The sequence below is a fragment of the Aphelocoma coerulescens genome, chromosome 5 (genome assembly GCF_041296385.1).
Source record: "Aphelocoma coerulescens isolate FSJ_1873_10779 chromosome 5, UR_Acoe_1.0, whole genome shotgun sequence".
NCBI classification, from domain to species: Eukaryota; Metazoa; Chordata; class Aves; order Passeriformes; family Corvidae; genus Aphelocoma; species Aphelocoma coerulescens.
In genome coordinates, this window is record NC_091019.1 from 65,243,995 (window position 1) to 65,351,574 (window position 107,580).

At 47.5% G+C, this 107,580-nt stretch overlaps 1 protein-coding gene and 1 long non-coding RNA gene across 3 annotated transcripts; one reads left to right on the plus strand and one right to left on the minus strand.

Annotated features, from left to right (window-relative positions):
• Window positions 1-19,230: 19,230 nt before the first annotated feature.
• LOC138110934 (uncharacterized) lies at window positions 19,231-20,390 on the minus strand. Its single transcript, XR_011151169.1, has 3 exons — window positions 20,291-20,390; window positions 19,628-19,749; window positions 19,231-19,398 (listed from the first exon to the last, which is right to left on the minus strand). It is a non-coding gene; the product is annotated as an uncharacterized lncRNA (long non-coding RNA).
• Window positions 20,391-28,510: 8,120 nt separating this feature from the next.
• On the plus strand, window positions 28,511-89,800 carry DDHD1 (DDHD domain containing 1). 2 transcript variants are annotated; one of them, XM_069018619.1, is made up of 13 exons: window positions 28,511-29,243; window positions 42,636-42,809; window positions 47,348-47,449; window positions 54,208-54,336; window positions 56,107-56,254; window positions 67,238-67,344; window positions 67,669-67,775; window positions 77,191-77,456; window positions 78,822-78,897; window positions 83,013-83,162; window positions 84,430-84,682; window positions 86,395-86,574; window positions 88,742-89,800. In XM_069018619.1, the coding sequence occupies exons 1-13, from the start codon at window positions 28,553-28,555 to the stop codon at window positions 88,921-88,923; spliced, it is 2,565 nt and encodes an 854-aa protein (XP_068874720.1). In that variant the 5' UTR covers window positions 28,511-28,552; the 3' UTR covers window positions 88,924-89,800. The 2 variants fall into 2 exon arrangements, with proteins under 2 accessions (XP_068874720.1, XP_068874721.1); XM_069018620.1 differs by lacking the exon at window positions 47,348-47,449 and having other exon boundaries at window positions 28,512-29,243; window positions 88,742-89,798.
• The last annotated feature ends 17,780 nt before the right edge of the window (window positions 89,801-107,580 follow it).

A 107,580-nucleotide genomic window follows, 5' to 3' on the forward strand; every position in this document is an offset into this window, starting at 1 on the left:
AATATATTGTATGTAACTAATTGCAAAATTGTTAATATGATAATGATTATCATTCTAATGTGATATTTTAAATGTAGAAAACATGTGATTGGTATTTGAAAATGACACTGACTGCCCTCCAGTCTTGGGAGAGTCCCTTCCCTGTGGGGGGACTTACTGCAGTCAGTGCTAAATTCCAATAAAGGTGGTGCTTACACAAACACTGTGTCTGTGAGTGTCCACGGCACATCTCTGGCTGGGGATGGTGGGCAGAGGGTGAGGCTGTGCAGCTACTGCTGCAGAGCCAGGGAGCATTTGGCAGCAGAACTGGTGCTCTGCTGGGCTCTGCTCTCCCTGCTGCTGGAATTGAGGTTCCCCAATGTGCCTGTGCTCCTGCCTTGGGGCAAGTGGAAAATCTACTCATGCCCAGAGCTGTGCACAGCTCAAGAGGAACAGTCTGGTAGATGGAGCAGAGAACAGCCCAAAGCCAGCTTTGAAGCATTGCTGCCAGGAAAGGTGTCAGCTGTTGGAAATGCCTTACACAAGGGCACCACAGCACCCCTTTGCCATGCAGAGGCTCCTTTCCTCCCCTCTAACAGCTGTTTCTATCGTGCTGGAATCCTTCCTCTGGTGTGTGCAACGCCAAATGCAAGAAAACAAGGAGTGGCACCAAGCAGACTGTCACTGAGGTCCCTGCAGAGCTCAGGGGCCACCATGGCTGTGTTGAGCATGGAACGCTGCAACAGGCCATGAGAGCCGGGCAGCAGAAGGGACAGCAGGAACAGCACAGACAGCACAGACAGCAGGGACAGGGGGACACAGGACTGGAACCACAGCCCGGCTGCCCTGGGACAGGCCCGACAGCCTGACAGGACACGGGGCAGGCAGGAGTCCCCATCCTCTCTGTGCCCCCCTCAACGCGGGGACTTAAGGGACAGGGGGAATGGGGACACAGCAGGGAAATCCCCTCAGGGAATCTCCCACCTCCCCAGGGCCCTGACAGAACACTGGGGCTCTGCAAAGGGAACCCAAGGATGAGGGGGAGGACCCTGAGGTTACATTGGTCCACACTCTACGTGCAAACTGCTCCATGGAGGAGAAAACCAGAGGGATCCTTGCTACAGCAGATCCCTTCTGAGGGAAAGGTGTTCTTTCTTCCTGCACACGGGTGTCCTGCACACGGGACTGCTACTGAAGTGCTGCTCCTGCTCTCAGGGCTGTGAAGTATCTACACAACAGAATCCATGGAGCAGAGAGCAAAGGCCAGGAGAGCTCAAGCTGAGGCTGGGAGAGCTGAAGCAGAGGGCACGAGAACTCAAGCAAAGACTTACAGGAGGAGGTATGAAAGAGGGGCCAGAGGGATAGTGCTAAATAATAACTACCTAGACAGGGTGTAAATGTGGAGGTATGGGCCAGAAATTAAGCAGAAGGCAGCAAAGTTAAGGCAAATGATCAAGAAAAAGACCACAAAGAAGAAGAAAATCACCTTTCCTGGTCTTTCCATGAAACGGGCTCTTCCAGAATCTAGATTGTGCAAGTTCTTCTTGAGCTCAACCAGACCTACAGTGCTGAATTGAGTCTGATCTGAAATTAAGCCGATTTGCACCCAGCCCTTCTGCTCCCTGAAGAGCAGAAAAACAATTGGGCAAAGGGAGGTGGAAGTGAGACCATGCTGCCACCCTTCTGAAAACTAGGAGAAGGGCTTTCAAGAACAATCCCCAAAGTGAGCACATGCTGTTTGTGCTCGCTCTAGTGACAGCAGGACCAGCAACAGGCAAGTGTAACCTGAGCAAAGCACCTTATCTCTGTGACACCTGGAAGGCGGCTTGCAAGATGTTATCACTGAGCAATACTTTGATCTACCAGGTGGGAGCAAAATGAAGTGATGCCACTTGTTTCTCAGGAGACTTCTTCACTGCAAGCTCTCCTGGCCCACCCGAGCCCACCTGCGACATCCAGCTCTGTCTCAGATTCCCATCCCAGCAAAGCAGCTGTGGAGCTGAAACCTACCTTGAAAAACAACTGAAAAAATCTCAAGGCGAAGAAGAAACTTTCTTTTGTGGCAGACAGAGAGGTTTGGCCAGACAGCAGAGCCCTCTTCAGTCCACTGATGGGTAGTGAAGAGCTGGTTGAACCAACGTGACCTTGCAGGCACTGGCAAGCTCCCAGTTGGGCCAAACTGGGATTTATCTGGTATAAATTGGGTACAGCAGGCATCAGTGTCTTCCAGACAAATGCACCCAGTCATTGCAGCTCTCACTGTAGATAGAAGACAAGGATCTGTGAAAACCAGAGGGTGGGAAATGCATCCTATAATTACAGATAGCAATTCTTGGAAGAAGGATTTTTGCATGGAGAAATCTTGGGGTGGAGAAGGAAAAAGAGGGAGGAAAGAGAGGGAGCTCACACTCTAAAGCTAATAAATAAAAAATGTTTTTAAAAGTGATGGGGCCAAACATGTCATCATGTGACAAGGTAGTTTTTCTTGCAAACAGGTGCACCACAGTTTTAGAAATATTGAATCTTAAGAGGTTTGCATTGCACAATAGATGGCAGCCAGAAAGCATGTTGATGTTTCTTGGCTGTGTTTCAGATGTCATGGTATTTTTTTTTCTTTAAAGCTTCCATCAGCAGGAGGGAAAGCCGTGCCAAGGAAAAGGAATCAAATCTGGATGCAGCAAGTCTCGCATTCAGACGGAGGCTCCCTGCCAGATGCTACGGGGCCAAATCGGAAACAACCACACTGAGTTCATTATGAAAACTGCATAATCAAAAGCCTGCAAAAAGGCAAAAAAAAAAAAAAATCTATTTAATACTTAGCTAAATTCTCAACTGTTGAAATAGATTTGAAGAAAAATTCGTCATAATCCCCTCTTCCTTTTGAGGAATTTCTCCTTGTTCACGATACGTCCATGAGATGGCAGGAGTGCACTGTCCTCCAGAGGTTGAAGGACCATCATGATGGTGACATTTCCTCATCAGGAATCTTACTCTGGCTATGGGCACTGCAGAAAAAACACTGATTTCTCTTTCTGTTTATTGGTGATGGAAAGACACAAGGAAGTGGCATCAAGGGGCACATCTTCAGAGAAGGAATAGACTGGTCCAGTTTCCCGAGGGTGGGAATGGCTCTGTTTCACAGAAAGATTTGGATGTTTGAAGGGACCTTAAAGTTTATCTCAATCCAAGTGGTAGGGACACCTTCCACTAGCCCGGGTTGCTCCAAGCCCCGTCCAGGCTGGCTTTTTACTCCCCTTGCTTTCAGCATCCTCTTGCTTTGGTTGACAGAACCCTGCTCACTGCAGACCCTGGGTCTACAAACTCATCCCTTGCCTTGCACAGGAATTTGTGACCAGGCACCACAAAACTGAAAGAATAAGAAAAGGACCCAGACATCTGCCAGAAAGAAATCTAGAGGATGGGATTTAGAAATCACAGCCCTCATATTTATGGCTGGGGATGACTATGGAAACAAACCCTCAGGGGTGTCCCAGTTTTCAGCTCTTTTTATGATCCTGAGTTCTCCACACAACTGGGGCACAGCCGTGAGCCTGCCCTGGTCAGACAGGACCTATGGCAGCCCAAGTTCCATGTGCTGGGCCAAGGGATGGGCTGGCAAGTTGTGCAAGTGTTTCCCTGAGCCAGGCTGCAGAAGCAACATCCCAGCAAGAGATGGATGCTCATGTCTGAAGAGAGCTCAGCTGCCTCAACAGCTTCAAGAAAGCTGGTCACATGATGGAGCTGCTCTTTGCATGTGCCTGGTCTTAAGGCAGGACATCTTCCAAGTTTTTGTCTGCTGGTCTGGCAAATCCACACTGCTGGGACAGGAAAGGAAAAAGAATCATGGAATGGTTTGGGTCTGAAGAGATGTTAAAGATCATCTAGTTCCAACCCCGCTTCCATGAAGCACTCCATCAGTCTCTTGCTGGATCTCCTCTAGTAGAAGGTATAATTGGGATGTTACAGCCCACAGCTCTTCCCACTGATCCTCTCACTGCATCTGCCCTGGGGGAGCAGAACTGGAGCAGTTTTGCTGTGCTGGGAGCTCCCTGTGCACCTGTGAGCTCTCACCTACTGGCACTGCTGTGGTGGAACAGGTCTGCCTCATACTGGGAAGGGGAGGGGGGCTTAGGAGCTGCTGAGGGAGACCCCAAAGAGTCACAAGATCTGTATGTTTTAGCAGAGCAAAGGCTCATTCTATTTCCAGTGTCCCATCCCACAGCAAGCCGGGCATTCCCAGTGGCATCACTGGAGCCTGCAAGCAGCCCTACTGCAGGGAGACTCTGCCCTCTGCAATGACCAAGAGATGGCGTTGGTTAACTTTTAATGTATCCTTTCAATTTCTTGTAGATGTGGCACTTGGGGAGCATGGGTTAGTGGTGTCCGTGGTGGTGCTGGGGGAACTGTGGGACTCAAGGATCTTAGAGGGCTTTTCCAACCTAAATGATTCTACAATTCCTTACCCATCTCCTGGCTTTCAAGCTCTGAAGTTCATGATCCCTAATGTGATCTATAAGATCCCTTTCCTCTTTTCTAATTCCCTCTTTCTCCTGCATGGGACATCAAGTGGTATCCCAGCTCCTGGCTGCAGAACCAGTTTCACATCAAGACACACAGACTCAGTGCATCCCATTGCACAGATGAACCATTTCCAGAAGCTGAAGTTTGTCTGCATCCATGGGCAGTGTACCAGTTTGGCCAAATTTAGAAATGCATCCTCTGAGAGAGGGCAGGTTACCACCCCTCCCCCACCAGGTTCTGGAAAAAATAAATTTTCTTCAAAGGAAAGAGATAAAAAACTATTTATTTAACAAACACATGGGAAAAGGAAAATAATGCTAAGTAATAAAAATCTCTCACTGTGAACAAAAAACCTGAGAAAGTGTCAGAGTCCTTCCTTTGGCCTCCTTGGAGCTGGGGCTTGGCCCAGGGCCAGGCCCTCTGTGCCCGGTGGAAAGTCCTCCCAATGTGCTCTGATATTGAAGCAGTCCAGTGGAAAAGGGAGAAAATCCGAAATTCCAGGGAAGGAAAAGAGTTCAACTCTCAGTCTCTCTCTGGAGAAGAAGCTGAACAACTGGCCAAAAGCTGACTGGGAAGCAGCAAGCCAGGTGCCTCCTCCCTCCCCTGCCACAGCTGGAAAAAAGTCTCTATCTCTGTGTGACCTTGAACAAGCTGCAAACTGCTTTGAAAAAGTTTTGCTCAGTTTTTCCTTCCCCCTCTCAGGCTCAGTTTAAAGGCATAAAAAGGCACAAAAAGGCATAAAAATGAATTTCTGGGCATAGGGCAGCGATATGGGATACACATCATAAAGCAACCCCAAGACAGGCAGTTAACTTGATGGTTATAGACAATGCTCCAAAAGCAATGGGACAGGAACAGTGTGAATCCCTCAGTGTGAGACCTGATTAAGAAGAAATTCTTCCCTGCAGTGGTGAGGTCCTGGCACAGATTGCCCAGACAAGCTGTTGCTGCCCCATCCCTGGAAGTGTACCAGGCCAGGTTGGAGCAACCTGGGACAGTGGAAGGTGTCCCTGCCCATGGCAGAGGGTTGGAATGAGATCATCTTTAAGGTCCCTTCCAACTCAAACCATCCCATGATTCTGTGATCTGGCTCCTAAGAGTCCACAGAGCCCCAGGGACAACAAGGGGATGGCACTGGGTTACAAAAGCCTAGAAGATGAGGAGAGAGTGGGGCGTGAATTGTCCCTTCCTCATGAGGACTGTACCCTTCCCCAGGTTAGTGCCCCATTTCCAAACTACACGCAAACCCACAGGTCTTGGCACTCCTCTTGATCTCTAATCTTGAACCCTCAGCCTGACTTGAATCACTGCTGCTCTCTCCAGTGTTTAAATAAGTTATTAGAAAACCTCTCCCAAATGCATAAATCCCATCCTAATGCCCCGTGATGTCAGAGGGAAGGTGCCTGGTAACATTGCTGGTCCTTGGATCAGGCCTTAGAAAAGCAGCTGCAAAATATTAACCTGAAGGCTCTGAAATTCATCTTTGCTTTAACTTGGTCTAAACATTTGTACATAACTCACAATGGGTCAGGGAAAAAGGAAGTGAACAGCTCTGATCTGGCTGTGTTCCCCTGTCCTATAAAATCAGCTTATGCCCTTAGGAAAGAGGAAAGCTCACTAAAATTCACCCGAAGCAGTGGCAGCTCCCATCCCACAAACCAAACTGTTCAAGAAGTGCAGAAATCATTGTGATGTTTCTTCACCTTTTTCCAGGGCCCGTAACAATTTCCTCCTTGTTCTGCTTGGCGTTCCCACTGCAGCTCCTTCCTACCACCTCCCAATTGCCAAGGAGTCCCTCCTGCTGCTGCAAGAAACATGAGAGTTCCTAGGCAATATCTCCTCATGGTGTGTGAAAGCAAGGGGGGAGAGGAGCAGGGATGTTTTCTTCTAGCAGGAGATCTCATGGGCAATGTGGTCATCTTGGGGGGCACCAGGCTTTAGGGGTTGAGTCTGTCCTAGCTTGGGATGTGGGGAATTTTTCCATGTTCCTCTAGCTCCAGTTGTGTCAACCAGCCCAAGAGCAGGGATTACAAACTGAATACCATTTTCCTTTGTTCTTTAAGGTGGTTCTGAAGTAGAAGGTGCTGCTACCTGGCTCAGTTGAGAAATTTCTCAGCTTTTGTTATGATTATCAACTCCCCGGTTGGGAGAACACCAGTTCAACAGGGAATTACAGAGCTGGAAGGGAGTGAAGATGGGCAGTGGTGGGTGAACACCATGTGAAGATCTCCCACAGGCAGAAATATGGAGATTTTAGAATGTTGTCCACTATGCAAAGGGCAGAACTCCTGTGCCACACTGGCATATGCAGAAAAGCTGGTTAAGGTGGGATGGAGGGTACCAAGCTGTCACTTCTGGGGAAAGCAGCCAAGTGCATTGATACTTCTCATGTAGGCTGGCTCCAAACCAAATGGCTTCACAGCAGGATTTCCAAACTACTACCTTGGCCACCACGTGTGCTTCTTCCAGAGTCTTAAAATCCATCTACGTAAGTGATCATTCCTTCCTTCTTCCAGGAAAATTAATTTCTGCCCTAAAGCACCACTTTCCAGTTCATGTTTCTCTGGTCCCTGTGAGGATCTCAACAAGGCTGAGAAACCTCAGGCCTCACACTGCCTTCATCAAGGTGTGTTGTTCAACTGCTTGTGAATCCTCTCCCAGATCCTGGTGGGGGCATCTTCACCAGAGCTTTGCAGAGCCTGAGCCCAAGCAAATTGCGTTGAAGGGATGAAGGACATCCAGGAGCCTGCTTAAACTGCTGCTGAAATGTGGTCTCCTGTGAAATGAAGCACAATCATTGATCAACACCACACACAATCAGCCATTTAAAGTCCAGCTCCAGAAGAAATTGCAGACAGGAGCGATCGTGGCACAAGGCTGGCAGAGCATCTGGCTCTGGGTCTCTGTTGAATTAGGTGTCAGAGCAGGCTGGATCCTAACAGCGGTGTTAGACCAGATGTGCTGCTGGTTTCATATCAACAGGGATTACGTTGCTTCAAACCATTTATTTGATACTGACTAATTGAGGAAGGCTCAGAGGAGCAGGGAAATGAAAGGGGTAATCAGATCTTCTGGAGCTCGGAATGCACACGCAAAATGTTCAAAGCCAACATGGTGCAGGTGCATATTCACAAATGTGGATTGGGTTGGCAAATGACTTGGCTTTCCATAGGAGCTACTGGAAAAATAAGTCTGCAAAGGACTTCCCAGGCTCCAGCTGCCATCTCGTGGTCATACAAGACATCTTCCTAATTTTTTTTCCTCTGATACCAACGTTTATGGCTCAAGCAGTACTTTTCCAAGATTGGTAACGTCAAAAATTTCTGGGAAGTGTTTTTCCCCGAAAAGCCCAGGTCGGAAGCATTCTATTTCCAAATCACAGTGGATTTGACCTTTTCACCACACATTAGAGAGGATACTTTGTTTCCCATTCTGTGGAAAATAGTGATGTTTGGAAAAGGTGGACTTCAAGGAAGGGAGGTGTTTAACATCCCTCATCATCCTTGAAATCTCCAGGGAATTTCAAGCAGTGCTCAGCAACATGCTCAGGTTTGAACTTTGCTGCTGTCTTCTCCTGATTCCCGATGGATCCCATCTTGCCAACTGTCCAGGCAGGGAGGCTCTGGAGGGATGTAGGATCTGCAAAGCCAGTGGGCAGCCACAGCAGCCCCTCCGAGCTGGAGTCGCTGTTTGTTGGCTCCTTCCTCTGAGAACTTGCTCCAGCCCTGCTCCAGCAGCAGATCCCAGAGCCATCTGCAGCCCCTGGAAAACCAGCGGAGCTTTGAAGAAGATCAGAGGTGCATCTGCATGGAAGAGCTTACGGTATGGAGAGTCCCAGGATAACATCCTGGCTCCGGGGAAGATGATGGGAGTTTGGCTGGGTTTGCAGCAGGACCAGGATTTTTTTCCAGCCTTGTTTAGTGTGACTCAGAGTGTCAGCAGGACCTACAGCTGCTCTAGGCATAAAGCAAGGCATGTTCCCAAAGCTGCTCTGGTCCAGAAATTACCTAGTGTGAGTAAACACCACGTGGTACTCTGCTCTCTTGTCATGGAATCACAGAATGGTTTGGAATGGAAGGAACCTTTAAATCCCATCTCATTCCACCCCTGCCATGGGCAGGGACACCTTCCACCATCCCAGGCTGCTCCAAGCCCCATCCAACCTGGCCTTGGACACTTCCAGGGATCCAGGAGCAGCCGCAGCTTCTCTGGGCACCCTGTGCCAGGGCCTGCCCACCCTCACAGCCAAGAACTCCTTCTCAAAAGCCAAGCCAGGATCATGTCCTGGCAGGACCCCTGCACCAGCTGTTGTTACAAAATGTTCACGGCTTGTTGCGCAAGATCCTCGGATCAGAAAAGGCCACTTTCTTTTTATACAGTGCTCTTGTTTAGGGTAGGTTTTGGGTCAAACCTTCACAGGATATGGTAACAATAAAATCCAAACATTGTAAAACTGGGATCTGAAAACAATAAAATTAATGGGACCTACTGGCTGAAATAGGGCAGTAAATGTGTAAGGAGAGAAGAGGTCACTTAAACTGACTTCTAATGCTCTGGAGAGCTAGACTGGGTTACATGTCTTCAGAATTAGGTCAAATTTCTTCACACAGAGCATGGTTGGGCACTGAACAGGCTCCCCAGGGAAGTGCACACAGCCCCAAGGCTGCCAGAGCTCCAGGAGCATTTTGACAATGCTCTCAGGCACACGGTGTAGCACTTGGGGTGTCTGTGCAGAGCCAGGAGTTGGACTCGATGATCCTTGTGTGTCCCTTCCAAGTCAGGACATTCTATGGTTCTATGGAATTTCAGTGTCCAGCTCATGGGGGCTGGAGCAGGGCAGATAATGGGGTCTTTTTTGTCGATTTTATTTTGGTATTTTGTGTATAATCAAAACATACACCAAAAAAAAAAAAAAAGGCAGAGACTTAGTGTCATCAAAATGCACATCAGGTGCACCAGATAATTCTGGGGTGAGCCCTGATCATTGCTGATCACAGACTCCATCAGCCACCTCATTGTTTGTGCAGGACTGATGCAAAGTTCCCTTAATCTCCTTTGCATCTCCCACTGGCCGACCAGTTCCTTATCTCTTCTTATCCTTCTTACCTGCTTCCCGAGCAGATGAAAGCATATTTCATGTGCTTTGCTCAACTCAGAGATAAGAATCACCAGTAAGAAATGAGGTCAGCTGCCAGGTAAGCAAGGTTTGCCGCAGGAATGGCTGAAAAACCCTCATGACAGCACCAGTGAATTTGGCTTCAGGAAAATACCTGCAGAGATGAGCTTTGAAACACAAAATATCAGCAAAAATATTCTGCAGGGCATTTCTGCCCTTTGAGTTTTTTTGTTCTGCCGTTGGTCTTGGCCATGAGACCTCATCCTCCCTGGGTGATTTCCAGCCACTACAACAGCTCCAGCAGTTTCTGAGCTACCCTCCTGCAGAGCTGAGGGGCTGGAGAGCTGTGAGGAACCTCTTGGAAGATGAAATCATGAAATCATTGAGGTTGGAAAAGCCCTCTAAGGTCATTGAGTCCACCTATTCCCCCAGCACTGCCAAGGCCACCACTGATCCATGTCCCCAGGAGCCACATCCACACAGCTTTTAAATCCCTCCAGGGATGGAGACGCCGCTGCTCTGGGCAGCCTCTGCCAGGGCTGGACAACCCCTTCCATGAAGAAATTTTTCCTAATATTGAATCTAAACCTCCCCTGGCACAACTTGAGGCCATTTCCCCTTGTCCTGTCCCTGTTCCCTGGGAGCAGAGCCCGACCCCCCCCAGCTGCCCCCTCCTGTCAGGGACTTGTGCAGAGCCACAAGGTCCCCCCTGAGCCTCCTTTGCTCCAGGCTGAGCCCCTTTCCCAGCTCCCTCAGCCACTCCTGGGGCCCCAGACCCTTCCCCAGCTCTGTTCCCTTCTCCAGACACGCTCCAGCCCCTCAGTGTCTTGTTCTGACAAACCCAAAACTGTCCCCAGGGTTGGAGGTGCCTCAGCAGTGCCAGCACAGGGGGAATATGTGGGTGCACATCTCATCAGCATGTTTGGCTTTGTGCATCTTGACTTTGGAGCTTAAACAGGTGGCAGAGGGAAAATCTGCCTTTTTCCATTCTCAGTCTGGACTTGGTGTGAAGGTTTAACCAAGTTCAACCCTCTTGCAGCACTCTCCAAGTCAATGCCAAGTCTGGGCACTGGCTCAGTATCTGCTGGGAACCTCTGCCTGTTTCCCAGCAGGGTTGAGCAACGGAGCTGGTGTTTTTCAGCACCAGTGGTGGGGAATCTCCTCCTTTCTCCAGGCAAAATAGACTTCACTGAGACATGACCCAAAATTTTATTGTAAACCCATGGAAGAGCAAGCCATGTGATCAGGGCTGTATGAATGAAATTCCAGCCTGTAAATACTCAAGTTGCACACTCCCCACGTTGGTTTATGAGCTTCCCTACACCATGATCCCGGTGCCGGCTCGTGCTGGCTGAGGCCACAGCCAATTTACTGCACCAGGCCCTGGGATGCAATTCCTTCCTTTCCAAAGAGGTTTTACAGCAAGCTGGGTCTTGCCAGGTGCCACACACTCCCAGTTCCCATGAATTTCAGAGGCAGCTCTTGGCAGCCTGCAGGGCTTGGCTCATGCCATATGAAGGAATGTTTCAGCACCTGTGGCACTTGGATGAACGGGCTCTGCGCTGCCAAGCAGAGCCAAAGCCAGCTCCTCACACCTTTGATTAGACCAGCCTCAATCTGATAAATGTTGCCTAATAAAATAATTTCTACCTGTGGTCATTGACCTTCAAGAAATTCCAATTTTTGCACTGAAATAAGGCTATGTGGCCTTTGCAGAGGAAGGATTCAGATGCAGGTCCAATTCCTCGGGACCATAATGTATTTCTCGTTATTTTATGGTGTACATGATGTCTTTAGGATGGATTATTTTAGGAAAAAAACTCCACAAAAACAAGGGTTCTAGTTGTTTATATATTTCCTTTCTTGCATTTAAAGAGTCAGACTCCTGCAGAGACAAAAGGCACATCTAAAAAGCACAGATTTTGTGTGTGAGGCCCAGATAAGTGACAATTTTTTATAATTAGCCCTGCTACTGCAATTTCTATATGGATTTTTAAAGGCTGTGATATTTCCTGTTTCACAGCAACTGCATGGCATGAAAAAAAATCAGCATTTTACCAACAGTGATGCAGGACTGTCTTTCCATGAGCAGTTTTTTCTGCCAAAGGGCAGATCTGGAAATGAAAATGTGGAGATTGGATGGGAAAAGAAGCAGTGTCTCATCATCACAGGATGAGTTTGAAAAGCCTGCTTTTAATGACTCTTGTAAGGAGCCACAGGGGACAGGAAGTTTAAATCTCTGATCCTTCCATCACATCCTTTTGGACAGTGTTGGGTGTGCAGTCACTGCAGATGGGTTCCAAATGCTTGGGATGGTCTTGCTGCAGAAAAGAGGGGAAGGGGAAAGGGAAGGGGAAAGGGGAATGGGGAAAGGGGAAAGGGGAAAGGGGAAAAGGGAAAGGGGAAAGGGGAAAGGGGAAAGGGGAAAGGGGAAAGGGGAAAGGGGAAAGGGGAAAGGGGAAAGGGGAAGGGGAAAAGGGGAAGGGGAAAGGGGAAAGGGGAAGGGGAAAAGGGAAAGGGGAAAGGGGAAAGGGGAAAGGGGAAAGGGGAAAGGGGAAAGGGGAAAGGGGAAAACGGAAAGGGGAAAGGGGAAAGGGGAAAGGGGAAAGGGGAAAAGGGAAAGGGGAAAAGGGAAAGGGGAAGGGGGAAAGGGGAAAGGGGAAAGGGGAAAGGGGAAAGGGGAAAGGGGAAAGGGGAAAGGGGAAAGGGGAAAGGGGAAAAGGGAAAGGGGAAAGGGGAAAGGGGAAAGGGGAAAAGGGAAAGGGGAAAAGGGAAAGGGGAAAGGGGAAAGGGGAAAGGGGAAGGGGGAAAGGGGAAGGGGAAAGGGGAAGGGGGAAAGGGGAAAGGGGAAAGGGGAAAGGGGAAAGGGGAAAGGGGAAAAGGGAGGGGAGGGGGAGGGGGAGGGGAGGAGGAGGGGGAGGGAAGGAGGAGGGGAGGGGGAAAGGGAAAGGGAAAGGGAAAGGGAAAGGGAAAGGGAAAGGGAAAGGGAAAGGGAAAGGGGAAGGCAAGGCAATGGACTCCTATGGCAGTTATTTAACAGTCGGCAGCTTTTTACCAATCTGTATTTATCTACCATGGAAGTGCAGCCAGCTCAGCTGCACTGACACATGTCTCAGTTTGCTTTTTGTGGAGCATGGACACAGTTCCAACCAAAACCAACCAAACTCCCAGGCTGAGGTGGTTGGAAGGTCTGTGCATCCTCTCTCCCCAGCGTCAATGTTCTCCTCCTGCCAAGAGGGGAGGGGACAGGGCAGGAGCAGGGCTGCAGGAGACACGAGCCCTTTCCCTGAGCCCTTTCTTGCAGTGGTGTTTTCATCATGGTGGTTTTTCCCTAATCCTTCTCTAAGAGGGGCCCTGAAGGCAGATGTGAGAGAGGGAGCAGCTGTTATTTGGCTTGGGGATTCCTTCTGATCTGGATTCACATCCAGACTCTGCTAGAGCCCCATGTGCCCTCCCACAGACCATTTGATCATTCAGTGTTTCACTTTGTTCTCTGCCAATATGTTTAAACACTTCTTTTTTCTTGATTTTTCAGTTTATCCTTGGAGTTTGCACATTTTGGGGAGCAAACATGGTTGCACTTCTCTGTTTGGCACCACACCCAGGCCAGTGATTCTCTGTCTTGGTTAAGGCCTTTAAATCATCCATAATCATATTTATTAAGAGCATTAAAGCCTCCTGAACATCCTAGGTATGCTATAATTTGAGCAGGTATTTCTGGATCACCAGCTATGTTGTTGCCAATAAAGGGGGAAAGGAAGATCTGAGATAAATAAATGCCATCTGTACAAATCAAATTTGACACAAAAGCCATTTCAGATCTTAAAGGATGGTTACTCCAGGCTGAAACCAACCCAGAAGGAAGTTGAATTTCCAAAATTTACTGCCTTGAGACATCTTTGTAGCTGTTGCTCTGGGTTGCTCTGGGTTTAAGGACGAGGGGGCTGTATGGAGATGGTTTGGGTGGTCTGTGCTGCTCTGCAGCATCAAGGGGTTTGTTTCCATGGTGGCTGCGTTTGCTCCTTGCATTTCCCTGTCCTGCTTGTCCCCTGGCTCCAAGGACCAGCTTGGTGCCTGCCAGCTCCCAGAGGAGCCCTTCTTCCTCCAGGAGTGAAGGCGGGGAGAGGGCTGGGTGCTTGTGGGGCAATCCTTCCTCCAGCAGGGGAGAGGGCTGGCTGCTTGTGGGGCAATCCTTCCTCCAGCAGGGGAGAGGGCTGGGTGCTTGTGGGGCAATCCTTCCTCCAGCAGGGGAGAGGGCTGGCTGCTTGTGGGGCAATCCTTCCTCCTGCAGGGGAGAGGGCTGGCTGCTTGTGGGGCAATCCTTCCTCCTGCAGGGGAGAGGGCTGGGTGCTTGTGGGGCAATCCTTCCTCCTGCAGGGGAGAGGGCTGGCTGCTTGTGGGGCAATCCTTCCTCCAGCAGGGGAGAGGGCTGGCTGCTTGTGGGGCAATCCTTCCTCCACCCGTTTCGTGCCTCCAGGGCACTAGATGGGGGATGGCTGCAAAGGGCCAGCGCTGACTTTTGCAGTGTGGGTGGAGAGAAACTCACAGCAAGCTTGGGTGAAGGTGAGAGAAAAAACCCCATGCCATCTTCCCGTCCCTGGAAGTGTTCCAGGCCAGGTTGGACGGGGCTTGGAGCAACCTGGGATAGTGGAAGGTGTCCCTGCCCATGGCAGGGGGTGGGAATGAGATGGTTTTAAGGTCAATTCAAACCCACACCATTCTGTGGTTCTGTGATTCTGTGGTTCTATGATTCTTTACTTCCAGGACTCTGTGATTCTCTCTTCAGGGTGCCAGAGGTGCCTCAGGTACCAACAACTGAGTGAAATAAAATAAAGCAAGAGCACATAGAAGCTCCTGGAGAGGCTGCTGCTTCCTTGACTGAATCAAACCCTCAGAGAAGCTCACTAATGGATTCACCTCAAGTCAAAGGATCTTTCCACTCAAACATTAGCAGCTGATTTCCTACAGGCACCAGGTGGTAACAAGGAGCTTCTCCTGTCTGCTGTGAGCAAAATGTTTTCAAACTGAGCTGATGGAGTGACCCCAGAGGGGATGAGCTTCTTGTCAGAGGATGAGGCCACCCCCAAAACCAGGAGGAGCAGAGCTGTGGGGGGAGAGTTTGGTTGGTGCTGAGCACAGACACAGAGATGGATTTTGTTGCCTGGCACATCCTTAAGCTGAAGCAGCCACAGGCCACATAAAGAGAAAAGGCTGGATGTGAGGGAAAGGGAGGCAGCACGGCCCTTGGAGAAAGTCACAAGGCAGAGGGATGTTTTCCCTAAGCATAGTGTTTCATTTGGATGGAATAAATGAGCTTGAGCTCAGGAAAATGAGGAAAAATTACTTGTCAAAGGCCTTTTGCACCAGCGTTTTCCATGAAGTGACCAATAAAGGAGGAGGGATAATGTGTTTGCAGTATCTCTGTTTCCTCATGTAACTGACAGAGGATCCAGGGAAAAAAGCCCAGATCCCTGCCTTTCCCCTGGCAGTACTTGCAATAGGCTCTTCCTTTCGTTCTACAAAAAGATTTGGTGAAAGCAAGGTAAAGTAAAGAGAAAAGATGAATAAAAATAGAAATCACTGCTTGATTTCTACTGTCATTTATGATTTGGCTGCAGGGGAAACAGATCCTTGTCCCGTCTTATCAGCAGCCCCGAAACCTGACACATTTTTGCTAGCTTTGGCCTCTTTCCTGGGGTATTGCTTTTCCAGCATCCAAAACAGTTACAAAAATTACAGCAGTTGCAAAATGTGGATTCTTGGCTGGCTTTGCCTAGGCCTTGAGAAAGGGGAGAAGGGAAGCATATGGAATCGATGGAGAACTAACAAACCTTACAAGCCTAGTAGAATTTAAGAATGGGTTGGGTTGGAAGGGACCTTAAAGCCTGGGCAGGGACACCTTCCACTATCCCAGGTTGCTCCAAGCCCCATCCAACCTGGCCTGGAACATTTCCAGGGCTGGGGCAGCCACAGCTTCTCTGGGCAACCTGTGTCAGGCCCTAATCTCAACCCTCTTCATAGCCAGGAATTTCTTCCCAATATCCCGTCCAGCCCTGCCCTCTGGCAGTGGGAAGCCATTCCCCCTTGTCCTGTCACTCCAGGCCCTTGTCCAAAATCCCTCTCCAGCTCTCCTGGAGCCCCTTGAGGCACTGGGAAGAGGCTCTAAGATCTCCCTGGAGCCTTCTCTTCTCCAGGCTGAACAATCCCAATTCTCTCAGCCTTTCCTTGTAGGAGAGGTGCTCCATCCCTTTGGTCCTCCTTGGTGGACTCACTCCAAGATCTCCGTGTCCTTCCTGTGCTGGGAACCCCCGAGATGGACACAGCACTGCAGGTGAGGAGGGGAGGGGCTCTCCTCGAGCAAGGGGAGGAGTTGTGCCTCTCATTTTGAGCCATGTTCAGGCCATAGAAAAGGCAGCAGAAAGGACAGAACCCTTTGCTGGGTGACTCTTCCTGGGGTCTGTCTCAGGTAGGAGGCAGTGAAAAGTCCAATCTTCTCTCCAGTTTCTTGAGGACCTGAACAGAAAGTGATGGACAAACAGCCCCTCTGCTCGGGGTTTTCTCTGCCCACAGAGCTCTAACTGCAGCACATCCACCTTGTCTGACTGTGCTTTACCTCCCCAAGCCACAGCCTGTGATCGTGGCTGCCCACTCAGGCCAGGAGGGGTTGGAATACACAATGTAATTTTGGTTTTATTCTCCCCCCATCAGCAACTGCTGACTTAAGGTCAGTGTGAAAAGAGAGCGAGGCACAGGACACCATGGCCTGGATAAGGATGTTCACTTCACTGAACCTGTCATTGCCCGTGCTGCTCATCAGGCTGATGGCATTGCTGACACCAGCTTTGGATGTGGCACTGTGTTACCAGAACCTCCCTCCTGAAACACAAATCCCAGGTGACAACCCAGTGATAAAGTCCTGTGGCACAAACAAACCCTCAGATCAGGGCGTGAAATCAGATGCAGTGAGAGTGACACCAAACACGTGCTCCTCCCTCACCCACCCGAAATTCCACACCTGTTCTGAGCCAATCTGAGAGGGCAGGTGCCTGTTTTCCAGAGCAAGCACCTCTTTGGGGAGCAAGGAAATGATCATTAAAGACGACACTGGTTTGCAGATCCACCCTGCTGCACAAACATGATGCACACGACTGCAAGCTTCTAACTCACACATTGCCCCCGGGGGGAGAGGGCTACTGTGACCTGGGACTTAAATAAACAGCCAGCCTTTCCTTGGAAGTCTTTGGGATACTTTGGGGTATGATTCAACCCACTAAAAAAAGGGAAAATACTCTGAAAGGCTTTGGTTGCTGCATTTATGCCAGCCCAGAAGCAGGAGGAACTCAGTCCTCTGAGTGGCCACTCGTGTCCCCATCCCTGGCACTCAGACAGGAGGTGTTGGAAATACTCTTGTATGTCACCACCCATTATATAAATGGGAAATCTGGGGACTGTACTTGGATGGAAGTGAATGCAAATTGATGGGAAGCAAAAGGTTTGTTTCATGGTTAGATGATTGTCTGCCTCTGCAAAGAAACAGGGAGGAAATCTCCTCAAGTGGCCTTTTCCATAATCCAAGTCCTTGGAAGTTTTCCACCACAGTCAGGTTTCCTACCAGAGTCAGATATTCTACCACAGGAAGATTTTCCACATCAGATGCTTGTTCTTTCTCTCTCTCTCTCTTTTTTTTTTTTTTTTTTTCCATTTTGATCCCTCTGTACCATATCAGCCCAGACTGCCTCGATTCAGCCCAGAGGATCTTGGAAAATGTGAAAGCTAAGTAAGTTTTTTAACTGGAAGGAGCTCGCCTCTCCTGACTTTCCTTGCCAGGCTCTTCACTACTTGCTAAAACAGAACTTCCACTATAAATAGAAAGGAGATCTCCTGCCTGCCCCACTGGCCTCGCTGAAGGAACAGTTGGCCTCAGTCCCTGTCAAAACTACAGCTCAATCCATCTTCCAGCTATGATATAAAAGGGGGGACTTTTTAACAGTGGAGAAGTGAATAAATTGGCGCTGGAGGCAGAACAAAGTAGCTGGGATATTCATCAAAGAGCAAAACTGGAGTGTCCTGTAGCAGTTGGAGGCTTTTGATGGAAGCACTTCCATGTAACGAGTGAAATATTTATAGCTGGAATGTGGTCCCAGCCACCACCTGAGCATCCAGCAGCTCTGCACAGATGACAGCACGGTGGCTTTGGCTGCACAACCCTCCTGCACAGTGACACACTGCAGCCACAGGCAGCAAAGGTCCCACTCTGCCTCCTAAACCACGAGTCACGAGGCCGTTCCCTCGGGGCAGTGTGACAGCGTCAGGCCATCCGCGGTCACTCACCTGCTGTCAGGTGACACCTCTCAGAGACTGTAACATCTTCATCTCTGCAGATTCATGCAGGCTTAAAGGTCTTCTCAATCAGGGACTATTTCAGTTGGTTATTTAAGTCATACCTGGCTTTATGTGAGTATTTCCAGTGCTGGTCTTATGCTCTGAGACATTTTCCTCAGTGCTTCCATCAAGGATGGAATGCTGAGGATTGCTGCCATGCTTTCCCAGAACTGAGTGTACCACGAGGGCTGGCTAATACATTTAATATCTCTTAAGGTTTATTGTGCATAACAGTCATGGCAGGTTTGAGCCAGAAATACATCCAGTGGATTGTGATCAACAATAAACATTTGGGAAGGGAAAGGATGAACCCCAGAGGGCAGGTGAATTTTTAACCCTGCTGAAATCAATGGAAATTCTCACACCAGGGGCAGCAAATCCAGGATTTCACACATGATCACGCTGGCAGTGACCTCAAAGTAACTTTTAGTGACAAGTGTTCCCGGGGTCCTGCAACTCCAGCACTGCTTTTGGGTGTTACTATGAGACAAAGCATTTGTGTGTAACCCTCCAGGTCTTGTGACTCTGGCCCTGAGGGCATTAAAATGTCATTTTTCCTCACCTGACCCCACTCTGAAGATCCTCAGCTGTGAACTCTGGCACAGCCCCACATCCATATGAAACCCTCCTCACCCTGGCCCTGTGGTTGCCAAGCCTCTCCCAAGGAAATGAGGGAGTAATTTTAGTTTGTTCCTTTTTCATCTCTGTGTGCAGGAGCTTTTCACAACTTGTAACCACATCTTGTTCTTGGCTTCTCAGCCACCTGTCAGACAGAGGGTTTTGTGCAGAATAAAAGGGGTTTTATTTTTCCTTGTGGTGCTTCCAGCTCTTGCTGTGTGTGTTGTGTCCTTTCAGACGCCCAACAAGCAACGTGTGTGGGAGAGACAGTGACCTCTCATTCTTTACTTCAGCACCTACAGAAAGGAGCCAGCTTCCCGTTTTCCCAAAGTTCTGTGATGGTTTCCTCTGGAGGATCTCAGTGCTTTGTCTCCTGGCTTAGTGGTTGGCACAGTGAGAATACAGAGTCCTTGTTTCCAGCCTTGCTCCCGTCAAGTCCACAGGCAACACTGTCCAGAATGTTACACAACACCTCTCCCTTTGTCCCTAAAAATATCTGTGTCAACTTCATTTATTGTTCTTGCACGTACAACATTCATTATTTGCCCCCTTTGTGCCCACACGCTCAGTATCTCCCCTGGAAATAATAATACCAAAACCAAAACCAAAACCAAACAAACAAACAAAAAAAAGTTTACTCTCAGATTCTATTTAAGGGCTTTGGCTAAATGAAAGACCTGAAGAAAGTGAAGTTTTGAGGAATTTCTGCATCCTGTTTCAACTGATTGAAAACACCAGAACCACCTTTTCTTCATTATTTTCATCCAGCTATTCACCATCTCCTGCAAGGAAAATAAATCAGTGATAACAACCCCTCTAACACTGGCAACTGCTCCAATCCAGAGCCAAGAGACACGTGACAAAGCTCTCTTGGAAGAGCAGTTTGGAAGGAAGGGACATATCTCAGGAATGAGATGGCATCATTCAAGGGACAGTGTGTTCACAGAGCAGCTGTTGGCATCCTTGGACATGGAATACATCAGTGCTCTGTGAGGAGAAGTCGGGAAATACCTGGATTTGAAGGGCTTTAAGTGTCTGAAGGAGGGGATCGGAGAGGGACCAGGCTCTTCTTGTTGGTGCTGAACAACAGGACAAGAGGCAGAGGGCACAGAATGGAACACAGAAAATTCCACCTGAATATGAGGAAGAATTTTAATGTGAAGTGACTGAGCACTGAACAGATTGCCCAGAGAGGGTCTGGAGTCTCCCTCATTGGAGATATCCAAGAGCCACCTGGACACAATCTTGAGTAAGAGGCTCTGGGGGCCCTGCTTGAACTGGGGGCTTGGACCAGGTGATTTCCAGTGGTCCCTTCCAACCTGAACCAGTCTGGGATTCTGTGACTGTGGTGCAGGATGCATCTGGATGGCAACTGCATTTATGGGAGAGGTATTTTAGCCAGCTGCCTACCATGCAACTAACTTTTCTGTAGCCATCCTCAGAAAAATGCTGAAAGCTTCTTGGACAGAAGATTGAGCACAGCCCCCGCATTTGATGCTTTTATACCTTTCAAATCTTTGCCCCCTTCTTTCCAGAGGGACAGTGCAGGGCCATCTTTTTAGAAAAAGAGGGAGCAATGATTCACGTCCCACATGTCTCTGACAATATTATTTTCCAGGCTCAGGGTCCAAAACTTCCTTTATCCCATCAACTTTGTCATGTTGCCCAGGTTACCTTACTCCAAGGACAAAATCCACAACCCTGGAGATCCAGAATGAGGTAAGGAGGAGCCCAGAGTGGTGGCTGAGCCCGCACCAGCAGCACAGCTCCAGTTCAGCCCTTCCTTTGCCAGGAATCTCTCTGTGCCTGGCTTTCCATGAGCCTCACCTGCACAAAGGTGAACTCTTAACACCAGGATTTCACCAGATCAAAGCCTGAAAGGGTAAATATTTCTCTCAGGGATCATTGATTTCTTCCTTTGTTTGCCTTGGAACAATAGGGGGGGCAGGGAAAGAAGGAAGAAAAAGCCTGTACAGTTGAACAAAGCTGCACTGAGAGAGACAGGATCTGATATCCCAGGAATGACCCTCTCCTTGTCCCCTAATCCTTGTCTTTTAGAGCGAGGGGGATATTCTGCTGCTGCTTGCAGCAGGGGTAAAGGAATGTGGATCTGTGGCTTTGGGAGAACATTTCAGATCCAGCAAAAGGCACTTGGACCTTGGCATAAGAACTGTGCCAATAGTGCTGGTGTTCAAGGCAAAGAAAAATATAAACAGACAAGCCTCACGTGTCTGACAGCAGGGAATTTTAAACCAGTTGACCAACATCCCTTCCAAACCAGCCACACAGTTAATGTTCCCTGTGCAGAAAGGACCATGTTGTATGCAAAGATTTATTTGGAACCCTGCTTAATTTGATGAACAATATTTTAGCAGAGCCCAGTTACCACTACTCTCTGTGTATCCAAATATGTTTGGATAACTGTGAGACAAAACAAAACAAGCAGAAGTGTTTGATAAATATTTTCTGCCTGTATTTGGGACAAAGTTGAATGCCATTTCCACGTTATATAACGATGATGAAATGCTTCCTACCCAAGCAACTTAAAAAAGAACATCAAAAGCACAGCTAACATTTTAAAGCCAGCGAGTCTAGAGGACATGTGTGTCATCATTTGCAGAGCTGGCTCTTCAGATGGCTGCTCTCACACCAGGTGGGAATGTGAGAGTTTATAAACAGCCCAGGAGACTGTTTCCAAGAAGAAAAACAGCACTGATTCAATATTTGAAGAGTGTGACCAAGGTAAGTCCACACAGTTTCAGGCTGGCTCTTCCAGCATCGCTCCTGACCCGGGTATGATGAAGTGGTTTGTACCAGCTAAGAAGGAGATGGAGAGTGGGGATGCAGTGGAACAGCAATCAGCACTTTTCATGGCAAATGGTTCCTGTCACAGAACAAACTTCATCTTGTTCTTTAACAAAATCACAAGCACAGTTGTTAGCAGGAATGGTGTTGTCTCGGTGCAGTGCAATACCCTGATTTGAGGGGGAAAAAAATAGACAAAATCAATGTGAGTGCATAACAAATGGTTTAAAAATAGCTAATGGAAAGATCTTACAGTGGCTTGGAAATAAAGGATTCATCAATGAATAAAGGCTGCTTCTAATGGGCTCTTGCAAGCCCTTGCACTTGTGCTATTCATGCAGGAACTGCAAGAAAATAAAAGATGATCACATCACGAGAGAGTTTCCAAACTGTAAATAATTTCACTACTTAAAATTGCACTGGTCGGAGCAGTTTATTTGTAAACAAAGTGCTGGGATGAGGAAAAATTAAAAGAATGTGGTAAAATGAGTTCAGAATCATGGAATCATTAAGGCTGGAAAAGGCCTCTGGGATCAGAGTCCAACCACTCCCCCAGCACTGCCAAGGCCACCACTGAGCCGTGTCCTCACGTGCCACGTCCACGTGGATTTTAAATCCCTGCAAGGAGGAGTCCATTTCTTGTATGCACTTTTTTTTTTAAGTAACATTAAAATTGGTGGATATTCAGAGATCTGCAGTGCATTATTCTTTCAGTTACACACACTCTCACTACTTTTCCTCTTGGACAAAGGGAGATCCTTAGGAGCTTCTCAAGGACCTCCTTAGCTCTTTCCCAGATAATTCCCAACTGTATTAATGCTACCCACCACTCTTGATCATTGGATAGAATATCCTGAGCTGGAAGGGACCTCTATGGAAATTCACCATGCTCCATAAACGATTTTTCAAAACAAAGGTAACTTGGCTTTAAGATTTCCACATTTATTCCACTGCAAGGAAACTTTCCTCCACTGATGGTAAATGAAGTTTATAGTTTTGGTCTTATTTTTCATTTCATGTAACTCTGTGCTGATGGAACCTGAGTCCTATGTCATGCCAGAAAGTTTCCAACTCCTCCACATCTGTGAGCTCGGAGCTGCCAGCAGTAGAAATGGGGAAATAGTCCATTTTTGAGCTCAAATGAGAGAAGTCTGAGCTTCCAACATCATCCATACCAGCCCACCCCAGCAAAGACCTCACAAAATCAAAGTTAAATCCATCAGAAATCCTTCAGGATGGGCTCCAGGCCATGGGGTTCCCTTCATTTTGCCTTTATTAAACTGGTTTTGAGGCCATGTGTCCCCGTAGGTCTCCAAGGAAGAGCAGTCACATCACAACTCTCTGTGCTGTGGTTCAGCTTGATGATGATGATGATGATGAAGATCTAGTACTTGGTTAAGTCTAAGGTTGTTCAGTCTGGAGAAGGCTCCAGGAAGAGCTCAGAGCCCCTTGCAGGGCCTAAAGGGGCTCCAGGAGAGCTGGAGAGGGACTGGGGACAAGGGATGGAGGGACAGGACACAGGGAATGGCTTCCCACTGCCAGAGGGCAGGGATGGATGGGAGATTGGGAACTGGGAATTCTTCCCTGTGAGGGTGGGCAGGCCCTGGCACAGGGTGCCCAGAGAAGCTGTGGCTGCCCCTGGATCCCTGGCAGTGTCCAAGGCCAGGTTGGACAGGGCTTGGAGCAGCCTGGGATAGTGGAAGGTGTCCCTGCCCATGGCAGGGGGTGGAACTGGGTGGTCTTTAAGGTTCTTTCCAGCCCAAACCATTCTATGCTCTGAAAGAATACATAAGATGGGTAAAGAACATTTGGAGCGCCCCTGGTTCACTTGGAAAATCTTCCCTTGATCTCAGACAAGGAGCAAAAGGAGGGAGAATTTGAGTAGGATGACATGAAGGGTGAAACACTTGTCAAAGGAGAAAAGATGGTGAAATCACGCTGGCGTTGATGGAAATGGGGATAAAAAGTGAGAATCCTACAATCTGTGTCTGTAAAATCAATCTGCAACCTAACTAACATTCCCTTCTTCTTCCCCACTGTGGAGAAAATCTGGGACAAGGCTTCAGGGTGAGGTTACCTTGTGCAGCTCATTAGGAATGCAAAAGATAGGTTAAACAAACAGATCATGTCCCTGTTGCTAAAACAATGGGGCCAAACACCCTGGCACAGCCTCCTCCCCCGGCTTCTTGCTTGTTCCTTGTTTGTCTCCTCTCTTTTCCCTCTCTTTCTCCATTTGAAAAGGTACAAGAAGCATGCAGAGAGCTCCTTCGGTTTAATTATCAACGTTCTTCGAGCTTTTAGGATTGAAAAGCGCTGCTGATGCATCCGAGGATCCATGTGCAGCATTTCAGCAGGATTTTAATGACTCAGGGAAACACCACGCCAGCAGTGAACATTTTTAAAAGCTTCACCTCCCCTTCCAGCCTGAACTCAATCTGGCCTCTCTGGGTTTTAACACACTCCATTAACAGGATTCCCCGGCTGAAAGTGAATGTAGGAGGTGGAGCACAAGCCTTTTTTTGGACACCCAGCACCATGCAACGCACAGAAGTCCCCTTGTCGCTGCAGACTGTAGGATGGAGACAAGCAGGATGTGTGGGAGAAGGGGGAATTAAGGAACACAGGCTCTGTATCCTGGGGTTTTTTTCCCCCCACAACTGACAGTGGGGCTTTGAGAGGGGTTTTTGCTGAAAATTCAGGAGAATCATACACACAGACTTTTAGGGGTGAGGGCACAAGAATGACACTCACACACACCTCAGCTGTCTATTTAGGTGGGGTAAAACCCTACCATCCACCATAGGCCAGCACAGGGTAATGCACAGGCAGAGGTGACATCCAGTCATCCCCTTTCCCCTGTTCTTACCCTAGAAAAGGTGTGCAGGTGTGGGAAGGTGGGGCTGGGGGTACAATCAGTGCACAGCTACAGCCTCTGTCAGGCTGTTGGTCACAACAACCCCATGGACTGCTCCAGGCTGGAAAACTGCCCTGTGGAACAGGATCTGGAGGTGCTGGTTGAACGTGAGCCAGAGTGTGCCCAGGTGGGCAGGAAGGCCTGGGGCACCCTGCTTGTACCAGCCACTGTGTGGCCACAGGACCAGGGTGGTGACTGTCCCCTCTGTGCTGGCACTGCTGAGGCACCTCCAGTCCTGGGGACAGTTTTGGGTTTGTCAGAACAAGACACTGAGGAGCTAGAGTATGTCCAGGAAAGGGAATGGAGCTGGGGAAGGGGCTGGAGTCCCAGGAGTGGCTGAGGGAGCTGGGAAAGGGGCTCAGCCTGGAGCAAAGGAGGCTCAGGGGGGACCTTGTGGCTCTGCACAAGTCCCTGACAGGAGGGGGCAGCCGGGGGGGTCGGGCTCTGCTCCCAGGGGACAGGGACAGGACAAGAGGAAACAGCCTCAAGCTGTGCCAGGGGAGGGTCAGGTTGGACATCAGGCAGAGTTTCCTCACAGAAAGGGTGGTCAGATGTTGGAAGGGGCTGCCCAGAGAGGTGGTGGAGTCCCCATCCCTGGAGGTGTTTAAGGAAGGACTGGACATGGCACTCAGTGCTCTGGGCTGGGTGGCAAGGTGGGGACCCAATGGTCTTGGAGGTCTTTTCCAACCTAAGTGATTCCATGATTCTCTAGGGTGTACCTGGGCCGTGGGCACAGAGCAGCACCCTGGCCTGGCTGTGATATGTGTGGGGGGGACACTGTACACACAGAGGGGACATGGCACACACAGAGGTGACTGAGGTGCAGGTACCAGCTCCCTGCCCATCCCTGCCCAGGCGTCCCCGAGACAGCAGTATCACTGTACCCTCCTCCCTCCTGGGCATGTTGTGAGAAGAGGGGGGGGTGTCTCATAAAGAGGTGACCCCACCCCAGTAAGCCAGGGTGTGTTTCTGGGAGTCTCTCCTTCCCACACCAACCCTCAGCCCATGGGAAAAGGGTGCTGGGGGAGAGCTGGCACCCTGGAGGTGATCCATGGCTGCCCCTCGTCGGCTGTGGGGTGTGTGTTGGGACAGGGAGTTGTCCCACACAGGTGTAAATCCTGGACACCCTCCCTCATCCTTTCAGGCTGCCAGGTGTTTTATCACACAGATAAGCATTTCAACACCCCCTCCTGCTGATTACCAGGTGCGGATTGGGGGTGGAAGCAACTTTCTCTCACACACACAAACAAGACCAGGTGAATCCCAACTTCTCCAGTTGTGGGGGGCACAGTTATACTTGAAGGAGTGGGGTTTCTGTCACACAAGGGTGTCTGCAGGTTGTAGACCCTCTGCTCCTGTGCAGAGTGAGAGGAAGAGTAGTGCTGGGGTGTTGGGAACCCCCCTTGGCATCAGGATGAGTGCTGGGGTTGTTTGGCATCCCCCACAAGGCATCAGGATGAGTTTTAGGGGTGTCCCACCCCCCTCCTCAATCCCCCGTGGGGCTGCAGGATGTGCTCCCTCACAAACACACACACAAGGGCACAAGATGTGCTTTAAGAGCATCTGTCACCCTCATGGGGACACCCCCGTGTCTCGGGGTCATTGGCCACATCACAGAGGGTTGTGTCAGAGCCATAAGCACACTAAGCTGTGCGTTGTGTTTTAGGGCACACACTGGGCTGCAGGGTGTGTGTCAGGGGGTCTCGCCTGCCTGTGAGGCCACAGGTTGTACCCTAGGGTGTTGTGACACACTCTGGGCCCCAGGATGTGCTTCAGTGTGTCAGGGTGTGTCACCCACACAGGGTTTCAGGCCATCACCACAGCCATGAGGCAGCAGGGTGGGGTTTAGGGGTATCACACACACAGGGTGTGGTTTGGGGTCATTCATGGAGCCCAGGGCTGTGGCTGAGGGGGTCTCACACCAGACGTGGCTGCTGGCTGTGACTGAGGGTTGCAAACGCAGACCTGGGGGCTGTTCACCCTGATTGGGGGTGTCACACACACACAGGGACACAGGCTGTGCCTGAGGGTGTCACACGCACACAGAGCTTCACACAGGGTGTCTGAGTGTCTCACACAGTGTGACAGTCGGAGCATCACACACACACACAGTGTTACAGTCTGTGTCACACACACACAGTGTTACAGTCTGAGCATCTCACACAGTGTGACAGTCTGTCACGCACACCCACAGTGTTACAGTCTGAGTGTCACACACACACAGTGTGACAGTCTGAGTGTCACACACACACACAGTGTTACAGTCTGAGTGTCACACACACACAGTGTGACAGTCTGAGTGTCACACACACACACAGTGTTACAGTCTGAGTGTCACACACACACACAGTGTTACAGTCTGAGCATCTCACAGTGTTACAGTCTGAGTGTCACACACACACAGTGTTACAGTCTGAGTGTCACACACGCACACAGTGTTACAGTCTGAGTGTCACACACAGTGTGACAGTCTGAGTGTCACACACACACACAGTGTTACAGTCTGTCACACACACACACAGTGTTACTGAGTGTCACACACAGTGTTACAGTCTGAGCATCTCACACAGTGTGACAGTCTGACTGTCACACACACACAGTGTTACAGTCTGAGCATCTCACAGTGTGACAGTCTGAGTGTCACACACACACAGTGTTACAGTCTGAGCATCTCACAGTGTGACAGTCTGTCACACACACACACAGTGTTACAGTCTGTCACACACACACAGTGTTACAGTCTGAGTGTCACACGCACACACACAGTGTTACTGAGTGTCACACACTGTTACAGTCTGAGCATCTCACACAGTGTGACAGTCTGAGTGTCACACAGGCAGACAGTGGGTGTGTCTGAGGATGTCACACAGGTCTACACTATCTGGGAGCGTCACACAGGTTTACATTGAGCATGTTACACTGTGTTTGAGCATCACACACAGTTTTACACGCTCTGAGCATGCCACACTCACAGGGTTCCACGCTGTGTCTGAGTGTGTCACACTCACAGTGTCACATACTGTGTCACACAGTGTCACCCGCTCTCTGTCACACACTGTGTCACACACTGACCATGTCACACGCTGTCTCTGTCACACTCACTGGGTTACACGGTACGTCACACAGTGCCACTGTCACACAGTGTCACACACTGGGTCTGAGCACGTCACACTCTCAGTGTCACATGCTCTCTGTCACACTCACTGTGTTACACGCTATCTCACTCTGTGTCACCCGCTGTCTGTCACACACTCTTGGTGTCACATATAGTGTCCCACTCTGTGTCACACACTCTCGGTGTCACACTGTCACACGCTCTTGGTGTCACACACTGTCTCTGTCACACTCTCCGTGTCACACACTCTGTCCCACGCTCACAGTGCCACACACGGTGTCACTCTCCGTGTCACACGCTATGTCACACTCTCAGTGTCACACGCTCTGTCCCACGCTCACAGTGCCACACACGGTGTCACTCTCCGTGTCACACGCTCTGTCCCACGCTCACAGTGCCACACACGGTGTCACTCTCAGTGTCACACGCTATGTCACACTCTCAGTGTCACACACTCTGTCCCACGCTCACAGTGCCACACACGGTGTCACTCTCCGTGTCACACACTCTGTCCCACGCTCACAGTGCCACACACGGTGTCACTCTCCGTGTCACACTCTCCATGTCACACACTCTGCCCCACGCTCACAGTGCCACACACGGTGTCACTCTCCATGTCACACTCTCCGTGTCACACACTCTGTCCCACGCTCACAGTGCCACACACGGTGTCACTCTCAGTGTCACACGCTATGTCACACTCTCCGTGTCACACTCTCAGTGTCACACGCTCTGTCCCACGCTCACAGTGCCACACACGGTGTCACTCTCAGTGTCACACGCTATGTCACACTCTCCGTGTCACACTCTCCGTGTCACACGCTCTGTCCCACGCTCCCAGTGCCGCTCTCGGTGCCACACACTCGCTGTCCCGGCCGTGTGCCCGTGTCCGCCCGTGTCCCCCCGTGCCGCGCCCGCCCCGCCGCCGCCGCTCCGCCCCCGCCCGCGTCGCGCCGCGCGTGACGAAGCGGCTCCGCCCCCTCCCGCTCGGAGCCGGCGGCGGCTGCGGCAGCGCGGCCGGGCCGGGGCAGCGGGGCGGGAGCGGGGCGGGCGCGGGGGCGGGCGGGGCGAGGCGGCCCCGCCGGGCAGGGCGCGCTGCGGCATGGATTACCCCGAGCCCGGCTCGCCGCAGGGCGCTTGGAACCTGCCCGGCCAAGCCGGTGGCTACGGCAGCGGCGGCTACGAGCGGCCGAGCCGCGGCGAGGAGGAGGAAGCGGCGGAGCAGGAGCAGGAGGAGGAGGAGGAGGCGGCTGCTCGCGCCCGCCCGCCCCGCCGCCCGCAGCCGCCGCCGCTCCGCGCCGCGCTCTCCACCTCCTCCTCCGAGGGCGACCCCGAGCCGGCGGCGCCGCCGCGGGAGCGCAGCCTCAGCGACGAGGCCGCCGCCGGCGACTTCGACTCGGCCGAGTCCGGCGCGTCGCTGCGGTACTCGACGGGCACGGGCGGCGAGGGCAGCGAGGGCGAGGGCGCGGGGCTGGGCAGCAGCGACAGCGGCGGCAGCGGCTTCTCGCTGGCGGCCACCGCGCTGCCCGAGAGGCGGCGGCCGGGCGGCGGCCGGCCCCGCTATGAGGTGGTGCGGGAGCTGGGCGCCGAGGAGGTGCGCTGGTTCTACCGCGAGGACCGCAAGACCTGGAAGCCCTTCATCGGCTACGACTCGCTGCGCATCGAGCTGGCGTTCCGCGCCCTGGGCAGCGGCGGCGCGGGGGAGCCGGCGGCCGTGGAGCCGGTGTGCGTGCGGAGCGGGCTCTACGAGGTGGATGTGGCCAGCGCCGAGAGCTACCCCGTCTATTGGAACCGTAAGTGCCGCCGTCCCGGCCGGGGGGAGGCAGCGGGGGTGGCCGGGGTGCCCCGTGGTCCCGGCGAGGGTTGCTGGGCATCCCCCGTGCGCACGGAGCCTGCGCTGGGTGACCCCGGCGCGGGGACACCGGGCGGCCCTTCCTGCCCCGGCACACGGACCCGGCCGCCCTTGCTGCCGCTGGGCTCCTGTATAAGGGATACAGGACAAGTTATCCAGGGAGAGAGGACCCGCCGTGCCCATCTCCAGCACATACCTGAGCGAGGAGGGACTGGGAGTTCGCCTTCCAAGTGTCAGGGACGCGGCACTGGGCATCGCACCCTCCCAGGCACGCTTGTAAGGGAGGAGACTTGGGCATCCCTCAGCGTGTACTGGAAAAATAAGGGAAGAGATTTGGGCATCCCTCAGCGTGTGCTGGAGAGAGGGGACACTGGACCGCCCTCCCTCCCGCCGGGGGATGAGGTACCCCCGACTCAGGGTGTACTGGGCACATCAGCCACTTCCAGCCACAAAGGGAACTGAGCATCTTTCCCTCTCTCACCTCCCTGTGCACACAGACCTGAAGGAGATGATCTGGGCCATGCACACCTGGACCCAGAGACATGGAAAAGGGAGGTCTGGGTATCTGCTCGTTTCTTGGCATGTGTGGAAGAAAGCGGGAGGGAAGGTGGCTGAGAACCTTCTTATGCTCTGCTTTTCCTAAGCAAAGGGTGAGTGAGGGTGGGTATTTGCCTTCAGTGCTCCCGCAGTTCCCTCCCTGCACACCTTTCCTGCAGAAGGAGCAGAGTAGAAACACCAGTTATTTGTCCACTCCCTCCTCCCCGCAGTCACACTTTTGATCCCTCATCTTCAGTGAGGAATGATGGAAGCGAGGGTTATCCCTGGCTTCCCCTTTGTGACCCTTGTCCTCTCCACTAGGGAAATTATGATCTTGTGCTTTATATTTCCTTTCTTACCACCTGCCCACTGGGAGGGGGCATGAAGTGGGATTTCTCTTCCTTTCTCTTGGAGGGGTTGCAACAGGCATCTCATACACACGTAATGCTTAATTCCTACCCTTCCAACAGAGGGAAATTTGCTTCACCCCCTCAACTTCAAAATGGGGTGGGAATACAGCCCCTCTGCCACCCTTCCCCTTGCATTTGTGTGTCCTTTGCTGGAGGACAGGAGACCTTGGGGAACAGAAGTGAAAGAAGGGCAAAGACCCCAGCTCCCTGCACTTTTCCTTTGGTGGGAAGGGCTCCCAGGGTCTTGCTGGACAAGTGAGTCCCTGCTTTCCTGAGGCTGACGAGCTGTGCCACAGCTCACCTGCTGTTCTTGAGAACTTGCTGTCCAACTGCATTCCCTCAAGGACAAGGGAGATGTTACCCAGTAGAGTGAGCTGTAGAGGAGCTGAGCATGTGCTGGCATGGGCTTGGCAGAGGGGCAGGCAGGTTTCTCTCATCCTGAGACTCAGGTGGGAATCCCAGGGGAACTTTCAGAGATGAAAACCAGGGCTTTCTGTTGTTTTCCCTCTATTTATCAGCCTCTTTACAGGAAGGAGGTCCATAAATACTGCATGGTCCAGTTCACTTGTGTGACAATTTGGCTTTCAAATCATCCCCCCAGCAGACAGACACTGAGCTCCAGGAGCAAGCAGAGGTCTCAGTCCACACGAGTTCTGAGCTAGAGGAGCCTGGGCACAGCTTCTTGAGCAGAAACTGGAGCTGCTTCTCCCTGTCCACCACCCTGAAGCCCCTTGCTGTTGGCACCACATGGTTCCTGGGAAGAGAAGATGCAGGACATCCAGGGGAGGAGGAAACTGCTGCCATCCCTGTAACTGTGCCATAGGGAGAGAGGGGCAGGAGCGAGCAGAGCTGCCAGGTGAGGCAGGATTGCCCCTGGTAATGGGAGCAAGAGACTGCGCTCGTCAGCAGCTTAAAGGTTTAATTTCTTGACTCTGTGCCTTGTCCATTTTGGAAGCTGATTCAGTCTCATTAAGCTCGAGGAGCAGATGTTTCAGATGACAGCACAGGCTGTGCAGAGACGATTTCTGGTGCTGGGAAGGAGAGATTCCCAGAGGTTAGCACCAGAGGCAGGGGAGAAATAAACTCCTGGGCCTGAGCAGACTAATGACGGGGATGATTTCTAGTCCTCAGAAAGCTGATTAGGGCAGTGCTCAAGTCTTTTCTTATTAGCAGGTCCAGTCCTTTGCAGATCAACTTTTGATGTTTCAAGGGTCTTCTGGTGCCTTCTGGTTTGACTTCTTCGCTGCACATTTCCTGGCCTCTGTTCCCTATGGGTGCTTTTCTCCCCTTCTTCCTGACTGCTGCATCCAGACCTGAGAAAACAGCAAGGTCAGATCCCAGGATTCAGTCTCACCTGTGCCTTTGAAGGCCTTGGTGTAGCCATTATTCCCATATTATTCCCATCTGGTAAGGTGTGTGTAATTCTGGATCCAAAGGGTGGCTGCTGCCCTGGCATGGAAGTGTCAAACCAGCTGTGACACCTCTGAGTAAGGCAGGAGAATCCTCTCTGACCACACATGAGGTATGATGAGTACAACTGACTTAAAATATGCTGAGGTGCCCGTTGAAGAGAACAGAAACTGCTGGCTGGTTTTGCTGATTCATGGTTCAGCTCAGAGCAAAGGTCAGAAGCTTTTCTCTTTGTTATTTTGCCTTTTTTCACGTATGTGCTGGACCCCAGGGGATGCTGCTGTCACACAGCTACCCCACTGAGCAGTTGGTTCCTCAGCTGTCAATTCCTGGGGCACCACAATGCCAGGGAAATGTTGGTTATGGCTTGGCATGTGCTGAGGTATTTTTTTATATCTGCATTTTAAGCTTGCTACAAGGTTCATCGGTAACGTCAGGAATATCAGCCTGAGCTACAATTTGAGCAGATTAATTAAGAGAATTTTATCCTTACCTTGTGACCTCTGGGATTTATTTAATTAGTGCTGTAGAACCAGCAAAAATGGTGCAAGAGGATGAAAATTACTAATGTAGGCTTTCAGATAAGTCAGTAATTTGGAGCAGGGCTGCTTCTTGTTTTCTATGGAGATGACAATGAGTGATATTCTATACAAGGGTCTTCTGTTTAAATCTTAAATTATCCAGCCCTTTTCAGCCCTCCCAGCTGAAGAGAGCTGCTTTACAACCATTTTGTTATGGAGTTTTCAAAGTCCTGGGTGAGTCTGTTGAATCCATGGCCTGTGAACTTTTGGGTGACTCTTTCCTGTTTTCTGGCTTGTGGGTTTGTCCCATGCAACCATTGTCCTGTCAGGTATTTGCTTTTTCCTGGCTTTTTTTCGTGGATACGGTTCAAGTTGCCTGTGTTTATTTAAATTACTCCACTCCCAGGCACAGGTTTGGTAAGGTTGGGGGTTTTTTTTGTTTGTTTGTTTTTTTAATGTATATTATTTTCCTGCCTAATAGTTGCTGAAGTCTAGTAAGTAAAAAACCCATTTTTGTATTTGAAAAAAAAGTTTGTATACTAGATTCATCCCCAAGTGAAGAAGTACTGATAAAACAAATGTTTTACTGCCTTTAACCTGGAAGTACTTGTGAATACAGAGTGGATCATTGGGTCTTAATTTTTAGGTCTGTCTGCTCAGGCTGGAGTTAGGCTGCTTTAAAAAACTGTTTTAGCTGCCTTCGTGATCAAGATGAAAATTAAGGGTATGGAATCAAGAGTTTGTTGTTGTTTGTGACTTTCATTTGGTTTAGTCTGGTTTTAGCAGTGCTTTTAGTCGTTTTACAGCACACTGAGAACGTTGGTTTTGGTGTGTCAGACACAGATCTTTGAACTTGATTGATAACAATTTCCTTTATATAAAGGATATTCTGATTGAAGACTGAATTCTATTTTATGGCTTTTTTATCTCCAGGTGTGTTATTCTTTTGCAAATAAAACCCTGATGGTTTACTTGGTAAAGGTGAAGCGTTACCTTCACTACTCTAAATCTTTCTGGGTTTTACTTTTTCTGGTTCTGTTCTTCCCATCCTGTACCATCCTTTCAAAAATATCTTGTAGCTCAATTTTGGCCAGTTCCTTCCTGACCAAAAGGCCTGGAAATGTCCAAGGCCAGGCTGGACAGGGTTTAGAGCAAGCTGGGCTAGTGGAAGGTGTCCCTGCCCATGGCAGGGGGTGGAATGAGATGGGCTTTAAGGCCCCTTCCAACCCAAACCATTCTGGGATTCTGTGACCTAACACACACAGATGAAATAACTTTCAGATTTGCAGTGTTCCACGTATTAAATCACATTTGTTTGTTTGTGTGTTCTGCTTTTGTTTGTGGCCTCTCAGTAGAGAACTTGGGACTTTTGGGATGCTTTCAACTAGACCAGGGGGCAGGTGGCAGCACTTGGGATGTGTCTCTGAGGGCAAGTTTCTTCCCTTCCCTCAGCTTTTATGTTTTATTTAAGCATATTTAAGCAAAATAATTCTGTTGTCTTTCTCCTTTAAATGGGACCAGAATCGTTCTCTGGTGAATGGTTCAGCTACAACAGAGTAGCCAAGGATGGATGTGGCTTAGAAGTTGTGCTTGTCCTTTGATGTGGTCCAGCACTTTTCCTGCTGGATTGGTCAACAAGGACGAAGGCAGAGATGTAGGGAATGTTTGGGTTACAAGTTGTGGGTGAGAGGGGTGTTTTCTGCTGTAACTGTGGCAGCAGAAAATGTCTGTGGGATGAGAAGGATGAGGAGTTCTGCTCTGACTTAATTCGGGCTTGAACATGGATTGGACAGTGTTGAGATCAAAGGAATAGGATGGGATTTAATTTGGAGGTGACAGACTTGGATTAAAGACTGATGACAGGTGAATGTTCGTGTGTGGGATACTCTTTTAGGGAAAAACAACGCTGAAAGCAAAGAGACACCTTTTTCAGAGCCCTTGGAGGAGCATGACAAGGATGTGTAAGAGCTGACACTGTGCCAGTTAGTGAGCAGAGGCCTAGATAAAAAAAAAAATCCCTGCAAAAGAGCAAGAAATTAAAATAAGAAGCATGAGCAGTTGTCTCAGAGATATCTATAAGGTTGAAAACAGTGAGGGTGAAGGAGTGGTTTGAGTGTTGGCTGGAGAAAAGGTCCCTGGTGTGTTGTGATGTGTGTGAGTGGGCTGCAAGTGGCTGCAGCCATTCTGGAACGTGGCTGGTGTGGAGCAGGAGAGAAGGAGCTCTGTAGATAATAAGTGTTGTAAAAAGCAGCATTAGTGAGCACTGGGATGAATGGAGCACGAGGTGCAAGTGGAATCACAGGCAGTGAAATTTAGGGTGAAAGAAACTAAAATTGTTGTCCAGAGAAGCTGTGGCTGCCCCTGGATCCCTGGAAGTGTCCAAGGCCAGGCTGGACAGGGCTTGGAGCAGCCTGGGACAGTGTGAGTTGTCCCTGCCCATGGCAGGGGTGGGACTGGATGAGCTTTAAGGTCCCTCCCAAACAAAATCATTCTGGGTTCCTGTGAAAATTTTGCTGGTTTTCTGGTAGGGGAAACCCTACAGGGTTAGAAAAAATGGAAGGAAAATTTAAACATGGAGATGAAGGGGTAAGGAATTCTGAAGTTGGCGTGGAGTAGATGGAAGAAAGAAGTGAGTTCAGGAGGAGAGCACGGAAAAATAATCCCTGTGGTGGAGAAGGGAGGAGTTGAAGCCATCCAAGGGCATAATAACCTTTGCTGTCATCTTGTTCATTGGTGGCAGGTCTGAGGTGTGCACAGGGACTGTCTTGTTGTTCTTTATTTTGGAAGACATTCCCAGGAACCTGTTGTTCCAACCGAACAAAGCAGGGTTTCCAGGAGTGCACACCCGGGGTGTGAGGGTGGGGTTGTGCAAAAGCCCCGTGACTGTGGATGGGCTGGGAGCACATACTCACTTTTGGGAGGTGCTCATGTGTTGGTCAGATGGCACAGGAGCTGTTCTTGTGTGGTTTCAAAAAACGAAGGTCTCCCTGGAGGGGTGGAAAGAGCTGATAAGGGATAAACTCAGTGGTTCCAGCAGCAAATTCCACTGGTGGAAGTGCTTCAGAGCACTGGGATTGAAGTTTAGTGAACTCTTGTAATTGATAAGAATTCAGTAAAAATATAATTCTAAATCTAAAACTGCAGCCCTTTTCATGTTCCGACAGTCCCAGGGATTTTTGACTGTTTCCTGCTTGATAAGGCCAGTAAGGTGAGCTTTAGGATTTTGGCTTGGACCATCAGGATCAGGTCTGTGAAAAGAGCAATTGTGGATGTGTTAATTAAACTGATGCCTTAAACCAGGAAAATCCTTCCTGAAAAACTTATGTCCTGGAGCCAGGCTGGGAGAGCTGGGGGTGCTCACCTGGAGAAGAGAAGGCTCCAGGGAGAGCTCAGAGCCCCTTGCAGGGCCTAAAGGGGCTCCAGGAGAGCTGGAGAGGGACTGGGGACAAGGCATGGAGGGACAGGACACAGGGAATGGCTTCCCACTGCCAGAGGGCAGGGATGGATGGGAGATTGGGAACTGGGAATTCTTCCCTGTGAGGGTGGGCAGGCCCTGGCACAGGGTGCCCAGAGAAGCTGTGGCTGCCCCTGAATCCCTGGCAGTGTCCCAGGCCAGGTTGGATGGGGCTTGGAACACCCTGGGACAGTGAAAGATGTCCCTGTCCATGGCAGGGGTGGAACTGGATGTTCTTTAAGGTTCCTTCCAACCCAAACCATGCTGTGATCCTGTGTTTGGGAATGATTTATAGCATTGATGACTTGGAGGACATTCATCACTTGTGGGGTTCCTTCTGTGTTTGACATTGGAACCAGTCCCAAAGATCAGCCTTTTGTTCATGTTTTGGATTGCTCAATTTGTAGCACAAACATTAAAACAGCTCAGGGAAAACCAGTTTTAGGCTGTTGGCTGGAATACTTCAGGCAGTCTTGGTAAATCAGAGGCAATTCCATGTTTGCAGCAGAGCAAAACATTTATTCCTGCCTTTTTTGGATCCAGCATTGGAGCAAACATGAAGGCTCACAGGTTTAGCTGCTCTGGAAAGAAAATCCCACCTGTGCCAGTCGGATTGCTCTGAATGTGCTTAGTTCTCCATGAAACTCAAATCTATCTTCCACCTGGAATTTACAGATTGCTTCAGTGAAGCAACTGAGAATTACTGGATAAGCAAAATGATGGTTTTTACTGCTCAGTGAATGACATCTCTTTTCAGCTCAGTCACAGGCTCTAAGTTTGTGTCACTCTGAAGTTTTCTGAGGCTGAGGCTTCACCCTTGAACTCCTTTGCAGGACTTGTTCCTTCTGGAAGAGCAGGACAGGTCACACGTGTCTGTGGTAACAAAGGGAGGTCACCAGACTGGGATCAAAAGAGTGGCTCCATTTATTTAAAAGTCAGTCACCTGCTGTGTTCTGAAATAATGTGAAGGAGAGCTAGAAAGGTGTACAGTGTTGAGCTTTTTAAAAAAAGAAAAATGTTTAAAAGTGTGTTATGTTAGGTAGCAGACATGAAATAATGCAATTTTAGTTTGGGGGCTGTTTTATTACAACATCACCATCCTCACAGACAAGAATTTCTTCCACATATCTAAACTAAATTCCAGTTCTTTCAGTTTGAACTCCTATCTCCTTGTCCTATTGCTAAAGTTCCTGATGAAATATACCCAGAACATGATCTTTGATATAATAGGAATGGATAACAACATTTTTAGAAGTCTCTGTCAGCATCCTTGATGTTGTTCTGGAATATATTTCTATATATTTATTTCTTTATGTTTATGTACATAGGAACTGCCACAGGTTACCCAGAGAAGCTGTAGCTGCTCCTGGATTCCTGGAAGTGTTTCAGGCCAGGTCCTTGGCAAATGTAGGAGCACTTAATTATTTAACTTTCAGTTTAAGATGTCACATTTGTAGCCTCAAAGTTACCTTCAGCTTGAGCAGATATTATTCTCACATGCTGCAAATTGTTTGCCACTGTAGTAAGAAGGAAATCAATATTTAAGGACACGTTACAACACCAAAAAGGAAATTACTACACTGAAAAGTATCTTGACCTGGTAGTGTTTTATAAGCTTGTGTTTCTTGCCTAACTTCTTGGCTTTGGGCTTGGAGAGCTGGGAATTGTCAATTTGAGCAAAACACCAGCTTTAATTTAAATTTCTGATCCTCTGAATATTCTATGAACCTTTTAGATCTCATTTGTGGGTAAATCATTATAAGTGTCTTGGGGCTGATGGCTGCAGAGTTCCAGGAGTGCCTGAACTTGGCCAGCAGCTGAGTTCCTCTCTCTGTTTTATCTTCATTTTGTAACAGTTCCCTGCTCCTGAATCAAGGCAGGTGAAAAAGGGTTGTTAGAGCTGTGTTACAAATTTAGGGCTGTGCTCTGTCCAGCGATGTGGTGGCAGGAAATGAATGATAGAATTGATTTGTTGGAAGGAAAATGAAGCAAATTCTGCTCAGTTATGACTTTGTTGTGGTAGATTAGCAAGCTTTTTTATTCTAATTTATGTTAGATGTGATCATACTGTTGAAAGATCTTCACAAAGAAGGAGCAGCTGGGTTATGCACATACACTACACACACATGCAGTAGTTTATATGTTGCAACAGTTCTTATTTTAACATAATTTCTTGTTATTCAGAGGATTTAAGTGATTATCACTCATGTTCTTATCCCCCCCATTAATTACAGCACTTCTATTCTTTTATTCTTTGGATTTTCACAGGGGGAAAAAAGACCCATTTGTGTAAAAATAAATAAATCCTTTGTTGCAGGGTAAATCTCTTAAACTGATTTCCTCTAAAAGTGGTAAAATACGTGTGACTAATTAAATTAAAGTGGTTTTCATCTACTTTTCTTCTCCACCATTCAGATTTATTTAGAAATTCTTGTATAAATAAACCATGGAAGTGTAGAACCAGTCAAATATGTTGATATCTTCGAGTCTGAAGCACTGCCAACTGCAGATTATATGGTGTAAGACTTAAGGCAGTAAAGAAATCAAGGCAAATCCTTTCCTAGGGACTGAGATTACAGGGATAAGGATAAATAACACTTTGTATTATAGATTTGGAATTCTGTATTGACAAAAAATACACTAAATTACGACATGATGTAATGCCAGTGTGTTTAACTCTTCCATAAAACAAAAGTAACTGAAAGAATGTGGTTGAAGCTTTCTAAAATATCTGAGTATACAAGACATGAATGATTTTATTGAAGGTGGATAAGTCAGTGGAATTGGGTGCTAAAATGGCAATTCAGGTTCATCACTTTTAAATGCTGTTTACTGTTGCAACTTTGCATCAAATCTTCTGGATGAAACATTGGAGCTTGTCAGTGACAGCCCCTGTGCAGGATTAAGCAGAGGAGTTTTGGTTAGGAAGGCCTTTCCTCTTTCCCACAGTCACAGATTTTACTGAAGAATCTCTTGTGTGAAAGTATTTCCCCACCCCATCCAGAGTATTCCATGGAATTACCATTGATTCACTTCCCTGTCTTCATGAGCTGCAGTGCCACTTGCTTTTGGAGCTGGTGACCTTCAGAATTTGGTTGTCATAGAACTGGAGGTTGTCACAGATTCATGGGATGGTTTGGGTTGGAAGGGACCTTAAATCCCATCCAGTTCCACCCCCTGCCATGGGCAGGGACACCTTCCACTAGCCCAGGCTCCTCCAAGCCCTGTCCAACCTGGCCTTGGACACTGCCAGGGATCCAGGGGCAGCCACAGCTTCTCTGGGCACCCTGTGCCAGGGCCTGCCCACCCTCCCAGCCAGGAATTTCTCCCTAATATTCCCTATTAACCTCCCCTTTTATTTTAAAACCATTCCCTGTGTCCTGTCCCTCCATCCCTTGTCCCCAGTCTCTCTCCAGCTCTCCTGGAGCCCCTTTAGGCCCTGCAAGGGGCTCTGAGCTCTCCCTGGATCCTTCTCCAGGTGAGCACCCCCAGCTCTCCCAGCCTGGCTCCACAGGAGATGGTTCCTTGTGTGCTGTGATCACAGATTTGATTATCTCAGTTCTGCAGGACCATGTTCAGTTTTCTGACAGCCAGACCGTGCTGCTGATGGCAGGAAATGTGATTTTCTTGCTTCCTCTTCCTTCAGGTGGTTTTCTTTTGAGGTTTTCCAGTAGCTCTGTGTTCAAACTTGCCCCCCAGCTTGTGATGGGAAATAAAAGCAGTTTGTGGTTCTGGCTGCTTTGGCTGCTCTGAGGGTGTGCAACTGTTTAAAGGAGGGAATGGGGAAAAAAAAAAGACAATTCCTTGGTCCTCCCAAGATCCCACAGAACTGGAAAACAGAATTGCCTTACTCAGGTTTTTCAAACCTCCATAATTGTCTTTGGATCTGAAAATAGTTTATAATTGTGTATGAACACCCTTTCCAGACCCAGATATTTTAATTTATTGCGAAATTCAACCATTCTGCTGAGATTTTACGTTAAAATTTTCCTTATTTCAAACAGTTTTTCCTAGCTGAGCCTTTCTGGGAAGGGCTCAAGTTATGTTTGAGAGCTGCCATTGAGTGCTCTTGTAAAGAACCACTCTGGGAAAGTTTCTCTCAGGCAAAAAGAGCCTGCAAATGTTTATTTTAATACTTGATGGTTAGAATTTTAGCAATCTGTAGGTGGAAATTCCCATGTGGAAAACTTGAAGCCCTTCAAAACTGAAAAAGAGGTGTCTTGTATTCGTTTCGTTTGGAGTACCAAATAGTATTCATATGATTGTTATTTTAAAAAACCATCTCTCTGTCTGTGGATTCAGTGAATGGAGCCTCATCAGGCTGCTTAGTCAAGAATTAAGGAATTGCTCACAGATTTTCCCAGTGAGGATTAACATCTGACGTAGCCGTGTCATTGCTTCAGCCACAATGGGAGCCTTTATCTCCCCTCACATTTAATGTGCATTTCATTTCTTCCTACAGACAGAGCTGTGTTTGTGAGGGCAGCCTGACTGGATCTGTGTGCACTGGATAGGGTGAAAAATGTGGATATCTGACAGGTGTAAAATGTCTGGGAATACAGCAAAGGTTAAAGGAGGCTGCTGTGTGTGGTGGCACTGCTGTGCTTCACTTCCAGTTCATGAAAACTGAATACTCATCCTTCACCCTCTGTTGGTGGGATGTAGACTCCAAAGTTAGTCTAAATTTTCATGGAATATTGGGGGGTTTGTGTAATTTGTGGGCACTATTAACTTCTGCATTTTACAGCCGCTCAGAACTTTGGTTTTTCTGATATTTTAGGGGATTCGTTTCCCCTGAACAACCATGCCCTTAGAACACGCCAACCTCTTTGTTCAAGCTGATGGATCATGAACATCCACAGCATTAGGAATTCAGCACATAACAATTGTCTCCTACCTGGAACAGCTATTTTAGGAGGGCAAACAGCAGCTGAATGGCAGAACTGGGTCTTGCACTACTTCTGGGTTTTGGTCAGGCCACACGACCTGAGCTGTCTGTGTTCCACATGGGCAGAGCTGAGGGTGCAGGGGGCTGGAAGGGCTTCAGTGAGGGACTTGGGAGGGGTGAACCAGCATGTCCAGTGCCTGGGAAAGAAACTGGGATCCGTGGGAAGCTGGGATGAGGGAGCTGGCGATGCTCTGAGCTGTTCTTTTGGGAAGTTGGCGTGCCATGTGTGCCCAGAGGAGATGTTCTGCAGGATTCCCACTCAGGAGAACTCAGGGAGGGCCAAGTGGGGGAAGTTCAGTGGGAATCTGGGCTTCTTGCTCCTGATTATCTGCTTTACTCCCTGCCATGAGTTTTCCTGCTGTTCACCTTTCCTTGCCAGTTGTGGCAGTACCAATGTAAAGGTGCCATCACCCACCCGTGTGCCTTCCTTCTGCCACGAAGGTGGGGTGTGAGAGCTGATTGTCACTGCTAGGCCTGCAGAAACAGTGTTTTCCTGTAAATCTGTTACAGCAAAGGTTTCAAAATTGGCTGTGGAACCTTTGGAGTGTTACTTGCCCCGTGAGGAGATTACTGCAAGGTGATTTTCCTTTTATTATCTTCATGGCTTGTGTGCTCAGTGATCTGAGGGATGAAAAATTCAGAGTAGTTTAGAGGTTCCAAGTAAACTGTGGAGGTGTTTGCAATTCTCTGTTGCATTCTCATCTGCCAGCAGTCGGTGTGGAAATTACTTTTGGGCACAGCAAGTGCTTGTGGTGTGTCTGTAGTGGAGGGCAGTGCAGCACCAGGAGGTTTTGTGACCTGAGCCACTGGTTGTGCTCACAGAGCATTGGGACCAGGCTAAAAACCACTACCCGTGGCTGGGTCACCTCACCCAGCTCTGGTGATGACAGATCAAAGAGATCCCTTCTGTGCTCAGTAACTGTGAAATCTATTGTTTCATGTTTCATTTTCACCTGGTTTTCATTTACTGCGTGTTTGCATCTATTGTTTCTTTTCCAATTTATCCTTACCAGCTTTTTTCCCACCTTCCAGGTCGTAACAGATCTTTGAGCAGTGAAGCCTTTTTTAAGTCTTTTTTTGTGGTTGAGTTCTTATTTGCTTTGTAGTGCTAAACCTTTGTGGTCAGTATAACGCACACAGGATATGTGCTTTTGGCTGAGTCAGTCTATACATACATATAAAGATGTCTACACACACTGGTCCCACTGCTCTGTGCTCTCAGCAGACCCAAATCTGTGTGAATCCCATGAAAACTTGGGTTTGGGGTCTTTGAGGCTTGTGGAGCACAGGCACATGCTGTATTTCTCCCTGATTTTCCAGGAGGGGGAATTCAAAGCTGAGTTACAATGGATGTCATTGTGCCAGCTTGCTTGCAGCCATGGGTATAAGAGGAATTTTTGCTCCCAGTAATTAGTGTGGGCAACAATTAAGCACAGTTTAATGTGGAATAAGCACCAAGTTATATTTTTCTTACAGATTTCTCTTTTGCTACGTGCACAGCAAATGCTGAGCTCCCACTTTCCTCGTTTGGAGAACTGAAACAAGAACAACAGTAACCAAAACCAGCCTTGAGTAAAACATTGATTTTAATTAAAAAAAAACCCAAAACCTTGCATTTTTAAATACTACCGTTTATGCTAATTGATGTGTAATTTGGGTTGTTGGAAGTGGACTCCCTGTCCCTGGAAGTGTCCAAGGCCAGGCTTGGAGCAGCCTGGGATAGTGGAAGGTGTCCCTGCCCATGGCAGGGGGTTGGAATGGGTGCATTTTAAGGTCCTTCCAACCCAAACCATTCTGGGATTCTATTTTTCTGTCCATCTCTCAGATCCTCACACACAGCTGGAAAATCTGGCCTCATTAGCTCAGGTTTGCAGATTAACACTACATTCACTACTCATGTCATGGGAAAAGGTGTTTTTTGAGGCATTTGGGGCTACCTTGTTAGGGATCCCATCAATAGACCCGACAGAATTCCCTTTCCCTCTTCCCTGCTCTCAGCTTGTGATTTGTTGCATAAAAGACCCCTCTCCTTTTGTGTTTTTTTTTTCTTTAGAAACAGAAAAGATCCCAGTAATGCGTGGACAGTGGTTTATTGATGGGACTTGGCAACCTCTGGAAGAGGAGGAAAGTAACTTGATAGAACAGGAGCATCTCAACCGCTTCAAAGGCCAGCAGCTGCAGGAGAGCTTTGATATGGAAATTTCCAAACCCGTTGATGGGAAGGAGGGTAAGATTGTTTAGATCACTATAATACATTTTTTTGGACACTTGGGGTCTGCTTTTTCCTAAGTAAGAAGGTGATTGGTGTTGGTTTTTCATCCTACAAAGTGGGGAACATCAATGTGTTCTCCTGGTTTCCAGTGTGGGGTTTCCTGCTGCAGCACGTTTGGGGAACGCTGTAAAAATGATATTCACAGAGAAACATCTTGTTCCCATTTTGTTTCATATCTTTTAATTGTGTTTGAAATCTCACTTCAGACTAAAATCTCTTGATGGGACAAGAAGAGTCAGTGTCCAAAGGCAAACTGGCTGATAGCTCTCTGGCCAGCATCCCTAATTCTGCCCTAAAATGGGGTAGGATCAGTTTTACAAATCACATTTCATTTTCCATTTTTATTCAGGCTGGATTTATTCGTTTTCAGCTGCAGTAAATCTTGGCCATTCATTCTGTTGGGGAAGTCCTTACATTTTAATGAGCAGGCTGAGGTTGTTCAGGTAGTGGTGCTGGGAGTCTTGGTCTGATGTGTGGAACATTTTTAAGAACAGATTGCTGAAATCACCAGTGTATTATTTAATGTCCACAGTTGAGTTGATTGCTCAGAGCAGGTATTGCACAGCGAAAATTCAGTATTTTTGCCTTTCACACTTTTGGCTGTCACTTGCTTGGACAATCTACAAACCACAAGCTGCAAGTACAGAGGGCCCTCAAGATATTTCAGTAGGGATTTGGTTGTGTTATTCTTTATAAAAAGAAATCTAAATGTATAAATTTCTTTATTTTTAAAGTGCAGCTTCGTACAAAGCAGTCACACAGTGTAGGAATGACTGTGTTTCAGCCATCAGTTCATATGTGTGAACTGCATGACCACACAAGTAAAACCTTGTTGATAAATTGGAAGCACAGCAATACTCAGGGTAATTCTGTAATTACTGTGAGGAAAACCAGAGTGTCATTTGTTGATTTAGCAAGTTTTTTGGCTTTACAGAGAGTTTCTAACTCCCCTTTAAAACTAATGAGGACTTCATGAATATTTTTTTCCCCCTATTTGTGCTACTTTAAAAGATCTTTTCATCTGGCCAAGGCTGCAGAACAATCTTCTGCTTCAACAGCTCTGTCAAAAAGGTGCATGAAGTGGTGTGAGCCACAGCACTGTGCCTGTACAAACACCCTTCTGGAAGGCACTTTTACCTGTCTTTCTGTCCCAGAGGCACAAAGCTCAGGGTTGTTAGTGGCAGGGATTGATGTTTTTACCTGGAAAGCAAATCTTTGTGATTCCTGAGCACTCCCAGCCTTTGGTAGCGTAATTTTTGAAGGAAGGAAGGATGGCTTCAGTAGTACTTGGATTCTGCTTATAGAATAAATAAGAAAGATCAGGGTTGGGGTTTTTTTTTAGATAAAGTCTGGATTAGGGAACAGAAATTTTCAGCTGGATGGATTGGGGAGAGTGATGAGAACGATATGACCCCTGATATTTATGAAAACGTAAAAGATCAGAAAAAGAAACTCCAAGCTCAGGCACCAGCACCTTTTCTAAAACTAAAGTTTAAAAAGAAAAAAGGCAAAACCAAAACAAAAAGAACAAAAAATACCACCAAAAATGCCCCCCCCCCCAAGCTATGTATGGCATCACTTCAGGTGGAATATATGTCAAGTTACCAGTAGGTTTCAACACCAGTTTTTTGGTAGTAATAGGAGAGTTGCAGGACAATTACAGCCAGCAGTGTGTGAAAACTGGGTTTGTCATTCTAATTTGCCTCTGAATACCTCCTGGATCCTCTGGCATCCACAATTCCCATCTGCAGTGGCACTGGGAGAAGCTCTGCACCTTGCATTATTGCTGGTGAAGTCAACATAATTAGCTGAATTCAGTGTATCAATTTCTTAAATGCTCCAATTTGTTGTGATGGCATCCTGTATGAAACAGATTTTGGTGCCATCGAGGTTTACAGGTGCCTGTTATTTATGATCAGTGAAAGTTGAAATAAATCTGTAAATATCCACTGGGAAGCAAAGGGACTGTTCCCAGTGCTATGATAAAGCATTGTGAGGGCTGAAAAACTGGCCATGTCCTCTGATTCCTCAGCAGAATTAATACAAGCTGCTGTAACAATCTCTTTGTACTCAGAATTACTCCAGTGATTGGATTTATTAATTCTGCTCCTGCATTGCAGCATGTTAACAAGGAAATAACCAAGCTTCATCCAGGGCTTCTGTTGGTGATGAGAGGGAGAAATGGCCCATTATTGCACTTTTAATCCAAGCAAATCATCCTCTGAAAGTGCAGAGTTATTCAGGAAAAGAGTCTCCAACCTGCAGCCTAGAAATAATGTAATGCCCATGCTGACTTCCAGTGGTTTTTGGGAGCACAAGGAGCTTTAAATGCAGAAGGGAACAGAAAGCACAGATGACAGTGAATGATTTCCCAAGCTCTGTTTTCCATGGGGCAGCCTGGAGATCACTCCTTCACTGAGCCAGCTGTAGCTGTATTTTGATTTTCATCCTTACAAAGTATTTAATTTCATGCCTTGCAAAATGAACTGTGTTTATGGTGCCTAATGCCAGTGACTCCTCTTGGTGCCTGATCCCCTTCAGTGCACCAGGTAAATTATTATTAGAATGGCAGGATGCAGAAATGGGGCACTTTATGATCAAAAGGAGCGTGCCCAGCAGGTCAAGGGAGGGGATTCTCTCCCTCTGCCCTGGTGAGACCCCTCTGAAGTTCTGTGTCCAGCTCTGGAGCCAGGCTGGGACAGCTAGGGGTGTTCACCTGGAGAGGAGAAGGCTCCAGGGAGAGCTCAGAGCCCCTTGCAGGGCCTAAAGGGGCTCCAGGAGAGCTGGAGAGGGACACCTATGTAGCAGGGAATAAGCTTAAAATTTACAGAATGACAGAAGATTTAGAAACTGCCTTTTCTTCATGCTTAGGCAGACAGTGAGTTCAGGACCTATCTGAAGTAGCCCATCAAAGGAGCAGTGTTTTCCAGAGACTTCTGTCATATCTAGGCTGGTGTAAGATAAAACAAGACCAGTTAAGTTCCTATCATCCATTGCTCCGTGATCTTTTTCAGATATATTCCTTTAATGATGATGAAGTGAAGCTGAAAGCTTTGTTTATGTGATAGGAAGGTAGGAATAGATACAGTTCTTTGTGTTTGCACAGAGAGGTGCTCAAAATTCAGGTGGAAATCACCCTAGCAACCTGATTCAAACCTGAAATGGGATCTGACTTTAAAGCTGATCCTGATCTGTGAATAGGATTGGAACAGATGAACCCCAGCAGTCCCTCTGCTAGAAATTATTCTGTGATCAAGTCTGTGATTCCATGGTAGCTGGTAAGAAATACAGGGGGGAAAAAAATCCTGTCAGAGTCAGAATTAATATTTCAATGCATTGATTTTGAGACAGCAGGACTGTATTGGTTTTTTTCTTGCAGAATTTCAGCATGTGGTTAAGGCCCCAAAACCTCTCAAAATTGCATTTGGAAGAGCTGATTTTTTTGTTAGCTTTCAAATAGTATTTTCTCACTGTATAAAAAGTTTATATAGATTTTTGTCGCAGCTGAGTTAACCTTTAGATGGGAAAGTCTTATTCATAGAATTGAAGAGTTGTGCAGGTCAGGAGGGATCTCTGGGGGTGCTCAAGTCCAGTCTCCCTGCTCAGAGCCCCAGAGCTGATGAGAGCAGGTTGCTTGGGATGTTTCCTGTGGGATCTTCACTATCTCCAACAACAGAGACTCCACAACCTCTCTGGGCAGCCTGTTCAGTGTTCTACCACCCTCACCACGAAAATAAATTTTTCTTCTTCTTTCCTTGAGTTTCCTGTGTTGATTCTTCCTGGGGGTTGCATTCCCACAGCCACTAAAACATTGTACAGGCTGAATGATTCCGTGGAATCCCAAGTGCTGTAGCTCTGAGCCTGATCTTCCTCCCTTCCAGAGAAGTGATGAGCAACAATAAACACACTTCATTTGCACCTGTACTGAGGCATCTGCTGACAGAGCTGTTGGCTGAGCCCTGGGCCAGGATTGCTGTGGCAGGTGACACAAGTGTGGAATGTCACTGACTTCACTGGATCAGGGACTGCTGGGGGCTGCTGGGGCCTTGCAGAACAGGGCAACAGGAGGATATTTTGTCTAATCTAACTTTGAACCATCCTGTTACATTCTTTGGGGGGAAAAAAGCCAAACAGAGCTGTGCTTAAAATTGAGTTTTTTAGTGTACACTTAGGAAGGGTCAGTGGGTTCTACCCTGTACCAAGGGGGAGGATGATGCTTTAGGTTGTGTGACACCGTGTCCCAGCTGTCTCTCACTGATGCCTTTAGCTCTGTAGTGATGTCATAGCTGGTTATGAAAGGTGAAGAAACTGAATTTGGGACCTGACACTTCTGCTACAAAATCTGGGGTTTTTTTAAGTGTATACTTTTCAGTTCTTTCTAGAAAATGTGACCTCTTTTTTTTTTTTTTCCTAAAAAAGGTGATACTAATGAAAAAAAAAAATGACACCCCTTTTAAAAATTTTACTTTGAAGCTCAGTGTTTTTACTTTTAGTTCTCTACTACCTCCCTCCCTTCTCCCTCCCTTCTTTGTTCAAATGGAGAGGATATAAGGAGAAATCAGATGCTGCATGTCTTAAGCGAAAGCATTCCCAAGGTACAGTAATTGGAGATTTCTTTTTTTTTATTGGTTTGGTTGTTTTTTTTTTTTTTTATAGTGCTGCTCCTGGCTTAGGAAGCTTTAAATTCTAGTTTGCTTGTCTCAGTTAAATGTTAGATTTACATGCTTCAGTTCTGTGAGCTGTATCCATGCCATTTCCTTCCAAGGGGAAGGACAAAGCATCCTAAACCTTAGAAGAAAAGTGGAAGTGTTGTGAGTCCTAGAGAGAAGTAGATGCTCACAGTGTCACGCAGTAATTCTTACTGTAATTGTGACTGATGGAAACTGTAAACATTTGTTTCTTGCACTCTTTGTGTGTGGTTTGGCTTTTTCAATAAAATAAAAGCAACTTTGTTTTTTTTAGAATTGCAGCAGGCCTGGTATAAGTTCTGTCAGAGAAGGAACGGAGGGTTTCTGCCAGATAATGTTTTGTGTGCTGCTTTCTTTTGGATAATAATCTTCAATTTTATGTTATAACTTATTTTTGCTGCAGCTTTGGAATGAAATGAGTCTCTGGACATGGGCTGTAAAAGGGGAAGCTGTTGGAATATGGCTAAAGGCTGCTGTGCTGCAGAAAACAGCCCTGACCTTTGCAGCAGCTGATGTCGTGCAAATTTATTTCAGAAAGTGGGGGGTAGATCTTAAAGGAGCCATTAATGATTACAGAAGGCTCCAAAGTTCTTGTCACTGGGCTCTCTTTGCCACCATTTAAGCCAGTAGTGATTGGACTTCCACTGACTGCAGTTATTATGGAACTAGACTTCTAAAACCTTTAATTTAAAATGTGAATGCACGTGGTAGGTTTAGAGTGGTTCTTGTCATACCTTGTATTCTTGTAGCTCCTGGGGATGTTGTGAACTCTGAGAATTTATTTTGACATGCAAAAATGTTTGCCTTTTGACTTCCTTTAATTATTTTTTCTACAACTGGGTCCAAATGTAAAGGCCTGAAATCAAAATGTTTCGTAGTAAACTTTTTCCTGCCTCTTCTCACACCAGGAACTCAGATCTGTCAAAGGTCAATGAATGTAACTCGAGCAATGAGAAAGGACTTCTGCCTTCTCTTTTGAATAATTTTGAAATTATGGTGTGCACTTTTTTTTCCTCAAATCATGTTCAGTTGTGGTAATGAATGTGCTGGAATTTAAAATAAGAATTGAAATGAGGTGGTTATGTAACAAATAGTGACCCTGATGAATTGCGAGGTGGTGAAGTGCAATATAAAAATGACAGCAACATGAGATGTTTCTAATTAAGAGCAATGACCTTTTTTTAATGGCTCTTTTTTTTTTTTAATAAGTAAGAAAAGGTTTTTAAATCTCCAGATTTATGTACCAGAACCTCAGAGTCATTTAAGAAGGAACAACAGCAGCCAAATTATGCTCTCAGCTCCCTGTACCATGTGTCAGGCTTTTGTGTGGCACCTGCTGCTTGCAAGACAGATTAATTTTAAAATCCTTGGGAAAAAAAGAAGGCAGGAGAGGTTTTGAGACAGTCTGCATCCCTCTTCTGGTCTCCATCCTGACTGGAATGACAGTGCCTTTGTCATTGGAGGCAGTGTCAGCCCTGAGCACTTCAAAGATGCTTTTCCCTGGATTGATTTTTGACTTGAGCACCATCAGACTCTGGGAGGAAAGATCCACCCTGTGCTTTGGTCTTGGCAGGTGGATGAAAGCATCGAGTAGAAAAGCAGCTACTTAGCTAGGAAAGGTGTTCAATTGTGAACAGTTGGCCCCAGGAGGTGTTCAGCTCCTCCAGCTGGGAGGATGTTTCCATGGGCACATCCCTGGCTACTCCATGGGTTTCTTGCCATGAGCAAAAACACAGTGCAGGGTTTCTGCTCCTCAGTTATTCTCCATTTCTGTGACTCAAGATGAGTCAAAAGCCTAATTGAGATCAGGTCTCGTGAGGCTTTAGGAATATCTGTTCTGTGGTTTATGGCTGCATCTTCATTTTTCATATTTGAACTTTTCAAGGAGATTTTTCCCCTTCTCTGTTCATCTGTCTTGGTGAAACTGGAGATTTGTGTGGTAGTAATAATTGATTTCTTCAGCTGAAAGAAATCCTTTCTTGATCCCATCTTCCATCTCCAGTGCAGTTGAGCCTTCCCTGTGCTCACACTGGAGGTGTCTGTCTTGGTTTGTGTTCCTGAAAAATACTGCATTTCTAATTTCTGGCTACAAAAGAACCCAAAATCTGGCCTAATTTCAAAGGACTTGGCCTTCAATCCCAAACTAAAATGCTAAAAAGGCTTGGGCTGGAAGGGACCTTAAAGCCCATCTCATCCCACCCCTGCCATGGGCAGGGACACCTTCCACTAGCCCACTAGCCCAGGTTGCTCTAAACCCTGTCCAGCCTGGCCTTGGACACTTCCAGGGATCCAGGAGTAGCCACAGCTTCTCTGGGCACCTTGTGCCAGGGCCTCAGCACTCAGAGTAATGAATTTCTTCCTTATATTTAATCTAAATCTCTCTTCCTTTAGTTTAAAACCCTTCCCTCTTGTCCTGTCACTATCTCCCCATGTAAAATGTTGCTCCCCCTCTTTTAAAAGCCCCCTCCAAGTTCTGGGAGGCTGCTGTAAGTTCTCCCTGGAGCCTTCTCTTCTCCAGAAAAGTGTGCAGGGAGTTTCTGCATCTAGGGGAAGATGCACCTACAGAGAGATGTCTGCAGGAATGCTGTCAGTGTCAGGGAAGTGCCATGTGGAAACAACATCCACGAGAAGTCTGCTGCAGAGGGAGATTTCTGTCCCCATGATTTTATGGGAGAGATGTCCTGGACAGTCAGGTCTCAGTGAAGCTGGGCACCATCCCAGCCTGGTGCCCTGGAGAGACTCCTCAGGTGTGGAATTTGTGCTCCTGGAGGACCCAGCAGGCAGAGGGATGAGCGTGAAGAGCTTCCCCTGTGCCTGTCCCTCTGCCTCATCTGAATTCTGTGCCTTGGCTCCCTCAGCCAGGCTGTGACACGCCTTGGTGGCTTCCTGACACCTCTGGCCTTGCACAGCCCCTGAGGTGTCAGTCTGAGCCCCTCTGGAGCAGGCAGGGGCTTCACAGGACAGTCAGTGCTCATTCTGCACAGAGAATGTGAATCCTCTTATCTCCTCATCCTCAGGAAACATCACTTTCCCTTCCTCAGGTTCAGTTTCATACCAGCAGTGGCAGTCCTTGATATCCCATACCTGGAGAGTGCAGTTTGCATATTTTTCTCTTTTTTTAGGGCATTTCTTTTCAGACTGCTGTCAAATCCTCCCCAAAGACACATTTTTGTGTTCCCTGTCTCACTGTTCACTCCCCCTGGGCTGTCAGCAGCCAAAGCTCCTCTTGGTTGAACTCTCAAGGGTTTTAATCATCTTTTCACTGTCAGATAATCACAGAATCCAATCCCAGAATGGTTTGGGTTGGAAGGGACCTTAAAGCTCATCTTGATCCAACCTCCTGCCATGGGCAGGGACACATCTCACTAGACCAGGGTGCTCCAAGCCCCGTCCTGCCTGAGGCAAAAGGTTGGTGGACATCACATCCAGGGTCTGAGGATGAAGAGACATTCCAGTTTATATTTTAATTTATAAATTTAATTAATTTAATAAATTTAATTTAAATTAATAAATTATTTTATTTTTTATTTATAATTATATAAATTAAAAAGTGGAGACAAGTATCTTACCCCACCTCAGTAAGAGGGTTGATCTGTGACATTGATGCTTGAGCAGTACATCCCATGGGATTTCAGAATAGAGTGCCAAGGTAGAGCTCCCAGCTTAGTTTGTTTGGCCCAGGAGATTCCTTAACTTTTAAAGGAATGTGCCTGTTCCTGCTTGGTAGGAGGGACACCCTGGGAGTGTTACCCCAAATACTGTCCTGGAGTGTGTGGTGCCTTTGGAATGTCCTGCAGCCACTGCTTTCCAGTGGTTGACTCTCTCTGCTGGTGGTTTGGACTTGGTGCATGGACAGGCACTCCAAAGCAGAGCAGGGAATGTATTGGTAAGTAAAATTTACTGAGAGAATCGAAATGAAATGTAAATGTGTCAGTTGAAATTGCAAAATTAATTGTCTTACTGGTGAATTGGTAGATTCTCTGGAAAGTATTGTCCATATGCCTCTTCTGGATCCTGCCACTTCCCTAAAAACTCCTGATATTCTGTGGCTAAAGGAAAACTGAGAAGCAAGGACCAACACATGAAATTGTTTTGTTCTGTGTTTCTGTGTAGGAAGGAAGAGTTTATAGTCCAAGTGCTGTAAGAACTTTATGTGAGCTTGAATGCCACGTGTCCATCAATAACACATCTCAGAGAAGTTACTCTGCTGTCAAAGGACAGATTTGGTTCTACTGAAGGCCACTGGCAGTTTCCTGTGGTGTTTTGTTAACAGTAGACCAAATTTTTAAGGTTCTCTTTTGAAAGTGTTACTAAATATGGAGAGAAATAGTTTTGAATATTCCCTGGAATCCCAGACTGGTTTGGTTTGGAAGGGACCTTAAATCCCATCCAGTCCCAACCTCCTGCCATGGGCAGGGACACCTTCCACTGTCCCAGGCTGCTCCAAGCCCCATCCAGCCTGGCCTTGGACACTTGCAGGGATCCAGGGGCAGCCACAGCTTCTCTGGGCACCCTGTGCCAGGGCCTGCCCACCCTCCCAGCCAGGAATTCCTTCCCAATATCCCATCCATCCCTGCCCTCTGGCACTGGGAAGCCATTCCCTGTGTCCTGTCCCTCCATGCCTTGTCCCCAGTCCCTCTCCAGCTCTCCTGGAGCCCCTTTAGGCCCTGCAAGGGGCTCGGAGCTCTCCCTGGAGCCTTCTCTTCTCCAGACTGAGCACCCCCAGCTCTCTGCTGGTGACATTTCTTTGGATGCAGCCTGGGACACGTTTGGGCTGGTCACACATGGCTGGGTCATGTTGATCTTCTCAGCCACCAGCACCCCAAAATCCTTCTCCTTGGGGCTGCTCTCAATCCTTTCTCCCTCCAGCCTTAATCTGTGCTTGGGATTGGCCTAACCCAGGTGCAGGACCTCACACTTGGCCCTGCTGAACTTCATTTGAAATACTTTGGCGCTTCCACATCTTGTAGTTGATGTTGATATTCTTCAGTGTCCATGTTCAGGAAGAACAGCATAAAAGTGAGGAATTTGTTCTTCCTAAGTGGGAATAATTAATGCAGGGTAGGGAAAAGCTACTTGTTCCTGTATATTCTTTCCAAGAGAGAGGCTGGACTCGCTTGCAGAAGGAGTTTGAGGATCACTCCTCCCCAAACTGCTGCTTTTCCAGTGGTCATAAGAGATTCAACCACATCTCTTCCTCTTTTTATTTTTGGTCATTGAACACAACACCCTCCAAAGGCATTAAACTTCATTCCTCCTCTGCCAGCTTCCCCAGGATCATACTCAGAGGGATTTTGCAGAATGCAGATGAACAGTTCTTGAGGACCTGCTGGACAGGCCATTTCTGCTTTTCAAAAGTCAGGCTTATTTCCCTTCCTCTCCTTGCTCTGTCAGCGTAAAACAGTGATGTAATTCCAGTTATTTTGGTCAATCAGTTGTTTACCACAACACAAGGGCTAATCCTGTCCTAATCCCCTTGTTCCTTACAGAGTTCATTTAGTTTTTCATCAGTCTGTGTCAAGTCTGTCTGCTTTGGCAAAGAAACAAAAAATATTGCAGGAGAAAGGTCACAACATCTGGCTGAGCGTGGCTGGTTTGTGCTGTAGCAGAGTAAAAATTGGAAATTCTGATGACTCAGGCTTTCTCAGAATGTTTTTAGGAGAGTATAAAAAATTCATTTGGGTGATTCAAGTAGGAGATGGATTAGAGCTCTGCTTGCTGCAGAAAAAACAACCCCAAAACAACCCCTCTGGGTGCTTTCCATGACTTTGGACTTTTCAGCAAGAGCAGTGACAGTTAAATAACCATTTCTTTGGTCACAGGGCTGTTGCTGTTGTCAGCTCTCCAAATGTTGTGCATCCCACGTTCGAGGAGACCTCAGCAGTGAATTTTGGTGAAATCCAAATTATTGTACATCAACTGTGGCACTGCTTGGCTCCTGCAAGCTCCAAGCCTAAGATGATTTTGATTTGCATCACAACATGCCTGTTGTTTAATCCTGACAGTCAGGCCGTGTGTGTCATGAGGTTGGGCCTGGAGCTCAATCAGTTCCAAATCTGGAAAACACAATCAGTGCACAGAAAAAAAAAACAAACCCAACCACTGGAGCTCTTAGTGGCTTTTGAAAGAGCTAAATTCTGTTCTGTGCCAGAAATTGCTCATTCAGAGGCTCATTGAACTGCATTTCCAGCTCTGAGAGATTTCTGAAAGGGAAGAAATGCAGCAGAGCCTTCTAGCAAGGGAGCCTTGAAAGCCTCTGTGTTAGAGCAGAGCAGCTCTCCCAGGAGAGAGGGCTGGAATTCCACTTTTTACAGTGATGAAAATACCTGGGGCAGCCACCTGATCATCACACCCACCTCTAGTATTTCAGGATCCAGTACCCTGCCTCCCTTAAGGGAATATTTTGGAAACCTCCCACCCCAAAATGAGGGTGGGAGGGGAATGATGTGAAATATCCTCTCAGGTGGTCCCCAAAACTGCTGCTGGATTAATCCCAGCTGTAAAAATTTCTCAAGGTAAGAAATAACATAAATTTAGGTGTAATGGAGCTCTGGATTTTAACCTGTGTATAAATCAGCCTTCTCTCTGTCTCTCTCTCTGTTTAAAGAGGCTTTTTTTTCCCTTCTTCCCCCCCCTAAATTCAGTGTTGTTCCTTTTTGCTGCAGCTATTCACAGTCTAAAGCTGAGCCGCAACCACGTGGACTGGCACAGCGTGGATGAAGTGTATCTGTACAGTGATGCCACAACATCCAAAATTGCAAGGACTGTTACACAAAAGTTGGGGTTTTCCAAAGGTAATCTTTCCCAGAGTTTGTAAAGAATATTGTAAATGCCAGCATTTGAAGTTTGTGGCTTTAACTCCAAAAGGATATTTCAGGTTTTAGTGCAAGTAGCCCACTTTGGCTGATGCATTTTTTACTTTATATGAGTATTCAGAGTCTTTAGGTTGTGTATGTAGTTGTGATGTGAATATTTTTTTTAATTTATTTATATTACATATTTGATTTATTATATTTTTATTTTGTTCCATATTTTGGTGAGTTTGGATGCAGCAGTTAGCACTATATGATAAATATATGAAAATATTACAGTGGCAGAGTCCAGAAACTACTGGAAAATTAAAATTAAATTTATATTATTACAGTAAAATTAGAATTATGACTGTAATAATCTCAATATTACAGTTCCTTTTGCAACCTTAATTTTACTGCTGGATACTTACATACTCTGATGCATTCCTTAAATACATGACCACACCTTCCCTCTCCTCACCTCCATCCAGCCTTTTCTTCTGTTCATGGAACAGAAGTATGAACTGACAGGAAAGGGTATTTAGACAGAAATTATTTCCAGTAGGAATTCAGGCTCGTTTAAGCTCAAAACTCCCAGTCAGAAAGGCAGCAAAGCTGAGAGGGTTGGAAGAGAGGGTGGTGTCTCTCAAGGAAAAAGCAGATTATTGGCAGCCTAGAAAATGGGAACTTGTCCTGTGCAGGACACCAAAATAAGAACCTACACATCTGATTTCCTTGAAGAGACAAGGTCAGGTAATAGGTCTGACTTTAATTTCCATCCCTCTGCCCTGTAATTAATTCCTTGTTACGCCCCAGGGCTCCTGGGTGGATACTTAATTAATGTTTCCTAAAAAAATAATATCTCCCAGTGCTTCAGTTCCAGAAGAAATGAAGTCATTTATCCAGAACACCATTGGGATAATGTGTAATAAATAATAACATCTGTCCTAAACAATTGGTGGGGGAGAAATATCAAATAGAAGCTCACTTGGTAAACAAAACCTGTCTTGGGTAAAAAAATGCCCTTAGTGGCTTTGGGGTGTTTTCCTCCTCTTTAAAACCAAAATAAGTGGTTAGTTCCAGGTTTTGAGGCCAGCACTGGTGCCTGGTGTGGCTGTGTGTCACTAGAGGGGGATGGAGGCACACTGTGCCCATGGGTTTGTCAGCCCATCAGCACAGCAGGGAGAAAATGCCCACATTTACCCTGGGGAATCGATTTTTAGTTTGGCCACCGAGCTGGAGAACGAGAGGGGAAATTTGAGGTTGGATCAGCTCAAAATAAAGCAAGTTTTCCCCTAAAAATTACAAATTGTGGAGGTTTTCAGCCAGCTCTCTTTATTGGGGTGGATAAGGCGACAACACTTAATCACTTACATGGCCAGGTCATTTCCAAGATCCTTCCATGCTGTGGGAGTAAGGTGGAGACAGAAGGAATTTTAATGATTGAGACACCCAGGAGAAGGGTGTGTTGTGTTGTAAAAGTGGGTGCACAGTTGCACAACTGTTTTCTGAAGAGTTGTACTTCAAAACACACCTGAAATTAGCTCCCTTTGCAGTGGAAATGGGTGTTGCTATCACCTGGCTGCTCAAATCTTTCAGGGGTTTAAAAGTGTGTGTATTTAAAAAGAGATGCCAATCCTTTAATTTTATGATTATATATTATATAATCTGATTTTCAGTGTGTTGGCCTGAGAAAAGCCAAGCTTCTGTCAGCAGATGAGAGCACTGTGCTTGGCAGAATGTCACTGATGTGGGATAATGTTCTTTCTGCAGCTTCAAGTAGTGGGACAAGGCTACATAGAGGCTATGTAGAAGAGGCCACGTTAGAAGACAAGCCACCACAGACTAGTCACATTGTGTTTGTTGTGCATGGGATTGGGCAGAAGATGGACCAAGGAAGGATCATCAAAAACACGGCCATGTGAGTGCTTTGGAATGTTTGAAGTAGCCTCAATGTAAGGCTGTTGTTGTGACAGCAGAGCCTGTGGTTCGAGCTGAATCTTTCCCTGGTTCCTTCTCCTCTTCTTCCCCTGAGTCATTAATCTTTGTGTTGTGTGTACACTATTTTTTATGTTAATTGGGATGTATGGACTTGGGGAAAGCAGCTGTGAGCAAGAAGAGCAAAGATTTATTCTGCTTTTACCCCCAGCACTTGTGACTTTCAGAGAGGACATAGCCTCAAGCTGCACCAGGAGAGGTTCGGGTTGGATATCAGGAGGAATTTCTCCATGGAAAGGGTTGTTAAGGCATTGGAAGGGGCTGCCTAGGGGCGTTTGGAGTGCCCATCCCTGGAGGTGTCCAAGGAAGGACTGGACATGGCACTCAGTGCTCTGGGCTGGTGACAAAGTGGGGATCGGGCACAGCTTGGCCTCGATGCCCTTGGAGGCCTTTTCCAGCCTTAAGGATTTTGTGTGAAGTTCTGGCTCCTGTGGTCTGTGGCTTTCCTGAGCAGGGAGAGGTTTTTCATTTGGTCATAACTGAGGGGAATGTTGTTTCTAAGTTGTAGCTGGATGAATTAAGTGAGTAACAACTGGGAAGTGAGTAACTGAGCAGAAAGTTTTTGGTTAAGTAGAATAGGAAAGCTAATCTTGGAGTGGAGTCTCTCAGAGCTGGTTGTTGGGATAGTGGGCAAGCAAACTGCATCCTGTAAAAGAGGGGGAATGGGGAGATACAGGAATGTTGTCATTCCTAACAGGACAGAAGCCCCTCATGAAGCTGTTGCTGTGAGACTGCTCGTGGGAGCTCTGTGCACAGAGCCCGGCTGAGAAGCAAAATGTGATCAAAAGGCTGTGAAATCTCTTCACAGGATGTCTTTTGTGAAGGGTGGTTTGCAAATGGCTGTTGGGAATGCTCCTTCCCAGAGCTGTGGCTGCTCCATTCCTGGGAGTGTGCAAGGCCAGCCTGGGGCATCATGCACAGTGAGTGGCATCCTTGTTCATGCCAGGGGTTGGAACTTCATGATCTTTAAATCCCTTCCAGCCCAAAGCAATCTGTGATTCTATGCACCTGAAAAGATGGTTTCGAAAGAAGAGGCTAAAAAGGTGTTAATTACAGATCTCTACTGCACAAATCGTTCAATAGGTGTGTCCCAAGTAGCTCCAGGTTCCATCAGAGCTGACAGAAACATTGACAAACCCAGTGGCTCCTGTGAGAAGAGCTGGGATTGCTGGGATTTTGTGGTGGGAGCTTTGTCACCCTCCCTTTGCCTCCAGAGTGCCACTGTAGGGCGGTGCTGGTGTGCTCTGTGCCATTGTGTCACCAGCCCCTTGTGTCCCCTCAGCTCGATGTTCCACTCCAGTGTCCTCTGGGGTGCCAGGGTAAACCTTTCCATGTCACTTGTGTGACATTTGTCACCTCAGAGCACCAACCTGCAGCTCCCCACCCTCCCTTTCCTGCCACTTCACTGCTCTTTGTGCTGTTTCAGAGCCAGCAATCCAAAGCAGAGAGAGAAAGGATCCACAGCCCTTGGTTCAAAGTTAAGTCACCAAAATAAATGTAAAAACTTCAATTTTTGTGGGATGGAATTACTCTGGGAATGCAAATAGCCTCCATATAAGCTGCTTTTTAACAGTGGCCAGAAATAAAACTTCAGCCTTGGAATCATTAAAATTTTTCTGCTTTGTCTTTCTCCCCCCTCCATTTTCCATAGATACAGGGGTTATATTGGTGGATTAACTTCAGCTCAGGTCACAGTGCAGAGATATTCATTCTGTAAATCCTGCTCTAATTGGCAGCCCAGCATATGAAATATTTTCTCAAAAAAAGGGACACAAGACTTCATGTGCTCCAGTAAATCTCACTCATATCCTCAAGAAATACCAGACAGCACTGCATAGCCTTTTAAAGTGCTAATTATTGGCATAAATTGTGCATTCTGTACCAAATTTGCAAATTAAGGCATCATTTTAGATTGAAGTATATTTTTTCCCCTTTTTTTTTTTTTAATAACAACTTAAAACTTATCAGTGAGGAACATCCCATATGTTGTAGGGAGAGATTTCAGAAGGAGTGTCTGCCAAGCTCTCACAAGCCATACTGGCACTTGCTGTTAGCACCTTCATCCGTGATATTTGTGTGATGTTTGGTTTTTGGGGTGGTTTTTTACATGCTTTTCCATTAAGGACACAGTGGTGCCTTTTGAAAAATGAGATGAATAAGGAAAAGTATTTTTTGGCCGTTCACGCTTTAAAGTAGAAACTAAGAAAAGATGATGTCAGTGGGGGCTTTTTTGCCTTTTGAATGCACATTCTTTAGTAGGAAACCTGTGGCTGGACCCCACCAGAGCTCATTTGACACGTTCTGTCCTCAGGTTATCACCTTGAGAAGAAGCTGGTGCAGCTCACATGATGCTGCTGCATCATTAGGCAGATCCTGCTGGTTACAGAGGTGAAAACAGAACCCTTGTCCAGGGAAATTCCAAATTACCTGTGCTAATTTCATTAAGGACTGGAGCTCAAATCTCATTAGTGGGGCTGGATGCTGGGGTTGCAGGGTGTCCTGTGAGTGGGTAAATGGAAAAGATGCATTTTGTGGATGCTTGGATGAGCAGGTCTGTGGTGGATGTGGCGTAATTTGTTTCTTCTCCCTGTAGTTAAACACATTTTTTATCTAAATGTAGCATGGCAGCTGGTGCAACAAGCTGCTCCTGTCAGCACTGATATTCACTGGGAGCTTGTCTGGGAAGAGGCAGTCCCTCCTCCAGGCTGGAGCAGTGATTCAGCTGCCCCAGCAGAATAATGTGCTCTGAGCTGTGCTGGTACCATAGGGATGGTTATTTAAGGGAGAAGGCTTTGTAGTCTGTATTTCTGCCTAATACAAACCAAGGTATTATGGCAGAATTCTCTTAATTGGAGGGGGTTTTATTTGCCATCAGGTGCAGGATCCTGGAATTCCTTAGTTTGTGATAAGGTAGAGTGTTAGCTTTAAATAAATCTCTTTGGGATGTCTTATTACTGTACACACTCACATATTATTATTTGGAGTGTGGTTTTTTTCGTGGAAGCTGCTCTCTGGTTTTGTTGAATTTGTGGATGAATGGGAAGGAGAGATGTTGTTGCACATTACGAGTATGATTTGCCATCATGGAGTGGTTTGGGTTGGAAGGAACCTTAAAACTCATCTCATTCCTTGGGCAGGGACACCTTCCATTAGCCCAGGTTACTCCAAGCCCCATCCAGCCTGGCCTTGGACACTTCCAGGGATCCAGGGGCAGCCACAGCTTCTCTGGGCACCCTGTGCCAGGGCCTGCCCACCCTCCCAGCCAGGAATTCCTTCCCAACACCCCATCCCTCTGGCAGTGGGAAGCCATTCCCCCATGTCCTGGCACTCCAGGCTCTTGGAGTCCCTTTCCAGCTCTCCTGAAGGTTCCCTTCAGTGCCTCAGTGAGGTCACCCCAGAGCCTCCTCCTTTCCAGGCTGAACAATCCCAACTCTCCCAGCCTTTCCTCTTAGGAGAGCTGCTCCATCCCTCTGATCACCTTGGTGGCCTCCTATGGACATTTAGGAATGTTATCCATGTTTCCAACCTCCTCTTCAAAGCTCCTCTTGTTTTACCTGATGTAGGTAAAGCTCAGGCCTTCCACCTGCCTAAGGCAGGGCTCAGACCTGAGCTGAATTTCATCAGCTCCAGTGTTTGAGGAATGAGTGAAGTAACTCTCCTGTGTTTTTCCATAACAGCTGCAGTGTGCTGTCACTCCTGGGCTGCTCTCAGCCTAGAGCTGGCCTCTGCCTCTGTCTGAATCTCCTGTTTGAATTCCAAAATCACATTTGTCTGTGCTGGTGTTCATAGCCCAAAAATTGCTGTCTGCACAAGCACCAGCATCTTGGCCTAATCACCAATTACATTTTTATTGCAAGTCCCATTAGAAAGCATTTTAATTGTGGATTATCATTAGGATAATTACTTTGGAATAGCTATTTTGGTACATTTCCATTGATATGCAAGCCCGTGCAGAGCCTCTCAGAAGCCTTTCAGTGCATTAATATGTGCTGCTGGAGTCTAAAATGACAATTTTCCTGTAAAATCTTTTCCATAATTGTAGCTCTTCACATATTTGGTAGCTTTGTGTTCCATTCCAAAGCTTGCATTGCATTAAGTACATATTAGATGCTTGTTTTTCATCCTTTGGTGCAGGTATTAATTCTGAATTAAGTAAGCACCCAGATGGTAAATATTGGCTTACAGGTTTCAACTTGAGCTTGTCTTGCAAGGGAAGTTCAGGCCAAGAGGTAAAAGGTGATAGTTAGGGCATGAAATGCTTTTGTAACAGCTTGTTTTGTGTATATTTATTATCTGACACGTGGCTGTGTGCTGGACAGGAGCTGTAACAGCCTGTTCAGGGCTTGGGCATATCCCCTGGGCTGTTCCCATTCCCATCCTTGCCCCATCCCTTGTTTCTGCCCTTTCCCTGCCCACACCATCACACCTATGTGATCTCCCTGCAAACTCGATCACTCCAGTTGGGTCTAAAAATGTGGGATTCCACCTGGAAGATGGGAGTGAGTGGTGTGGAGTCGGGAGATGGCAGCAGGGACAGGGGAATGCCTGCAGGGCAAGCCTTGCTGCCCTTTGGAAAGCAGTGCTGGCAGGGAGTCTGGAGCACCTGGATCTCCCAGGATTGTCCCAGGATCCTGTGATCAACCAACAAAGCAGCTTCTGTTCCTCTGATCGTGCAAAATCCTGTTACTCTTCCAAAGGATGAAGTGTGGATCCCAGTCGTGCTGCCTTTGTTTGCATCCTAGAATTTCCATCTCTCCTCTGAAGTAAGATGAGTCTGTGTGTGTCACAGAGCAGCAATTTTCACAGCAGTTTTGAGAGCAGCAGAGAACAACAGTGGCAGAACATGACTTGTGTCTTGCAGCTGCTCTTTGAAATCCGCCCGGAGCGAGACTGGAATTGGCATTTCTGCAGCTCAGCTTTGGGGAGCAGCCACCCCCCCGTTTCCTCTGGCTGCAGCAGATCTCCCTTTTTATTACTCACGGCTGCTGCTCTCACTTCAGCTTAGCAAATTTAGCCCAAGCCAGCCCTGAGCTTCCTCAGTAAGTCATGGCATTATTTCCTCAAAGAGGCAGTGAGCGCTGGGCTCAGTTTGAGGGAACTCCAGGGGGGTGAGAGCAGTTGGGGAATGATTCAAAGCATCATTTGTGATGTTTTGGGACCAAAATCCAGGAATGGAGCCACGTGGCTTTGCAGGGAATAGTGAGAGTTGAGGTGGTTTTTTCTGGGAACCTGCCCTGTCTCTTAGAATTAGGGTGATGGGATAAAGGGGACTTTAAACTGACAGAGGGCAGGTTTAGATAAAATATTAGGAAGAAATTCCTCACTGTGAGGATGGGGAGGCCCTGGAACTGAGGAAGAGGTTGCCTAGCTGGCTGCCCCAGCCCTGGAATGTCCAAGGCCAGGTTGGACAGGGTTTGAAGCAACCTGGGACAGGGGAAGGTGTCCCTGCCATGGCAGGGGGTGGCACTGGGTGAGCTTTGAGGTCCCTTCCAACCCAAACCACTCTGGGATTCTGTGATTTCATGGAATCAAGAGCTCAGAGTAAGAAGTTGTCAGGTGTAATGCTTAATTTAAAGACCATTCCCTATTTCTCTCTCATGAATTATCTGACTGAAGAAAGTCTGCAAAGATAACTTGAAATTAAAATGAATAGTTTTTTCAAGCTTTCAGGCATTTTGCTCTGTTAACATCAGCATCATTCTGCAAAATTTGGGAAGTAGCTGAAGCTGACTCACTTTGCAACTCCCCAGTTTTTAATGGAGGATTTGTAAACCCTACACAAGAGTAAAACTAGTAGCATGAGATTAAAAAAACCCACTGTAATAATTCTAAATATGTTAACATATCTCTGGAATATACTCGCTTAAGCAAGGCTATATATCTGGGAAAATATGGGTTTGTTATTTATTATTTTAATCAGAGAAAGGCAGCCAGGCACATTTTTTTCATGGTGAATCTCAAAGTACCTGTTTTCAGGCCATTACTTCTTGCATGGAAAGTAGCAATATGTCAGAATTCTTTCTAAGGTGTGCATTGCATCTGTGCATAAGTGGGTTTTTCTTTTAGAAAAATCATAAATTATAGTTGTTTCCTTGTGTTTCAATGCACAGATTCAAGTAATTGTTGCTCTGGGGTCAGTATTTCAATTACAGCATTTGTATCAGGTGAATTCTCTGCCTGCTTAGATGAGGATTTATGACTTCAGTTGGTGTTAATTTAACAAGTGAGTAGAGGGATTTGCTATCTAATAAAATTTTAAAAAGAAATTTATTTTTAAGAGCCAGAAGATGAAAAAAAAAATAATAAACCCATCTTTATAGCAGAACAGATAAGCAGGTGTGTGTGCTGGGGGTTTGTATGTGACTGTAGCTACATTGCCTGGAAATTACACCCAATTTTCTTCAGAATTTCCATCAAACTGCTGATCAGAATCAGTGGGGGATGTGGTGCCGTGCCACTGGATGTAGATGGGGTGTGTTGCAGTGGGAATTTCAATGATTGCTGTGAGCAGGAGATGGATGTGCCATTGCAGCTGGGAGATAATGAGAGGATAAATGCAGCTCTGACAGCCTTTGGCATCCGTGAGGTGACAGGTGACAAAAATGGGTTGAAACAGAGCTTTTGTGCACTTCTACCAGGAGGATGAGTTTTGCAAGGCCTAAGGAAGATCTGCACAGAGCTGGGGTTTGGATTTCTCATGGACCTGAGTGGTTGTGTTTGTTCAGGATCATTCCAACAGGAGAAGAAAAGGCTCCAGGGAGAGCTCAGAGCCCCTTGCAGGGCCTAAAGGGGCTCCAGGAGAGCTAGAGAGGGACTGGGGACAAGGCATGGAGGGACAGGACACAGGGAATGGCTTCCCAGTGCCAGAGGGCAGGGATGGATGGGAGATTGGGAAGGAATTGTTCCCTGGGAGGGTGGGCAGGCCCTGGCACAGGGTGCCCAGAGCAGCTGGGGCTGCCCCTGGATCCCTGGCAGTGTCCCAGGCCAGGTCAGACAGTGGGGCTTGGAGCAACCTGGGATAGTGGAAGGTGTCCTTGGTCATGGCAGGGGTGGAATGAGATGGTCTTGAAGGTCCCTTCCAAGCCCAACCATTCTGGGATTTAACAAGTTTGGGACAATTGTGCTGGGGGCAGGACCACAGCTGGACAACCTCATCTTCCATGAAGTAAATCCTCATGTGAGTAAAATCATGCTTTACATTTCCAAAGTTCTGGATAAGGACGAAAAGCCAACATGGTTTTTAGGAGGGGAGACCTGAAGCTTTTCCCAGAAGCTTTGGCAGAATTGCAAGGCCACGCTGTTTTCTCCAAACTCCTGTTTCTTGCTTTTGAGTTTTATTTAAATTACCCCCCTCTGAGTCAGTTTGTTTGTGAAGAGCTTTAATAAGAACTGGACCCTTTCAAACAATGTATTTTTTTGTTGTATTTAAAGATGGGGATGTCTAATGACTGTCCCTCCATAATATTTCCAGCTGCTACTGATGTGTAAATAATGTGGATGTTTTTTCCTGCTCTGTTAGGACCAGGTTATTTACCATTTCCTTCACTTAAAGTAATTGTTGCTGTGTAAAATTCTGTGCTTTGTTCATACAATGTTTCTATGCTTTTACTGCTTTTAAGCTCAGCAGCTTCAATTTGCTGCTTGGCTAATTTCCTGCTGAATTGAACTGTTCCTGAATTCCTCTTTGTTGGTGTTGAGCTTTAACCCCAGCCTGCAGCTGCAGTGGGATGGGGAGGAGAATTGGGAAAAGGTAAAACCCATGGGTTGAGATGAGAACAGTTTAATAATGAAAATAATAATAATGGGGAAAAAAATCCAGGAATAAGTCTGGGACAGCTCTCCTGGCCATGTTCCCCCTCAGCTTCTTGTGCAGCTCCTCGTAGGCAGAGCATGAGACCCTGAAAAGTCCCTGATTTAGGGTAAGCACAGCCAAACCAACCAGAATATCAGTGTGTTATCAACATTATGCTCATCCTAAATCCAAAACGTGCTGTACCAGCTACCAGGAAGGAAATTTACTTTATCCCAGCCAAACCCACCTCCTTCATGCAGAGAAAGTCAAGCTGACTTAACAATACCAAGGAGCTGTGGGCATTTCCAAAGATCTCCTTTATTTTGCTTACTCAGGGACTCCAGGAATGTTAATGCATTCACTGAAACGTTATCTTCTTTATAATCTAGTAATTCCACACTGAAGTTGGGCTCTCACATGTCCTGTTGTGTGTGGGGGTGGCAGGGAGGGTTTTGTGCTTGGCAAGGATGGGTCAGCTCAGGCCATAAATCAATCCTGATTTAAGCAGATCCTCTTGCTGAATTTTATTTTTCCCCTTATCATGGGAAGGCTATTCTGCTTTATTTAAACCTTTGCCATCTCGTTGGACAAGAATCCAGGAGATTAGGAGTGCAATCACACCAGGCTTTAAAAATAGTCATGCTGAGCAGTTGCATTTCTTGGCTGTTTGCACAGGCCTGCAGTAACTGCTTTGGAAAAAAGGATGTAAAGGATGCTACTTCCCTTTCCCCATTTTTTTCTCACTTGCCCCTTTTTATTTCCCTTTCCCCTTTTTCCCCCCTTTTCCCCCTTTTTTCCCCCTTTTTTCCCCCCTTTTCCCCGTTTTTCCCCTTTCCCCCCTTTTTTTCCCCTTTCCCCCCTTTTTTTCCCCTTTCCCCCCTTTTTTTCCCCTTTCCCCCCTTTTTTCCCCTTTCCCCCCTTTTTTTCCCCTTTCCCCCCTTTTTTTCCCCTTTCCCCCCTTTTTTTCCCCTTTCCCCCCTTTTTTTCCCCTTTCCCCCCTTTTTTCCCCTTTCCCCCCTTTTTTCCCCTTTCCCCCCTTTTTTTCCCCTTTCCCCCCTTTTTTTCCCCTTTCCCCCCTTTTTTTCCCCTTTCCCCCCTTTTTTTCCCCTTTCCCCCCTTTTTTTCCCCTTTCCCCCCTTTTTTTCCCCTTTCCCCCCTTTTTTTCCCCTTTCCCCCCTTTTTTTCCCCTTTCCCCCCTTTTTTTCCCCTTTCCCCCCTTTTTTTCCCCTTTCCCCCCTTTTTTTCCCCTTCCCCCCTTTTTTTCCCCTTTCCCCCCTTTTTTTCCCCTTTCCCCCCTTTTTTTCCCCTTTCCCCCCTTTTTTTCCCCTTTCCCCCCTTTTTTTCCCCTTTCCCCCCTTTTTTTCCCCTTTCCCCCCTTTTTTTCCCCTTTCCCCCCTTTTTTTCCCCTTTCCCCCTTTTTTTTCCCCTTTCCCCATTTTTTTTCCCCCTTTCCCCCCTTTTTTTCCTTCCCCCTTTCCCCCAACTTTTCTCTCCCCCTTTCCCCCAACTTTTCTCTCCCCCTTTCCCCATTTCATTTCCCTTCCCACTTTTTTTTCCCCCCCCTTCCTCCTTTCTCTTTTCTTTCAGCAGAAATTAAGTGTCAGTGATGGAAAAATGTTTTCACTGCCTTTTTAAAAAACGTGGTACATGATTAATCTGCCTTTTTAGTTGCATAATGAACTTTTCCTGGGGTAAAAAAACCATGATAGAGAAGAAGAAACAATTGTCTTTGTAGAGAATGGTTTTGGGTTTTTTTTTTCTTCCCCAAGGCATTGACTTTCACACCCCTTCCTACCCCATCCTTCTCCTTTTCAAGACTGGATTTTGGTAGAGTTCTCCAGATAGGATTTTTGGATGGTGCTGGTGCAGGAATGCCCAGCACATGGAGCAGATGAAGCAATTCCTGTCCCAGGTGTTGGTAGTGATTTATCCTGAACTGTCTCATTTCTCCTGAAGAGCAGAGGAGCATTAATACATCCAAGGAAAGTGCCTCAGCTCAGGGATTAAACTCACTAAACAGCATTTGGACAGGTGGAAGTGCAGGTGGAAGATTAACATCATTGTGCCTTTGGTTGTAGAATTAACTAAAAAGGGGTTGCTTTGAAAATAGAGGGAAAAAACACATTGAAACACTGAAATAAATAAAAAACTTGATGCTTTGAACTGGGAACCAAATGCTGGAAACCCAGCACGGGGGTTGGATTTGGTTTGTTGTGCTCATCTTCAAAAATGGGAATACTCTTGGGGCCAGGATTCAGGTAAAGGAAAGAAAGGAAAATCAAACACTTCCCCACTTTGGGTGCTGAGGGATGTCGACAGAAATGCCTGGATATTGAATATGGAATATGATTTCATGCTGGTTTTCCTTTTCAGTGATGGGTTTTTCACACAACACAAATCAAGTCACGTTTTTAAGAGAACATAACTTATCATTATTCCCCTTTTCCCCCGACTGTTAACAGAGAGGGTCAGATATATTTTGGGGTTTAGGTATTTTAAGTTTTTCTCATCCCTTGAGAGAGGTGCAGCAATGTTCATGTTCAGATATGCTGTAAAAATGAGAAGTCTTTTAAAAGCCTCTCCATCTGCTCCTGCAAGTTAAAATACTCATAAGTGATCCTCTTTGTCCCCCCTGGAGCTTTCAAGCTTTCCAATTCAGTATGTAAAATTAAAATAAAATTCTGCTCTTTCAAGCCCTATTTTTAAGAGTTTTCTTTGTGTTTAAAAGCACTGAATTGTCTTCCTTCTCTACTGGTCAAATAGTTGATTTCAGTGGATTGTAGATTTCAAGGCAGAGGTGTAATTCTTAATTTTCTATTTTCTGATTTTCTCATTCTTCTCTAATTTTCTAATCCTTACCTTTCACATTCAGCCCCAAACCCACCAGAATTGAATTGAATTGAATTTAGGTGGATTATGTTAAGCCCACAATGTGATACATTTAGACTCCTTTGAGCAAGCAATGCACAGAATTTTTTCATTATAGGAGAATTTAGGTATTTCATAATAAAAACTCGAAATCGAGGGAATTATATGTATGGAAAAGCAGTAGTTCAGGAAATGTGTTGTGCCAAGAATAGTCTATCTAGGAACACCTTCCTTTCTTTTTTGTAGGATGCGAGATACTGCAAGAAAAGTGGAAGAAAAGTATTTTTCCAATCTTGCAACACACGTGGAATTCCTCCCAGTGGAGTGGAGATCAAAGCTGACCCTTGATGGAGGTACAGGACTCGCTTCTTTTGCTGCTCCAGCAGCTGCAGTCTGCAAAATTCTCCCCAGAACTTCCATCTGTGTTCTCTGCTTGTGCCTTGCTTGGATTTTTGTTTGGTTTTATTTGTACAGCTTTGAACATTTCCATCCCTGGAAGTGCCCAAGGCCAGGATGGACGGGGCTTGGAGCACCCTGGGACAGTGGAAGGTGTTTCTGCCTATGGCAGGGGGTGGGACTGAATGATCTTTAAGGTCCTTTCGAATCCAAACCACGCCATGATTCTGTTTTATCATTCTCCTGGATGTAACTTAAGTCTCCTTTTTTTTTTTTCCCAGACACTGTGGACTCCATAACTCCGGATAAAGTGCGGGGTTTACGGGATATGCTCAACAGCAGCGCCATGGACATCATGTACTACACCAGTCCTCTTTACAGGGATGAGGTAAGTGTGGAAAACACATTTTTATGTAAATTTTACTACAGCAGGGCATAGGGGCCGAAACAATCTGGATTTGGGAATGTTGGGAAAGTTCCTTTCTAAGGAAAACCTGAATAAAGGGTGCTAACACTTTGTAGGTATGTCATGGTCACGCATAGTAATCAGGGTTTTAAGGCTGAGAGGAGAAGAAAGACAGCAAAAAGTACAATCTGTGTCTTTTATTTAGAACAGAAATGTCTAAAATGGTTCTGTAACAACAGCTTAGAAATGGGAAGAGTTTTAACAGCGTGGGGTTTTTTTTTAATTCCTTCATATTTATAACAATGGGAGTCCGTGGAGCTGAGATTCTTTTTACCTCTGACAAAATCCATGGATATTTGTCACTTCGTTTTTGCTCTTTCTGAAGACAGATGGGATGGCAGCACGAGCAAACACACCCAAGCCAGGCTGAGTGCATTTGTGTACACTTGCCTTGCAGGGAAACCAAAATGATCCCCACTTAGTTTATCAGGGGGCTCTTTATATCCTGGATGCTCCCATCCTACCTTGACCCATCTGTGTAGCTGTTGAGTGATCCCATTAATCAGAGGAGAAAAGCCAGGAATATGATCATAAATTATAGTGGCCTGTAAGAAATTATAAGCCTTGAATAAATGATAATAACCTGAATAAATGAAGTAGCCTGTAAAACTTGGGTATTGCATCATCCCAATAGCATCCCTCATGTATCAAACTTACTGGAAAACCCCTGTGGCTGTTTTAGGATGAATTTCTGTAGGAATTGCAGGGTTTTTTCTGTGTTGGCTGTGTTATGTATGGAGTAGTGTTGGTCCTTTTGCAGCCTCGGTACCCTGAGCATGGTTAGACTGGGGCAGGGTGAGACTTTCAGATCTTACCTGGGAATTTGAGGCTACCTTTCAGTCAAATTAGGTGTGATTAAGTCCTTTAGATTGGCAACACAGTTTTAAAACCAAAATCTGTACCTCTCCTCCTGCTCAGTAATGCAGAATTCATTGATCAGGGCTCTCCACTGTCTCTCAGGTTTCTCTGTCTGGTGTGTACCTGAAGCCCAACATGAACTTTTGTGGCAAGCACTGAACATTTCTCTGGCAGCTTGAAAACAGATATTTTTTTAAGCTGCATCAGGGGCTTGGCATGTCTGTGGACATCTTATGGGAAATGGATTAGTGAGTAAAGTTCAGGTGTGCTGGCCAGCAGTGCATGAAAATTAAATTCATTGCTCAGTAGAACTGCAGTTTTACAGGTTTATCACCATCCCCTGGGTGTGAGAATTGACATAAAAGGAGTGTGCTTAGATCTGATTACAAAATACTGAGTTGTTTTTTTTCATCAAATCTAATGAATTTCCTTGAAATGTTTGCAACAACACACACAAGTTACTCTTCCTTCTCCCATTTTATTTTCTCTGACCTAACTTTGCAGAGTTTAACACAACACTGTCAAATGGAGCATTCTTCTGGATGATTTTCCCATCTTCAGCATGTTTTTCTTGTGGCACTTTGCTCCTTCCAGCTCAGGAATGAGCCTTGTCTTTGAGTAGTCACATGGTCACCCATTGCTCAGAATTAATGCCCCTGCTCACTGCTTTGTCCCCCCAACACAATTCTTTGTGTTCTCCGGCCACTTCCAGTGCTTTCCACCCAGAAATCCTCAAAGGATCTCAAAAGGAGTTTATTAAACTTGGCTTTGCCCCTGGGAAATAAATTGAGGAATGTGGTGAGCTCGGCCTAGAGAGGAGGAGGCTGCTGTTCAGCTGATGGCTCTCAGCAGCCACAGAATCCCACAATGGTTTGGGTTGGAAGGGACCTGAAAAACCATCTTGTTCCACCCCCTGCCATGGGCAGGGACACCTCCCACTGTCCCAGGCTGCTCCAAGCCCCAATGTCCAACCTGGCCTTGGACACTGCCAGGGATCCAGGGGCACCCACAGCTGCTCTGGGCACCCTGTGCCAGGGCCTGCCCACCCTCCCAGGGAACAATTCCTTCCCAATCTCCCATCCATCCCTGCCCTCTGGCAGTGGGAAGCCATTCCCTGTGTCCTGTCCCTCCATGCCTTGTCCCCAGTCCCTCTCCAGCTCTCCCTGGAGCCCCTTTAGGCCCTGCAAGGGGCTCTGAGCTCTCCCTGGAGCCTTCTCTTCTCCAGGTGAGCACCCCCAGCTCTCCCAGCCTGGCTCCAGAGCAGAGGGGCTCCAGCCCTTGGAGCAGCTCCATGACACCTCTGGACTCTCTCCAGCAGCTTCTTCTGCTGCTGGGAGCCCCAGAGCTGGACAGAGCATTCCAGGTGGGCTCTCTGTGACCAGGGCAGGGAGAGAATCCTCCCTCTCTCCCTGCTCCCCACAGTGCCAAGGATGCAGCCCAGGACCCCCTTGGCATTTTGGGTTTTGAGCACCCAGGGCACAATGGGAATTTTCTTTCCCCTTTCAAGGATTTTTTCCCCACGTGGAGGTATCATAACTTCTTTAAAGCTCCTGACCACTCTTTAAGCAGCTCATTTAAGGGGTTTGCAAGTGGCAGCCACTGTCTCCTTCCAGGGGAAGGAGCCCTGTCCTGTCAGTGTCCCAGGAGAGCACAGAGCTGTCCCAGAGCTGTCCCAGGGGCTCTGGGTTGCTCATCTGAGCCTTCCCAGAGCATGGTGGGTGACCCCCTGTCTGATTTCAGTTATTGTTTCTGCTCCAGTGTGGCAGGAGAATATCCAAAAGGTGCCTCTGACTTGTGGCATGCGATGTGATACCAGACAGGCATTAATAATTCAGCACAGCCCCGTGGACATCCCAGTCTGGTCTCAGACTGCAGCCAACAGATTCAGCTGGGGTGTTTTTGTGGGAGAGAATTGTGCTGTATCCTCCTCTGTACCAAATCCCTCTTTAAACATTACCCAGATGTGAGAAAAAGCAATAAATGGGTATTTTGATGCACACAGGCCTATGTCTAAATGAACAGTTATTTCACATTCTGCCTCTGACCTTGCTGGTCCACCTGTGGTAAGGTAATCTTGGGTTTTAGTGTCCTCAGTGGGTGACTTTGTTTCACATCTGTGTCACTGTAGCTTCGTATTTCTTTAATAATAAATGGCTGCAACAGAGATTAAGAAGACCAATTGTTGCATAGTAAATTCAGAGTTGTCACCTTCATTAAACTGTTAAGTGCCTTTTTTTTACTGCTCTTCACTGTACTCACTTGCAGGCTAATTGTAACTGTAAATTATTGGGATATGTCTTGGCAGAAAATGCCTCTAGTGCAGGATAAATATTATTTACATCCATCATCCCAAGATGTCTAAGGATTTAGTGCAAATATTGCACTATAAAAGTGGAGAAACTTCACTGTCCACCTTAGAATCATGGAATAGTTTAGGTTGGAAGGGACCTTAAGGATCATCTCATTCCACCCCCTGCCATGGGCACGGGCATTTTCCACTAGAACAGGTTGCTCAGAGTCCTGACCTTGGAATGGCTTCATGGTTTGCCCTTATACACATATTTAAAAGGAAAATGAATGACTAACCTCTTGAAATTTTGGAGAGGTATTAACTTTTACCAGAGCTTTCATCTCTCTTGGATATGAAGTTTTGCAATGGAAATACCATTGTCCTGTGCACTCATTTCAGCAATAAAAGGCAATTGGTTCAGGTGTGTTTGAAAACAAGATGTGAAGCTGAAAATTTTAAACTGAGACTATTTCAGCATTGGTTTTGCATATCCTGTTGAACCTAATAATGAAGGAGCTGCTTGGCAGCACTTCCATGGCTGGTTTAATTAATTTGATTGCCCTTGAATGTATTCTCAGCTTTATAAAGTGATTGGTTACTGGCTCTGCCTGAACCTAAACTTCATCTTGAGCACAGTGACTTGTTGGAAATGGGTTAGACTCAGCTTTTCGACAGCAAGAGGGGTCTTAAGAGAGAGACTCAGATCCACAGATCCTTTTTCTGCATCATCCCTAAGACACAGAGCCCTTCCCGTCTGTTCCACAGCCACGGCTCATTCTGGCCTCTCATCTGTTGTTGTGACACTCCTCTGGCATCCCTCAGTGATTCCATCAGGGAATGTGACAACTGTTGTCTCCTGGAGGGTCAGCAGCCTCCCCAGCTCTGCTAGCACGTTCTCCTGGGCCACGTGGAGCAAAAACTCCTCAGCTTCGCTTTCCCAGTCCTTCACAATCCACCCTTGAGCTGCAGCTCTTCTCTTGGCTTTTGAGGACCCTCTTCCCCCTCCAGCTGGCTCCCACTCCCTGTTGCCTGCTGGCTGAATTTCAAACGAGTTTGCACTTTCTCCTGAAGTTCTCTTGCCATTTGGAAAGAGCTGCTTGCAGAACTCACTGTTCCTCAGCTCTCCTTCACATTCCTTTCCCACAAAGCCTGCAGAAACAGTCCTGCTGTTCAGGCTGGAGAGGGTGCAGAGGTCAGGTTTCCTGCACTCCCATTCCACAGGTATTTTATTTTATTTTTCATACTTCTTCAGAAACTGTTGGTGTGGGATGTTTGTCCAGTGGGTGAGGATCCTGGGGAGATGGCACAGACAAAGGAGCAGCACTCAAGCTCTGTGTTACTGCTGTGCTCAGGTGCCAGCAGGGGTTTTGTACTCCTTGTTATCTTGAAAAAACTCATTTCCTGGATTTTGAGAGGAAAGTGTCATTTTCTACTCTGGTAATTTTGGTGTGCACTGAAAAGCCCCTTCAACACCAGCCATGTGCCCATAAAATGGATCAGGGGATGGAGTTCTGGATCTCCTTGGTGTGGGTCCAGGAGGTGTTTGCCCACCACCCACACAGCCCAATTTCCTTCTGCTTTGCCAGGAACATGCTATCCATGCTTATTTATGCTGCTATGCTCAAGGCTGCATTTCCTCAGAGGAGGGTGAACAACTCTTTGGGATGCTGCTGCTGGAATTTAGAGGTTTGGATTCTTCCAGCTCGGCACAGGATGCTGGTAATGCTCTGCACAAAAGGGCAGCAGCTCTGGGTGTCTCACTCCTTCCACAAGTTCTTGTTCCCATCATGATCCAGCAGTTCAGGAGGTGATAAAAGACATGATTCTGCTGCCCTTTTTATCAGTGTTCTCCAGCCTGAGGTGACAGGGATGTGTCACCTGACACAGACTCCCCACCTTATCCTTACAAAGCACAGCCCTGTGCCACCAGGATTCCTGAATGGATGGGATGGGCTGTTATTTTTTGATTTCCTGGAAGCCATGTGCTAGGCAGGCACATAACTGGGAGAGCAGAGGGCATTTTTGGCCTCATCAAGTCCAGCCTCCTGCTCCTTGGTCAGTGCTCTGGGTTTTGGCTTCCCCTGGAATTGCGTGGCACTCATGCCAGCTCTCCATGAGTGTGTGGAAAGACCATTCCTTGTTCTGCCTTTAATTTGGTTTCTGAAGGGCAGAGAGCATTTAACCTCAGTTAGTCTGAGTATGAGCTGCTGCCTTCTGAGCAACTCGATCCTGCAGGCTTGAGTTTCCTGCAAGGAGGATTTATTGGCAAAACTTCAGCTGATAAAGGGAGATAATAATCATAAGAATGGTTTGGGTTGGAAGGGATCTTAAATCCCATCTCATTCCACCCCCTGCCATGGGCAGGGACACCTTCCACTGTCCCAGGCTGCTCCAAGCCCCGTCCAACCTGGCCTTGGACACTGCCAGGGATCCAGGGGCAGCCCCAGCTTCTCTGGGCACCCTGTGCCAGGGCATCCCCACCCCCCCAGCCAAGAATTTCTTCCCAATATCCCATCTATATTGCCCTCTATCAGTGGGAAGTCATTTCCCCTTGTCCTGTCACTCCAGGCCCTTTCTTGGAAATATCTCAATGTCCTCAGGCTACTGCTGAATGAGTGCTGAGGTAGGAGGGCCAGCTGGGAGGATGGGATTTGATACAGCTTTTCTGGAAGAAATAGGAATTGTTGCCTTTGTTACAGTGTTTGATCTGCTCAGTAAGAGACAGGTGAACGTGCTGCATTCCTCTGCTCCCTCTGGGAGAGCTGGGAGCAATGGAACAGAGCGGCCAGAGCAGCTGCAGAGAGAAAAAAACTCAATTTTCTGCTGCCTCATTTATTCTTTTGTGAGGTATTTGAGCTTGTTTTGTCTGTGGGAGAAGCCTTAGGAGGTGGTAAAATGGGTTGGGCAGAAACTTAAGGAATCTCTAGGCTTTTGGGGGGGAAAGCCCTATGAACCCCTTGGATGGAGAGACAGCTCCCACTGTCCCCAAAATGAGCTGGGAACTGGGAGGGAGGATGGAAGAAAGGAGTTGGAAAGAGCGAGAGGGATCTGGTCATGCTGCATTCCTCTAGTCCCACCATTCCTGGGGTTTTTTGGATGATTCCTGCTCTCCTGTTTTGAGGCAGAACCAGCAGGTGCTTCCTAAGCACATGATAGACCCCATGGACCAGCAAATGCTGAGGTTTGGGGCTGGCAGGAGCACCAGGGAAAGCAGTGGGATAAGGGCTGACTTAACCAGGAGTTCCTTGGATGGAGGTGCAGTGAGAGCAGGAGAAGCTGTCAGCAAGCTCAGGATGAGGCACCCAATCCCTCTAACCCAGCCATGAGGTGCAGACATGGAGCAGCCACTTGGATGTCGTGGGGTTTGGGAGGCTGAGGAGGGAGTTGTTATTTTGTTGTTTGGGTTTGGTTTTTTTTGAATTTAATAGTGAGCCTTTAATTAAGACCCTTTAGAGGGAGTAGAAAGACAAGCTGTGCATAAGAAAATCAGCTCTTAAAAATGTATTATAGTGCTGCCATTTAGGAGAGAAAATTTGATAGGCAGTTTTATTTTTCATGTTTAAATCCAACGAAAAAAATCACTGATTTTAGGCAATGTAAAGTCAGTGTTTTTAGAAGCTATTTTTATATGGATTCTTAGGATATATCAAGCTGTAACTACAAAAGATTTGAATGCAGGTCATGTTGCATTTACTGCACTAAAACCCTGTTCAAACCAAACTTTTCTTGCACAAGTTGGAATATTTTATGCTTTTTAAGACTTCAGAAAGCAGATCAGGATTAAATCATAGAATGGCTTGGATTGGAAGGGACCTTCAACATCATCTAGTTCCAACCCCCAATAAATATAATCTTAACTTCAAATATTGCTTAACCAAACAGGATTTTAGCTGGGACTTTAAATGAATATGCTTTTCCTTTTCTCTTCCTTTTTTTTTTTTTCCTATTTTTTTCCTTACTCTGCACCAAAAAGGTTCAGTTTCTAATCTTAGGACTGGCACAGGACTGTTGGCAGGACACCAACATCCCTAAGAGCTCACTGCAGGTGGAGGGCTCCTGGTTTTGGCAGAGCAGCAAACCAGACCATTCACAGTGCCTGGAAATCTGCAGCCTTTCCTTCTACTCCACAATTACCTTAGGGATTTGGAGTTTAAGGAATGATCTCCATCAGGTGATTTGGTTCAATTCAGTGCTTGGACTCTGGTCTGCAAAATTGCAAATGTGCACCTATTTGGAAATCCATTTCTTAGTTATGTCCATGTTTGGGCCTAACTTCTCAATAGCAGCAAGTTTTTAAGGAGAAGGACAGTTAAAAACAAGGCTGGACTCAGAGTCCAACCAGGATTTTCCAAGGGTGTTCTGTTTTATGCCCTCAGATTGCAAGATCAGATGTTTATAATGGAAATGCCATGATGCCAGAAGATTTTTTTACCCATTTCTGGCAGGAATCCCTGAACACTTTGATTTCAACTGATTCTTGCTATTTTGTTCGGGGTTCTAATCAAAACCTTTTTAAATGGAGAAAATCCCAGCCAGCCACAGCTCATCCTGATTGATATTTTCAGCTCCAGCTCTTGCTGAAACCTCTGCCTGTTTGTTCACGTGTGAAAGTTTGTGCCCACAGTCTGTGTAGACCCAAATGGAAGAAGAGGCAGCATCACAGTCAAAACCAGTTGAAAATAGGTGTTCTGATACTCCTTTCTCCAAGCTGCTGCAAGGCTCTGTTAATCATTTCACAGTGCTCCAGGCAGCGGGTTTGTTGTGTGGATTCTCCCTCAGTAAAATGTGTATCAAACACTGGCACTTCTGGTGCCATTCATATTTATATTCACTAATGACTCAGGCTCTTGAAAAATCATGCTGAAATTATATGTTCCACAGCTTTAATTTCCCATTGCTAACAAGGGAATGATTTGCACTCTCTTGTTTGTCCTCCTCCCTGCCACAGCCTGGAAGCATTGCTCAGTTTCCATGCTGAGTCTCACAGGCAAAGCTGCCTTTTTTTGGGTTTTTTTTTTGCATTGGCCAGTTCCCAAATCTCATGGTTTTCAGTGTTTCTCTCTAAAATACTTTCTGGGAAGCTGTACCTTTTTATCCTATAGTGTAGGATTTGGAGCAGAGAGACTCAGTGAACATAGGACTGATATTTATTCATTGCTGTAGTACTATAGGAATAGTCTGTGATGTTCAAGAACTCCACTGCACTCCTGCTTTTCCCTCCTGGAAACCTATAACCAGAAAACTGGGGTTTTAAGCACTGTTTATATCAAATGTTCACATTCTGGCTCTGTTTGTCTCATTTGTGCCTTTTCTCCTCCAGTATCATCCTCTTACCTGAGATGAGGCTTTTTACTTTTTAGCAGCATCTTTTCATTCTGATTCCTTGGGAATAATTTCCAGCAGGTACAGGTGTAGGAAGGGAAGGAGGACAGAAAGCTGCATCTGCTTTTAGCCAGGCAGTGGGGAGGAGAATGAAAGGCTTGATGAGTTCAAGCCTGCTTTGCTGAGACCCAAAAGCAATTTGAAGATATTTTCCCAGAACCCATCCAAGGTCTCACTGCCATGTCTGAGCACATCCATTTTAGTGGATTTCTCTTCCCAATCCCCTATTGCTCACAGTGATAAAGGAGAAGAGGGCATGGCTTGTTTAGTAGGATCATGCCAAGGTTATGGCAGAGATGTGAGTTGATTCCAGGTCATGTGTGGCTCAGGCTCCTTCCATCCTCCTTAAATTAAAAAAGGAGCTGAACCTCTTGACACAAGAGGAATGTTCAGTGCTGTGGAGAAAATGGGAGAGAATCCAGCAAGAAGGGAAATACCACTGTGCCAGTAGTCACTGTTGTGCCAGTGAGCACCAGGTAACGCTCACTTCAGAGGGTGCTGGTCAATATTTCAAGCACAGCTGCCATTTATTGAAGTGTTTATTTCAATTTGATGGCTTGGGCCGTGCAGTGCAGCTGTTTTAGGGTCACCACATGTCCTTTGTGGTGGCTGCTGGTGGCTCTGGAGGGGAGGGATAAACCTCTGGAGTCAGTGACCATCAGCCAAGCAGTTGCTGCTGGCCATGGGATTGTGCTCATCCTCCCAGCCTGGGTGAACAGGAAGGGGTCAGTGTGGGATGGGGACATTCCTGAACATCAGCAAGATGTTGATGATACTAAACTCTCTCTCCTCACCCTCTTGGCCCAGCTGGTGAAGGGGCTGCAGCAGGAGCTGAACCGCCTGTACTCCCTGTTCTGCTCCCGGAATCCAGAGTTTGAGGAGAAGGGAGGGAAGGTCTCCATCGTGTCCCACTCACTGGGCTGTGTCATCACCTACGACATCATGACTGGCTGGAATCCAGTCAGGCTCTATGAGCAGTTGCTGCAGAAGGAGGAGGAGGAGGAGCTGGAAGAGCGTTGGATGAGCTACGAGGAGCAGCGTTTGCTCGAGGAACTTTACATAACCAAACAACGGTAATGGCCCCACTGCCAGGGATTAAAGGAGATAACCACATCCCTGAATAACACCCTCTGGGTGTTTCCAGAACCCACCAGGGCTGTTATCTCTGGTGGCTGATGTTCTTCTGCTGGGGCTGGGTGGTAAATGCTAAACACAGCACTGGGCAGGCACAGGGAGCTCTGAATCCACACAAGGAACGGTTTGGGTTGGAAGGGACCTTCAAGATCACCCAGTTCCAACCCCCTGCCATGGGCAGGGACACCTTCCACTAGCCCAGGTTGCTCCCAAGCCTCATCCAACCTGGCCTTGGACACTTCCAGGGTTGGGGATATTGTGCTGTGAGACACCCAGTAGACAGAGAATCTAAAAATAGCAACTTCAGTCGTTCAAATGGGACATGACAAATCATGAATCACATTTTTTGGTTCCTTCCTGAAACCAGTCTGAGTATTGGTGGTACTTGGGAAGCATTCATTTAGCAGCAGCTCTGCTGTGGTGGGAATCAGGATGTGTCTCACGAGGGATGGGTGCAGGATGTCTCTGTCAGCTGCAGGGCTGGACAAAGTGAAGATTTCTGAGAAAAGGGAAGTTTAGAAGCCAAGTGAAGTGTTGCAGTGATAAGATGACCTTTCAGGCATATCACAAACGTGATCAGGGAGAAATGGCCATTTTCACACTCATGCTCCAGCTCCTTAGGCATCCTCTGAAGTGCTTCCACAGAAATCCCAAGTATCATTTGACACTGGCACTTCTGCACAGAAAGAGTGGCTCTCCCCTTTGTGAGCAATTCGGTGTGAAATGATGGAAAATCGACTGCTGACATCCTGTAACCCCTGGAATTCTGCTGGGACTGGGGAACAGTTTTACCCATCCATACATGTGCTTTGTATTGTAGCTGCTTTTTTAACTCAGGCCAACCAGAAAAGCAGGTGAACAACCTTTTTTCATGGTAGCTGAAAGGGTGGGACACCATCCTCCAGATATTCCACCTCCATACAGAACTCCATAATGCCCAGACCATTTCCTGGGGCTTTGTTGTTGTTTGGGGGTTTTAAAACAAAATAAAGCAGGTGATTTGGCTGCAAAATCACCAAGGAAACTGGAGGTGAGTCAGTGACTCCTGAGGAAGGAGGGTGGGCGTGTGCTTGGGGTGGGGAACGGGGGAATTGTCATGTCCTGATTGATTCCCTCTGTGGCCAGAGAAACAGGATTTGACAGACATTGATGCTTAATCAGTTGAGCTGCTCCAGGAAATACTGACACCATCACTCTCTCTTCCCAGCAGACAAAACTGTTGGACCCCACAGGAATGCCTGTTTGGATCAGAGAGGTTAAAGCTGCATTTTTTATTGGATCTCAGAAAGATCTCTATTTTCCAGGTTGAGAGAGATAGAAGAGAGGTTACATGAGTTAAAGGCATCCACCATATCAAAACCACCTGTCTTAAAATTTAAGGTATGTATGTTTAAAGAGGTTTCTACTGAGTTTTTCTGCTTGCTGTAAAAATACACCTGCAGTATGAGTCATTCTGCTTACTTTTGTTTTTTCCCCTGTCCCTAGACATGATTTTGGTAGAATAATTTGGATGTTGGATGAAGTGTTGTGTACATACAGTATGTAAACATGTTGTGGTATTTGGAGGTTCTTGTTGTTTACTGCAATTCTATATTTGTAATAAATTTCAAGCAACCTGGTCTAGTGGGAGGTGTCCCTGCCCATGGCAGGGGGTTGGAATGAGCTGAGTTTTAAGGTCCCTTCCAACCCAAACCATTCTGTGTTTGTGTTATATATGAAATTATATGTAAACATATATGTAAATATATATATATATAAATATATTTAGTACATAAGCCTAGTTGTTATATCATACACACACATTTCTGTGGGAAGGTAAAACCCATTTGGCAGATTACAACAATCACATATTTGAAACAGTTTCACTTCTACTCCACTGAATAATCCATCTTCCTTGGGGACTCCTTCTGACATGTCACATCTCTGAGCAAATCTGATTGAATTTCCTCCAGGAGTGGATTTTCCTTCCAAATTATTGTGCTCTGACAGCACACTTGCAATCTCATGAAGCAGATTGCTTGCTAATCAGCTGTACAAATTGCTAGAATTCCTTATCTTTGGGAAAAGGCATTTTCCAGCTCCTGGGTGGGATGTGCAGCACTTCTGAGTTGCTCAACTCCATCCTGAAGTATTAAACCATAAAAATGTGACATGATAGATGAGAATAAAACGGATTATTGTTTCTTAACTTGCCATTTTTCTTTCCTTCTGAGTTCAGAAGGGCTCCTGGAAGCCAAGGTCAATGTTGAGCCATAAAAAAAGAGGAAACCAACCATAGTTCATGTTGTCACAGCCTTCTCCTTTTCATCACTGCTTGAAAGCATGTGTCAGGCTATTATCTCTCCCATCAAGGAAGCTGGAGTCAGGCTGGTCCTCCCCCAGCTCTGGGAAAGATTATTCTTCACTCAGTTATGTTTAAACTGAAGGGTTTTTGGACAGTTGCTTTTTAGATGGAAAGGAGAAAAGAAAGGGGGAAGAAACTTTAGATAAAGAGGACTTTATCTACCTAAATAGATGAGATAGATCTGTAATCTTCAGGTAGCACTTCCACTGCAGTTCATCCTTTTTCTTGACCTTACTGACAGAGGGAGATGTTTTGTTTCTGTGAAGCTTCACATTGGTGACTCCCATTGCTTGAGACAGAGCTCCAGAGAGAGAAGCTTTCCATGGAAGTGATGGCAAGGGAGGATTCCAGCAGGGTGAATCGTCAGCAAACCAGTCCAGCACACCATTCTTGACTGGTTTGTAGAAAGGAGCAACCTTGTGTGTGCCAAACACCATCCCTTGGCTCTTCATGTCTGTTCTTCTATGGACTGAAAAAAAAATTAGGGTTCCCAGGATGAGACAGAATCACTGGTGCCACATGAAGGAGAGTTGAGAGTGATGTTGAGCAAACAGAAAGGTTGCTTTTGGCAAGACAAATACAAGAAGAAAGACAGCAGCTTGCTTGGTTTGTGCTTAATATTAGAGGAAATGAAATTATTATTGACTTTACGGGGAGGAGAAACCCCACAAAACATGAAGATATGGGGTGTGCTGTACTCTAATAAAATATTAGACAAACCACCAGAGTAGGAATTTGAGGGGGAGGGATCTTTGTCTCTCTTCCTCTGCTTCTCCTCAGATGGGATGATGGAATAATCCCAACAGGAGCTGTGGGGGTTAAAAGCAAAGCCAACAACCTGCTGTAAATGGAAAGCTTTAGAAGCACAGCCTTCTCCCCACCAGCCTTGCAAGAGGAGCTGGAGTTAAAGGATGAGGGGCTGAAGAACATGGGAACATGGGGAATGGTGAGGCACCAACCCCTTTGTGCCCTTGAGGTGTGAAAAGAGGAAATTTTTTATTGTAGGATGATTTTCAGTCACGGTAGGGAGGAGGAGAGCAGGATGTACCTCAGTTTTCCTTAGTACTGACATGGAAATCCACTTAAATCTGGACTTGGAATGTCCTGTCCCAAAGGGCTCCAGGGTTCCTCAGCACTTCTCACTCACCCAAGGTTACAGAAACTCTTCTGGAGGAAGGTCCAACCTCTACTTCATGTTCCTGTGTGCCCAGCACGTACTGATGCACAAAAGGACTCCTCTGCCTCACTTCTGTTGACTCATTCAGCTTTTTTTTTCTACTTAATGATGAAAATACTGCAGTGCTAAGTTGAATGGATGAGTACTTGGCTCAGCTTCTGCTTAAAATACAAATAAATTCATTAAGTCTTCTGTTTATGAATCCCAACCAGGAGAGAAGTGCTGCACTGAAAAGTCATTTCCTAAACATGTCTCCTGTGTTATTGAACATTTACAGGAAAATGCCCCACTCCTGCTTCCAGGAGAAACACCAAAATTAACAAATATTCTCTAGAAAGATTTTGATCTTCTGTTCCTGTTAGGGTTTCTAACACAGCAGCCTGATCTTCAGCCCCCTTGCAACAGCACTGACAGTCTAATGCCTGCAATTTAAAGGATTTGGGGTTTAGAATCGTAGAATTAAGGTTGGAAAAGACCTGCTCACCACTAAACCACGTCCCCAAGTGCCACATCCACATGGCTTTTAAATCCCTGCAGGGATGGGGACTCCAACACTGTTTATCAATAGAAATGATGGGACAACAGTGGAACAAAAGCCACACACTGTGTAACCACTGAAACCTTTTGGGGGTTTTCCCAGCCTCTTTTGAGTGTCCTCTGCTAAGTGCAAGCTGGCAGGCACTGTGTGATTCCTCCCTAAAGCAGAAAAGCCATAATTGTGCCCTTCAGCTGCTCAACACAGAATATCAGATGCACAGGGTTAGAGGTTACTGACTCCATTTAAAGGATGGCACTGGGAATGTCTCTTTCTGTTGTGTTTGAAGATGAGAAAGCTTTTTGTCCAAACTGCCAGAAGGTAAAGTCTGAGTGAAGCTTGGGTTTAGGAAAGGAGAGCAGCTTTGCAGCAGGCTCAAGGGACCTGTTTTAATGACAGAGCAGTGCTTTGCAGCATGTGACATGGAATAACCATGCTGAAGGTCCAGTTTTCTTCTTTTTCCATCAAGTTGGGACTTCTTTTGGAAGGAAGAGGTGTGGTACCAGTGCCAAGGCAGAGGAGGAGGAGGAATGTTTTGTGCAGCACTGGAATCCAAGAGATGAAAAGAACCATTATTCCTGCACCCTCATTCCATGTGCTGACATACAGGGAAGGCACATGGCATCCCAAGGATCCTTCATGTGCACTTAGCAGGAATTCAGCAATTTCTGTTGCTGGCTGAGCGTCTGAGGATGGTAAAATTAATTTTTCTAATAAGAAAACAAAGGTTAAAAGGTCATTTTGGCTTAGGGAAATATCTTTTACCATGGAGTTTTCCATTTCATGGTTTTAGGAGGCGATGCCTGAGGGTTGGTAGTGGGGCTTCAGTGTTAAATTCTGACCTGGGGTTGGTTGTAATTAGCCCTAAAAGCAGGTTCAGTGACTTCTCAGATGTGGCAGCTCAGATTTGCTCAGTTGGTGTCGAAGGCAGGGCTTGAGAGCGAGGTCCCAGCAGCTTTGGGTGACACCAGAGTGTCTCAGTGTGCTGTGCCTGCTCCTGGGACATGGTGGCACTGGTGACAAGCACCATTCTGTTCACTTAACACCAGGTGTAGCAAGAAAATCATGGAGCACTTGGTTAGGATAAGAATGAGGAGGCGTGGTAAGCTTGGGCAGCTCCAGGAGAAATCAGATTCATTATATTTCCATAGCCTCTCCCAAACTCTCCTTGCTCCAGCAGTTCCAGTGCTGATGGACCTCTCTGAGTTCAAATACCCAGCTTGATTTTTGGTTTTCCAACTGTGTAGCACCCCAACACGCAGCCAAGGGCAATCTGACCCTCATTTATGGGTTTTATGGTGTTCTTCCCTGTTTGGGCTGACTGAGACTTTGAGTCCCTCCGTTGAAACCGAGGAATCAGGTGGAGAGAGAAATCAAATCCAGCCATGTTAGGAAGCATCATTTCCATCCTCGTTGACATGGATGAAATCTCTCCTCAGGTTGAGAATTTCTTCTGTATGGGATCCCCACTGGCCGTGTTCCTGGCCTTGCGTGGGATCTGTCCCGGGAGCAGCGGCAGCCAGGACCACATCCTGCCCAGGACGATTTGTAACCGATTATTAAACATTTTCCACCCCACAGATCCAGTGGTGAGTCTCTAATTGCAGTCTCAAGCTTTTACCTTGCCTGTTTTTAAGCTCTGGGATAATGTGGGATCTTCAAAGTGTGTGAGTCAACACGAGTATGTTCCAGCAGAGGATTATGTGTTAATGGTTTTTATACAATGGTTTGGGGTTTGGAACTGTGGAATTACATTTCCTACAAATAATTGCCTTAAATAACACATGTTTTGCTTCTCTTTTCATAGTAATAAGCACAAGATTTGAGATTATTCTGATTTTTTTTTTTTTTGCAAAGAAATAATCCTTCTTCAGACAAGGATTTTGTGTTTAACTTCCTGACTTCCATTAAAACATCATCCTCTTTCTAAAGACATTTTTGCTGTTAAAAAAGACTTCACAAGCAGATACTACAGAAAATCAAAGACTGGTTTTTTGGGTTTTTTTTCCAAAGGATCCTAAAAGTAAAAGTTTGTTGATTATATTTGGGAGAGGATTATTGGTGTAGCTCTGCCTTTTCCTCATTCCACAGCAGCCAGTGTTGGCTGATACCAGATCAGGTACTGAACCTTTGATCTGCATCCCCTTGGTAACTTCTTTGCTGCAAGTCTCATTTGGAATTTCATGCAGAACAGCAATTTGGGGATACTTTCCTTTTTAAAGGAGCTGAATTTAAATGTATTCAGGTGTGAATCCAAACATGCTCATCTCAAGGTCACGTTCAACTCCAGCTATTCCAGAGTTTTCCCAGATTGTCAGGGACAATTGGTTCCACTCTGCAAACAGTAACTTGACTTAGTTTTAAAATAAAGAAGTGCAGGGTGCTTTTCTACATCTAAGTGGGCAAAGAGAAATAAATAATCAATGGGAAAATGTTTTTTAAATAAACATAATTCATGGTTTACACAGGGATCAACAAAGAGCCATCAAACAAAACGTTACACAGCCAATTCCTCCCTCTCTGTTGTGTTAGAATCAGCTTAACGTTACATGGAGTTTGTTCTCTCAGTACAGCCATCTGTTAGTAACCTGTGTGTTGGTAACAACATGTAGTACAAGTGTTGCAGAGACAAGTGCAAAAGTGGGTTCACAAGCTGCTGATAAATCTTCCAGGCTGTGAAACTAAAAGTGAATCAGACCAGAACACCACCCCTGTGTCACCTTCTAGGCTTTGCTTACTGCAGATATTCTGGATTTGAAGTTGGAGAGAGCTCTGGATGGGAAGTGAAAGTGGGGTGTTTTTTTTTCCCAGTCTGGACGCCCAGGAATTGATCTTTGCTCCGAATTCCCCTTTCAGGCCTACAGATTAGAACCCTTAATCCTGAAACACTACAGCAACATCTCACCTGTGCAGATCCACTGGTACAACACAGCCAACCCCCTCCCTTACGAGCACATGAAGCCAAGTTTCCTCAACCCCACCAAAGAAGCTACCTCAGCCCCGGACACCGAGAGCGCCTCGGCGGCGCCCAGCCCCACCACGTCCCCGGTCCTGGTGCGGCGCCACTACGGGGAGTCCATCACCAACATTGGCAAAGCCAGCATTTTGGGTAATGTCCCCTCTGTCCCTGGCTTGGGATGGCAGCTCCTCTGGGAGCTTTGCTGCTCCCCAGGGTTGGGGTGCAGCCCCAAGGAAACTCGGCTCTGGAGATGGGATGGGAGCTAGGGGTGTTCAACTGGAGAGGGGAGGGCTCTGCGGAGGTCTTGGAGCTCTTTCCAGGGCCTCAAGGGGCTCCAGGAGAGCTGGAGAGGGACTGGGGACAAGGGATGGAGGGACAGGACACAGGGAATGGCTTCCCAGTGCCAGAGGGCAGGGATGGATGGGATATTGGGAAGGAATTCTTCTCTGTGAGAGTGGTGAGGCCCTGAGGTTTTCCAGCCCAGCTGTGGCTGCTCCTGGATCCCTGGAAGTGTCCAAGGCCAGGTCAGGGAACCTGGGACAGTGGGAGGTGTCCCTGCCCATGGCAGGGGATGGACCTGGATGATCTTTAAGGTCCCTTCCAACCCAAACCATCCTATGATTCTGTTCCCATCTGCTGCACAGAATCAGAGAGTGGCTGAGGTTGGAAGTGACCTCTGGAGATCATCTGCTCCAACCCCCAAAATCCCTGCTGGCAGAGGAAGATTTCAGTGAGTTCTGTAGGTGTCTGGTTTGGTTTAATCCCAACTGACACTTGCTCTGAAATAAAAACCAGTTTATGTTCATTGGAGACAAAGCTTGGGGGAGATGATGTAGTTCATGCTATTGCTGCCTTATTTTTGTCTGCCTTATTGAAGTAACATCTCGGTGATTTAATAGTTTCCATTCTGCTTCATGGAAAAAAAATTAAATTAAAGCTTGTTTTCTGATTCCATTTCCTAGTATTGGCAGATAGGAGAAAAATCACACCATGTAACCCATTACAGTTACCTTTAACTCATGATTCTACAACAGGAAATTCAGGCTGGTTTAATATAAAGTCTGTTCCTTTCTGGCTTTCTTAGTCAAAATAAGCCCTGGTTTAAGTGAGCTTAAATTCCCTTCACTGGAGCTTATGCTTGAGCATGCACTTGCAGTTTTTGTTGACTCAAGGCTTTTCTTTAGCTCTCTGTGTGGGATTTGGGAGAAGCCTGGTGCCAGGAATCTTCCCAATCAAATAAGTATAGAAAAGGAGTTTTTCCTCAAGTAGAAATATGTGGTATTTCAGAGCAGAGTGGCCTCTTTTTTGGGGGGTTTCCATAGTAACTTTAATATCTTGTCCATGAGGTGGCAGCAGAGTCGGGATAAAACATGACATAGCTGCTCTTAACTTTATATCCCTCTTCCTGAGCAACCAAAATAGTCCTTTTAAAGGATGATGTAACATTTTTAAAGGTCTGTGAGGGCAATGGACCCTTAATAAGAGAAATGTCTTAAATGTGCTAACGGGATTTTTAAGTGCAGAAGGCACCAACATTGTTAGAAAGCATTTTTGTCTTAGTCTTAGACATTTTATGAAAGAGGAATCACAACACATCCTTCAAAGTACCAGATTTCTCTCTGCAGATGTGTTTCATGCGATTTTTTTTTCTCTAAATACAGCTTCCAAATTACAGCTTTTGCTTGTAGATGAGATGAGCCCGGGGATAAACACAGCACACTCCAGTCAGATGTTCCCACCCTAGAAAAGCACCAAGAGTGTTTTCCATCACTCAGCTCTAATGAACGGGTGCTGCAGGGACTTTAATTAGCAGTTTGATTGATGCATCTTGGGTTGGGTTTTCCCCTCTGTGCTGGATGCAGGAGCTGCAAGCATCGGGAAGGGCCTCGGTGGGATGCTCTTCTCCAGGTTTGGCCGGTCCAGTGCCACCCCCCAGACCATGGAGACAGGAAAAGATGGACCTGAGGGGGACGAGAAGAAGGCCACGACTGTTGGGACCCCACCTTTACCACACAGCAGCTCGGGATTCCTCGAACCTACAGGTGAGTGATGCCCACCCTGTGGATCCAGGGAAGCAAGAGTGGGGTGCAGCTGTGTGGGGTGGAGGGCTGGAAATGCCATAAGTGCACATGACAGGATTTGCTATTGTGGGTTTGCCCTAAAGTGATGAATATTGACTATCAAAGCCAGCTTGGACAGGGCTTGGAGCAACCTGGGCTCGTGGAAAGTGTCCCTGCCCATGGCAGGGGTGGAATGGGATGATTTTTAAAGTCCCTTCCAAGCCAAACCATTCTGGGATTCTGTGAATCTGCTCCTGGGTTGGATTGGAAGGGACTTTAAATCCCATCTTATTCCACCCCCTGCCATGGCCATGGACACCTTCCACTGTCCCAGGCTGCTCCAAGCCCCGTCCAGCCTGGCCTTGGACACTTCCAGGGATCCAGGGGCAGCCACAGCTTCTCTGGGCACCCTGTGCCAGGGCCTGCCCACCCTCACAGCCAAGATTTTCTTCCTAGTAGCTAATCTAACCGTGCCCTCTGACAGTCTAAACCCTTTTTTCCACCTAAGCTCCCCATTCCGCCATGCATTTCCCATTCTGAAGCAGTCTGGATTTTAGGACATGTATGACTGGAAACAGAAGCTGCCCTTGTCCTGATCTGAACTGCTCAGAACAGAAAGTGCAATTTGAGCAGCTGGGTTTTTTGAAAAGCATAGGTACTTCCTCTCAGGAAATTCATCTTTGATGAATTGGATTTATTTCTGAACTCCCCTTGGCACTGCTGCAGGACACAAGGGGGTTTTTGCAATCAAAGGAGTCACAAGTGTCCTGTGACAGCATCCACATGATGGATCGCTGTCTGTTCATCACTAATTTCAACACATAACCTCTCTGAGTCAGTGTTTGAGGGCAGGAAGCTTCAGGTTAGACGTGAGGGAAGTAGAGAAGCAGCACAGGGAACATCCCAGAGCTGCCGAGGGAGTCCTTTCGGGGGGGAGGTTTGGGACATTGAGGGCTTCCTGCATGAATCCCACATCCCTCCATGCTGGAAGCCCGTCCCTGCCCCATAGAAGGAGAAGGTGGAGCAGAGGCCAGCGGGGCTGGGAGCTGAATGATGCAATCCCCACCAGAGGCTGTGCTCGCTGAGGGCTGCGCTGGGGTTTGGCTCCCGCCCAAGCTCCCGTAACGGCCTCTCGGAGCCGGCCGGGGCGGCCTTCCTGCACAGCCACTGGGGTTTTTGGGATCAGCTCTGCTTCTTGGAAATGACTGTGCTTGTCTGCTGCTGTCCCAAGGCTCTGACTCCCTCTCCTTACTGCAGAGTGGGGTGATGCTCCTGGGGAAGCAGATCTGTGCCTCGTCTGCCGGCGCTCGTGCGATGCTCCCTTTCTGTGCTCCTCGAGCCAAGAATTAAAATTCCTTCAAACTGGCTTTGATAAACGGCTGCATTTCTGACTCAGTCTGGGACTTTGGCTTTTGTAGCTCAGCAGGCTTTTAGGTTTTTTGTCCTTTTTATTTTATTGCTCCTCGTAGAGGTTTTCTGACCGCTGCAGTGCCTTAGCAGTAGGTTAACATTGGCCCGGTTAAAATGCAGTGGTAATTACTTTGAATGTGGCATTAATCAAAGCAGCCATTGAAATAAAAGGGGAACTGCTGAAATATACTTGGAATAATCAGGATATTAAAAGGGCAGAGCTGTGGAGGGATGACTTTGCAGGAAGAGCTTGTAGTATTGGGGGTAGTCTCCTTGTATAGACACTAAAAATGCAAGAAATCCATTTATTTCAGAAAGTTTCCTAGTGGGGCCTCAGCATTTAGTGGATATTTGTAGTTATCATAACAAGTGTAAATAAATATATTTATAGAGTTACTATAAGGAAAACAGCTGCTTGATAAAAAGCTGACTTTTCCCAACTTTTCGAATCACAGGATCATTCAGGTTGGAAAAGACCTCTAAGAGCAGGTTTAGTTTCCATGTTTTTTAACTGAACTCAGCACCACTCTTAGGTTTATGCCAAATACACAGGCATTAAAATGTATTTATATATTATTAAATTTTGATTTAGTTGAGTGCCCTGTGAAATGTAAACACAGAGAGGTTGCATGTGTTGTTTGTACCACTACAGAATCAGAACCTGAAGCTGATGGGAAAACAGGCTGGTGTTTTTGCAGCTCTGACATCACTCTTGTTCCTTTTCTTCTTCATTTTCCAGTGGAACTGGAGCACAGAATCGACTTTGAGCTCAGGGAAGGTCTCGTGGAGAGCAGATACTGGTCCGCAGTCACATCCCACACTGCTTACTGGTCATCTCTGGATATTGCCCTTTTCCTCCTCACCTTCATGTACAAACAAGACCAAGAAGAGACTGACAAATCCAATTTAGACACTATTTGAATTTTGGACTTGGGGACAGGAGAGGAAACTTCACAAAGCAGTGGCACAAAGCGGATGTTTTACTGCAGAGCTGCAGGACCTGTGGCATGGAGGTTTCAGGTTTAAGTGCATGTTTGGGGGTTTTTCCTATTTCTAAAGAGGAGAGGTTATTTGTATTTCAAAGCACTTTATAGTTTTCAATGTTTTGCAGTGCTGACTTACACCTGAAGGGATTCCAAATTCCTGTCAACGTGGACTGTACAAAGAGCCAAGACAGCGTTGTAGCATCCCGTGAGCAGTTGTGCTTGGGTGACATCCTTGTTAATGACCATAATTGCTGTTTAGTTCATTAAACTACTAAAAAAAATTTAGTGGATTTAAAAAACAAAAAAAAAAAAACCAACAAACCAAACCTGAATTAATTTCCATTAACAAAAAAATACATGTTCAGTGCAAACCTAAACCTGCCATGTTCTGATGTTTTATGTAGCCCTGAATAACAAGCGGTGGTGTCGTTTTTCCAGGACTTTACTCAGCTCCACATCCAATTATCCCCACACTGGAAGCCCATTCTGACTGCTGGCTTCTGAGGGCCTATCCTACGTGACACATTTAGAAACTAATGCTGAAGAGAAGAAAAAAAAGCATGAAGCAAATATTTGAAATACTGTAATTATAATTTATTATTCTCTCTAATCGTTTCATTTTATTCCAGTGTATAAAACATTACTTTTTTACTGGTTTCTTTTGACATAATTTAAGAACCACATTTATTTTCTACAGTGTTAAGACTTTTTCTCAGAAATACATATCTTTGTACTACTATTCAAATGAATATATGGACACTGTGGCACACTTTAAGTATTTTTTCATTAAAAATAAATATTTGTGGTTTCACACAAATGACATCAGTCACATTCTTCTCAGAGGTAAGTGCCTTTGCTTTTTCAGGTTCCAAGTGTTTCTCAGGCACATTAGATTGGTTTGCAGAGGATCCAGCTGTCCTTTGTTTACCAAAATTAAATCCATACATGTGTGTGTTTGCATAAAAACATATGGACGTGTATATTTATGTGCAGGGGGAGAGACAGCACCATAAAATAAACTCGGTGAGGCCTGAGAATACCAACATTTAGATTAGGTTTGTATCTGAAACTAATTCAGAAGTCAAGAGGGAAGTGTTGGGATGAAAGGGAATAATCTCCAAATAAAACACTGGAGGGTCATTGCTGAGATTTTAAAACAACGTGGAAGGCTCTGGAGCAGAAGTGTTGGACATCTGCCCTCAGAGCTGCCTCTGCCTGAGGTATTTATGATCTGCATGGCACATGTGGGAGCTGCAGAGCCTAAACTTCAGTTAAAATAACAAAAAACTCAGGCTGTGGTGGTGGTGAATCGTTGTGTTCTCAGTGTAAACAGATGTGGCAACATCAGCCCACGGCAGCACAGCGGTGGCTGGAGCTGTGGAAGCCTCCAGAGTTCCCTGCCTGGGGGGAGAGGGTGGCTCCTCTCCCAAATTTTTATTTATTTGGGCTGCTCCTTCTGTGGAGGAATTGGGAGTTAGGACTCTCTGCTGGTGCTAGGGATTTAGGAATAATTCTGAAGGGGGAGAACCAAAGAAAAAGGGAAGGGAGGAGTGGAGGGGGAATGGGAAGGGCAAACGACACGAACAGCACTGCAGTGAAGCAACATCCAACGTTCAGGTGGTGAAGGACCTTGCTTCAGTGTGGATCTGTGAAAAATTCCCTCTGGCCTCGGAGAATTGGAGCTCTCCTGCCTGACCTGTTTACCCTGGTGGGTGAGCAATCCCAGGAAAGGAAAATAACCCCTGAGAGGAGGAAGCCTCCACTCCAGCAAACGGCCTCGTGTTTACAGGACTGGGCTCTCCAGATAAGTTGTTTAATCAGCTCCTCCTAATGAGGACAACTTAAACACAAAAAGGAGAATCTCCTTTTATATTTAGAACGTTCAAAACATTTCCAAATGTGCATAGTTGGTGTTTCAGGGCTTTGAGCTGGGTTGTGGCGCTGCTGCCTTCTCCCTTCCACCACTGGATCCACACTGGATCCCTTTTTAAGGGCTGTAAACAAAAGGGGTTAATTCCTGCAATTCTTGTGGTCTGTGGAAACCCTGCTGTTGTCCAGAACATGTTTCAGATTTATGGAATAGCTGTTCCCCTGGCCTCAGAACATGCTGGTACTTGCTGACTGCTCTCCATATAAGGGATGAGATCCGACTTTTAAGGCCCGTGCCCCTTGGAAAATCGGGGGCAAGGCAGAGCTGAGGAGTAAATCATATTGCTGGGAGGAGAAGGGATAATGAGGGCCAATACCTGATCATCCCTTTGTGTTTTTCCTGAGTTGATGGGTGTGTTTGTTTATGATTCTGTCCTAATTGGCAGCTCCCTGGACCACCTACTAATCTCCCAAGCTAAATCCCGAATAGAAAACACACCTTGAAAGAATCAATGGAGATTTATTCTAAATTGTATGCAGAGATGTTAAACACACTGTGGGCAGGCTTTCATCTTCTTAATCCTCAAAAAATACCCCTCTTCCTGCTGCAAAGGTGAAATCCTATTTGCAAAGCAGACGTTGAAGGTGGTGGAAGGTTGGGTGGTGCAGCACAGAATTCAAGTAGGGTCACTTCTGCTGCTTCAAACTTCCTGGTCAGATGCTCTGTGGCATAATACAGAGCTGGAATGTCCTGGCTTCCAATTGCTGACTTGTTTTCTTCTGCAAGGACAATGTTGAGCTTTCCAAGCTGTGTTGACTGGTGGTTTTTCCTGAGAAACCAAGATAAGGGGAATGTTCCTCGCTGCTGTCAGTCTTCTGCCTGATACCGACCTGTTTTCCAAACTTGGCCTTGAGGTCTTAGTCCAGCTTTGTTGCTTACAATGGTTTTGCTACAAGGTCATTTTTGCAGATAATGAGCTTGAATTTTATTCTTTTTCTTAATTCTCTCCCTTTCCTCCTAATTATTCTGTCATGGTTTTGCTGCAGCTTCCTCTCCATTCGCATTCACTCACTCCCTGCTTCAGTGCCAGAGTTTCTGGAGTCAGACACCCTTTGCTTTATTTCATCATGGACAGTCTGGCTGGCCAACTTCAATTATTTTATCTCCTTTCCTAATTAGTATTATCAGGCTGAGCTGAAACACATTTCACATTCCCATATATACTTTTTGTCTGGTTGCCACCTCTCCTTCCCGGATTCCCACACTGTCCTGGTGCTCCTTCCCCATGTGCTTGGATGTCAAGCTGACTCTGCCAAACCTGAATCGTTGGGAATTGATTTTGCTCAAGCTGAGTTCATGAATCACCTGTTTGCACTGAGATAGTTAATGTATATTTGTGTGTGCCCTCTTCCAGGCGAGTTTATTTGGAGTTCTTTGTTCCCCACTTTTCGGTAATTAGCTTGGAGATGAGATTTCTGCCTCCACACGTCTTTTTTTCTACTAGATTTGGATTGCAGGTGATTGACCTGTACAGGGTCACCTCCCCAGGCTCTGCAAAACATTTTCAGTCACCATCAGAAAGCTTTTACACACCAAGGCCCAGTTTGATCTCCATTTAATAATAATTTTCCTCCAAAAAAAAAAACCCCACCATTTCTCTTGGTTTGGCTTTTCCCTCCCTCTTCCACAGGTGGTTTTTGTGCTTTTGTCTCTTCCCCACTGCGCTCCAACCTGTTCTGAAGTGCTGGGATTTCATTCCTTCTGGATTCCTGCCTGCTGGAATTGACGTTTGTTTCGTGCTTGTCTGAGCATCCTCAAGACTTTCAGTGGAAATCTTGGAACCCGTTTGAACCCCAAGAAGCTCGCTCTGCTGTTGTGATCCCCAAGACTTCTGCTGGAAGCCCAGCATCAGCAGATCCCATCTGGGTGTGTTCAGCTTCCAGGATGGCTTTGCAATGTTCTCTCTCGCTGCGTTTGTGTCGCTCTGGCTGCTGCTGTCAGCTCAACCCCGGCACTGACAAAGCACTTTCTGTCCTTGTCAATGAATTTTGGCACTTCAGCCAGCAGTGGAGCTGGGCTGGGCTCTCCCAAGGCTGATTCCTTGCTCCTCGTGTTTCTCCTGCATCCCTGGGGGCCCATTTGACCCCCACTTTGCTATAGAAATCCAATGGTTTCTGTATCCCTGCGTGCCATTGCAGAAGCTCCAAAACTGGCAGCACAGCTCAGAGTGTGTCAACACTTCTCCTCTTCCAAGAGAACTCCCAATCCATGGAGAGAAATACCTGGCTATGAAGTTTCAGGTCACCCTGGGGGTCATTGATCTCTGGTACCACTGGGAAGCAAATTCCAGCATCAGCCTTTTCCCCCCTCTCCCTCTGCAGCTCTCCAGCAAACCTTGGCCAGTCCTTTCCCTTCGGGAGTGAGAAGCTCCCTGCAAACATGAGCTGTCCCAGGAGCCATCTCTTGTGGTTTTGAAATCCTCGATGATTTATCCAAAGGGAGGGGTTTCATTTGATGATTCTCCGAGCATCTGCCACGGATTAATTCCTCTCTTTGTTTCCCAAATAAAATACCAGTTCTTGCAGCTACGCTGCCCATTCCCTGGGGCCTCACTGATTGTGGGCATGGACACAGAATCCCAGAATGGTTTGGGAAGGGACCTTAAAGATGATCTGATTCCAACCCCCAGTGGGGCTGAGATGGGAGAGGGGACATCCAAATTTCTCTGGCACACTCGAGCTCCAAGGACCTCACATCCAGTCTGTTGTTCTTGCTCATTTTGTGACTCTTCCAGTATCTCTGGAAAGTCAGGATCTCATCTCAGACTGATCCCAGACCGTGCACTTGAAGGGCAGCTCTGTCTCACCATTTCACTGCTCCATTCTGTTTTTTTGTTCCTATTCCTCAGCCTGCAAAGCCAAGACTGGTTGGAAACCAAAGCCATGGAGAGGGGGAAAGGAGAGTTACTCTGCTGACCTTGGTTGTGTGGTCTCTTTCCCCTACTGGTGTCTCTCACACCTTCCCAAAGCTGAAAATGAGGTTGTGCTGCCACCAGAGAATCCCAGAATGGTTTGAGTTGGAAAGAACTTTAAAGACCATTTAGTTCCATCCCCCTGCCATGGGCAAGGACACCTTCCACTAGCCCAGGCTGCTCCAAGCCCCATCCAACCTGGCCTGGGACACTTCCAGGGATCCAGGGGCAGCCACAGCTCCTCTGGGCACCCTGTGCCAGGGCCTCCCCACCCTCACAGCTGAGAATTCCTCTCCAATACCTAAACTAAATCTCCTCTTGTGAAACCCCCATGGTTTGGAGCGGGGCTGTCCCAATCCCTGCCCTTTGTCACTGTGGTCCAGCTGGGCAGGAACAGCCCCCCCAGCTCCTGGGACAGGGGTTTCCTGTTGGAAATGCAAAATGGCACAAATCCTCTGAAAGATGAGAAGAGCCAAAACATGCACAGATGTTTTATCTTCCCACCTTTCCATCCCGCTCCTGCTGTGCTGAGCTGGAAATCCAAATGAGGAACATCCATACTTTGAATCTTAAAATGCCAATTTCCTGCCCTGATATCTTTCCAGGATGTTTATTACTTCAGAATTTGTCAGAAATTTTCACATTCATAATTACTTTTAAGTGACCGATACTGAAGTTTAAAAATAACTTTTGTACTTTCAGCTTTGCCAGAAGCACTTTCAGTATGGAAATTTAAGTTAGACTAATTTGCAAAAAGGGACAGACCACTTCCAAAACAAACTCCACTTTCTAGGACAAGAGGGAGGGGTTTTAAACTAAAAGAGGAGAGATTTAGATGGGATATTGGGAAGGAATTCCTGGCTGGGAGGGTGGGGAGGCCCTGGCACAGGGTGCCCAGAGAAGCTGGGGCTGCCCCTGGATCCCTGGAAGTGTCCAAGGCCAGGTTGGATGGGGCTTGGAGCACCCTGGGACAGTGGGAGGTGTCCCTGCCCAAGGCAGGGGGTGGAACTGGATGGGCTTTAAGGTCCCTTCCAACCCAAAGCATTCTGGAATTCTATGATTCTCTGATTCCAGTTGCTTCCTTACAGCCGTTTGTTCCAGCAATCCCACCACGACATTCCACCGTTATTTTCCCAAATAGTTTCCCAGCTTCCAGGCTCTGTGCTTTGGACAAGGTGAGATCCTGTTGGAAAAGCAATCCTTGAAGATCTGGGATGTGGCACTGGTGTGCAGCCCTGAGTGCTCTGCAGGGAGGGCTCACACTGAGACAGCAGCTGAATATTCTATTTCCAAAGCCTGTTCCGATGGGACGGTTCTGTCTCTTGGCAAACTCCTTGGGAATTCTCCTTTATGCCTTCCAGGCTGCCCCTCCTCGCATGCAACTGAGGGGGGGGGGGGGGTTTATTCTCATCTAAAACTGGAGTATTAAAAACCAGCAGGAGGTAGGGAGGGAGGTGAGGCTGCTTTGTGGTGGCTGCAGGAAAGGGAAGAGGGCAGGAATGTTCTTCGCAGCGCTGCGTGTTCCGCTGTCACGGATCCACCTTCGCGTTGGAGACACCACATCTGCCTGGGGATGGGAGGAGGGGAGACAGCCTGGGCAGGAGAGGAGCTGATTAAATCAAGGAGAAGTTTGGCAGTGCTGTGGATCAGCCTGCTGTGGATCAGCCAGCACGTGCACAACACATGTTGGAGCTTGATGTTCCCAGGCGGAGCCGTGGGCGCAGGGAGCAGGATGGGAGCCACGGACCTCCCTCCCATGAGGGGCTCAGTCCTGCCCACAGCACCCTGTTATTCGTGGAATTCCAGAATGGTTTGGCTTGGAAGGGACCTTAAAGCCCATCCCATTCCAACCCCCTGCCATGGGTGACACCTTCCACTCGCCCAGGTTGCTCCAAGCCCTGTCCAGCCTGGCCTTGGACACTGCCAGGGATCCAGGGGCAGCCACAGCTTCTCTGGGCACCCTGTGCCAGGGCCTCCCCACCCTCACAGGGAACAATTCCTTCCTAATATCTAATCTAAACTACTCTCTTCTTGTTCAAAACCATCAACCTTTGTGTACCCAATTATTCTTCAGGATTCTACCCACTCGGATGCCCTTTGTGTGAGGAATGTTGTGCCTGGGATGTCTGGGAAATGCCTGAGGGAATTTTGAAGAGATCTCTCTTCTGGATGCTGTGCAGAGCCAGGAGTTGGACTCGATGATCCTTGTGAGTCCTTTCCAGCTCAGGATATTCTGTGACTCTGTGATTAGGTGAACTTGGCCTTTTATTTGTTTACTTTTCGGAGCTCACCCAAATCGTGGCTGTCTCAAGGCTTGTCCTGGTAGGATTTAACCCCTCCAGTGACCACACTCGGCCCAGGGACAGTCCTGAAAGGCAGCTCATGTCCTGTGTGCTTAGATGGGATCTCCCAGAGCTGGAGCAGGGAGCCCACAGCACAGTCTGTGTCCAGGGAACTGCTGGTCTCTGCTCCTGGGGAACAAGGGACAGGGTAAGTTGCACCAGGGGAGCTTTAAATTGGATATTAGGGAAAATTCCTTCATGGAAAGGGTTGTCCAGCCCTGGCACAGCTGCCCAGGGCAGTGGTGGAGTCCCCATCCCTGGAGGGATTTAAAATCCATGTGGATGTGGCACTTGGGGACACGGGGCAGTGGTGGCCTTGGCAGTGCTGGGGGAATGGTTGGACTCCATGATCTCAGAGGGCTTTTCCAACCCCAATGATTCCATGATTCCATGACTGAGCCTGTCCCAGCTCTGATGCACCATCTCCAGCCCATTTTCAGTGGGCAGCCTCTAAGGAGCAGCAGATTCCTGTCCCAAAGCCACCAAAACCCGGGCACTGATGGATGGCTTGAGTCAGGAGGGGCTGATGTGGCAGCTCCCACCCAGCATCTCCAGGCTGCTTTCTAGGGATTATCCACTTTCCTTCCCAAGTCCTGGGGCTCCCTGAGAGTAACAGCTTTGACATCTGCAGCCACAGAGCCTTGAGCAGAAAAAACCCAAAAGTTGAGGTTTCACTGCTTCTTCCTGCAGTGAATTTCGATTCTGAGTGGCCTCAGCCAGTGACAGTGCCCGGGAATGCCTGGGAATGCCTGGGAATGCCTGGGAATGCCTGGGAATGCCCAGGAATGCCTGGGAATGCCAATGCTGAGCCCTGCAATGCGTCCCCAAAGAAAAGCAGAGTTCATATGGATTTTGCAGCAAACATTTTGCCAGTTTCTAGTCCTCCCTTATAATCCTGATGGCATTCTTGGCCTCCTTGGGTTCAGGATTTATGGGGACACGTTCCCAGCCTCCTGGGGGAAGCAGGAGCTCTGGCTGCAAGCTGTTCCTGGGTAAGGATCAGGCTGCTCCTGGGTTTATCCTGTGCTCTCAGGAGAAGCTGTGTGTGGAATCTGAGCAGGGATGGATTTATTTTGTGCATCAGTTACATCTGCAGCGCTCACTTGCTGCTCCACAGCCAAAGCTGTGTTTCAATCAGGCCTTTTAAAGCCTAAAACCTGCTGCAAAATTTCCCCCTCTCCAAACAATTTAGTTAATTAAGCAGCGAACTCAGCTCTGGCGGGCTCTCCCTGTGGATACCCCATCCTGAATGAGATTTTTCCTTAGATTTGGATGAAATGCAATGATTGAGTCATGATTTTTTTCCCTGGCTCGGCTGCCAGAGCAGGGAATGTTGTTCACAATACTGGCTGTTGCCATATGCTTTTTTCATCAAGTTAAAGGGTGCAACTTTCTTTTTTGCTTCCCCCTCCACTGACTCACTCCCCAAATATGTTTCTGGTTAGGATGCCTTGTGACTTCTTCCTGACATAAGGTTTTCTAGTCCGCAGGCAGCTTTGGGAAATGCCTCTGTGAGCTCTAAAACATCCCAGCTCCCGGGAGGAGGGTCCTGGAGAGAAGGAGCAGCAAGATGCTTACCTGGGGTTTGGGTGCTTGCAGTCTTTGGGAGCTCTCCTGCTCCAGAAATGGTTTTCCAGAAGCCTGGAAGTCCCACTCGGATGCCCTTTGTGTGAGGAATGTTGTGCCTGGGATGTCTGGGAAATGCCTGAGGGAATTTTGAAGAGATCTCTCTTCTGGATGCTGTGCAGAGCCAGGAGCTGGACTGGATGATCCTTGTGAGTTCCTTCCAGCTCAGGATATTCTGTGACTCTGTGATTAGGTGAACTTGGCCTTTTATCTGTTTACTTTCAGGAATGCTGTGAGGGAGATGCTGCCTGCAAAGGACCTTGGAGGGACAGACAGACAGACAGGTCCCTCCTGGAACTCCTTTAAGCCCTTGCCCTCAGACCACCTTTTGCTGACCCCCAGACCTTCACCACTGATGCCAAATTCCCTTGGAAAAGGTGAGTGAGGAGCCATCCCAATGCTCCCAACATCCCAGTGGGCAGCTCCCAGCACGTGGCCAAGGGAAGGAAAAAACTCCCTGAGAAAAGCAGGCTACAAATCATCCCAGTGGCACTTCCTGAACCTGACCCTGCACCTGTGAGCATGGGACTGGCTGGCTGAGCACCAGTGTCCCCCACACTTGTGGATGTGCACCCCATCCTCGCTTCCCAAAGTCCTCACAGCCCAGGAGATGCCAGAGGCCGGGAAGAAAATCCTGTCTCTCTTCCAGCTTCAGGAACTGAGATGCTGAGAGTTAAGTGGCTGGCCCGAAGCCAGAGTGCCTGGAAACGAGCCCAACTCTTCCCTGTATTAGCTGGGATTTGACCCTGCAGCATTCCTTGCCCTGCTGGAAATGTCACCCGTGATCCCTGGAGCAGCTATCCTGCAAAGAACATCTCCTGCTTCTTTTTCCCCCCTGGAATTGCTTTTCCACACAGGACAACCCCCATCTGTTTGATCTTGTGGGATGCAGGAGGGCAGGAACACGCCAGCCTCCCTCTTGTAGCACTTCTCCTTTCCTACAGCCTTGCCTGGAAAGTTGACTCCGGGCTTCTCCACACTGGGAATGTTCCAGAGAAAGTTATTCCAGCTGAGTGACGCTCCAGCAGCGCGGCCCTGGGTGTTGGGTTGGTGGCAGGAGACACATAAGGACACAGCAGGGTGGCCCTGCCTGATCCTGGCACCTCTCCCAGGGAAAAGAAATGGGGATTCTCATTCTCCCTGCACCTCCTCGGAGCATGGGAGCTGCTCTTCCTTCCCTCTGCCACCTGGGATGTCACCTGCCACGACCACAAGCAGTTTGGGTACGGAAGGTGGCAGCTGTGGTGTCACCTGTCAAAGCCACCTGAGATGTCAGTGCTGCTCCCAGGATTTGGGTTCTCCTAAGGAGGGGCTCGTTCTGTTGGACAGCAGCTCCCACCTTTGCACTGGGGTCTCTTCCAGGAAGGACAGGTCATTTATAACCAGCCCTCCACATGGTGACCTCTCCTTGGAGATCCAGGAGTGAATCCTGTAGATGCTGCCTAATTTCCATGTGATTTGATGGAACTTTGGGGTTTTTTACTGTGGGTTTTTTTTCCTTATTCTTTCCAGTGCTGCTATCACAGTTTTTTCTTGTCCTGGCTCTGTCACCATCCGGTTCCATCAATTGGGAGATGGAGGAGGAGGAGGCAGAGGTGTTTCCTCACAAGGAACAAATGTTGGAATAACCCATCCTTGCTCAGCTGGCAGCATCTCCAGTGCCCCAAACACACTGGGGAGCTGGAAGCAGAGCCTGGCCACTGCACAGCCCTGCAGGAAAGGACAGGGGACGGGAGGCTGGGAAAAATTACCCTGGCAGCACAACATCATGGCTTTTTCCTTTAAGAAAAAAATAATCCAGATGTGTCAGGGTTTGGGCTGTCAGATGGGGATGGGGATTCCCTAAAGCAGCCAGCCCTTGCTGCAAAGAGCTTTGGGAGCCAAGCAAGGTGGTAAATCTCCGACTGTTCATCATTTGACATCCCAAGATGGGAGAGCAGCAGGAGCCTGGGTTGGGATCCCAAACCTGTGCAGTGCCCCCCGTCCATCCCTGAGAAGCTGGCACTGCACTTCCCTCTTGTTCCTTCAGTTCCTGCTCCCCAGGGCTCTCACTTGCAGATCCCAGCTGAAGGCATGACACCCATGATGGGGAATAACCTGATAGGACATGGGGTGATGGATTCACACTGCCAGAGGGCAGGGTTAGATGGGATATTGGGAAGGAATCCCTGGCTGGGAAGGTGGTGAGGCCCTGGCACAGGGTGCCCAGAGAAGCTGTGGCTGCCCCTGGGTCCTTGGAAATGTCCAAGGCCAAGTTGGATGGGGCTTGGAGCACCCTGGGATAGTGGAAGGTGTCACCCATGTCAGGTGTGGAACAAGATGGGATTTAAGGTCCCTTCCAACCCAATCCAGGATCCTAAAATTCCATGATCTCTGCCTTGGTGACCTCATCTGAACCAATTCCCCCTTCCATGCCAGTCTCCTTCCCAAGAGCTTCCTGATGGCCTGTTAAGCCACTTCAGAGCATTGACCTGATTCTCTCCTTGTCTCCAGGATGTTTCCTATCCTGCTGCCATGGGCCTTGGCTTCTCCTCCCACCCTCCCACGGCTGCACGGCCGCGTCCTGCAGCGCATTCCTCCGCATCGGAATCTCTGCCTCACTATCTAAGGAGTTGAAGGATATTTCCAAGCCAGCCCTGCCAGAAAATGCTGGCATCCACCTCCATCTCCCGTCCTCCCGTGCACACATCCAGCTCCTCGAGCGCTCTGATTCTCTGCCATGTTTAAACAACCATCACTGACAGGCAGCTCTCGATCCAGCAGGTTATTTTTTTTCCTGGCTGGAGGTGGATTTTTCCCCCTTTTCCAAGCCCCAGCTGGTTCCTGCAGTTTCCTCTCCTAGTGACTGGGTTGGACTCCTCCTGCTGAGTGTCTGTGCTGAGATTTACCTGCAAGTGGGACTGGAGCAAGGCTGTGCCTGGCGTTAACTTCAACCCCACCTTTGCAGAGAATCACAGCATGGTTTAGAAGGGACCTTAAAGATCACCTGGTTCCAACCCTGCTGCCATGGACAGGGCTGCCACATGAGGCTGGAATGAAGCTGTTGCAGCTTCAGCATCCTCCAGCTCAAGAAATGAGCTGCCAAATGGTTTTTCTGGCCAGAGAAGGTGGGAGAGCCCTGCTGGCACAGACTGGGCACAGCGACCACCCGGGATTCCTTTTTCTGGCTCAGCTTTAAAACCCTCTGATGGTGGGGTCACTCCTTCATTCCCTCACGTCCAAACAGTCTCCCCAAAGAGCCAGGTCCTTCTCCAGGTGATTTGTCCATTGTTTTTTGCCCATCCCTTGTGGAAAGGCAGAACAGGGCATTTCCTCCCTCTTCCATCCCTCCCTCCCTAGATAAACCCTCTTATCTACCTGAAGATGTTATCATCATTCTTTCTTTCTCTAGGGTAAACAGCCTGAATTCTTTCAACCTTTCCTCATCTGTCACTCTCCCGTCCCACCAGGAACTGCTAAGGAGCTGGGACTGGGGGTCCCCAGTGGGGCCCTCCATGAGCCCACCTGACCCTGTCCTGCAGGGAATGTGGGGCTGCACCAGGAGCACCACAGGACCCTCGGCTGCAGACACCGTGTGTCTTCCAGAAGCTCACAAATCAGCCCCATTTCACAGGATCTGGGGGATTCCCAACATGACTGCCCATTCCTGGCCAGCTGAGAGCCCACCTCCCCTTCCTACGGGAGCTGCCGATCGCTTCAGAGCGCTCTGCTCAGAGACGAAGTTCATCCCACCCAGTGATTCAATAACATCGATCTTATTCAACCACTCTGCCCTGCTCTGTCTCTGTTTTTCCAGCACTAACTGCATTACCATCCCGCTCACATCCGATCTTTCCGGGGAAGGCTGGAGCTGGAAAAGCACAAAGCCATCCAGCTGTCTGGCCATCATCCGTCTGCAGCTTCCCCCAGCACAACAGGTTCCCAAACGTGCTGCAGCTTCTCAGGGCATCTCAGGTGTCTGAGGGGCAAATAAAAGGTATCAACCCCTTCCACGGATGGATTTGTTTTCTGTTTATGTTCCCCAAATCCCTTTTTTCAGCCCAGAACACTTCTCTGAGAGCCAAAGCGATCCACGGTGGAGAGATGTGGATGTGACAGGGAAATCTGAGCCCGGTGGCCATCAGAGCACAACCCCCTGTTTCCCTGCAGCCTCCTGGTGTTAATTTCCCTTCAAAGGGAAGCAATTTGGGGTTGTTTTTTAACCAATCCTGCACACAGGGGCAGTTGTGCTTTTTCACGAAGTGAATCCCGCCAGCTATCCTGGGCAGTGTGATCCCAGCTCCAGTCGGGATCTGCATCCTCAGGGGGTTCTAAGTCACTGCCTTGTGTCCAGTCTGGACTTCTCCATGTGGAAAATGGGAGAAAATTGCCATGATTACCGTGACTGCAGCCATTTGTAGCAGTTCATGAACAGGGAATTTGGGTGACCCGTGCTCACACACACCCACAACACAGCAAGAAGAGTCAGGACATAGAATCCCAAAATCCCAGAATGGTTTGGGCTGGAAGGGACCTTGAAGACCATCTCATTCCAACCCCCCTGCTGTGGGTAGATATGCTTGGTTTTGGTTAAAAAACAGGACAGCAGAGATTTTGGGGGGCTGGAGGGCCCCATGGACACCCCAGTGAAGAGGCTGTAGGGGACAAAGCTGAGTTGCTCCCCCCGGACCTGTGACTTGGGGTCTGGGGCAAATTTGGGTGCCTCACACAGGGTGAAAGTGTCCTTCTCCATCAGGGCTGTGCCCCCAAACAGCCCATGGAGTCCCGTGGTGTCAGTGCTTTGCTCAGGGACCTGTTATCACCCAGCTCTCGCAGAGCTCTGACGTGGGAATCGATAAAAACTCTCCTTCGGTGCTTTTTGGTCTGTGGCAGCACACGAGCAAAGGCAGCCAAAGCCCAGCGGCTCCGTCCTTGGTGCCCTCCTCCTCCTCCTCCTTCTCCTCCTCCTCCTCTTCCTCTCCTCCTCCTCTCCTCCTCCTCCAGCCCCGCAGCTTCCTGCAGCAGGGGTGGGATTTCTCGGGAGGGTGTGATTTATAGGACAGGTGTGATTTATGGGGCTGCTGCTATACTCGGTGGGGCTTTGCAGCCTTGGAGGATTCCCTGCACCTGCATGTCTCGCTTCAAGCCCCGTATTTCCGAGGTTTGGGATGTTTCTGGGATCAGACAATGGGAACAAGGAGGTGGTGTTTCTGCTGCCAGCCTCTCCTTCCTTCTGGCTGGGCTTGGGGGCAGTGGACCGCCTCTGTAGGGAGCTCAAGACCATGTGGGTCCTTCTCAGGATGCCACATGAAAGGGAGGTGTGGGATTTTGGGGGATAATTGGTCCACAAGTGTGTCCCAACTGCTCTCCACATTTGGGTGCTCCCATTCCCCTCCCTGAGCTGCTGCTGTCATACCCCTGGTCATGGGAATGAAGAATAAATGCACCTCAGAACATTTTGAGGGGCTGTGGGGTGGGAACAGGACCCTGGCACCAAGTGGGTTGTTGGTGGAGCCAGCATGGAGCATCCCAGTGCCATCCAGAGGGGATGGGTGGCCCAGGCTGGGGCTTCTGGGGGTTCCACAGTAGGAAAATCCCTCCCCATCCTCATGTCCCTTGAGCAGTGCAGGACAGTCCCATCCCCAGGGCTGGATTTCCTTCTTCATTCCACAATTTGGGGATTTTTGCCAAGCTCCAGAGCAAGTCCAAAGTGCAGCCACAGAGCGGGAGTTGACCAGCGTGTCTCAGGGATGCCCCAGGCCTCAGTTCCCTAAAAAAGCCTGCCAGACCAGCTTCACCTCCCCCTCACAGAGGGAAAACTGATGGGCTGGGAGCCAATTTCCCAAACCGTTGGGGAGGGAAGAGCTGGGGCTGGGGAGATAACGGGATGTGCTGGTGCCAGGGCTGGGCTGACGCTGCAGCACTCGGCGGTGCCGGCTGTGGGGCTGCCCCTTGGCAATCACAGAGGATGGGGATCTACAGGGTGCTGGGGACAGGTTTTCTCCCTTCCTTCACGACCTGGGAGACCTGCAGGGTGCTGGGTGCCAGCACAGGCTGAGTTCCCACAGCTCCACTTCCCATCAAGTGGCTTCCCCCAAAAAGGCCTGAAGAGCAGCTGTGAATAATTCATGGTGGAATTTGGGGATTTTTGTTTTCCCTCCACTGCTTCCCAGTAAATCACTCCCAAATAAATGTTTCCCACTATCTGGCCAGCTCTGCAGAGAAATGTCAGACCCATCAGATGAATTATTTGGGATCTTTGGTGTCTCTTCTTGCTGACTAACAGTGGATAAATGATTCCGGGTGTTACTTCTGACACCCCAGAGTCACCAGCCCCAGGGATGGTGATTGAGTGTTGCCTGACATTTGGATTTTCTTTGAGCCCCAGCTCCATGGGAGAAATCCAGCCTCCCAGCCTGGACTTGGTATTTGTAAAGGCAGAAGAATAGGAGGCCTTCTGGAGGTGGAGAAAAGTCAGAACAGGAGTGGCAAAGGCTCAAAAAATCTGATGGACAATAGAAAGTGGTTTAATAAGTTGCATATTGTGGGAGAAGAGGGGGTGTGGGAGATGTTTGAGCCTTTGGGCTGGATGGAGGCGATGGTCCAACATCCCTGAAAGTTCTGGGGATGTCTGAAAGATGGATGTGGACAGCAGCAGCACCTGAGGGGGACAAATTCCTGCATCCCTGTGCAGCATTTACCACGGGAAGTCACAAGGTGAGGATGATGAGTGCTCCCAAAGCCATCACTCAGGCACAGGTGATGCAGAGGAAGATCAGCAATGGGAGGAATTCCTGGGCATGGCTCTTGGGAGACACTCAGGCACCAGGCAGGGAGCTGCAAGGATATTTTTCAGCCCCGGGGATGAATCAGCTTTTAGGAGAATTTACCTGGGATTTATCCAAATTCTCCATCACATGGATTCAAGTGTTCAGCTAACAATTCCCTTTGGCTAAAAAGGATGTTTTAGGATGCTCTAGAACCTGCCAGCCCTTCCAGAAGGACACAAAATTGAAGGACACTTCTGACACAGGGGACAACTGACCAGAGAATGATTTGGGGCACGTTGCCTCCTGTGTGGGCCAAAGCAAGAGTCACACTCAGTGGAAGTCATCCCTGGCAGCTGGAAACGTCAGAAGGACACAGAAAAAGGCTTAAAGATAAATGACAGCAGAGGAATTAATGTCAGCAGGAAACCAATGCCTGACATTGCCAGAGAACAAGCAAAGTGGTGTGTTACAAAGAGCTGGTTGCAGAAGAGAAAACCTCCCAGCCTGAGGCTTTGAGAGCTTAATTGACCCAAATTCCTGGAAAGAAGGTGAAGAGGGGACAGAGAAGAGCCCTGCAGGGGGGGTTGTCCTGCAGCACAAGCCTGGCAGGCTCCTGTGCACCGTGGCTGATTTCAGGAACTAGAGGCAAGAAAATGAGATGGGAATTTGTAGCTGTAGGGCCTTGAAACATCAGCTTGATTTGCCAAGGAGGAAGTACCTCAATCCAGCTTTGTGTCTCTTATCTCAGCACAGCTATCTCTTGCAGCCTGGGATTTATTCCAGATGCTGCCAGGAGAAGCTGTGGATGCCCTGGAAGTGTTCCAGGCCAGGATGGATGGGACTTGGAGCAAACATCATGGAAGGTGTCCCCACCTGTGGCAGGGGGGGAAGGAGATGATTTTTAAGGTCCCTTCCAACCCAAACCATTCCAGGATTCTATTCTATGATTTTGTAACCTTTGGGCATGAAGGACCAGGCTGGATGGTTGTGACAGTGCCAAATCTTGGTCCCTGGCTTCATCCCATGTGGCCTTGGCCATCAGATGAGGGGATATGGAGTGATAGGACAAGGGAGAATGGCTTCACATGCACAGAGGGCAGGGATAGATGGGATATTGGGAACTGGGAATTCTTCCCTGTGAGGGTGGGGAGGCCCTGGCACAGGGTGCCCAGAGAAGCTGTGGCTGCCCCTGGATCCCTGGAAGTGTCCAAGGGCCAGGATGGACAGGGCTCAGAGCGACCAAATCACAACCACAACCTAGAAAGACTAAACCTCCTCATCTCCAGTGCCTCTTCAAGATCCTCATCACAAGTATCCTTCACCCTTTTCCAAGGATACTGGATTAACTCCATGCATGACCAAAGTGGTGGCACATTTGTAGGACACGTAGCTGTGACAGCGTCACTGCTCTGCATTTACATCCAGAAAAATAAAAGAGCCACATCATGAGGATGTTTCTGAAATGACAAAATCAGGGAAGAGGGAATGTGGCCAGGAATAAACAAGGAAGCAGAGTTACCCAGCACGTTTCCTTTGCCAGGAGCGTGACCTTGTCCCTGCTGGGAAATGGTCATTTGTGAAAAGGGAGACTTGGCTGCAGCCAAAAGATGCTTGGAAGTGGAAGGGGATGAAGAGGCAGGAGACTGGAATGAGATGGTCTTTGAGGTCTCTTCCATTCCGTGATTCCATGATTTTGTGAAGTAAAGAACTTGCAAGCCCTGTGTGAAGAGTGGTACCAGTGGCAGTGGTTTGGAAGGGAGAATATGGGCTCGGAAGTGTTGGAGACACAAAAAGTGGAGGGAATAACAAGCATCTGCATTTCTCCCTTTTGGTTGTGGTTTTTTTTCCTGAAACTTCATCCTTGTTAAGGAAGAAGCTGCAGACAGGGAATATCAAGACCCAGGTGAAGCAGAGAGGTGACAAGAGCCTGCTCACCACCAAGTTGGAGCATGTTGTGCTCGGAGCATTCGAGGAAACAGAGCCTTTGTTTACACAGAGATCTGGGGAATTTCTCTGCCTCTGCATACGGAGACAGGCCGGGTGCTCAGTCCTGTCGCTTTCCCAGCTCCAGTCACCCAGAGAAGGCACCCCCATGCACAGGGCAGAGTTCCATGGCTGGTCACCCTGGGAAGAGCCAGTCTGACCGGCTTGCCCGGAGCAGCCATGCAGGAACACTGGCAGGAACACCAGCTGCTCTCAACAACTGCCCGTAACATTTTAAAAACCAAAATAGAGGTCATGAGCTAAAAAAAAAAAAAAGGGACAACACAAATTGGGGACAGGGATATTGTCACTCAGCTTCACCACTGGTTTCCCAAGGATGCCCACTGAGCCATTTCTCTGGAAAAGTATCCTGATTTCCATGAAGAAAGGGCAGGCTGCTGGGGAGCTGCAGGTCTGGTAGGTATCATCCCAGTCCCGATGGAAGCGGCCCTGCGTTTCGGCACCTTATTTGGCTATTGCTGCTCGGAGGGAGCGAGGACTTGTTGCAAACAGTGGGAAGAGCCCTGGGGATGCTTGGCTGGCTCTGACGCAAGAGCTGCTGCGCCGGTGCATTTTTGACCTTGCTTTGCCTCTCAGCCGAGCGCTGCAGCTCAGGGAGCCTCTCCCTCCGCAGAGGAAAGGAGCCCCCGGGATGGACAGGGCAGGGAGAGGGACTTCCTCAGGGAAAGAGAAACTCTGCGAGTGGGTTTAGGAGCACAAGGAGCCGGCAGCCTTTCCTCAGCGTGCAGCCAGCTGTAGTAAAAGGTTACCAGCTCCGCGGGGCCGTATCCAATTGCATCAGCTGGAAACCTCGTCCAACACGCCGGGCCCAGAGTAACCCTTTCTATTTATTGCCCTATTGTTCGAGGCTGGAGGAACACGGAGATACCATCTGGGAAAGCTTTGTTGTTACAGACCGGCTTTCGCCTGCGCTCCAGAGTCACCCTCTAAATAACGCTCCGGCTTCCACATTGGGGGGGATGGAAAAGGGGGTTGCTCTGACCAGGGATTGAGGCCCCAAGAGAGTTTGAGGGGGGAGGTCACCTGCTGC

Excerpts from the sequence above, each read along its gene's own strand:
- DDHD1 (XM_069018619.1), top strand. The coding sequence starts at position 28,553 with ATGGATTACCCCGAGCCCGGCTCGCCGCAGGGCGCTTGGAACCTGCCC. Across the intron at positions 67,776-77,190 it reads GTCCTCTTTACAGGGATGAG|CTGGTGAAGGGGCTGCAGCA; the intron begins GTAAGTGTGGAA and ends CTCTTGGCCCAG. Across the intron at positions 77,457-78,821 it reads CTTTACATAACCAAACAACG|GTTGAGAGAGATAGAAGAGA; the intron begins GTAATGGCCCCA and ends TCTATTTTCCAG.